This window comes from Simochromis diagramma, unplaced genomic scaffold, assembly GCF_900408965.1.
Source record: "Simochromis diagramma unplaced genomic scaffold, fSimDia1.1 OVJJ01000307.1, whole genome shotgun sequence".
NCBI classification, from domain to species: Eukaryota; Metazoa; Chordata; class Actinopteri; order Cichliformes; family Cichlidae; genus Simochromis; species Simochromis diagramma.
In genome coordinates this window covers 80,333-215,888 of record NW_024386786.1, presented here as the reverse complement: position 1 = coordinate 215,888, position 135,556 = coordinate 80,333, and the positions used below count along the sequence as shown (strand labels likewise).

Genomic DNA, 135,556 nt, shown 5'->3' with positions numbered 1-135,556 from the left:
CTTCAAAATCACAGATCTTGTGGGATGTTCTGGTCTGCAATGTTCAGTATCTATCAAACGTGGAAGAAACAGAAGGGACAGTGATGATAGGGTCATGGGTGGCCAAGGGTCATGTACATGGGGAGCAAAGACTCCGCAGTTTGTTGTGAATGGGGCAGTGCATAGCCACAGACCTGTCAAGATGCCCGTGGTGACCCATGCAACTGAAAGCACCAACAAAGGGAATGAACATCAGAACTGGCACCAACACAGCATCATGCAGTATCATACATAATGTTAAACCTGATTGGTCTATTTATTTATCTATTTATTTTAAAGAGTACATAAGTAGTATTCAAATGTGTAAAACGTTACACAGACAGGCCGATTCTTGGAACACTGAAGATCAGGACCCAACATTTCAGGAGACAAGACGAAGTATTTTCCAAAGTACTATGTACAGCACTTTGGTATTGTCTTTGATTGATTGATTGATTGATTGATTGATTGATTGATTGATTTTTATAAAATAGCCAGTAACAAGGAAAAAGTTGGTGGAAGGAAAATGAACCATTTATACTTTAGACGGGGTGAAGGAGGACAAACAAGAACAGCCAATGTAAATGCAAACTTTCAAATCATTCTAAAATTGTTGCAAAAAGAACAATAGTAAATTCTAAGGAAAAAGACTATTCACTAGTGATGTGATGCACTGTGCCAGGATGTAATCCAGGAAATCCTTTATCAAGTACATATCATAGCTAGGTTCTTTAAGGATGAGTGACATCGGTCGTGATGTGTGAAGCCTCGCTGTTTCAGAATGTGGTTTGAGTGTTGATGTGATTCACGAATATTCATAAGCACCATGGATTACCCCCCAAAACTGCATGTTAGTGTTCATGTTGGAGTTTTCTCAGTGACATGAGGAGGTTGTTTTCATGGAGCCTGCTGAAAGGAGAAGCATTTCCTCCTGTGTGGCAACACTTTGAGCTATTACACGTAATATTCCTGTAAATAATGAAACATGTTACTGTAGTTTTGGTCAAAGTCAACGCCAGCTTTGTTGTCAAAGACTAGTCATACACAGGAAATTGAAATTGCAATACTCCCACAAACACAAACATCGTCATGATTATTCCCATGATGACACTGTTGTAAGAAAACCAAGAAGCTGTAAGAAGTAGTTGAAAGATTTTGACCAGCAGGGGGGGTCTGTGTACACATGAAGCTTTTGGAAATGAACCTGTTTTTAACCAGTTGGATGGAAAGCTTCAAGGCCATCACTACCATATCTATACTTACCAAACATACTTGAGCTTTGATCTGTCATATCTAGTCCAAAAATCATCAGACACACTGACTACTAAAAAAAACCCTAAATGGTAGTTTGTATGCCTGTGTGTGTGAGTGTGTGTTTGTGACAGTAGCAGTACATTTTAAAATAAAAACAAAACACAGATTTAATTAAGTAATTAGTTAAATGTGTCAACTAATTAAAACTGGAAATAGAAATAACTTCTAAAATGTTTTAAATGAAATGAATTGACATTTAAATAATGATAGATATATTTGATTATTAATTAATTACAATTTTATTTAATTAACGACACATTTAATTAATTATTTAATTAACTCATTTTGGCACTCGGGACATTTCATACATGCTCACCATGGCATGGAGGTTACAAATTTAATGTTGTTTGCCATTTCCTCAGATATCTCTGACAAACATGCATCCATGAGTCACACGGTGATGGAGATGGAGGAAGAAACTGTATTAACAGCTTCGGAGAGGAAGACTTTTTTTTTGGCCTTTTTCTTTCAAAGTAAATATTTAAATCTATATTAGTGATGTCTGTATGGACATAGATGTAAACTTTATTTTGAGTGGTTGGACATGCAACCACAAGGTGGTGGGGTTTTCTTCTTTTTACTGTGTGTGGCTAAAGAAACTGTACCGTCCCTGCACTCCCACGTTTATTTGCAATTTGACTCCAGTAGCCTTACGTCTCTCAACAGCAGAAAAAAACTTTGTTCTCAGTCATTGGGGATCTTTTCTTTTGAAGTGCTACTGTATTTCTTTCTACTGGTAAGACTTCAGTTTTCAATTTATGACATAACACTGCCCTGAACACTAACTAACTTCTAACTTCTTTAGCTTTGTGAAGGTTTCTACCACCACAGTTCATTTTGATGTGATCATGAAGTAATGATCTTTTAATTTTCATTATAGACTCTTTTTTCATAATTAGCAAAAAAATGGTTAAACAACTATTTACTCCTTTAAAATATCACAGCCAGAGCTTTTTTATCTCGAAATCACTTCTAAGCATGTGTGTGTGGTGCTTAAAATCATATCATGTTATATGTTATATTATATGGGGAGTAACACGAAGAATGTTATCATTTTCATATTGAGCCAAGGTGTGTACATCTTAAAATTAATAATAGTAATAAAACAAAAAAACTAATCTCAATACCTCGTCATGTATGGTTAATTACATTTTTATGTAAGTAAGTGTTTGAAAAATAATCCTGAATTGTTTTCTACATCAACAGGAACAAATGGATTAGGATCAGAGCTATAACATTTCTGGTCAACAGCTTGACATTATTATCACTTTTCAAGTGTTAGACATGTATAATGAATATCATCTGCATAGCAGCAATTTGATTACTCTGTAGAAATGTAGACTAGTACCATGCATCCGGGAAGTATTGATGGCACTTCATTTGTTCCACATTTTGTCATTTTTCAGCCTTATTCTAAAATAGACTGAATTATAAAAAAAAAATGCACCTCAAAATTTTACACACAATACCATCTAATGACTAAGTAAAAACTGTTTGCTCAAATTCTCGTGCGCTTGTTAAAACTTTATCATAACAAGGTGTAGTAGGTGTAAGTAGACTGCGGAGTCCTGGCCTGATGAATTAGCTCTTCTGTGTTGTGCCATACGCTTTGCCACAGGTTGTTTGGTTTCCTCGATATATAAACCATGGCCATCCTCCTGGCACTTAACGGCGTACACTATATTATTCTGTTTGTGTCGGGGGACCCGATTTGTGGGGTGGACCAATTTTTTCCAAAAACTGTGTCTGCATGGCTTTTAAACCCCAAAACACGCTCTGCCAAAAATTGGTCCACCCCAAGGATTAATGATCAAGGAACTGATCTCACAGCCCATTGTTCATATAGTGGGCTGGTTTCAGTTATTGTGCAAATGTACTGTTTATAAGGTTGAGGAAACCTGCAGTCATCTGAGACTGAAGAAGTCACTTTGATGAGTGACGAAACGTTTCTCCCACTGAAAACTCTGCGTCCAGATGAACAGAATCAACCTTTTTGGACCCAAATTACTAAAATATAGATATTTTAGATATGAGAATTGATTCATAAAACATCTGGCATTGGAGAAGTCGATATTTTACTATCAGTCCGCACACCACTAATGCTTAGCAGCGTAGTCATTTGAATCCACACTGCACTGGTGCAGAGAGAAGTCAGCTTCTAAAAGATTATTAGAAGGGATTTCTTAGTTGTAGCTTTCTGTGCTAGAAGGAAGGAAGGGAGAATTTCAGCAAGCCTTCTTTGAAAGAACTTACATCCACATTGATAATGAGCAAATGCAATGGGTTATTAGCATATAAGTGCATATTTATATGATTTGTTTGACATTTCCAGACAAGAAAATAAATATGTAAATATAAATAAGTCCGCACGCCTATAATCACACTTGGGATCTTGTTCTAATGTATGGCATAGAAACTGAACATTTAACAATAAAATAAAAACTCTTCAATGACATATTCCCCTATAATATAGCACGGGTACCTAAGCTTACCCACAAAGGTCTATTATCTTATTAATAATGTTGACTCGTGTCATCACTATCCTGGATAGTGTGTCTCCTCTAAAAAAGGACAGTCTCAGATAAACAGATAAGCTGGAAAGGAAATGATGTGTCACTAATTTAGAAGACTGTAATTTAACCTGGAAAAAGACTATTAAAAAAGCCCTCTCTAACAGGATATATTACTCATCATCAATTAAAGGAAATAAGAACAACCTTAGGTTTCTTTTCAACACTGTAGCCAGGCTAACACAGAGTCAGAGCTCTGCTGAGCCATCAGAGCTCAACTGTAACTATTAATAACTTCATGATTCCCATCACAAAACACTCACTGGAGAAAAAATTATATATAGCATAACCATCTCACAGACATATCATTTTGTACAGCTATTTTCAATACTATTTACATGCTCACTCTGAAAAATCATAGAGTTTAGTTAAGTTCAATATTTATTTCCTCCAAGCCATCAATGTGTCTATAAGACCCCATTTCTAAAAGACTGTTCAAGAAAGTCCTACCATTAATGTTTTGATCATAGATATGAGAAATCTATCTCTATTAATGAGCTATGCACCAAAGGCATTCAATGTATCAGTAATTAAACCAATATGTAAAAAGCCATTAGTTGGCCCATCTGTCTTTGCTTATTATAAACCAATCTCCAACCTTCCTTTTATCTAAAAGATTCTTGAAAAAATAGTTGTAAAAAAGCTAATTGAGGGGTCTTTGATGCTAATACTGGCTTTCTGCTGAAGTCTGCCAGTAAAAATGTCTCTGAGGGGTGTTGGTGAAATGCCAATTGCCTGCTCTGCTGCCCTACCACCCACTGCAGTTTCCTCTTGTCCTCCACAGTACAGCAGTTGAACCAGAGTGTGCACCAGTAGACTAGAATATTTCACACTTATCCGTGTTTTATGCTGAACATTGTGAGGGGGACCCAAATGCACAACATGAAGGCAGCTGATGTGAGGCAAAAATCCTATTCTGACTTTAACAACATAAATTCATAACAACTTCTGATTGTACAAATTGTATTTGGGATTCCCTAAAATTATCTCTGTAAAAAGAATCTTCTGCTTTGTTTACCTGCAGTTTTCCCCTTCTTTTAGGTTTTAGACAATTTCATTTTAAAATAGTGTTAGGGAGTATGATAACGTAGAGCAACATGTGATATAATCTTACATTTTCTTACTCACGGTCTGTTAGGTTAAGAGTTACATGATAGCGTAAAATTCTTCTGTTCTCTCTTTCCCAGACAAAAAATGTTTCCCAATGCCTCTCTGCTCACCCTGGGACTCAAGCCTTCTGAGGAGGCCCAGGCAACTGTGGTGGATATTGATGCCATGATGAAAAAATTCAGCAGCATCCTCTACACACTGACCGTTGTACTCGGCATCACGGGGAACTCTGTGGTGATCTGGGTGGCTGGATTCAAACTTAAGGTAGATATATTGCATAATCAGTTTCAAATACCTTCTGAGTCTGAAATGTTTCTGTATAATATTTTATAATGCCCTAAAAGGCAGCTTCCTTGAACAGGAAATATACTTACACAACATCTACCCAGGAAAGCCACAATCGGTTAAAAAAATCTAAAATCAATGGGTACATAACTTGTAAGCCTCGAATGTTTATCAAATGTCACTGAGCTTAAAATAAAAAAAAAAAAATCTAAACTTTTCAGCAGACAAGGACATCAAACTCTTGACAGACTTCTTGGATGGTATAGATAGATTTGATAATAGCTTTGGGAAAGTAAATTAATTAGTTACAAGATTGATGAATGGAAACTGCTAGAATGTTATCAGCCAATTGAATGGCCATGATCGCTTAAAATCTGTGTTAAATATACAATATTATACTACCTCCAGACTTATTCATGTACTTCTGATTACCTCACAAGTATAGTTAAATCAGCAGATAACAAGACTGCCTATAGGGATAAAGTGCACAACTGACTTCATCTAACACTAAATATCAAGAAGACAAAAAGCTTATCATAGATTTCAGACATCATCAGAGGAAGCCCCAGCCACTAAAAGTAGCAGGAGAGGAAGTGATGGGAGTTTACAGCTTTAGGTTCCTAAATGTGTCAGTGATGATCTTAAATAGACTGTTAACTGAGTGGCACTAGTAAAAAAAAAGATTCAACTGAGACTTTACTTTCTCAGATCACTAAGAAAAGTCTGCCTTTTTCCAAAACTAAGTCTTTTAAGCACTCCTCAGTAGCAAACATTCGATTATACTGGCTAAGTGCTTGATATGGAAACTATACAACAGCAGACAAAACAGCCTTCAAAGAGAAAAACAAAAAAGCTGCAAAAAAAAAGAAGAAAGAAATCATTGGATTACTTTACAGCAGGGCCTGCAGCAAGATTACCCATCACATTCATCATCTGTTCTCTGTATTGCCACCTGGAAGTCATTATTGGACTTTAAAGACCTTCAAATCCTTATTATTTTTTTATTTTTTTTATTCAACGGCCACAACTGAACTTAATTTTCTCTTTATAGTAGCATTTCAATAACGCTCAATCACAATTCGTATTTTGTATATATTTGACAATATAACAGGTTTGCTTACAATGAAATTTACCACCTAATTAATGTCTTTCTCTTTCTTCCTCTTTTTTATCCATCTTGTTTTATTTTCGTCCTGCTTAGCTGACAGTCACCAGAGTGTGGCTGGTGAACCTGGCGATAGCAGACCTGACCTTCTGCTTCACACGGGTTTTCTCCCTCGCTCAGATGCTCTTCTTTGACCACTGGCCTTTTGGCCTCTTCGTCTGCAAGTTCTATGGCTTCTTCAAATATGCCAACAAATTCTGCTCTGTCTTCCTGCTGGCTGTGATCAGTCTGGATCGAGTGCTCTGCATCTGGCAGCCCGTCCTCACAAAGCAGCGACGCACCCTGTGGGCAGCGAGGGTGGTGGCAGTCTGCATCTGGATCGTGGCGATCCTTTTCAGCATTCCCTATGTCATTAATTGTCAAATGTACATGGACAACAAAAACTTGAGTTGGTGTTCTGTGGACCCAATAGAGAATCCAGAGGGGTACAATAGCACCAAAGTAGCTCTCTACTCCATCCGCTTCCTGTGTGGCTTCATATTACCCTTCATAGTGATTCTCGTCTGTTACATCCTGGCTGGAGTAGGCATCCGACGCACCCGCCTGTCAGGGAAGTCCCGCCCCTTGCGTATCATAGCATGTTTGGTCATTGCCTTTTTCCTGTGCTGGGCGCCATACCACTGCCTCTTACTGGTGAAGATGGTGGACAATGAAAAAGCAGTGGTGAAAATCTGGTACCCTGTAGCAAAGGGTGTTGCCTACTTTAACAGCTGTATGAACCCACTGTTGTATTTTTGCATGGGTCTAAAAATGAATGAGGGATTTAAACAGAGTGTGACAAGAGTTTATAGAAGAGCTTTGGCAGATGAAATGGAAGTCCAGACTACTCAGTCCACTGATCACTCTTAGGATTTAAGCTGTAAGATGGAACACATTAATGTTATGGGGGCAAAAAAGAGAGAGTGGGAGTGGTTTCTGCCAGTGAACGTGACGCTAGTATTTGATAGTATTTATTCAAGCTCAACAAAACAGGCATGTGAGGTTACACCTAACCTTCCTCATCTGTGCTTTTAGTTAGCCAAGGGTGACATTAATAAATTCTGACATCCCTACAGTAAATCAAGATGTATTTCATCATGATATATTATATATAGTACATACTATATGCAGTCTTCACTACTCAAAAATTAAAGGAAAATTTTAATCATAGCTAGCATCGGGTCAGTTTAGGGATATTGATCTGTTCAGTTAAGTAGCAGAAGTGATTGTTAATCAGTTTCAGCTGCTTTAGTGATAATAAAATTAACAGCAGGTGCACTACAGTGGCATCAATTAGACAACTTCCAAAACTGGAATGATTTTGCAGGTGGGGGCCACTGACACTTTTCACTTCTTAATCTTTTTCTGACAGTTTTTTAATAGTTTTGCACTTAGCTAGTGTCTGTGTCACTAATGGTAGACCTGGGGTTGATACCAGAATTGATGGGTTCACCAACTGGCTCCCTGTCCTTTTCATGGATGAAAGCAGGTTTACCCTGAGCAGATACAACAGACATGAAAGGGTTGGAGAAGCTATGGAGAACATTCAGTATGATTGGTTTGGTGGTGGGTCAATGATGGTTTGGGGAGGCATATCCATAGAGGAATGCACAGCACTCCACAGGGTAGGCAGCAACACCCTGACTGTCATTAGGTATCGGGCTGAAATCCATGGACCCTGGCAGACCCTACACAGATGCAGGAGGTCCTGGATTCCTCCCAGTGAACAAGGCCCCTCATCGTGCGAGAGTATGCAGGGAGTTCCCGAAGAACATAAGAATTGATACCGTTGAGATGTTTTGAAAGTGTTCCTTTAAATGTTTTGAAGAGCGTATGTCATGATACTCTTGGCCAAACTACCCATGGACTGACATATCAAATCTAACTGGACAGGTTAATGTCAAAAAGTAACAAAATCATAAACATGGTTTAGAAATCCAGATAACTGAGAAAAATGACTCAGTGGTCACAGCATGTCAGCATCTGCCTGTCATTTGGCACGCCCCTAAATGTAAGTGTCAGTGTAGTTTAGATGAGTGAGTTACAGGGGAAACAAATCCACTTTTTGCTGTTATTATGATCATTAAAAATGGCTTAAGTAAACACAACGTTTTTTTAAATACCAGGCTGTAAATATGTTTTATTAAAAGCAAACAAGCTAATGATCAGCAGCCTGACAGGAAATAGTAGGTTTTACTCTGCTGAGGAGGGTTTTTTTTTTCTTTCTATAGCTTTATATTTATATCAGTAGGATGATAAGATCTGAGATCTAATTCTGCCAACCACTAGATGTTTTAAATTTAATTATGATCACACAGAAGGCTTTATAATGAACCCTTTATAATAAATTTCATCAGGAAACTGCTGTAGTTGTTTGCATCAAATAATTATGAAAATGTCTTTGCCTACAACTTAATTACTGGATATCAAATATGTACTGAATGAATAAACAAACAAAGATGGTGAGTTTGTCAATATTTGCATCAGTTCCTCCTTTGGGTGGGGCTCTCACTGCAGTATAGAATCACTTCCTGTTACAACCAACGACTGCAGAAAACATGGACGACCTGACAGCTCCCCAAAAATGAAGCCAAAACGTCTCTGACGCCCCCTGGTGTCTGGCTGCAGTATAGGTCATAAACTCTGCCTCCTCCATGTTAGCACATTTTTTCTTTTTAAATTAACTTTATTTGTCAACAATAATATAAAAATATGAGACCATATTAGTTATCCATGCATATAAATGTATACGGCTGAGCATTACAACAACAGAAAAAGAGAGATTTAAAAAAGCAAGAGGAATAACAAAAGAATGAAAGAAAAAAAAAAGTCTTAGGAATTCATTAGTTGGCTAAATCTTAACCTCCATGGCCTCAAATTCTTTTAGAGTATAATTTCTTTTAACTGGGTTGGGACAGATTTCGTTTATCAAAATATTTCTGATCGCTTTGTTTGTAAACCTGCTGTCACAAGTCAAAGTCTCCAGCTATGCAGAGCTGTCTCAATCTAGGAGAAATTTAATCATTGATCTTAAAGGGACTGGGATGGCTTTTGTTAGTGTTTTATAACTCTTAGCAGTGCATCTTACGTCAAACTTCTCACAGAACGTCTGTTTTAATAAGACCCCATTCTCATCCATAAAATCAGCTACAGCCCAAATCCCTTTGGATCTTCAGTCATCCATGTACACTGATTTTTAACAGGTAACGAACTGCAATCAAAGTCACAACTTAAAATTCTCTTCCACCCATTTTATCAATCATCACATTGAGATTAACATTTCAAAAGGAATGTTTGTTCTTAAGGATCTTAACCATTTCAATTTTAACACACAATTCATAACAGCTCCGCGTGGCTTGGAAAAAATTATAAGTATTTAACTGAAGTTTATTTTTATTTGTGTTAGTTTTTTTTTTCTTTAACTTGTAGTTCTAAATTGGAAGAATATTGTGATCTTGAAATATAGAAATAAAATTATATTTTATTATCTTTTGTTGCTCAAAATAAGCGTCACACTCGTGGAAGCCGGTATACCCACCAAAACATGTGCATTTATTGAGACTTTTGGGGGTGGTGCAAGGTGGCGAGTTGAGCAGTCGCACAAATTAGGAGCTCAATAAATTTGTCCCAGAATTTAGATTGTGTTCCTAATTGTTTCCACTCGAGAATAGTGAAAAGAATGCCCCAAGTATAGTTAAACCTGCTAAACTCAAAGTCGACCTCAAAAAACAAGAAACCAACATCGCCATGTGGTTTAAAAGAAAGATGGCAAACAGGGAATGGAACATGACTACGCAGCAATGGACGTAGCAGTGGTGAGCAAAAGGGAACATGGCAACGACTTGGTTCCTACACCTAAAAGAAGCCTGCAAAAAAGAAAGTTAAATCAGCAGAGATGAGTGAAGGTGATGAAGTCTCTAGCTAACCAAAGATAACTATGATCTTAATGAGAGAGTGAGAGAGGAAGAAAGGTTTAAAATGAGGTGGTGCCTCCGGATTAAAGGATTAGAAGAGAAAAAAAAGATGAAGATGTCACATTATTATTCTTATTATTATTATTGGTTATTGGAATCCTTGGCAAGATCGCACCTGATATGATATCAAAGGTTGAGGAATCTGTAGATATGGTGCATAGAGTTGAGAAGAAGATTGAGAACAAGGTCAGAAATGTCATCATTGCTTGCTCTGAGACGTAAAGGAAGAGCGTCGAAGCAAAGGTTTGGCGGTCTGTAAGGACGGCGGTTTCCACTTCGCTGAGGTACTGCCACGGGAGAAGTGAAAAGAGGAGGCGGCTGTGGCCCCAAATTGAACAAGCAAGATGGGCTGGAAAACGGGCCTTTTTCCGGGGTCCTCATGGATAGACGAAGGGTGGAGGATTGGTGACGTTGAATGAAAGACTTCATGTAAGACTATATACAGTGTAATATTATTAATGGGGCAACAGAGCTCTACTGAAACTTACAGGTTATTACTCATTGAGTGGGTGACAGGTGTTATGATTTAAACTCATACTTTTTATTATTATTTATTCTTATAGTATGCTGTCTTACTTGTTATGGTTCACTCAAAAATTTAATTTGGTTCATTAAACGTTTGGGGTTTGAAGGAAATTGTTAAGAGAAAGGCACTTTTTTTTTATTTTGCAAGGGGCAAAAATGTCACTGTCTGTTTCTACAAGAAACTCACACGGTGGATGCTGACCTTTTGGGCTAATCAGTGGGGAGACCAGATTCAGCCATGGTTCTAACAGATCTGGAGGTGTGGCGATTTGTTTTAATAAATTCCCAGGGGAGATTATAACTCACAAAGCTGACAGAGGGGCCCATTGGTAAACTGTAGTTTTGAAGAGTGAAGGTATATTTCTAATTGTTACAAATCTTTATAGACATAATAATGAGCTTCAAAATAAAAGTCTATTGGAAAATTTAACAAATGTTATTTTAGAGTTTAAAGTTATGTACCCCACAGATTACATCCTAGTAGGAGGAGGTTGGAACATGACAGCAGATGAATGGATGGACAGATGGCCTCCTCGCTTAGGAAGGAGGCAACAAAATAATATTATTGAGAACTTTGCTAGTGATAATAATTTTACAGACATTTGGAGAGTGGTCACTTCACTGCAACCCCCTCTGGCCTCTGCTCCGTGGCTGCTGGGTGACCTCTCGTTTGGGGCTCTCCTCAGCTCTTCCCAGCAGGGTGGCATGGTTGCCCCTGTGGTGGTCCTCTTTGGGTCCTCGTACTCTGGGGCCTCTGAATGTCTGGGGCCTGGATCTCCTCCATACCTGCTTTATGCCCTGGGGGACGGGGCTATGGCTCCCCACACTCCCTAGCAGCTGTCAATCTTGCGTGCTGCACAATAACATGAAATATTTAGTATCTACTGTTAGCTACTGTTAGCTAGTTTATTGTGATGGTGTTGTATTTGTTATGTTGCTCTTTCTTGTTTGTTTTATCTTCTGTTTTTTTTTTTTATCTCCATACAGTTGATCCAGGTGTTTTGTTTGTTTTCTTTTTTTTCTCTTCTCCCCTCTATTTTTCTTTCTCTCCCTCTCTTTGTTTCATTCTTTCTCCCTGTCCTATCCCTCAGTCATATCTGTCCCGTCTGTAACAACCGAAAATCAAATAAAATAAATACATAATTATAATAAAGGTCAATCAAATGGACCAATATGACAAGGCCATGATGGTTGTTGTTTTTAAAGTGCTATATAAATAAAGTTGGATTGGATTGGATTGGATCCACTTGGTAAAGTAAATCCACTTGGCATCTTTCTTGGCCTTCAGACAACAATTCTGATGGCTAAAGATCCAAACGGGACAGGCAAAAAAAAAACCTAATAGAGAAAGCAGATCAAGGATTATTGGTTAATCATTAATCAATAATCCTTGATCTGCTTTCAGTAGGAGAGAAGCTGCAGAGAGGTGTGTAAGACTGCAACTCTGCTTCCTGGTCCCAACTCTGGATAGTCATATTTTGGGGGGTTTAATAAATTTGTCCATATTCCTAGAAATGAGCAGTGATGGGAATAACAGCGTTACTTTTTTCAGTAACGAGTAATCTAACTAATTACAATTCCTATCGTTACAACACCGTAACCGTTACTAACAAGAAAACGCGGTGCGGTCGCATTACTATTTTTCAACAAACAGACGGTTGAAGCTGTCTTCAGCTTGCCGCATCTTATATCATTTGCACAGAAGTAGCTGTAAGTAATCTGGGCGCTACAGCTTTAAGCAGCTGCGCATTCCCGCAGGTGGCAATTACCCTCTGGTAGACGATCACTTTTTGGCACAACACCTGGAGCTAGGAGGCAAAACAATCACATGAGTGCTGCTGTTTCACTGAGGAAGAATAAAGTTGTCGTGGTAATCCAATCACATGACTACTTTAAGATGACAAAGCAACAAGGTGATATATACCAGTTTTTAAATTGTGTTGATAGGCCATGTAACACCAGAGTCATGATAAACAATATATTCCTGTGTTTTTTCCTGAATAGTTTCGTCACGTTTACCGTCTAAGGACAACGGTAGCAAAGACTCTCTGCTTATGACCAAACAAAAAACAGCCCGTTTGTGTTGGTGGAGAAATGCACCATGTCGACCAATCAAAAAATTATATGGCAACATGACATTTGGTTGTTTAGGAAGAGGGGGACGTTTTAGGAGTGATGGAGAGAGAGAGAGAGAGAGAGCAGAAAAAGAGAGAGAGTTTTGAGATGTGAGAGATTTGTAACGTTTAGCGTGTTTGGGGTGTGTAGTTAATGTGTTATCTTGTGTAGTTAGTGTGTAGTGTTGTGGATAGTTTTGTGTTGTGCGCCAGAACAATGAGGTGACTGCTGAATGAAAACAGGAGGAGTGACACACTTGCTGCTGTCAGACCTGCAGGTATCAGGCTGTGATGTTCTCCTTTATAGTGGACAGAAATTATTTTTGGAGTGGCACAAATAATTTGTGTGGCATCTTATTGAATGCAGAACACCTGATTGCTATGTTAATAGTTTGAAATGGTTATTGAAAAATGGGTAAAATAACTTTGTTGTTTGCAAAACTTGTGCATATGATTTTAAAATTGACAATTTATATTTGCATTTAAAGTTATGAAATATGATTCAATAAATATGTTTGTGGTTGTTACAGTAAAAAATATAACTACTTGGATTTTATGTTTTTGTCTGATTTTAGATCAGTTGTGTTAAGACAGTATCTCAAAATGACAACATAACTGTAAATTCAGACGTGAGGTTGTGCTGAAAAGAATGATACCAAACATTTACGGCAGCGTCCTGTTATATTTTAGATAGCGTGCAGATGGCTGAGTTTATTAAACTCCATCAACACAGCGGTGACGCAAATCTGAAGGCTAGACCGTCCCATTTCACAGCCTCGAATCTCCGGCCTTTTCGGTCTTCGAAGGACTCGGTCCACATAGACCGCGAAGGCCGGGTCCTCCGAAGGATGCAGCCTACGTTTTGGGACACAGTTCAAGTGACAGCGCCACTGGAAGGAAGAAGTCAAGCACTCAACACTTCCCCACCAGTCTACCATTATGTACAGCGCTGTCTGCCGCTGTTTTTGTTTTCTTTATTAAGTGACTTTTTAAATTTAACTGACTTCCGACAACAAATTCTTATTTCTGTTGTTCAATACTGAAGAAATTTAAACTTTTTCAATCATGACAAATTGCAAAACGCTTAGTTGTCACTCTAATTAAACCTCTGTAACTTTTCTCTGCTTCACTTCAGCAGCATCAGGTAATGTTTATATGTTGATTCATGGTTTTCTTCAGGTTTTGTTCCACTGCAGAATATTTTAAAGGTGGTTATCTGTTGTAAAAATCCAGGCCAAGAAAATCTCCTTCATGTTTTTCTGTGTTTTATGCTCAGTTACTTTGACACAAAGGCATCTGCTGTGATGCTTACACCTCTGATGAAGTCTCACAAGTGTGAGCTTTCTTTTTATAGATATAAAAATATGGATATATGCTGATAAATGATCAGAATTATAATATTTCTGACTGTCTGGGCCTGTGATTCAAATCGAATCGAGCAGGACCTTGTGAATCGGAATCGAATCGATTTTAGAAATCAGGGGGTCACCTGATTGTTGGGTGTTTTCACGGTTGTACTATTGTAGGGTCTATCTTACAATATACAGCCCCTTGAGGCAACTGTTGTTGTGATTTGGTGGTGATTGAATTGGTGGTGATTTGATTCAAATTGAATTAAACTGAACTGAAGAAATTTAGCCCCTTAAAGCCTGAACTATGAAATAATTGCCACAAAATTCTTTTAAAAAAAAAAAAAGAGAGAGAGAGCGTTTATTGAACCATCTGACAAATGTGTTTGAAAAGTTTACTAGAAAAAGTAACGCTGTCCATATTTCATGTTAATTTTGTTTTCGCTGCATCAATTTTTTTTAAATTGCTTTCAAATGTAATGTGCACTAATTTAGTTTTTTGTTTTGTTTTGTTTTTTCTTTTGGGGGAGGGGGGGTTACACTGATGATGAAAAAGGCTCAAAAACTCACAAAAAAAAATGCGTTTCAAATCAGAAACACTAGGCATCAGGGGCATAAAACAACCAATTTGGGTTTCATGTGTTGTTCAGTAGAGGGAGCTAAAGGAACAGGTTAAAAATATGCCAGCATTGCTGTGGGTAACCCTGAACAGTTGCCTATCAAGGTCTGAGAAAAGCTTGCTGATTTTATTAAATGTTTTCATTTAGTTAGAGATTGTTTTCGCCCTCTTGTGGTCATTTACTAAAACCCTTCTTCTCAGCAACATACTTTTAACCACCACTGAAGTATTGTTACATTTGTGTTGAATCCTCGGGATTCCCATATATTTGTTTGCCATTCACATAGGGACCATCTTTGAGCCGAGGACAACCCAAGGGCAGTAGATGCCCATTATGAGCCACAAATGACCCGTTTATGGCAGAAAAAGACATTGCAGTGCACTCTACATCAGTTCTACTCAAAATTTGAGTTACTCTGTTTTTTTTGGTGGAAATCAGCAAAAGCCGAAAAGTGGTGAGACTGCTCGAACATGTAACACTTCACATGAGGCTTCTGCTTGGGACATAATGCTCCTTCATGCTGAATCTGATTGGCAGATAAGCCTGAGGAGAAAAGCAACCAGTCTGAAGTATGATTAACATTTTCATCTTCTGTCTATATTTATCTGTACGTTTGACAAACAGCGAGGCAACATTAGTGTGACTGTGTGAGAAAAAGATCAGAAAAGACAAAGCCAGACACATGGCATGAAGAAAGACAGGAAGTCTGTGCGTGTGTGTGTGTACGTGTGTGTGATTGAGAGATAGACAGACATGACACAAACTAAATAATCAAATGTAACAGTAACAAAGATAAACATCAGTAGATACATTTTCACTTCTGCCTCTGACTACTAAGACTACAGCAGTCCTCACCAGCTGCGTTCAAACTCTGCAAGTAAGAAATCTGAACTTTTTTGTAGTTTTGGTTCCTCAAATAAGATTGTTACTTAATATCTCCCACTTATGACTAAAAGAGTTACAGTTGTGTACATTTTACACAGTTTGTGTCTTTCAGGATTGCTGATCTGTTTAACAATAATTTTACATAATACTCCATGTAATATTGGTAGCATGATTCTCATTGATTTTTCCTCACATGTTTTTCTTATTGATGTAAGTGTATAAGCTGGTTATAGAGTTTGGTAGTGTTCACTGAAGTCATATTACAGAGATAGTGTTGATAAAATGCACAACTAAGTTAGGCTAAAAAAAACCTAACAAAAAAAGATCTGATCATTCATTAGATGCTACAAAAGAATTTTGATGTTTTTGAAAATTTCATTAATACATTTCATCGTAAATACTGTGACTTTAACAAGAGACGTGTATTACTATGGTTTTTATAAATTTGCTTTTTGGATATTATCGTTATCTTGTACAACATGCACGTATTTGAGGGAAAGAGGATGACTGTGTGGCATCACTTGCACAATTGTGGTACAAAACAGTATTTCAGTCTAATGTACGTGAACTATGCCCAGTATAGAAAATATTAAGCAGAGATACAAATAGTAAGTATCAAAAGTGTTCAATTTCTTTCTTTATATAATTTGACTGTATAATGAAAGAAGAGCGCAGTTAATGCGGAGTCATTTCTTTGTGGTGACTGTGTCCAACACTTAAACACCAACTTAAATAAGGCCATTTTAAACTACTTTTACCATATTAATGGAGGTTCAGAATGTGTCTTTTCTCAGAGGATCACACAGTTTAATTCCAACGTGTCTGTATAGTTTTATCTCTGTTTCAAATTCATTCTTTTATTGTCTGCACCTTTAAATGCAAATGAGCTCCAGCCAGTTTCACAATGAAGTCCCTCCTATCTCCTTTTCCTACCTCCTTTTTAATGACCTTGATTATGTTTTCAGTAATAAATGGCAATGTAATGTAATGTACTGCATTAATCTTCTTAAAAGTAAGTTTGTATGTTCCAGTATGTTACTTAATTACTCACCAGAGAAAATAATTAATTACATTACGTTCTCATTACTCAATAAAATGACATGAAAAACATTGTCTCATAAGTTAACAATATAAACATGAGGCTACAGTCACGCACACCAACACAAATACTTATATTAATGAGGACACAAATAGGATCTTTCTTTTAGTGTTTACATATGAGCACAAAGCAGACAACACAAAGTACAGATGACAGCTGGCCTAAAGACACTTAAAAGTGATTTTCACAGTGATTCTACTTTAAAAACAAGAACATACACGGAGGCTGCAGCCTGACTGCTCATCACTGTGTTATCATCACTCTTGGTTCTTGGCTAGCTTTGCGTTAGTATGCTGTATGTAAAGATCCTGGCAAAGAGCTGAGGTTGTGTTAGCAGTATAATGTGGTTGTTTCTGTACTGGATGCTGTTTGCACTTTACCATTGCATTTTTATCCTTTAGTGCATTAAAAATGAAAGTAATATTCATATCTCCACTCCTGAAAAGCTGTATCACTATACCACTGCAACATTTTCCTTTTCTCGAACACATACTGAAATTTCCTGATTGTTCCCCTGGTGCCCAGGAAGAAAATAGTTTGATGTTTTTTTTTTCTTTTTATGGCATACAGATACCTGAAGTACCTTTAATTCTGGCATCATGGCATATGTGTTTGCAAGAGTTTCCCTTTGACAAGGATCAAATCTGAATGTATTATGCATGGGTGATTTACTAATACTTGTGGCATGCAATATAGTACAAATAAATGTAATGCTGAAGAAAGCAGTAACTTCCCTTATGTGTTTCAGCGAATATAGCTGCATTTTGGGTCGAAATCCAGTGTTCCGCCTGCACACAGCCAATTTATGAAAGGAATGGTAGCATTTTATAAACTTCAAGACAGATGTCAACTTTCAATGTGACGTCAAAATGTTCTGCAAAAACCCAAATTTCTTAAGAACAGAAAGAGCAGTTGTGACCTTTTGTGACACAGATACTGAATTCCCTCAAAGTCTTCATTTTAAATTATATTTGTTTTTGTCTGTGGACAGACATGGACGCAAACTTTTTTTTCTTCCTTTGTTTCTATATGTGGTTGAAGAACATTCTATGGTCACTGTCATGCCATGTTTATTTCCCCTTTCACTGCAGCAGCTTTGCTTCTCTAAACTGAAGAAACCACCTTTGTGCAGAACAGCTTTTTCCTTTGAGGAGTTGTTGTCTTCTTTTCATTTGCACTATAGATTCTTTTTACACGACTAATGATGGGCATGGTTGGAACATTATTTGCTTAACATGAGAAGTATAATTTTAATCTCTTGTAACGGGTTTTAATGGTTACATCCTATAGTTTATATTAAACAATAACAACAATAATGGGCGGTGCTACCAATCGGAGGAGCATCTTCATGTAGGTTTCTGTGGATTTCTAAAGTTCTGAATTGATTTTTAGATTTAATGGATCAGGCCAATGACGTAACCTTTTTAACACTTTTTTAACCAAATATAATCTCAATAGCAGCGACTAGACCACTGTTTACCTAATTATAGATGTATAAACTGGAATAATTACGTTGTTAACCCTTGGTAAGTTGTTGCCAAAGCAGAAGTCAAATATCTTCAGAGGTTTAGGTCTGAGGAATAAATCTCACCATAAACACCACCTGGTACCATTTCTGGAGTTTTAGACGTTGCTCATGGTATTTGCCTAATGTTGCTGAATTGTGTGGGGTTTTTTTTCGTTTTTTGCATCGTTATATTACATTGACCTTTGCCACTGTTTAAACTTAACTATTCCTCAGATGCCTTAAAATATAATTCAACCATGCACAACAGTAGTTAAATGTAAAAATAAAAATAGATAAACATGGAAGTTCCAGGTGGAGGCTGGTGGAAGACTGAGTGAGGTTGGCTATGAATTGGGACCTGTCCAGACCTGTTCTAGCTCCTGCTTCCAATGAGCTGTGCATTTAGCCCTGGGCCTTCCGGTGTGCTGTGTGAACGTGTTTCTAGTCTGAGAAGAGCTTGGCTGTGTTGTATATATTGTAAATAGCTTAAATAGACCTTTTTGTTGTTGTTGATCTGGTAGCTGTAGGGGTGGGAAGTCGTTTTCTTTTAGTACATTTGGGGATTCTCATTATAGGTAAGGCAGTTCTGTTTCATTTCTAGAGTGTTTTGTTTGTTGTTTTTGCTATGCCCACCCTGACACTTGCTACCTTTTGAGTTTAATAAAAACCTGCTTGTTGTAAACCGTAATCCTGTGGCAGCGTTCGTTTTTCCTTGGCAGCAGGGAGTGTGGCTATTTTTACTTTCCTTTTTTTCTTTTTCTTTTTTGTGTTGTGCTCCGGTATCCCACACGGCTCAGACCTGTAGATACAGGTCTGCGTTATCATGCACAGCTACTCTTGCAGAGTTCAGGAATAAAAAGTAGCTTATTATAACAGTATCACCAGGCTAATGTATCCCTTGAGATTAGGAGCATTAGCTTACAGATTTTGGCAAAATAAGTTCATGAAAACTTTTGCTTATATAAACTGATTTGGCCTTGCCTGAAATTATTTCTAAGATAATAATCCATTAAGATGACTTGCACTCCCAGATTTACCTAATCTGTTAGGCTTCAGTCAATTATCTGTTTGTTTGTTTGTTAGTCAGGAAGTATGATACTATAGAATGACATATGAGGAAATCCTATGATTTTGTACTCAGTGTCAGATCAGGAGTTACATTGTTATTAATATTTTGAATTTTCTTTTCAGTTCTCTTTTTTCCAGCAACGTAATGTCTTCCAATGCATCTCTGTCCACCAAGGACAATGATGACATCATCATAAACAACATCAACTTTGTCCTCTACACAGTGACCGTTGTGCTCGGCATCACAGGAAACGCTGTGGTGATCTGGATGGCTGGAATCAAACTTAAGGTGAATACAGAGTGTTTTAAATATCTAATTTTGTTTGTCAGTAATATCTTCTGTGTCTCAGTGAAAACGCCAAAACGCGGCAAATCCCCGTTAGCGAGTTAACGTGGATCGGCCCGGGCGCCAACGCATTAGCGCGTTAATGCGTTAGCGCCCGGGCCGATCCACGTTAACTCGCTAACGGGGATTTGCCGCGTTAAAGCGGTTATGATGTTAACGTTGTATTAATGAGATTAACGCTGACAACACTACTTACATATAAATGCAGAAACAAGAATATGTCAAACACTATACTATACTCATGGCAACACACTCAGTGACAAGTTTATCAAACACTTAATAGAGTTGAAAACATCGCATTTTTATGCTTAAAAAATTCTGTACAAAAAGTTTTAAAACTCTGTTAAAAAAAGAAAAAGTAGGTAATAAGAATCCTGTAAGTCTTCACTGTGAATATCATGGCTAAGTACAGTACAGTACATCTAAGTTAAAACCCAGAATAAGGCCATATGTTCTTGAAAAAACAACATCATTAACATAAGTGGTTGCTAGTAACTAAGACTTATGAATAGTATTGTGCAAAAGTCTTGTGTCAAACTTAATTTCTTTATGTACAGTATACAATACATCTGGAAAGTTTTTACAGCCCTTCACTTGTTCCCTAATTGCCCGTGTTTCAGCCTAATTACACAGTAGATTAAAGTAATTTTTCATGTCAAAATTCTAAACGAAAAACCCCATAATGAAAAAAAGTGTGCTTGAAATTGCCAGGACTGGCAATTTCCTGGCACAAGCATTTATTTGGCTTAGCAGGCAAATTCCAGGCTGATAGATGTCAGTGACTTTGCTTCTCATCTGTTCTTGAGTTCCTTTAGATCAGGGGTGTCCAACTCCAGGCCTCAAGTGCCAGTGTCCTGCATCTTTTAGGTATTACGGTGGGTCCACACAGATGAATCAAATGATTAGTTCCTTACCAGGCCTCTGGAGAACTTCAAGACATGTTGAGGAGGTAATTTAGCCAATTAAATCAGCTCTGTTGGATCAAGGACACATCTAAAACCTGCAGCACACCTGCCCCAGAGGCCTGGAGTTGGACACCCCTGCTTTTGATAATGGCATGTGATGCTGTCTGACATCTTTTAGGCTACTTAACTTTGTCAGGTAGATTCTATTTAAGTGATTTTATGCATGTTTTGCATGTCATTACCCTGCATGGACGTCTAAAAATAACACATGAGTTAGAGTACGTTTTTATTGTGCTATGAAGTTCATTTTATATCAGCAAGAGCAACCTAAGTTTATGTGCTCTGGGAACTGGGTTTGGGCTAAAACACACCGTTTTACAAAGTGACATAATTGCTATTTAACAATATTAGTTGACACCAGATTTTACATCCACTTATTCACATGATCACTAGATGTGTGCATAATGCATGCTGCTCTGTTTATTGATAAATTGATAATGACTCTTTGGGGGGATAATAATATCAAAGTCTGGTTACTTACTTCATGTAAATAATATATTATTTTACTTTGTCTCTTCTTTCTCTTCAGCCAGCAGTCAACAATGTGTGGCTGGTGAATCTGGCGATAGCAGATCTGATTTTCTGTTTCACACGAATCTTCTCCATCATCCAGATGAAGTTAGAACGGTGGCCTTTTGGTCTCTTTCTCTGCCAGTTTCATGGTTTGTTCAAACACACCAACATGTTCTGCTCTGTCTTCCTGCTGGCTGTGATCAGTCTGGATCGAGTGCTTTGTGTCCGTCAGCCCATCCTCATGAAGCGTCGACGCACCCTCTTCGCAGCGAGGGTGGTGGCAGTCTGTGTCTGGATTATAGCGCTCCTCTTCAGCATTCCTTTCTTCACCTTCCGCAAAATCTACATGGACAACAACAACCAAACTAAGTGTAAAATGGTGTGGGTGGAGAAGCCAAAGGAAAACAAAAACACCAAAGTTGCTCTCTACTCCATGCAATTCATATTCAGCTTCATATTTCCCTTTATGGTCATTCTCATCTGTTACATCCTGGTTGGCCTGGGCCTCCGACGCACTCGTCTGTCAGGGAAATCTCGGCCCCTTCGTATATTAGTATGTTTGGTCATTGCCTTCTTCCTGTGCTGGGCACCTTATCAGTGCCTTCTATTAGTAGACATGGTTTATAATGAAAACAAAGTGGTGAAAAAGTGGTACTCTATAACAAAGAGCATTGCTTACTTTAACAGCTGTGTGAACCCGGTGTTATATTTCTGTATGGGGCTAAAAGTCAAGGAGGGGTTTAGACAGAAACTCATGAGAGTTTATAAAAGGGCTCTGAGAGATGATATGGATGGCCAGATGGCTCAGCCAACTGATCCCTCTTTGGATTAAAGCTCTGGGTTAAAACAGAGAGTAGGCGGAGAGGAGTGGATGTAAGTAAATTTTACCTTTCCCCAGAAAAATACATGTCCTTATACATAACCATTAATATAATATTGAAATGCCGAAATCATTTTTTGCTTCCATTATATGATCAAAACCAGTATTTCAGAGTGAAACATAAAAGGTGGGAAGACTACAGTAATGATAATCGGTCAAATTAAAAGATTTATCAACAAAGGCTCAACAAAACAGATGTGTGAACTCCTACCTTTCACTAAATCTGTTTCACCATCACTATATTTAAAGTCAAGTCTTAAGAACAGTGATAATTTGTTTGTTGTTTATTTATTTATAATACCTGGAAAATTCATATTGACACCAGAAAATTCACCCTCAATCATTACGTCATATTTTACATATTGTATATTGTGTTTTTTGCTTTTGTTTTTTTCTTTTGTTTATCTATAATTACCTAATTATAGATAAACTGGAATACTTACGTTGTTAACCCTTGGTAAGTTGTTGCCAAAGCAGAAGTCAAATATCTTCAAAGGTTTAGGTCTGAGGAATAAATGTCACCATAAACACCACCTGGTACCATTTCTGGAGTTTTAGACTTTGCTCATGGTATTTGCCTAATGTTGCTGAATTGTGTGGGGTTTTTTTTGTTTTTTGCATAGTTATATTACATTGACCTTTGCCACTGTTTAAACTTAACTAACCCCAGCATTAGCTTATAGATTTTGGCAAAATAAGTTCATGAAAACTTTTGCTTATATAAACTGATTTAGCCTTGCCTGAAATTATTTCTAAGATAATAATCTATTAAGATGACTTGCACTCCCAGATTTACCTCTTCTGTTAGGCTTCAGTCAATTATCTGTTTGTTTGTTTGTTAGTCAGGAAGTATGATACTATAGAATGACATATGAGGAAATCCTATGATTTTGTGCTCAGTGTCAGATCAGGAGTTACATGGTTATTAATATTTTGAATTTTCTTTTCAGTTCTCTTTTTTCCAGCAACGTAATGTCTTCCAATGCATCTCTGTCCACCAAGGACAATGATTACATCATCATTAGCAACATCAACTTCTTCAGTCTCAGCTGACAGCAGGTTTCCCCAACTTCATAAAACTCATAAAATTTTATAGTGGTAAAGAAAAATTACTATGAAGATAAAAGCTCCTACTTACCTACAATGAAAAAAAAGAAACAAGAAAAAAAAGTGTTTACTTGTAGCTTAAATGCCTTTTTTATTTTAGAACCCCATGTTACACTCAATTAAAAATGGCATATTATGTAATCAACTTTTCAACCAAAATACAAGATGGACTTTTCAGACCATTACAGGAAGCTTTGAAAAATATAGAGCACATTTATTTACATATGTTTATGCCTGGCCTGAGTGTATACTGTATAAATAATACCGCACCCAGCTATCTTACTGATCTCCTCAGCTTTTATACCACTGGGAGAGCGCTTACATCAGCAGGCCAAATGCTCCTGACCTTGGCTTAAGACCACAGGTGACCACGTATTCGCCTCTGTTCCACCCTACCCTCTGGAATAATCTCCCCGAAACTATTTGCGTGTCTATTTCAATTCAATCTTTTAAATCTCAATTAAAAACTTATTTAGTGTAGCCTTCCCGGCTTCCTAGAGCCCGCATTTTTTAAGTGTGATTTAACCTACAGCCTTTTGGCTTGTGCCTACAATGCCTGGTGTTAGTTGTGTCTCCCACCTGTCAGTGTATTTGTATCTCTTATTGATCTTAATTGGTTCTGTGAAGCACTTTGGCATACCTCTGTTTTTTGTGCTATATAAATTGTAATGTATTGTATTATATTTAACCTCACAGGACTTTTAAGATCTCTTTTAAGATCTCAACTATCATTGTCTTACAAAAGGGAGTCTATGTATACATCTGACAAGATGATACTGCTAATCTTCTTGCAGAGATTTATCTCCAGTGGAGGACATATAAGGAGGTACATCCCTTCCTATCTCTGTCCAGGTGTTCCACAGGTTTCGCAAAACTTTGTCGAGTAAGGTCAAAGTAAAGTTTTATAACATGTTAACATTTAACATGATGTATCTTTTTTTTTCATCAACTGTTGTATAGTTCCCAATACATAAATTTTTTATACACACAAAATAAAGACAATTTATAAAAATTCTAGATATTTAAATATTTTGTTAAACATTGATCAACACTGCAACATATATTTGCCATTATAGTAAAAAGGAAATTCCTTTCTAAATGTAATAATCTGTTCTGATTGTAATAATCCATTGTGATTTTAATAACTTGGAAAAACCCTGGAAACTGTGGCGAACGGAGCTCAGTCGATCGAAGTTGGTACCATATTTTTCGGACTATAAGGCGCACTTAAAATCCTTTAATTTTCTCAAATTGACAGTGTGCCTTATGATTGAAATCTGGTTGTGCTTACTGACCTCGAACCGATTTTGTGTGGTACACGGTGCTCGAAAATCAAAAATCTGTCAAAAAATGTTTTAATACGACTCTGGTAAACTGCGAAGCCGCACTGCTTGATGGATTGTTGGAGTATTACCACTGTCGTAGTCAAGAGTTAGCTCGCTAGTATCCACCTAAACATGATATACAGTGGTCCCTCGCTATAACGCAGTTCACTTTTCACGGCCTCGCTGTTTCATGGATTTTTTTGTGTGCAATTTTTCTTTCTTTTTTTTTTTTACAGCGCATTGTGTTCTGCATCCTGATCGTCTGTAGACCACTGTCAATCAATCTCATGTACAGTACAGAATGCATTCAGCGTGTCAAACTTCCATAAATCTTTGATCGCTAGCAGTGTCAATCTGAAGTGCTGTACTGTATGTTTGTTTTCTCCCCAACAAACACAACAATGTCAGCTAAACGTTTTGCACCGTCAAAGGCACCTGCGGTAGCACCCGAAAGGCAGGGTGAGATGCTAACCATAAGGCACATCGGATTTTTATACTACATCTGCTTTCTGGTGACCTCTGACTCAACATCGCTGTCCTCAATCTCAAAGTCCTCCATGGAGCTGTAGCTTGAGTCTGCATTAGAGCTGGAGCTATGCTGGAGGGCAATTGAACAAACATTAGCACAAAAAAAATTTTCTGTACAGTTAAAAGAATACAAATAATCTGTCTATGTAATATAGTTGCAAATACCCTTTTGCCTTGCAGGTATGACTTCTGTTTTTCAAGTTTCTTTATCGCTTTGGGTTCTGTGTCCACAATGGCTACATAATGTATGAGGGTGTGAATCCTGAACACAATGAACACAAAATAAGAATGTTAGATTCTCTTGGTGAGTATCAAAACACTGCGATTTGATGTAAGAGGTCACCTGTGGTAAAGCATCGCAAGGAACTGGATCACAACTGAAACTGCAAATCCCAAAATAAACATGAAGGCAATTGGATCAATTTGGATATCATCTCCAAGTAACAGCGCTTTCAACCTGGAATCATAAGACATAAATGGTGCCCATTTTTGATAACACATCTTCTAACACTTACTTTGTTTCTCAGCTCTCGCAGCTCATTGGCCATCTTTTTCTGTTTTTCTTTGTCATCAGGCAGAGGTTCAAGATACTTCTTTTGAAGTTCTTCCCAGAATTTCTTTTCCTCCTGGAAAAGTTAGAAATATTTTTAAGGTGTTTAAAGCTAAATAAATAGAAACAAAAGCTTTAGAGGAAAATAATATGTTCATTAATGGAACATATCTATAGCTTGTAAAGTGTCATGAATTAAAGACATTTTTGGGGGGCAAGGTAAGCATTTCTGCATGTTAATGAACAGTAATTATTACCCAAACACATAAATATCATACTATACATAAGACCATCATCATTTTGGGGAGTATGGGAGTAATGATAAATTCTAGACAGAGGTCATTTAAGCAAGGCAAATGAATTAATCAATAACACATGCACACCTGGTCGAGTGAGTCCTCTTGAAATGTCAGGTCACTCGACAAACTCTGGAGCTTTTCAATCCAGCCTGCTGAAAACAGCAAGGCAAAAATTATTTAATTGCAGTATATTTGTCTGATTTTAAAAACAAGCAAAAAAACTTTGCCAGGGTGTGGTTTGTGGTTCAGCTTCAATCTCATTGAGATTGTGAGACACGCCCATGTTCCCTAAACATAAAAGGCAAATTGGCTGAAATTGTAAAGCTGGGAGTAATAGAAGAGTCACACATTAGCTATGTCCCAATTCCTAGGCCGCATCCTTTGAAGGACCAGGCTTTCGCGGTCTATGGGGGCCGGGTCCTCCGAAGGCCGGAAGTGCGAGGCTGCGAAATGGGACGATCTAGCCTTCAGATTTGCATCCCCAGCTGTCTCAGTAGAGTTTAATAAACTCAGCCGTCTACTCCTTGCTCACTAAAATATAAGAGGACATTGGAGTAAATTCTCTACCATCTCACACTTCTGTTTAATCAGCTTGACATTTATTCAGCTGTGTGAACTTTAATCTCAGCCAAACCGATTTACTCAGGAACAAATAAAACCCTGAAAAAAGACTAACAATAATATTTTTAAGCTATCTAAGTGACTTATATATCATGTTTAACCTGAATAGCAAAGGATTGCGGGGAGTTTCAAAACGATGTGCCGGGAGTTTGCTGTTCTCAGCTGGCTCTAGTGAGCCTTAAACCCCCGAAGTGGTGGTTTAAGGCTAACTATCGAAGTGGTGGTTAACAGATGTTTCCGAAAACGTTGGAGCACTTTTGCAAAAATGTGATGTCTTGATAAATTGAGCAGATATTTGAAGTTTACACAGCTACATTCTTGCCTGATCTTAAAAGTTTATTTTGTGACTCAGAAAGAGTAATATTAAAACTAAGTAGCTACCACCGTTGTTGGAAACTGGAATTGGCTGGGTCGCGCAATGAATTCTGGGATAGGATGGGGCACAAAGGATACACCCGAGCCATCATTCAAATCGAGGGAAATGAAGGACGTATTTGTCGGCCCCATTTGGAGCAGCCTTTGAATTGGGACAGCCTTCATGGCCTGGCTGTGACATTATTGGCCTCCAAATGCGACCTTTGAAGGATGTGGCCTAGGAATTGGGACATAGCTAGTGTGTGGTGTAGCCCCATAGTTCTCGTAGTGAAGAAAGATGGGTCTATACAATTCTTTGTAGACTACAGCAAGAATGAGGTGTCACAATTTGATTCCTGTCCCATGCCCTGCATTGAGAGCTCCTGGACCCGTTAAGCACGATGATGATGATCCAGTTGGTAAAGTAAAGCCACTTGGCATCTTTCTTGGCAAAAAAAAAAAAAGAGTAGCAGGTGAGCTGCACAGCTGTATAGCGTTTGTTTTTTTTGTTTGTTTGTTTTTTTTACAACCGGTAGGCAATGAAGTAACAACTGATTAAGGTCAACATCCAATTACAACAGTAAATGAAAGGAAATAAAGTTTTATGGTATGTCAGTCTTTTGCTTGCATGATGATTAGTGTAAATAACATCTGCAGAATGTAGGTTAGATATTTTCAAGAGAAACACATTTATGCCACTCCTTTGATAAATCAGTCAGTGAACAGTCAGTGAATGTATTCCTTTTTTTTTTTTTGCCTGTCCCGTTTGGATTTTTAGCCATCAGAATTGTTGTCTGAAAGCCAAGAAAGATGACAAGTGGATTTACTTTACCAAGTGGATCATCATGGCCTTGCCATATTGGTCCATTTGATTGACCTTTATTATAATTATGTATTTATTGTATTTTCGTTTTTTAAAGACGGGACAGACATGACTGGGGGATAGGACAGGGAGAAAGAATGAAAGAAAGAAAGAGAGGGAGAGAAAGAAAAATAGAGGGGAGAAGAGACGGTGAGAAGGGGGAGAAGAAGAAAAAAGAAAAACAAACAAAACACCTGGATCACCTGTATGGAGATAAAAAACCAGAAGAGAAAACAAACAACAAAGAGCAACATAATAAAAACAACACCATCACAATAAACTAGCTAACAATAGATACTAAATATTACATCTTATTGTGTTTTGTTTTGTTTTTTCCTTTTTTAATTTCACCTGTTGAGAATGAAAAAAGAAAACAAGCAGAAGAAAACGAGAGCAACATAATAAACAACATCACGATGATATATGGGAATATGACAGTAAATACTAAATGTTAAACATTATTGTGCAGCACGTACGATCGACAGCGCACAGTGTGCTTTGAGGTAGGAGCCAAAAAGGGTGTAGTTTGTGTGTGTGAGCACCCGTGTGTACACCTGTGAGCATGGACGCGCTGGTTTTTAAAAGGTTCCTTCATGTAATGATCTGTTAGAGGGTGTGGGGGGGCCACAGCCCCGTCCACCAGGGCATGAAGCAGGTATGGAGGAGATCAAAACTCCAGACATCCAGAGGCCCTCAGAACACAAGAGAGCAAGGAAGACCAACAGAGGGGCAGCCGCGCCACTGTCCCAGAAAGAGCTGAGGAGAGTCCCAGATGAGGGCTCACTCAGCAGCCGCAGAGCAGAAGCCAGGGGGAGTTGCAGTGACGTGCCCGGGAGCTCCGCCGGCAGCCAGCTGTGCCAGAGTGACCGAGCCCCAGGCCAAGAGGCCGAGGGCACCCCACCCCCAAAGTGGCCCGAGCGAGCCCCAGGCTCCAGGCCCCGATAAGCGGCCACCAAGGAGTGAGCCGGTGTGTACCTGGACGCCCATCCCCAGACACAAAGACCGACCAATGCACCGATGTCTGAGGGCGTCAGTGAATGTATTCCTAATCTAAAACTGCAATTGGAGATAATGGATTTCGATAGTGGTTATCAGTTTCGACTGTTTAGCCCGGCTATCTGCTTCGGGCTCACATGTCACGTGACACCAAGGCACATGCACAAACGGATCCCTGTGAGTGCCTCCCACACCAATCTGAGATGTTATTCAATGATAAAATGGTCATAAACATCTTACACATAAAAATCTATAAGAACATAAAATTCAACACACTCTGCGTCTCTGTTTATTTACAGTGTGATGCCAACAGATTAGAATTCTGAAACTTTAAACTGGAATTATTTATACATTAAATTGCTGTCCTACAGCCTAACAAAGGAATCACTTTATTAGGCTCGAAATCACTTCAGAGCAAAGTGATTTTAATTTTACTGATTGAACAGGTATCCTCTGTGTCTTCAGTGTTCTACTAGCTTGCAATACCAGCATTGTAAAAGAGACTTGGCACCAGATTACATAATATATATAAAAAATAAATAGACATTTTCTGCATCACCAAATTAATACATACAAATTCTAGCAATGCAGGCACAGTTTGCATTGCTGTAAAATTGCAGCTGGGCTTCATTCTTTATGTTAGTAACTTACATCTTAACAAGGTGCACAAATAAAACATATAGCCCCAGCAGATAATCCAAATTTATATCACACTTATTATATGCCGTAAATTAAAAAAAACTTCTAGATGAGCCAAAACTCAGAACATAACCTTATTCTGACCAAGTTATGTGTTCAGCATAAGTTACCATCGTGATTTATCCAGGCAGAAATAAAATAATTTTTGTCACACAGAAAATTCTTGACTTTAAGATCAACACCTTGCTTTGTAGCAGAGCCCTCACACCAAGACAGCCTGTGTAGAGTAGGATGACTGAATTAATCAGCACAGAGCTAAATGTCGTGTCGCATTGTGACCTTATTGTTGTTTAAAGCTACCAGTTGTATAAAGATCAATAGTTTTTTCACAGATTTCGTAGGTTTGCGTGCATCAACAGGCTCAGTTTGTTTTTGTTTCAAGCTTTTCCTCATTTTAAAACTGCATTTACGAAATGTTGTTTGAAGGTCGTGGAGCAGGAAAGACCAGATTAGATTAGCTAAGTAGGTCAGGTGGGAGTGACCTGTTTGATTGGTATGGTTTGGCTAAACAACAGAGTTGATCAAATCTAGTGGCAAACCACAGAGCAGCCATATAAAAAATGTTTATTTTGCCAAACAACTTGCCTTCTGAGTCTATAGTGAATTCTAAAATAACTAAATAAATAATTGCGATTAGCCATTTTGCCTAAACATGGTTAAATCTGGAGATTATGGTCTAAGGAGCTTGGAAAGAAAGTGACTGAACCCTCATCCAGGATTATTTTCTTATAAAGCCAAATGGCCTATTGGCCGTGCACCTCACCACACACACCAAGGTGTGGAAAAAGGCGTGGGTCATTCTCAGCAGAGGTTTTGGTTGAAATCATTGTGAAACCTTGGAGGTTCTCAGTCATCTAGATCAGATTGTTCTGCCACTATCTATAACTCTTGTGAAATAAAAAAAATAAAATAAAAATAAACCCACAAACACACAAGTGTGTTGCTTCACAAGTCTAGCAAATGTCCTTTAAGGTGCTTTTAACATGATTTGAGGACGTGAGATCTGTCAAGCACAACAAATGCTGCGCGAGACATCTCTTACTCCCTCTTGTGGTCTTTTCTGAAAATAGTCACAAAAAACATCTTGACGCATGCTCAATCATCCAGGTAAGTACATCTCCACAAGTTGGTTCTGTTCATCTGAACGTTTTCTCCCACTGAAAACGCTACGTCCAGATGAACAGAATCAACTTTTGGAGAGTCACAAAAAACATTTCTGTGTTTGGTAACATCACTTCTAACAACTTAAAACCATTTCATTATAATCTTGTTACGGTCAATTACAGAATATACAGAAAAATCATCAACACTTTGAAAATAATTACCCTTTATTGAGGATTTCAGAACAGCTGCAAGTGTTTTATTTATTCTTTGTCATCAGCTGAAAAAAATAGTTTGGTTAGGAATGTGAAAACTGCTTCTACTTTAACAAACAACCAGGTGAGAGTTTAATAATTAGTAATTATGTTGCCATTTGTAGCACATGCGTAAAAGCCACATTCACTTTTATTGTGTGGAATGTAAAAATATTGAGATTTGGTACATTCAAACTAAACAGATATTAATCAAGTAGAACAGAGCACTGAGTCACTTCAGTGGGAGCCACACCAGCACTGTCTCCACTCTTTCACTCACCAAACCTTGAAATGAACAGAAGACCTGTTACATCTTAAACTGATATGGATTCAGATGGAAAATGTTTCTGACTTAGAGGGAAGTTACTTGTCAGCTCAGCATGTAGTTAGATGGCGGCCGGATGGTCGATGTAGTGAAGATGTTAAGTTGATACTGAGCCGTTGTACAGAAAGAGTCCACATCCACGTCCTTCCCTTTCCCAAAAATCCTTCCACTCATGTTATTTCTTCCAGCTGTCAGTTTCTTTAGTGGAGCAGTGTTAACAATCAAGAAGTTAACACTACTCCTCTCAAAAACCACAAAGTAGTTATACAAATCAGGGATGTGCGCATGAACTGCTAAGAAAAACAGACACTACACAACAAAAACATCAGTTTTTCCACTTTCCATCAAGTAGTGGCGTTTGTGCCAAAATACAACTCAATTTAAAAAAAAAAGAAGAAACAAACAAGGAAACACAGCTTTGACAAAAATAATCCACATGATCTCTACGTGAAAAGGCTTTTTTAACCGTTTGACCTCTTCTCTCTGTCTCTCCATCCCCTGTGCTGTAAGAAGTCTGTGCGCTCTGCAGCGCCTCACTCGTACTCCGCGATCAGCACCATCATGCCAACTCCGAACAGCAGGGCAAGAATTTCCATTAGAGACTGGCCGAAACTGGAGCGGCCCGCCAGCAGCTCTGGGAGCACCGTCACCGTGGCGATGTAAACGAACCCGCCAGCCGTGAAGGGTAGGATCCAGGCGGTGGCAGCGGCACCCACACCTTCAGCCAACAGCGAGCAAGCTGTCCCAGCCAGAGCTCCCAGAGCGGTCAGCAGCTGTAGACACATGGCCTGCAGGCAAGGAGGGAGAAGACAATGCTTCACTAATTTTCTATAGTTTTATATATATTTTTAAATTTTTTTTAAAGAGAACCAGAATATTTTCTTAATCCAGTATATAAATGTCTATTTTTTGCACCACATACTAGGTAATCTGCACTAAAAATAAAAATATATATATATTTAATTACTATTGAAAAAATATTTTTTCTATTTTAAAACTAAAACCAGAGATAGGAGTTTATTCAAATCTTACAATTAGCTTTAAATATGTTGCATATATTCCAAGAGTACAGCTGTCATACTGTACATATATCAAGGGCTTTTATTGTGAAAGAAAAGTGCAAGAGGAAGCTTGTTTTGCATGTGTGGACCAAAGCAGCTTCCCTGTACATCTCAGCAAAGAGCACAGCAGCATCACACAGTCAGGGTGAATTTGTACCAAAAATATTTGTTTGGCTTGTTTACTACTTTTTGTCCTTATCTGTACTCTAATTTTAATACCTGTACAGTACTCTGCTTTGGTAACTATTGTCCATGATGTAAATATGTAAAAATTGTGTGTGTTTCTGTTCCGTGTCTTGTTCTGTTTGTGTATGTGGTTTGGTTTTTTGTTTTTTTTTTACTGCTGATACAACCAAATTTACCCTTGTGTGACAATTGAAGGATTCGTCTATTCTCTCCATTTTCAGCACCACTATGGAGTTTTACAGTTTCACTCAGTTAAAAGCGCGCTGAGAACTGCACACAGAAATCCAAGGACTTTTTGGCCTCTATACCAAAATTCAAGAGTTTCATGGTTCAAAAGCACAGTTGCCAGTCAGACCACATCAGGTTTTCCACTGTGTTTTATGGGGAAGGTGGAGCAGTGGCTTTACATATTTAATGACTGTGGATGCTGTTTGGGTTGTCATTTAGAGACTAAACTGACCACGAGACAAGATGTGTCAGTATGTGGGTGGATAACCATTTCCTGGTGAACACGCTTTACAGTTTAATTAGAAAACTGCATGTAGACAGGCTGTCTTTGTTTGAATAGTTCTTATTAATTCCTCCTTGTATGTAGTTGTTGTTTTCTGCTTGTTTATAATTTGTTAAGTATAATGACAAGTGTGTGTGTACAGTGTGTCAACGACTTTGAGACTTTTTGCAGCTTTTTCATATTTGGTGGTTACCTTCCTCTTGGTGCAGCCAGACTGGACGAGGATGGCAAAGTCTCCGATCTCATGTGGGACCTCATGAAGCAGGATGGTGATGGTGGTGACGGTGCCCACAGCTGGACCAACCAGGAATGAAGCTCCAATTGCCAAACCATCAGTGAAATTATGTGTGAAGTCAGCTGCCAGGTTTAGGTAACCAGACACCTTGATATCTGCATTAGTGGAAGGAACAGTAAAGACCCGAAGAATATGTAAAGTGTTTAGTGGCTCATGGATTGATGCAAACAATGAGCTTTTTATGTTTCAAGATTCCCACAAAAAAAAAACATAAATAAGAACAACCCAAGAAAAATGTGAACATTCTTTCCTCTGACACACACATTAAAAACTTGATTCCAAACAGATTTTGAAAGACCAAGAAAACATGTTTGCAGCTTGGTTCTGTTTTGTGTTACACACAGCTGATCTCTGAAGCTAAGCAGGGTCGGGCCTGGTTGGTACTTGAATGGGAGACTGCCTGGTACCAGTCTGTTCACCATCTCACATGTGAACATGTTCTGTTTTATCCTCAACTGCACATTTTTGCAGATTCCAGACAATCAAGAATCCAACCTCTGCGCCACGTTAATTCTATCCCAGTTCCATCTGAAGTGGGAATTTGGAAATTCAGAGTTCGCCAAAAGGGGATTTTCCCCCTTAAAAAGTCAGAGCAGCCATACCACAACCCAACTTTACAATCCACGATGGCAGCAATGGGAATAAACAGTAGAAAATGTCATTTTTACTACCACTATTGTGTAGTTATGACTCGTAAAAATAAGCCACACACAGGCTGACGCACACAGTGACCAAGCTCTATCAGTGAACGTCCTTCAGCGGCATTTTTAAGAAGCTCAAAGAAGTGTGGGTGTGTGCAGGTTCAAATTCTGTTTGAAATCAGTTGCTTCAGCACAGAAACTACACTTCAGTGCTTCACCTGTACTCTTTTTCTCCTCTTTCTTTGATGGTTTCTGATCTTTGCTTTCTTTCTTCTCCTTCTTCTTCTTTTCTTTTTCCTCCTCTCCATCACTGTCCTTCTCTTTGGCAGCAACTGAAAAAGCCACACAGAACAAAGTTCAAAACACCTACAGAGAATATAGCTGGGAAATCTAGTGAACATGCAGTTTTACAAAAAACTTCTGAAATGAAAACAGCAACAAAATAACATTTACTACATGCAGGAATCTGGTTTTGTACACAACTGATCTTTCAGGGCAATTTAAAGGAGCTTGATCAAAAGAAGAGTTTCCTCCAGCGTACCGTGAGAGTGTCCATGGGAGTGTCCGTGGCCATGTCCTCCCTTCAGCAGACGCACAAATTTTTCCACCACTAGGAAAGCGATGATCCCACCGAGAACCCAAAGACCCACAGACATCATATGACCGTGGGCCGCTCCTATACAGGTAGGGAATAGGGAGCACTGCTTCATGAGCTCTGCTTGGCTTTAGAAACTTTTTCTTTTAAAATCACCGGCAAATAACCAGACAACACACAGGCAACATTAAAAAAAGGAAATCCCATTAATGCGTACCGTGAGAGTGGCCGTGGTCATGCGACTCTTCAGTTGCATGCGAGTGTCCATGATCCCCATCTTCGTGATGTGAGTGGGGCTCTGTGCAAAACAAATATGACACGAGGAGACGTCAGAAAGACAAAGTGAGGATCGTGCTGCTCTGTTTTTCTCTCTCAGCTGTTTAACAAATCTAAAAGTTAAAACCAACAGAGACACCGAGCTGCTCATTTTACCATCACAGGCAATTATGGCTTTGACAGGAGTGCCAAAGCTGTAAAGGCACCAGTATACCCTCCGCATGGGTCGCGTAGCACGCCGCCTCAACATCATCACGCAGTCACTTCTATTTAGCCGCTGCAGTATTCTCCTGAACGACAGGTGTCGCCACTTGGACAATAACACCACATAAGTGCTGATACAGGAAGAGAAGAAGTCAAAACCAGACGCAAAGACTTTGCCCAACTACAACTTTACTTTTTTCCACAAAGTGTCATATTTTCTAACTGTTGCAACATCTCTCGCTGTATATATGTGTTTACTTTTTCAGTGCCCGACGTGCAAAATCACTGGACTGAATATCACTGTAATCAATTAAAAACTATTGTCTCTGTCATACGATCTTTGTGATTAACGTGAGCATATTTGAAACACTTTATAAATACTTAAAACCTTCACTTACATAAATTTACAGTAAAAAAAAAAGAAAAGAAAAAGGAAATGAGAATGAAACTCGTACTCACCCAGAGCATGTGGTATGAGGTGGAGGAAGGCGTCACCCAGCAATCCACCAGATGCGAAGCTCAGCAGCACTTTGAGCAGATTCTGGTGCTGGTCGCTGTTGGACTGAACTGGGATCAGAAACAGGATGAGGAAGGGAGCTGCACTAATGAGCAGGGTGGCTCCGACAGCCTGCAGACAAAGATGAAGGAGGGAGTTTAAATTTCAAATGCTTTGTATTCATGTGAAAGATAATCCTTAACTCATTAAAGAAGAAACATGAAGGAAAATATATAAACTAGGAGAGGAAAAAAAAGGAAAGGATATAAATATAATATTCTGAGGTTTTCGGATCGGTCAGCACAGAGCTGATGACTGGAAAACAAAACTAAAGAGCTTCTGGCTCAGACAGATACAGCACCAAGGAGCCATTTGGATGCCGACTATAACTCCAACTTTGTTCTTCAGTAGTAACAATGCACCACTGTAAGGCTGTGAGTCATTCAGGGAACAGACAGTGCATTCAAGTTCCTCAAAATAAGAAACAAACGAGAGCCAGGGAAACTCTTTAGAGAAGATACAGATAAAGGCACACAATAAGTTGCATACAGATATCACCCAGTTGTGCAAAACTCCACAATTCAATTCGTTATGAGATCATAACGAGTCTGATTTTGTCTCAAGAATCCTGCTGCTTTGCTGCACAACAATAACTTCAAAAGAATGTAAACCATGATCAACAGCTTGCAATAACAGACCTCTCACTACAAACTAAGGCTTTAAAAAGCAATTTCATTTATGAAGCCTTTGCTGCTTGGTTGGGATTGACACTTGGCTTTAGCATCATACTGTGTATCTCCCTACCAGCTTTGTGATAGTATCATAAAAGTGTATAACAAAGGTTAGCATGATGTTTTGAAGAGCTTTGATGTTGTGCTGGGAGCGGTGGATTGCCATTTGTGGAAAGAGTGCAGTTTGCTTTTTATTATCACATTCTTGTCTGTTCATGCAACACATCTGAAGTAATGCCAATAAAAGTGTAGAGCGCTCTGACAGACCTACCTGCAGTCTAGGAACAGTTGCACAGTTTTGTGTAAAATGGCAAACGTTTTTCTTTTCAAGCATCAAGGAGATAATCGGAGAAAATAATCAATGACATATTTTGTTTGATTTGTAAACATATTGTGATGACTGAATTTACAGTGCAGTAAAAGGTTGATGTTTCTTCTTTACACACAAAATGTAATCTGATTAAATACATGTGATTACTGGCGATGATAAATGGTAAAATGAACATTTGTTAATTATCTAAATAATCTGTGTATTTTCATATTCTTTTCTAAACTGTTTTTTTTTTTTTTACTAAAAATAAAGTGTATTTAACGAAAGGACTTATAAGAGTATAATAATATAGTTTTCCTTAGGCTGTGGCTATGACCCATTTATTGTTATTATTCATAGAAAATTTTGAATCTGACATTTGAAGCTGTGGTTTACTGGAGACAGACGTTTCTTGTCTTCATGCTTTAGAGTTTTACTGAGATGTGAACATTGTATCAACGTACTCAAATCATCAGCAGGAAAAACAAGTTTATGCCACTATGATTAATTTGTCTTCAAACCTAACTGCTGAACCTAAACAAGCAGTCACTCACCTGTGTCCAGAGCTCCACCATGTTCCTCTTCTCTTTGCCCGCCTCCCTCTTCGTCCTCTCCCCTCCGTGTGAGTGCTCGTGTCCACCTCCCTCCTTGTGTACTCGAACAACATTCTCATGATGAGCATGCTCATGTCCGCTATCGTGAGAGTGCCCATGTCCGTGATCGTGTCCATGATCATGAGAGTGGCCGTGGCCGTGATCGTGGCCGTGATCATGGCCGTGATCATGAGAGTGGCCGTGGCCGTGATCGTGGCCGTGATCATGGCCGTGATCATGGCCGTGATCATGAGAGTGGCCGCGGCCGTGATCGTGGCCGTGATCGTGCTCCTCTTCCTGCAGGTTGGCCTCAGCGCTCCACTTGCTTGCTCCATGGAACATCTTCACCTGAGAGCCATGGGAGTGCCCATGGTGGTCATCCTCGCCGTGTGAGTGGCCGTGGTGGTGGTGATGGTGGCCGTGGGTATGTCCATGGTCACCATGGGAATGGCTGTGAGCAGTGGCTAAATGGGATGCTAACAACAGTACTGCAGATGTTGCCAATGTCAATGCCAGCAGACGTACACAGCCCATATTAAAACCCTGGGATGTAGAGAAAGGAGAAGAAGACATCTAATAAATAAAAACCCAGCAGCATCAAAACTGAAGCCAAAGTGAGGGTAAAGAAACACACTCTAAGTTTAAACTGTCCAACCAAATGACATTAAGGAAATCCTTAAAGGTTTGATGCAAAATTAACTATGAAATTCCCTTCTGTGGACAGTTTCCACATCCTTAACAACAGAGGGTCAATCTGTTTGTAACACTGCAGTTTAATTTTCTTCAGGCTTAAGATTAAGGCTGCTGACAGACAGGGAAATGCAGCTGATCAGGGTCGGGTGGACCACACTTTGAGTCACTGAACTGGACCTCATGACTCTGTTTGTGTTGTTATTGCCTTATTGAACAATTGTCAATGAAATTGTGATACTTTACTAGTCTCATCTATATTAAGCAGTTTAAAAATGCAGCTTGGTAACCAAGCTAGCATCAGCTGATAACTACCACCTTCTACTCCAAATATAGTAACTTCCTGCTCCAAAAAATAACATGGCAGAAGTCAAATACAGAACACTGAAACTTTAACAAGAAGAATCCAAGACCAATGGGTGATACAATAATGGTTATGTTCCTCATTTATATACAGTTATGGCTGTAACTCAAAGGGCATGTTTACATCTACACTCAAAGCTTCTCAGTTAGACTCAGGCCGTCTTTGTAGAGCCTATGACGTAACCTGTGTAAGTTGCTGAACTCTACTGGCATTTATGCTTGTGCCTGGTGCATTATGTGTTAATTTCTTTGTGGTCATGTCCTGATGTTTTATATATGGTGGTTTGTTAGAACCAGATACAATGTTGGGACTTCTTTCCCTTCTGGGTGCCCACCCTTTGTTTTGATCATTTCTTGCAAACCTATTTGTGTTAAGCTTTTTTCACTTCTTTATACATTCCCTTTTGTTTCACCAGTCTCTCCCCAGGAATTTGCTGACATTTGTGAGTCTTTATATTGATGCTATGATTAATACTATTCCTTATAGTGAGATGATGATTGTTATTCTCTTATTGAATTGACTGTACTCAACAGGACAGTTAAAATAGTTGTGCGCTGCGTAGAGCCGATGTGTAGTTAGGTGCATGTTTGGTTATGTTGTAGGTTATAGCATAGGGTTCAGAGGGGTTTGTGGTTATGACGTAGGTTTCCTGTTGAAGCACAAATCCCCAGTCACTCTTTGTTGCACTGTCTACGCATGTACAGACAGTGCAACAAGTTATTGAGCATAGTCCTCGATGTTATCTTTATTTAATCAGTAAACATCTAGCCATATTTTAGGATCACGTTCTGTTCATGGTGAGTTTAAAAATCACAAGAAGAACAGAGTATGAGTCAGAATCAATCTTTGGCCCAAACAGTTTGTGTGACATCCAAGGTATTTCAAGAGGAAATTAGAAACTACGCATGTACAGACAAGTTACTGCAGAAACGAGCACTTTCTTTAAATGCAGGATTCGAGCTATTCGCCAAGATCTGAGACGTCAAAAAATAAGCCTTAATAAGCCTAACCTATTAATATATGACTACGTATGTCATTCCGTGCGTCTTAGGACGCGGATCCCATTTCCAGTAAGAAATGGGATCCGCACCAAATGTGGCGATTGATCAGTGAACTGATCAAGATAACAGCGAATTATCCTTAATTCATCAGAGTTTGCATGAAGCCGTTGCAACTGTCCACTGCTGTAACTCCAGACTGAAGCTCTTCAAATCAAAAAGCAAACTTTGTAGCTTGTGTTTTTTGTGCTTTTAGCTGGTTTGCTTTGATATAATACTGTAATACATCGCTGCATGTGTATGTGCACCAGCATCTGCTGATGTGTGCTTGCAGCCGTATCATTTTAGCTGTGACGATACAATGAAGTGAAGGTAATCGGACTTTGATTGAGCTAGCTTTGTCTTCTCTTGTGATTGTTTATTTGCTCACTGTTTGGTGGGTGAAAGTGGATAATCCCTGTAGAGAGCATCAACTTTAATCTCAAAGTAAACAGCAAAAGCCGCTCAAAGAAGACCACTGACCGCAGGTTTTAATTAGCTGTTAGGAAAGTCTGCTAGCTGGCTAGCTAGCTAGTTACTAAACTTGCTAGCATGTTGCTGCAGCAGAAGCAACATGTCTGAATGCAACATGATAACAGAAAAAAATAAAGATTAAAATCTTACCAGATTGTGCCAGATATCACCGAGTGTCGGCCACTTGATAACCGTCTGTCCTGGGCTCAGAACTACCAATATTTCTGCCTACGTTGATGATGTTGGTGGCTGAGAATAAGACGTGGCATTTACTCAACTAAACTAAACGAAACCTCGCGGGAACGCGTTCCATTCAAAGTCTACCTCCTCCTTTCGTGGTGCTTTTGAAACACCTTTTTACTCACTACTTAGATTCAATTATATTTTTATTGCCTTTTTAAAGCATTATAGTGGCATATTAAAACGTTTAACTCAAAATAAAAAGAGTACCATTTCTTCTAATTTAAAGGAGATAACCAAATTATCGCGAGATATGTGATACCGACAGCACCAACCCGGAGACAAGGAGGATATAAACATCGTGACTCGATTAACTGAAGGTTTGTTTATTTATGTAAAGGAAGGAGACTTTTTTATGATAGAGAGGGAGTCTATCACGACATAAATAAACAACAACAACAATAATAAGATTATACACATTTATATTTTATTAATTGTCAGATACCTTTAAAAAGCGGAACATAAAAAGAAGTTGCTTTAAATCCAATGATAATAATCGTTTGATGAAGCAGTCACTGCATTATAAATCGCATTTTTAAAAAAGTAATTAATTGAAAATAAATTTTAAAAAAAAATCTACATTTTTAATCAGGAGGACAATGCTTTTGTCTTTTAGGTCCTAAAAGTTAATTACAGTAAGACACATCTCTGACATATGCTGACCTATTTTAACAAGTTTTTGAAATAAAAGGCAAATGTGGTAAAATTGGCATAAAAGCTCAACTGCTGAATCATAAAAAAACAGAAAAAACAGGAAAAAAAAAACCCAGCTTATTATGCAGTGCTTCACTTTCGCACTCAGCACGATAAGTTATGACTGGTCGGCCGGTGTGTTCTGCCAGCATCTAAATGTGACGTTATTGGTCAGAGACGCTTTCACACCCCCAGTTTCTCTCTTCACATTTCTTATCAGCGGCCTATTTTAGGACCCATCTTATTTATACAAACAGGATGAACAGCCTGTGTCTTTTTCTCCTCTCCTGTCACGTTTCATCTTCAGGTAAAATTATCCCTTTTTATTTCTGTAAAGCACGTCTGTGCTGCAACAGCTGTTATTGTCCTTTCTTCCTGTATAACGGCACTCTGGTGCTGCGTTTTTAGTTTTACTTTCGTCTTTAATTTTATCATCTCCTAAATTACAATTATTTACACGTAGGAGGAAGTTAGAAATAGCTCATAAATGCACTGCTGAAACATCTCCTCCTAATTTAGTTAATATTATTGATATTTAATCCGCAGTTATCACGAGGAAGAACTGCTGACATTGTCAACCCGTTGATATCGTCACACGCAGTTCCCATCAATGTAACTAAATTAGTTGTATATCAGCAACAAATAGTACTACTACTACTCCTGGTGATACGGCTGCTACTACTATTGAGTTTAAATGAGAATATTAGTACATCATTTGTTATTATACCATATTTAAACACTGGGGGGCAGTGTAGCCAACAAAGCGACAATCTGCTATTTTAACCTGAGACAGTCCTATAAAAAAGGAGATAGAAGTATATAATACAGATATGATAGATTTGACTTAAGATGAAATTAGCTTAAAATTCACGAGAAGGAATTTTTTAAGAGCAATAAATACTGAATTATTAGTAAAATTACATTATAAATAAATTCATTCTGCCCTGCGACAGACTGACGACCTGTCCAGAGTGTACCCTGCCTCTCGCCCTGACAGCTGGGATAGGCTCCAGCACCCCCCGCGACCCTGAAAAGGATAAGCGGAAGCGAATGGATGGATGGATAGATTCATTCTTCCATTTGTGTTCTAATGGCATGTTTTCCTCAACAGTGAAACACTCCCTGAAATATTTCATCACTGCTTCCTCTGGGATCTCAGACTTCCCAGAATTTGTTGGTGCGGCTTTAGTTGATGGGGTTTTAGTGGGCTACTGCGACAGCAGCCTCAGGAGAGCTGAACCCAAAGTGGACTGGATGCAGGAGTTAGTAAAAAAAGATCCTCAGCACTTGGAGTGGTACACGCAGAAGTGCTCTGGGAATCAGCAGGTCTTCAGAGCCAATATTAATAGTTTGAAGAAGCGCTTAAACCAAACTGCAGGTACACTAATATCACCCTTTACCTAAAATGTTGCTCTTTTCATTCACACACAGCGAGACTTACATCCTCCCATCATAATTTATTTCATTTTATTTGGAGGTTTTCATTTACACACCTAAAACACTTAGTCTACCACATAAGTAAAATTACAAGTAAGATATTTACTCTGTTCTAGTGACCAGAATAAATTACTGACCTAGTTTAATTTGTTCTGTTAGAGGGATGGCAAGAAAAATATCTGCTATATACAAGGTCACTGTCACTGTGTACATCAACAGTAGCTGAAGTAAATGGTTACTTCCAAGGACAAGAATAATAAAGATGAGAATTTCTTTTCCTCTTATGATGCGGGTGTTGTTTTGATGATAAATATTGACGACTTGCAGCAGGATTTACCTTTCTGATCATCTTTAACCATCCACAACTTTACTGGCTCTGCATTCTCTCTCTCTCTCTCCCTGTCAGGTGTTCACATTTTTCAGAGGATGAATGGCTGTGAATGGGACGATGAGACTGATAAAATCACAGGCTTTAATCAGTATGGTTATGATGGGGAAGACTTCATAGCGTTGGACCTGCAGACATTAACATGGATTGCTCCTAAGCCACAGGCTGTCGTCACGAAACTGCAGTGGGATACTGAAAAACCCAGATTAGAGCACAACAAGAACTACTACATCAACAGGTGCCCCGACTGGCTGAAGAAGTATGTGAAATATGGGAGGAGATTTCTGCAGAGAACAGGTAGAATTACATATGCTATTATATATGGTTGCAAAAGCTTCCCTTTCTGTTTCTATTCTACAGCACCATTTCAAGGAAAATGAACCAGTGCATAGACAAGCATTTCATCAATGACTATCAGCTGTCCCAGATAAAGCCTCTCTCCCTATTTTGTTTTTATCTTTTCCCAGTTCTTCCCTCAGTTTCTCTCCTGCAGAGGACTCCCTCCTCTCTAGTCAGCTGCCATGCTACAGGTTTCTACCCAGAGAGAGCCATGATGTTCTGGCGGAGAGGTGAAGAGGAAATTCATGAGGGTGTGGAGCATGGAGAGATCCTTCCCAACCACGACGGGAGCTTCCAGATGAGCGTTGAGCTGAATGTTTCATCAATCAAGCCAGAGGACTGGAGGAGGTACGACTGTGTGTTTCAGCTCTCTGATGTTAAGGAAGACATCATCACCAAACTGGACAAGACAGCGATCCGGACAAACTGGGGTGAGAAAGGCTCAGGAATTAAGTTCTGTATCTCAAAGTTTACAACACCATCATATTTAAAAAACAAACAAACTCTGAAACAAATGTCTGCATGAAATTCTTGAGTCAACAGAAATTCATTAGTGATGTCATTTTAATGTCAAGAAATTACAACTATATGTAATGTAAAATATTTTGCACAGTGTCAGAGGAAACAATGGAGACATTAATTAGGATGAAAGGGAGTTTAATCTGCTAAAGTTTCTCAAATGTGCCAAATCTGATCGTAGGCATGAACCAATATAATAAACACCAAATATTGTACAACCTCATCATATAACCATGTATAGAAGAATGGTGCTAAGGAGAAGTTTGATAACAAAAAAGCCAAAAATGCATAATTAAATCAGGCTGAAGCAGTATTTACAGTGTCTGCTTTTACATTGTAAACCATCCTAAACACAAATTTTCTTTCTTTATGATCCAAACTGAGATCTGGCCACTACAGATCTCATGAACCACACCATTAAAGAAGAAAATGTTCTTCTTAACCACATACAATGTTCAGAAGTGATGCATTAACACTGGAAACAGCAGCTTGGTTTGGCAGCAGTGTGAATGATCTTACATTTTGGACCTTTTCAGTTTCTCCCTCAGTGTTTCCTGTTGGTCCTGTTGTTGGAGGTGTTGGAGGAGTTTTACTCCTCCTGGCAGTCTTTGGTTTCTTCATCTGGAGAAGAAACAACAATGGTGAGATTACAGCAGATTTTACTCCAATAATGAATTTGGAATTTATGCATGTTGTAGTTATATGTACTTACATGATATTTTTGGTGATATTTTTAGTGAGTTATTTGATAATTTGGCTTTGCTAAACTCTGTCATGTTAATCATTTTGTTTTTCATTATTCTGCCTGTATTTCAGGGTTCGAGCTTACAAACAGTGAGTAATATTAATAAAATGCCGCAACTTGTTTTTACTTTGTTAGTAACTGATACTCTGTTTACTGTAACAGGAGACATTTCATTTTCTGTTCTCTGTTTGTCTTAGCAGGGGAGCAGTGACGGTGAGAAGAACACCGAGTTTCATCACATTTTCCCAGAAAGGGAAATATTTTCATTTGGAGAGTGCTGATGACCCACCAGCTTTCATTAGCTGAACATACAGTATGCATAGAAAGATGCAGCTTTCAGGTTTGAAGAACAATGCAAATGCAAAGCGTTAAACCAGTGCAAAGTGGGAGAGTTATCTGACTGTATGGAGGACAGCCAAACAGCTGCTTTACATTTTGATCTCAGTAAACAGTTTTCTGATGAGTTTATAATCTCAGTCACTAATTTCAAGTGTTACAACATGATGCTCGTTCAGAAACTAGGGTATGCTTTAGGATGGGCCTAAATTGTGTAGTTAGCATAAAGTGCCTCATTTCTCTGTCCACTCCTCAATCAGCAATGGCCAAAATGCTCCGTTTGAAGCTGCAAGGATGTGACTTCACTAACATCTGGGTGATGATATTGATAATGATATTTTAAAAAAATTATTTAATAAGCATATTAAGTGTGTGAGAAGAGTTAAAATCCATTTTTGTTTTCTGTGTTTTTTGGTACATGTTCAGAGTTTTTACAAGGTCTGTTTCCTTCTAACCAGCTATTTATTCAATATGATGTAAACATATATGGTACTGTGCCCTGCAGAGAGAGTTGCACATGATTGTTTAAATATTTTTGAACCTTTATTTTGATAAGAACTTAATTATTATACACAGAGATAACATGCACAACAAAATAAAAGAAGCAGACTTTTATCCTTTGCTCTGTTGCTGACTGTGTTTGTCTCTGTTCTAAACCTCTGTTGTGTGAGTTTAGGCTCATTTGAAAACAACAAACATCAATCCTGAAAATAAGTTCTGTCTAAATCGAGGGTAATGCAAGACATTAAATACAAAAATTGAATTATAAAACAAAAATTAAATTATGTGGATGCATAAATATCTGATTAAATCTTCATAATTGCTCTGTCTCGCCAATACACCGTGTATCAGAAAGTATACCTTATATGTATATACACTACAATTCTGATAGCTGAAACGGTTTTGACTGAATAGTCTTTTGTTTCAACAGTTTGTGATTAGATATTTCTATTTAAATGCGTGGGAACTTTGGTTGTGATAGTTGATGTAGTGGTAGCTTCCTCATGAGGACAGTGAGACTTCAGTCTGACACGCCCACATTCCACAGGTTGAGGACGAAGCATGTTTCAAATCTGCTGACAAAGGTTTGAGCTCCAGGATTTCCAGAACAAAATGAAGTTGCTTGCACTGCTCCTCTTCTGTAACACTGCGTCTTCAGGCAAGATCACATCGTAACTCTTACTGTTACTTTCTGCAGGGATTGTTGGAAGGGTTGTTTGATTTGATTACATTGTCTGTATTTGGTTACTATCCTGTGTAGCAACAAGCTGTGGAAGTTTTACTTTCACTTTTAAAGCGAGCGTTTTAAAGTTACTTTGCTTTAAAAATGTTGCGTTTGTCTTAGAGGCAAATCAGATTAATTAAATTAAATTTAAATAAAAAATCTTTCCCCCCTTTTGCAGAATTATCATCTGAACGCACTGTTGTGCCAAACATAGCTCTATAGACTTCTCTTGTTTGTGTGTGTTCATTTGTTTATTTATTTCTATTATTTATTTATTTATAAAATACTATTTTTATATTTATATCTATTACCTATTATTTTCAATGTACACGTGAAATTTGGCAATGACAGAGCTGAAATTCGAAATTAATCTAATAAAACAGAAATTATACAAGATTAACCAAATTACAAGACAATATTATCAATAAACCAGTCACTCCTTGTTGTTCCCATGTTGAGACTGAAACGCCAGGGGGACCGAGCTTTTGCTGTTGTGGCTTGCAAATGATGGAATAAGTTGCGCCTCCATATTAGGGTGGACCCAACACTTGCAATTTTTAAATCACTTTTAAAAACAAACTCTTTTGCCAAGGCGTTCTAGGAGTAGTACCAGAGTTTGTAGTCTTAGTCAGTTTTTGGTTACTTTTAATCTTCTTTACTTTGTTAATTTTATTTATTTCATATTTTAATATCTATTTATTTTATTCAGGTTTACAAGTTATTTATTCATTTTTTAAAAATCTTTTTCAATGTATTTATTATGTTATTGTTATTTAATTTTCTTTGTGTGTTTAATGTATTTTTTTTTAAAACTTTTATCACTGTTTTTCACTGAAAGTACTTCAGTCAGCCATGTTGTTTTTAAAGTGGTCTAAAAATATGTTGGGATTGGAGTAAATAAGAAGAAGAACTGAAAAGAAATAAAGGGTGAAATGAACATACAGGTCCTCACTGAGAGAGTGAAATGGGTAGTTTCAGCACTCATTGGAAAAATACTGTAACTGTGCATAAGTATGGTATGCAACTAATGAACAATTTTTGCTGTCTCATAAAACATAGTCTAAGTGGAAAATGGCGTAAATAACAAATACTATTTTTCCCTTTCATTTGATTCTCTTTGTTATGTACAATCTTTATTTTACATGAGTAAAAATGACAAAAATTATTAGGTTTATAACATGTTCTTTAGTAACCCACTGTGATAAAACAGCTTTAAAAACACTTCTAAAATGTATCTCGAAACTTAAAAATTTCTCTCCTCACAGTGAAATACTCCCTGAAATATTTCCTCACTGCCACGTCTGGACTCCCAGACTTCCCAGAGTTTGTGGCTTCTGCTTCGGTTAATGGAGTTCAGGTGGGTTACTGTGACAGCAACATCAGGACAGCCGAGCCCACACAGGACTGGATGAAAAAACTAGTAAAAGACGACCCTCAGCACCTGGACTGGTATTCTGAGAAGTGTTTCGGAAATCAGCAGGTCTTCAGAGCCAACATTGATAGCTTGAAGCAACGCTTAAACCAGACTAGAGGTAAAAAGATAATGACATATATATTCTATGTGTACGTCCATGTTTAACTTTATCTTGCTGTCATTATTTTATGACTTAGCAGATATGTTTCTCTCAGGTGTTTTGTCACTTTGGTGTAGTACAATGTAGTAGTCAGTGTAACCACATGCAAACACATGCATGCATTCATTAACACATTTTTTAAGAAAAATAAAATAATCACAGGAGATATGACTTTCTTTTGTTATGTTTGTTTATCTCAAATCTGTCCAAGTCCAAATAACAAAAACATCTTTTTTGTTTAGATATTCATGGAGAAGTTCTGGTAGTTTTATTAGATTATTTACTGCTGTATGGATTTACATTATGCAATGCCATTCTTGCCCAAGAGTGGCTCTGATTATGTTTATGCCTTTGCCATTAACTAAAATCTCCATCTAAGTGTCTGTGACAACCTCACAGTGTCCCATGTAGTCTAGAACTGCTCAGCATTTTCTTTATTGTTCTCCTGCCCGATATATGTATATTGTAATGATTATATTAGTCAAAAACTAATTTAATCCACCTATGATAATCAACTTATGACATTTGGCTCTGCTTCAATCTCTCCTTACAGGTCCTTGCATCTTACAGAGGATGAATGGCTGTGAATGGGATGATGAGACTGAAGAAATTAAAGGTTTTAATCAGTACGGTTACAATGGTGAGGACTTCATAGCATTGGACCTGCAAAACACTAACATGGATTGCTCCCAAACCACAGGCTGTCATTACAAAACTGAAATGGGATGCTGAAAAAGCTCGATTAGAACACAACAAGAACTACTACATCAACAGGTGCCCCGACTGGCTGAAGAAGTATGTGAAATATGGAGAAGCTTTCTGCAGAGATCAGGTAGGATTATATTTCTTAGTCTGTGCAGACATATGTTATGTACCCATTGTATCTCTAATCCACAATAACATTCCAGTGAAAATAAAAAAAATATCCCATGACATCTGTTCAAAACATCTGTCTCAGTTAAGACTCATTTGCTTTACAGTTCTTCCCTCAGTTTCTCTCCTCCAGAGGAGTCTTCATCTGTAGTCAGCTGCCACGCTACAGGTTTCTATCCTCACAGAGCAAGAATGTTCTGGAGGAGGATGAAGAGGAGTTTCATGATGGTGTGGACAAAGGACAGATCCTCCCCAACAATGACGGCAGCTTCCAGATGAGTGTTCAGCTGAATCTTTCATCAATCAAGCCAGAGGACTGGAGCAGGTACGACTGTGTGTATCAGCTCGCCGGTGCAGAGACAGACATCATAACCAAACTGGACAAAAAAGTGATCCAAACCAACAGTGGTACGACAGGCTCAGAAGTCATGTTATTGCTGTTAAAATACTGTAGCTATAGTGTCTTTGTCTTCTTTATATGTCACGTAGCCAGGATATGTCAAGTTGAACTCTTGTACTCATTTCCAGCTGGATTTTGTTTTATTCTACAAACCTGCTAGAGTAGCTTTACGTGATGATTCATAGTTCAAGACAACTCCTATTTAATTTATGTATCTACAAATACTGCTGGATTATCACAGATGAATGTTACAACAATAAAATGTTGTTTGGGTTAGGCTTTAGGGAGAAAGAGGAACAGGAGTGTGGAAGCTGTGTGGCTGTTTACAAAGCCTGATTGTTTTTTTCTTTTACCCCCTGAGTTGTCAAAGTATATTTTTAGACTTGTTCTTTCCTAGATTCACATTACACCATCTCATTTGCACCCTGTGAATAACAAACCAATCAACTAACAGAAGAAAAAAAAAGATTGACAGTATTTTATCCAATAAGAACTCTCAGAACTGAGGCATTGAGATTGGAAGCTCCTTTGTTAATTGTGTGAATGAAGCCACATTGTGGGACTTTTCAGTTTCTCTCTCAGAGTTTCCTGTGGGTCCTGTTGTTGGAGCTGCTGTTGGAGTTTCACTCCTCCTGGCAATCTTTGGATTCTTTATCTGGAAAAGAAACAGTCATGGTGAGATGCAGCTGATTTTTCCACTTAACTTCATAATTGTATGTACTCATATAACATGAGAGTCCTAGAAAATATTTTTATTTTCATTATTCTGAATCACTCATCTATATTTCAGGGTTCCAGCTTGCTGACAGTGAGGAAACAACAAATTGATCTTGTTTTTTCATTTTGGGAAACCACACAATGACGACATTAGCTCAACAGGTGAACAGTGACGGGCTCAGTTTAGAACAGTAATGTGCACACATATGTGTGTGTGTGTGTGTTTTACATTTGTGTTGTAATGATGCACTAAGCTTGAATAGATCCTCTAAGTTATCTACAGGTCTTTATGAAGCATTGGTATTGCTGTATTGCTGTGCAGTCCATATTCTTGCATGTATTTGTACCTTCTGTTGTTATGCATATATTTCTCTTGTTTGTATATATTTCTCCTGTATGTTATTTTGTAAGACAGGAGATTAAAGACCGTATTGTGAGAAACATTAAGCTAAATGTAATCATAAACATACAGTGATATGTTCACTAAGCACTGAATAAACTGAAATTTTGAACTTAAGAAGAGGTTCGTATGGAAAGGTGACGATCAAGATGCCATTTTTTTAAGAAATGGAAAGGAGGACAAAAAGCTGAAGTACAACAAATTCTTTTTTTTTTTTTTTTTTTGTTTTACATTTTTTCTTTTATATTTTTCTTTTAGGTGCTCTTGTTTGTTTTCTTAACTGTTGGATTTTATTTAGAGTTGATCAATGGTATTTTATGTTTAGTGTTGTGAAAACGTTTTGTTAAGGTTTTACCTTGCGCTTCCCTTCATCTCCTCGTCCTGCATCCGTACCTATTAAAGTAAAATGAAGTAAAAACTGTGCTCAAGATCAGCTCAAACTGCTGTTAAAGCTGAAAAACATTGATCCTGTTTTCTTAATGGAAATAAAAAATGATATAAATCAATTGATCATCTATTGTGTCTTTTTAAACTTTCAGACCAAGAAAACTATATCAATATCCTGTCGTCTGTCCAAAGTTTCAGTCCTCGAAAGACTGAAATATAATTTTAACAGCTTAATAAAAATATTAATAAAGAATGAAGTATAATCATAGTTCCCTCAGTCAGACTGTCACTGCATGAGGACCTACTGAGAGTTGTGTTTTTTTCTGGGTCTTGGGTAAAAAACAAATGTGCTTCAGTGATGTACAGAACTAAAACCCTGAACTCTTTTTTAAATGAATATTAATTAAAATAGTACAGACAGGAAAGACACGACTGGGGGATAGGAAAGGGAGAAAGAAAGAAAGAGAGGGAGGGAAAAACACAGAGGGAGAGAGGACAGTGTTGAGAGAGGAAAAAGAAAGAGAAAACAACCGAAATAGAACAACACATACACACAATATTGTTGCAATACCTAAATAAATGTAAGTAACAGTAATACTTAAATATTGAATATTATTGTGCAGCACGCAGGACACAGCTCCGTCCCCCAGGGCATGAAGCAGGCATGGAGGAGATTCAGGCCCCAGACATCCAGAGGCCCCCACCGCACAAGTGCCCAAGGAGGACCACTGTGCCACCCTCCTGGAAAGAACTGAGGAGAGCCCCAGACGTGGGGTCACAGAGCAGCCACGGAGCTGAAGCCAGAGGGGGCTGCAGCGACGTGCCCGCGGGCTCTGCCGGTAGCCCTGACTCTTCCCGTACGTTTAACATGCAGCTCTATCAAACGAAGGCAACTAGTTCTTTCATTTATTTTTTATTCACTGTATAATTTATGTAATAATTATTAATCATGTTATTATTAATATTTGTTTCCAGCCAACTGGATTATAATTTTTGTCTTTGAAAAATTATTGGCATATTGAGTAACTGATATTCTAATATTGTGTGACCTTGTAAATATAGTATTTCGTTTTCTATTAATTGATTTTATTTTTTCACTTTTCTCCTAAATATTACCCCAGTATGCACATTAGGGACCAACAGAATGAATGACACATTGCAGTCTCCATAATTTACAGATGTTGTTGCCGTCTTCTTGAGAAGTTTGAGAAAATAAATCATCTATAATTGTAAGAACGGCACACTCTTCCCTCTGTTGGACTTTACTTATTTCGATTTTATTTTGACATCAATAATTATAATACATAAGATAGATCCTGTTTATGTAGCTGAGAAAATCAATTCCAAAAAATCTAAATAAAATATGAGAATTCTTTTTTCTTTTTTCCATGAAACACAAACAAACATTCAAACAAACAAACGTCCATAAAGTTTAAACAGACTGAAGCTTAAACGGATAACTTTAATATGACAAAACATATTTAGTAACAAAACTTACATCAATATAATAAAAACAGAGGGACAAATATATGAAACTACACACAAAAATCTCTTTTGTGGATTTCTGGTCACTGACTGCACTCAAACATAGAGAGCAGCTTTAACAGTTTTGATAAATCAAAATGTATCACATGACCACAGAATCTCACATTTAAACACAACAACAATCAATAGAAAATGAAGCGGTTCTAAAGAACAGAATAGAAAGACAGCACCACTCCAACAAATTTGTTTTCCCTAAAAAAGTTTAGAACAGAACAAAACAGTTTTAGCTGTAATGATAAAGAGACTTGTAGACAAAAATGAAAATGCCTATATGTATTGTAAACATTTGACCTTCTTTTTTTAAATAAAACAATTAAAAAGGTAAACAAAAGTCAAGTTCATATAACAAAATTAAAAAAACAACTCTATTCTTATTTAACTGGAGGAGTGCAGAGAGTCCTGCGTTTGTCTATTTAACCTGATTCAGTTGAATCTGTTAAGCATGTTTGTCAAGAGCTGGTGAAAGCCAAAGAAAAAAATATATCGGTTACACAAATAATGTTTTAAATCCAAACTGTCAGACCAAAGCGGGAAAAATACAAATAACGAACAATAAAGTCGTACTTACATGATGTAGAGTCGCCTCTCTGAAACTGAAAAAAAAACCCCAATCCCACTCTTTACATAAATTCAGGATAACCATGTTTAATATCGACAGTAATACAGAAAATAATTGTAACTGAGGCTTCGCACTGTTCTTCTGAATCTCTCACCTTTCTTCTTTTTGTAAACAGCAAATCCAGCAGCAGCAACGATGATGAGAACAAAAACAACTACTGCAGGAATGATGGGAACTGTCATATCAGAGGGGTCCTCTGCTCATAAAAAACAAATAAAAAAATCAAATAAACAGGATAAAATGAAAGATGTTAGAATAGAAAGAAAATCCACCCATCCTGCGTATTCATCTGGTTAATCTATAATTCACAGGCTTAATTGTTGAAGGGAAGTGAACATTTTTTAATCAGAGCATCAAGTCAGTTAAACTTCTGAGATATTGATGTAAATTGGTAAATGGCCTGTATTTGCATAGCGCTTTACTCAGTCCCTAAGGACCCCCAAAGCGCTTTACACTACATTCAGTCATTCACCCATTCACACATCAACACACTGGTGGTGGCAGCTTACATTGTAGCCACAGCTGCCCTGGGGCGCACTGACAGAAGCGAGGCTGCCGGACACTGGCGCCACCGTGCCCTCTGACCCTCTGATGTGGTCATTTAAGCAGCGGAGATGGGTGTTTATTCAGTTTCAGCTGCTTTGATGGTAATGAAATGAACAACAGGTGCCATAGAGGGGCAAACAGGAGTGTTTCCTCCTTATCCAAGTTTTTGCATTCAGCTAGGGTCAGCCTCACTGCTGGCAGAATGAGGCAACACCTGGATGCTACCAGAGTTATTAGTTTGTATTTTTAATTAGTTTCCATTTTTGTTTATTTACTAACTCTGTTCAGTTTCATTAAGTTTGCAGAGTTTTTATTGTTTGAAAATGTTGTGTTTCAGTTTTAGTCTTTTTAATGATTATTGTAAGGAGGGCAGGTCAGAGGCAGAACTTAGGAAAATCAGTAGTGATATTACACAAAAACACAGAACCTTTTGAAAGTTAACTCACAGCTTTTTGAAGTTGCATGCACATCAATGTCCCCCCACACACATAAGCTGGAATAACAGTTTTACCAGCCTGCTAGTCAGTTACTCCAGGAAGAGCCTACAGGGATATAGAAGTGTTTGTAAACATGTAAAGCCTGATCCATTAATTGAAGTGTTTATTGAACATTGTCTGTGAAGGTTCTCAGTCATCCAGGTCATCGTCGTTCAAAGGAGCTTGCAAAGAAAAGCGTCTGGACTTCTTTAAGTTGCTTGAAGACGTTTCAACCTCTCATCCGAGAAGCTTCTTCAGTTCTAAGGTCAATGAACTGAAGAATGGAGCCAGCATGACTGGCTCCATGCTCACCTGGAGCCAGTCAGTGAGACATTATGTCTCCTGAGACATTATCCAGCGTCTCATTAGCAGCATGCCCTGTGTTCAAAGTCGGGCCATACATTAGGGCCCAGCTCTGAAGTTAGGTGTTAGGTGAAGTCGAGGTGTTTCTGAATTCCAGAGTCAGCAGTGTTGCATACCTTTGTTGTACCTTTGTTTCTAACACAATACCCAGTCAGTATAGGTGTACCCAAATCTGTATTTGGTGGATTATGAGACATTTTTTTATTATAGATTATAATAAAAAATAGACATTTTGGGAAAAAAAATTGAAATATAAAATTCCAAAATTCACTGTTCATTTACATGGTTCTGAAAATATTTTCTTAAGAAGGTTAAGAGCAGTAATGGATTGCATTTAACCAGTGAAAAAAATATTAAATAACTTTTTTCCCTTCTGTGATGACCTCCATTAGTTATTCACATAGTAAGAGCTATTCTTCAGGACAAAACATTCAAGCATCACGTTAGCCAATCCACAATATCAGCAAATGAATCAAATGAGCTTCACTCACCTCTGCCAGTCCTAAGTATGTTTTCTCTCCAGTTGGTTCTGATCATTATTTCATTCAGTTTGGTGACGATGATATTCTCACCACTCAAGAACTGAAACACACACTCGTATCTCCACCAGTCTTCAGGTTTGACTGATGAAACATTCAGATCAACAGTAATCTGGAAGGTGCCATCATCGTTTGGGAGGATATCTCCTTTTTCCACACCATCATGAATCTCATCTCCATCTTTTCTCCAAAACATCACGGCTCTGTCAGGATAGAAACCTGCAGCGTAGCAGCTGACTGGAGAGGAGGGAGTTTTCTGGACGAGCGATACTGAGGGAAGAACTGGACAGAGGGATGATGGGAAAGAGAGAGATTGAGAATGGATGAAAGAAGTAAAGTCAATAAAGCAGAGAAGGAAAGGAAACAAGAAAAGAAAATTAATAGGAACATATTGGAAACAATTCGAGCACCGTCCCCAGCTTTCTAGCAGCTGCATTATGACATACTTTAAGCCAAATGTAACCAAACACAGTGATATATGGTCACTGGGGTACCACATAAAGCTAAATGCTCAACTAGATAGAAGTACTAAATAAAAAGAATCATTAGTTCCGCTCATGTAAATATTTTATTTCAACCAAAACTAATAACATTCATATAAAGTTCTCACCAGCACGTGAAGCTAAAAAAAAGGGGGGTTGGGGAATTAGCAACAACCATTAGAACTGCCTGGAAAACACAGATAAGCTATGGAACAACTCCATGAAAGATGTTATTACATTATGCAAAATCAACCTGTTGAACTGTATTTTTTTTACAAACGTAAAAGTAAAAGTAATCATTTAAAAATGTAAATTAGGGTCACAGAAAATTTTCTGTGTTTCTTTGGTTTACAAAAGCAAGGGCAAAGAAGCCTAAAAACACAGTTGTTTAAAAATTGTTGTTATTATGCAAGTTAAAAAAAATACTTACAAAATAAATAGAATGCAAAATGAAATAGCTATCTGTCTGTATATCCACAGTATTTGTAATAGCTGCAGTTTTGTCTATGTGCTGGCATCCTTGTATTCCTTGTTTTCACTTCCTGTTTTATTTGAAAATCACTGTTCTTTGAGGGTTTGTTCATTTCTCTAACTTTTGTGCCTCTTTTGTCCTGCCTGCGAACTAAGAAATCCATCTCAAGTACAAGGATGTCTAAGTTCAAAGCATAGAGAGGAGGAGGGATGAGACAGGTTTGTCTCTTTCCTCTGACAATTGTCACTTTCTTTACCTTTGATCCTTTTTCATCCTTTTTTTGCAAACACCTGTGTGGACTTTGCCTAAGTTACTCTGCTTGTTCTTATCAATTTTCAAAGCTCATGTTTTATTAGTTCACTTCTCTTTGGTGTTTGGTCGTGCAAATAACCAATTATCTATTATGAATGTACAAGTGTGGAGAAAAAAGGATAAAGCTGCTATAGCAGGTGTCCATGGATTTAATGTATAACTATAAAGGTGCATGGCATTATATTTTTTTTACATTTTCCAGCAAAAGGGAACTTTTCAACTTTGCACTCAAATTTACACAAATTAAATTGTAAATTTTTTGCATTCCTCTGTATTGAAGGCAGTTGGAAACACTAGCGAGCTCATGTTTCTCTTCTTATTCCCAGTGCAGAATGCTGCTGCACTGGGAATACACTATATCATTCATCTGCCTTCAAACAAATAAAATATTTTGACCAGAAGCATATTTTGTGAGGTCAGACCAGAAGGCCTGGCTCTCAGTCTGCACTCATCCCAAAGGTGATCTGTTGGGTTGAGTCTGGATTCAGTTATGTCTTCCACACCAGACCTTGCTTAGTGCACAGTTGGAACAGGAAAAGTCATCCCCAAACACTTCCCAGAAGTAGAATTATTTTTTCTAAGTGTGGTAGGACTTGACTTAAGCGGTCAAAGAAGTGCAGGAGACTGATGCTGTCCAGTGTAGCAAGTGATTTATTCACCATTTTGTGACCCAAACAATATTTACAAAGAAACTCAACTCTATAATAACCTCAGTTCAAATAAACATAACTGAACTTAACGGAAATTAAGGTCAAACTGCACACAGCTACACTGACCTGAACCTTTTTTCCTTGAAACACCTGAGTTCTTCTGCTTAAATAGTCCACTTAATCAAACAATTTATCCTCTGGACTATTCCATTCAGTAGGTAGGTAAGATGAACATGATTATATTCAAACCTCTACTACTCCTCTTTACTGGCAACATAAACTCTGTGGTGTAATCAATACATATTACAACAATAAATCTATTTCTTCATAAACCCTCTAAAATCAACTTTATTAAATTATAAGAGTTCTTCCCCTTGTCTGTGAAGGTTCTCAGTCATCCAGGTCATCGTAGTCAAAGGAGCTTGCAAAGAAAAGCGTCTGGACTTCTTCAAGTTGCTTGAAGATGTTTCACTCTCATCCGAGAAGCTTCTTCAGTTCTAAGGTCAAATGGTGGAGAGTCACAGATATAAACCTAGTGGGAGTAACCCCCCACAGAGGGACAAAAGGACCACCTGATGATCCTCTAATCGCCTGAGCCAAGGTGTGAAACTGGGTGTGGGTCCCAATCAGCCAGAGTTTCGGGTGTGTTCATTGTGAAACCTGGCCCCACCTTATCATGCGAATTCCTGAGGTCAGATGCCCCAGGATGTGAGTGGGCGTTAAGGCGTCTGGGAAGGGATCTCAAAACTGGATTATAGATGGCAGAGAGTTGGTCGTAAACCCCCCCCTCTGTTCAAAGATGGTCGCTCACATGATGCAACACCTCATCTCTGTAAATCAATAATCAATAAAGTTATATTGATAATGGAACTGTAACTGCTAAATTCAACTGATTCTGTTCATAATTTTTATGCATAGAATTTCTAGGCTTAGCCAAGAAGATTAAGATTAAGGCTCTTGGACAGTCTCAGAATCTTATCTCTGCCTCAGATGATTTGGTTGTTTTGGCTTCATCAGGCAGTGGCCTCGAGCTGGCACTGGAGAAGTTTGCAGCTGAGTGTGAAACGACAAGAATGAGAACTGGCACCTCCTAGTCTGAGGCCAAGGTCCTCAGCTGGAAAAAGTTGGAGTGCCTACTACAAGTCAGGGATAAAGTTTTTGCCCATGTAGAGGAGTTTAGGTATCTCAGACAGGGGAGCCGGAGATCAACAAACAGACTGGTGCCATGGCTGTAGCGATGTGGACAGTGTACCAGTCAGTTGTGATGAAGAGAGAGCTGAGCATAAAAGCAAAGCTCTCAATTTACCAGTTGATCTATGTCTCTACCCTCACCTATGGTCATGAAAGAATGAGATCCCGAAAACAATCTGTGAAGGGTGGCTGTCCTCACCCTTAGAGATAGGGTGAGGTGTTCGGCCATCGGGAAGGGGCTCAGAGTACAGCTGCAGCTCATCCACATCGAAAGGAACCAGACTATTGTGTTTATACTGTTGCTTCAGATTTTCGGTGTCTGCAACCACATTAGGCAGTTTAGATTAAAAAAATAAGCTAGAAAACCAATGTCATTTCCTGTGCTGAGAATGATCACTTCAATTATATGATTAGATTTGCCGGTAAATTTGACAATGGTCACCATATCACACATGACCTCAGAATTTATTTTTTCATGTAAAACTCTTACACCATTAAAGAAACCCTATAATCCATTGATCCTTGGGTGAGAACACTTCAAAGGAAAAGGAAGAGCTAGCACAATGCACAAACTGCAGGTCAGATCCTGAAATGGACTGGAGGCCAGTGTAAGGAGGCCAGTATAGGTTTAATGGGATCACACTCTTTCTTGCCCAAAAAAAGGTGAGCTGCTGGATTTTGAACAGCAACCCAACCGATCAAGTCCACACAGTTGAGCTTGACAATTGGGCAGAATAACAAGAAATAAAACAGCAAAATGGTCTGAAAGTATCACAAATCTCAGTGAGACAAAGTTTAAACCAATTGACAAAACAAGGTCCAGTATGTGTCCCTGCAAATTCAAAAAAGACTTCTTTGTTGAATTTAGCAAGTAGTATTCCAGTTTATGACAAATGACTGCACTTCAAAGGTGGAGGAGGGGTCAGATGTTGACTGTCGACATCGGAAACTGGATTTTAATACAGCTGTTAGGCCCAGACCTCTGCCTGTAGTTCGAGGGGAACTGGAAAACATACAGTCAAGAGGAAAAGTTCTCAGAATGGGGCGAACTCTCCAGCACGAAGCCAAGTCTCTGTCAGAAACATAAAATCCAATTCACTAGATGTGAAGGATTCATTTAACTGAAAAGTATTGTTTATTAGAGATCTAGCATTTATAAGAGTCAAACGAACAATTTTCTCCTCATGAGCTGTTGTAGAGGTGCAGCTCAATGGGCAAATGTTCCCATCATTCACATCGCAACACCTGGTCTGTTCTATTTACTTTTTTTTATTTATACATTTGATAAGCATTCAAATATCTTAATGAATACAGAATATAGATCTAGCACAAAGCAAGAAAGCGTGAGATAAAGCTAATCAAAAAGGTATTGGCTGAAGCAAATTAGTGTTATGCCAACCGTTTTAACAAAAGATAATTTAGGAAGCAGCTCATTTACAGGCCTTGAAGCAAAAGAGTAAAACAAAACAAACAAACAAACAAAACAAAAAAAGTCCATCTTAGATGAGTAAATACTTTAAATTAAATTTCATAACAATAATCCACCCAAAAAAAACCAAGAGTTTTAGTCTTATTATTATTATATGCTTTCTTCATTCTTGATTTATACATTTTTCTAATCTCTGGTTTTAAACATGTTTTAACCACCAGCAAGTTAGGTAAACCCGGATGAGCAGGAAAGGCAAGATGGATCCACTGAAGCCCCAGTGATCATTGGGTTGGGAAAAATAATCCACCTGAATAGCAGAAAGAATTAAACCAACAGCCACATCTCAGGTAAGATTTAGCTCTCAGCAGAAGACCTACACATCTCCCCCTTCATCTGAAAGATTAGATGACAGCAGGCAAGTGAACAAGTGTGCCGGTTTAAACACCAGTGATCGTAGAGGGGTTGAGGTTTGATCACCCACATTATGCTTTAGGGTTATATATAACCATATTTTAACCACTGGGGGGCAGTGTAGCCAACAAAGCGACAATCTGGCTATTTTACCTGAGACAGTCCTAGAAAAAAGGAGATAGAATATATAATACAGGATATGATAGATGTGACTTAAGATGAAATTAGCTTGAAATTGCACGAGAAAGGGAATTTTTTTAAGAGCAATAAATACTGAAATTATTAGTAAAAAATTACATTAGAAATTAAGTTCATATCTGGCCTGCACAGACTGACGACCTGTCCAAGTGTACCCTGCTCCGCCCTGACAGCGGGATAGGCTCCACACCCCCCGCGACCCTGGAAAAGGATAAGCGGAAGCGAATGGATGGAGGGAATAGATTAATTCTTCCATTTTGTGTTCTAATGGGCATGTTTTACTCAACAGTAAAGCACTCCCGGAAATATTTCATCACTGCGTCCTCGGGGATCTCAGACTGCCCAGAATTTGTTGGTGCGAGGCTTTAGTTGAGGGGGTTTTAGTGGGCTAACTACTGCGAGAACAACAGCCTCAGGAGAGCTTGAAACCCAAAGTGAGACTGGATGAGAGATTGTAAAAAAAGAGCCTCAGCACTTGGAGTGGATACACGCAGAAGATGCTCTGGGAATCAGCAGTCTTCAGAGCCAATATTATAGTTGTTTGAAGAAGCGCTTAACGAAGACTGACAGGTAGCACTAATAGCACCCTTTACCTAAATGTGGCGCTTGGCAGTTCACACACAACGAGACTTACATCCTCCCCAGCAGAAGTTAGTTCAGGTGAGTTGGAGGTGGTCATTTACACAACCGAAACACTTAGTCTAAAACACAGAAGGAAAAGTACAAGTAAGATATATTACGCTGTTCTAGTGACCAGAATAAAATTATGACCTGTGTAATGTGTTCTGTTAGGAGGATGGCAAGAAAGAAAAATATCTGCTAGAACAAGGTCACTGTCACTGGTAACATCAACAAGTAGCTGAAGTAAATGGGTTGACGTCCAAGACAAGAATAATAAGATGAGAATTTCTTTCCTCTTATGATGTCGGGTTTTGTGTTTGATGATAAGATGTGACGGGACTTGCAGGCAAGGATTTACCTTTCTATCATCTTTAACCATCCACAACTTTACTGGCTCTGCATTCTCTCTCCTCTCTCTCCCGTGGCAGGTGTTCACATTTTATTCAGAGGATGAATGGCTGTGAATCGGGACGATGAGACTGATAAAAATCACAGGCTTTAATCAGGATAGGTTATATGGGGAAGACTTCATAAGCGTGGGACCTGCAACATTAACCAATGGATTCTCCTAAGCCACAGCTGTCGCAAGAAACTGCAATGGGATACTGAAAAACCCAGGATTAGAGACAACAAGAACTACTAACATCAACAGGTGCCCACGACTGGGCTGAAACGAAGTATGTGAAATAATGGGAGGAGATGTCTGCAGAGAAAAGGGTATGAATTACATATGGGCGACTAATTATAGATGGTTGCAAAAGCTTCCCTTTCTGTTTCCTATTCACAGCACCATTTCAAGGAAAAATGAAAACCAGTGCATAGACAAGCATATTCATCAATGAATAATCAGCTTAGGAAACCGAATAAAGCCTCTCGTCCCTATTTTTGTTTTATCTTTTCCTCAGTTCTTCCTCAGTTTCTCTACCTGCAGAGGACTCCCTCCTCTCTAGTCAGCGGCCATGCTATACAAGGTTTTTCTACCCGAGAGAGAGCCATGATGTTCTGGCGGAGAGGTGAAGAGGAAGAGTCATGAGAGGTGTGGAGCATGGAGAGATCCTTACCTCACCACACGGGAGCTTCCAGATGAAGCGTTTGAGCTGAATGTTTCATCAATCAAGCCAGAGGACGGGAAGAGGGTACGACTGTGGTGTTTACGCTCTCCTGATGTTAAGGAGACATCATCAACCAGGACTGGACAAGACACAGGGCGATCGCGGAACAAACTGGGGTGAGAAAGGCTCAGGAATTAAGTTCCGTATCTGGCAGTTACAACACCATCATAATGAAAAAACAACAAACTCTGAAACAAAATGGCTGCATGAAAGTCTTAGTCACAGAATGTCATTAGTGAGTCATTTTAAAGTCAAGAAATTAACAACTAATATGTATGTAAAATATATTTTGCACAGTGTCAGAGGAAACAATGAGACAGAAATTAGGAATGAAAGGGGAGTTTAATCTGCTAAAGTTTCCTCAAATCTGCACAAATCTGATCGTATGGCATGACCAAATGTGAATAACACCAATAGTGTAGGCAACCTAATCAGATAACGCATGTAATAGAAGAATGGGGGCTAAGGGAAGTGATGATAACGAAAAAGCCAAAAATGCTAATTAAATCAGGCTGAAGCAGTATGTAAAAAGTGTCTGCTTTTACATTGTAAACCATTCCTAAACACAAATTTTCCTTTCTTTATGATCCAAACTGAGATCTGGCCATACAGATCTCATGAAACACAGACCAGTAAAGAGAAATGTTCTCTTCTTAACCAGCATACAATGTTCAGAAGTGATGCATTAACACTGGAAACAGCAGCTTGGTTTGGCGCATGTGAATGTCTTAACAATTTTGGACCTTTTCAGTTTTCCTCCTCAGTGTTTGTCCTGTTGGTCCTGTTGTTGGAGGTGATCCGGAGAGTTTTAAAAACCAACAACAACCCCCAAAAAACCTCTCCTGGCAAGTCTTTGGTTTCTTCATCTGGAGAGAAACAACAATTGGGAGATTACAGCAAGATTTTTACTCCAATAATGAAGTTGGAAGTATGCATGTTGTAGTTATATGTACTTAAATGATATGTTTGGTGATATTTTGAGTGAGTTATTTGATAATGGGCTTTGCTAAACGCGGTAATGATTAAGCAGTTTGTTTTTTCATTATGCTGCCTGTAGTTCAGGGTCGAGCTTACAAACAGGGATAAGATTAATAAAAATGCCGCAACTTGTTTTTTTACTTTGTTAGTAACTGAGACCTGTTTACTGTACAGGAAGAGACATTCATTTTCTGTGCGCTGTTTTTGTCTAGCAGGGGGAGCAGTGACGGGGTGAGAAGAACCACCGAGTTGTCATCACATTTTCCCCACAGAAAGGGAAATATTTCATTTGAGAGTGCTGATGACCCACCAGCGTTCGAGTAGCTGAAGCAATACAGTAAGGCATAGAAAGAAGGCAGCTTTCAGGTTTGAAGAACATGCAAATGCAAAGCGTTAAACCAGTGAAAGTGGGAGAGTTATCTGCGGTATGGGAGGACCAGCCAAACAGGCTGAGCGTGTACATTTTGATCTCAGTTAAACAGTATTATCGATGAGTTTTATAATCTCAGTCAATAATTCAATGTTACAACAAGGATGCTCGTTTCAGAACTAGGGTATGCTTTAGATGAGGCCTAAATTGTGTAGTTAGGCATAAAGGCCTCATTTCTCTGTCCACTACGCGCAATCAGCAATGGCGCAAAATGCTCCGTTTGAAGCTGCAAGGATGTGACCTTCACTAAACTCTGGGATGATAGGATAATGATATTTTAAAAATTATTTAATAAGGGCATATTAAATGTGTGAGAAGATTAAAATCCATTTGTGTTTCTCTGTGTTGTTGGTACAAATGTTCAAAGTTTTTTACAAGGTCTGTTTTCCTTCTAACCTAGCTATTTTATTCAATATGAGGTAAACATAGATGGTACTGTGCCCTGACAGATAAGAGTTGCAGACAGTGATGTGTTTAAATATTTTTGAACCTTTTATTTGATATAAGAACTGAATTAGATACACAGAGATTAAAATGCCAACAAAATAAAAGGAAGCAGACTTTATCCGTTGCTCGGTGGCTGACTGTGGTGGTCTCTGTTCTAAACCTCTGTTGTGTGAGTTGAGGCTCATTTGAAAACACAAACATCAATCCTGAAAATAAAAGTTCTGTCAGAAATCGAGGGTAATGCAAGAAATTTAAATACAAAATTTATTTATAAAAAAACAAAAATTAAATGAATGTGGATGACATAAATATCTGATTAAATCGTCGAATAATTGACTCTGTCATCGCCGAATACACACCGTGTAGCATGAAAGTATAACCTTATAGGTAGATACACTACAATTCTGATAGCCTTGAAACGGTTTGACTGAATAGTCTTTTTTGTTTCAAAACAGTTTGGGATGAGATATTTTCTATTAAAAAATGCGTGGGAACTTGGGTTGTGAGAGTTGATGTAGTTGTAGATTTCAGCTCATGAGGGAAGAAGTGAGACTTCAGGTCTGACACGCCCACATTCCACAGGCATATGAGACGAAGCATGTTTCAAATCGGCTGACAAAGGTTGGAGCTCAAGGATTGCTCCAGAACAAAATTGAAGTTCTTGAACTGCTCCTCTCTGTACACTGCTCTTCAGCAGAGATCACATCGTAACTCTTAAAAATGTTACTTGCCTTCTGCAGGGATTGTTTGGAAGGGTTGTTTTGATTTGATGACATGTCTGTATTTGGTTACTAATCACGGTGGAGGCAACAAGCTGGGAAGTTTTTACTTCATACTTTTAAGCGAGCCGGTTTAAAGTTATTTGCTTTTAAAAAAGTGATTGGGCTTTGTCTTTAGAGGCAAATCAGAATTAATTAAAATTAAATGTAAATAAAAAATCTTTCCCCCTTTTTTGGACAGAATTATCGATCTGAACGCACTGTTTGCAAACAGAGATCAAATAAGAACTTCTCTTGTTTGTGTGTGTTCATTTGTTATTTTTTCTATTATGTATTTATTTATAAAATACGATTTTTATATTTATATCTAGATTACCTATAGTTTCAAGTACAACGTGAAATTTGGCAATGACAGAGCGGAAAGGTCGAAATTAATCGAATAAAACAGAAATTATACAAGATTAAACAAATTACAAGACAATAGATCAATAAACCGCGGCAACGCATTGTTGTTGCCATGTGGAGACGAAACGCCAGGGGGACCGAGCTTTTGCTGTTGTGGCTTGCAAATGGAAAATTGGTGTAATAGTGCGCCTCCATATTAGGGGGGACGGCACAACACTTGCAATTTTTAAATTCACTTTTAAAAACAAACTCTTTTGCCAAGGCGTTCCTAGGAGTATACCAGAAGTTTGTAGGTCTTAGGCAAGTTTTTTTTGGGTTACTTTAATCTTCTTTACTTGGTTAATTTTAGTTAATTCATATTTTTAATATCTATTTAGTTTAATTCATGTTTACAAGTTATTTATTCATTTTTTTAAAAAATCTTTTTTCAATGTATTTATTGTTATGTTATTGTTATTTAGATTTTCGTGGTGTGTTTTAATGTAGTTTTTTGTAAAACTTTTATCACTGTTTTTTCACTGGAAAGTAATTCAGTCAGCCATGTTGTTTTTAAAAGTGGTCTAACAAATATGTTGGGATGGAGTAAATAAGAAGAAGAAACTGAAGAAGAAAGAAACGGGTGAAATGAAACATCCGGTTCCTCCTGCGCCACGTGAAATGGGTAGTTTTGCCGCCCTCATGGCAACATCCTGTCACTTGCCATAAGTCTATGGTCTGCCCACTCATGACCAAGTTGGTGTGGCTGTCTCATAAAACATAGTCTAGTGGAAATGACGCGTAAATAACAAGACTAGTTTTCCCTTTCATTTGATTCTCTTGGTTAATGTACAATCTTTATCTTACATGAGTAAAAAGGACAAAATTTATTTCAGGTTTATAACATTTCTTAGGTAACCCATCTGTGATAAACAGCCTTATTAAAAACACTTCTAAAATGTAGCTCGAAACTTAAAAATTTCTCTCCTCACAGTGAAATACCCCTGAAATAGTTCCCACTGCCACGACTGGACTCCCAGACTTCCCAGAGGTTGGTGGCTCTGCTTCGGTTAATGGAGTTCAGGTGGGTTACTGTGACAGCAACATCAGGACAGCCTCGAGCCCACACAGGACTAGAATGAAAAACTAGTAAAGACGACCCTCAGAACTGGACTGGTATCTGAGAAGTGTTTCGGAAATCAAGCAGGTCTTTCAGAGCCAACATTGATAGCTTGAAGCAAACGCTTAAACCAACTAGAGGTAAAAAGATAAGACATAGATAGGCTATGTGTAACGTCCATGTTTAATTTAGCTTGCTGTCAGTATTTTATGACTTAGCAGATTATGTTGTCTCCAGGTGTTTTGGTCATTTGGTGTTAGTACAAGGGCTGTAGTAGTCGGGTAAGGCCACATGCAAACACATGCTGCATTCATTAAACACAGGTTTGTAAGAAAAATAAATAAATCACAGGAGGATATATTTCTTTTGTTATGTTTTGTTTATCCTCAAATCTGTCAAGTACAAATAAAAAAAACATCTTTTTGTTTAATACTTCATGGAGAAGTTCTGGTAGGTTTATCAGATTATTGTACTTGCTGTATGGATTTTACATTATGCAATGCCATTCTTGCACCAAGAGTGCTATGAGTAGGGTTATAGGCCTTTGCCATTACTAGCAAGCTCCATCCTAAGTGTCTGTGACAACCTCACAGTGTCCCATGTAGTCTAGAACTGCGCAGCATTTTCTTTTGATTGTTCTCCTGCCCGATAGATGTATAGTGTAATATTATATTAGGTCAAAAACTAATTTAATTCCCCTAATTATAATCAACTGATGACATTTGCTCTGCTTCAATCTCCTGCCTTTACAGGTCCTGTGCCATCTTACAGAGGATGAATGGCTGTGAAGGGGATGATGAGACTGAAGAAATTGAAAAGGTTTTAATCAGTTACGGTTAACAAATGGGGAGGACTCAATAGCATTGGACCTGCAAACACTAACATTGATTGCTCCCAAACCACAGGCTGTCAATTAACAAACAGAAATGGGTACTGAAAAAGCTCGATTAGAACACAACAAGGAACTCCGAATCAACAGGTGCCCCCGAATGGCTGAAGAAGTATGTGAAATATGGGAGAAGCTTTTCGGCAAGATCAGGTAGGATTAGATTTCTTAGTCGGTGCAGGACATATGTTATGTACGCCATTGGGGGGAGGTAAGGAAGGGGAGAGAGGAGAGTCCGAACCACAATACATTCCGAGGGAAAGAAAAAAAATATCCCAATGACATCTGTTTCAAAACATGCGGGCTCAGTTTAAGACTCATTTGCTTTACGGTCTTCCCGCAGTTGCATCTCCCTCTCAGAGGAGTCCTTCAGATGTTAGCACTGCCACGCTACAGGTTTCTATGCCTCACAGAGCAAGGAATGTTTTCTGGAGGAAGGATTAAGAGGAGTTGCATGATGTGTGGACAAAGGACAGATCCCTCCCAAACAATGACGCAGCTTTCCAGATGAGTGTTCGCTGAATCTTTTCATCAATCAAGCCAGAGGACTGGGAGAAGGTAAGACTGTGTGTATCAGCGCGCCGGTGCGAGAGACGGACAGTCATAACCAAAGAACTGAGCAAAAAGAGTGATCCAAACGCAACAGTGGTAAAAGGAAAGAAGGGGACAGGCTCAGAAGTCATGTTTATATTGCTGTTAAAATACTGTAGCTATATGTCTTTGTCTTCTTTAATATGTCACGTAGCAGGAGATGTCAAGTTGAACTCTTGTACTCATTTCGCAGCTGGATTTTTGGTTTATGCTACAAACCTGCTAGAGAAGTAGTCTTTACGTGATGATTCATAGATTCAAGACACTCCGATTTAATTTATGGTATCCACAAATACATGCTGGATTATCACAGATGAATGGTACAACAACAATAAAAGGTTGATTTAGGGCGTAGGCTTTAGGGGGAGAAAGAGGAACGGAGTGGGGAGCTGTGTGGCTGTTTACAAAGCACTGATTGTTTTTTTTTCTTTACCCCCTGAAGTTGTCAAAGTAGAATTTTAGACTTGTTCTTTCCTAGATTCACATTACAAAAACGCATCTCATTTGCAACCCTGTGAATACAAACCATCAACTAACAGAAGAAAAAAGAAAAAGATTGACAGTATTGATGCCAATAAGAACTCTCAAACTGAGGCATTGAAGCATTGGAAGCTCCGTTTTAATTGTGTGAATGAAGCCACATTGTGGGACTGTTTCAGTTGCTCTCTCAGAGTATGCCTGTGGGTCCTGTGTGTTTGGAGCTGCTGTTGGACTTTCACTCCTCCTGGCAATCTTGTGGATTCTTTAGCTGGAAAAGAAACAGATCATGGTGAGATGCGCCTGAGTTTTCCACTTAACGGCATAATGGTATGTACTTCATATAACAGTAGAGTCCTAGAAAATAATTTTTATTTTATTATTCTGAATCACTCATCTATAGTTTCAGGGGTTCCAGCTTGCGACAGTGAGGAACAAAAATTGATCTTGTTTTTTCATTTGGGAAACCGACAGCAAGGACGACATGTAGCTCAACAGGTGAACAGTGACGGGCTCAGTTTAGAACAGTAGGTGCACACATATGTGTGTGTGTGTGGATGTTTACATTTGTGGTGTGAATGATGCAACCTAAGCTGAATAGATCCGCTTTAAGTTATCTACAGGGTACTGTATGAAGATTTGGTAGTGCGGTATTGGCTGGCAGTCTCATATGCTTGCATGGAATTTGTACCTCTGTTGTTATGGCATATATTTCTCTTGTTTGTATAGATTTCTCCTGTATTGATGTTGTAAGACAGGAGATTTAAGACCGTAGTGTGAGGAAACATTAAAGCTAAATGTAATCATGAACAGAAAGTGATATGTTCACATAAGAACTGAAGAAACTGAAAATGTTGAACTTAAGAAGAGGTTCGATGGAAAGGTGACGATCAAAGGCCAATTTTTTTAAGAAATGGAAGGAAGACAAAAAGCTGAAGTACAACAAATTCTTTTTTTTTTTTTTTATTTTTGTTACAGTGTTTCTTTTATATTTTTTCTTTTAGGTGCTCTTTGTTGTTGTTCCTGTAACTGTTGGAGTTGATTTAGAGTTTGAATCAATGTATTTTATGTTTAGTGTGTGTGAAAACGTTTTGTTAAGGTGTTACATGACGCTTCCCTTCATCTCCGTCGTCCTCATCCGTAACATTAAAGTAAAATGATAAAAACTGTGGCTCAAGATCAACTCAAACTGCTGTAAAAGCTGAAAAAATTGATCCGGTTTCTTAATGGAAATAAAAAATGAAATAGAAATCAATTGAGCAGCTATTGTGTCTTCTAAAACTTTCAGACCAAGAAACTATATCAATATCCTGTCGTCTGGTCCAAAGTTTCAGTCCTCGGAAAGACTGAATATAAAGTTTAACAGCTTAATAAAAATATTAATAAAGAATGAAGTATAATCATAGGTCCCTCAGTGCAGATGATTCACCTGCAGAGGACACCGCTAAGAGTGTGTTTTTTTTTCTGGGTCTTGGGTAAAAAGACAAATGTGGCTTCAGTGATGTACAGAACGAAAAAACCCTGAACTCTGTTTGAAATGAATATTAATTAAAATAGTACAGAAAGGAAAAGACACGACTGGGGATAGGAAATGGAGGAGAGAAAGAAGGGAGAGGAGAGGGAAAAACACAGAGGGAGAGAGGTGACAGTGTTGAGAGAGGAAAAAGAAAGAGAAAACAACCGAAATAGAAACAACAACATACACACAATATTGTGCAAGTACCTAAATAATGTAAGAACAGTAATACTTAAATATTGGGAATATGATTGATGCAAGCACGCCGGACACAGCTCCGTCCCCCATGGCAATGAAGCGTCAGGCAGGGAGAGATTCCAGGCCCCAGACATCCAGAGGCCCGACACCGCAGCTAAGTGCCCAAGGAGGACCACTGTGCCACCCTCCTGGAAGAAACTGAGGAGAGCCCCAGACGTGGGGTCACAGAGCAGCCACGGAGCTGAACCAGAGGGGGCTAGCAGCGACGTGCCCAACCAGCGGCCTGCCGGTAGCCCTGAACTCTTTCACCGTACGTTTAACAGTCAGCTCTAGCAAACGAAGGCAACTAGTTCTTTCATTTATTTTTTTTATTCACTGTATAATTTATGTAATAATTATTAATCATGTTATTATATTATATTGGGTTTCCAGCCAAGCTGATTATAATTTTGGTCTTTGAAAAATTATTGGCATATTGAGTAAGGGTTCGGATAGTCTAATATTGTGTGACTTGTAAAGATAGTATTTCGTTTTCTATTATTTGAGGAGTTTTATTTTTCACTTTTCTCCTAAAGATTACCCCAGTAATGCACATGAGGGACCAACAGAAGGAATGACAACATGGCAGCTCCATAATTTACAGATGTTTGTTGGTCCCGTCTTCTTGAGGGAAGTTTGAGAAAATAAATCATGCTATAATTGTTAAGAACGGCACACTCTTCCATCTGTTGGACGTTACGTATTTCGATTTATTTTGACATCAATAATTAGAAATACATAAGAATAGATCCTGTTTATGTAGCCTGAGAAAATCAATTCAAAAAATCATAAATAAAATATGAGAATTCTTTTTTTCTTTTTTCCAGGAAACACAAACAAACAGTCAAACAAAACAAACGGCGCATAAAAGTTTAAACAGACTGAAGCGTAAACGGATCTTTAATATGACAAAACATGTTTGTAAAACAAACGTAAATCAAATATAAGAAAAACAGAGGACAAATATATGAAACTACACACAAAAAATCTCTTTGTGGATATTCTGTTCAACTGCTGCACTCAAACATAAAGAGCAGCTTTGAAACAGTTTTGATAAATCAAAATGTATCACGTGACCACAGAAGCTCACATTTTAAACACAACAACAATCAATAGAAAATGAAGCGGTTCTAAAGACAGAATAGAAAGACGCACCACTGCCAACAAATTTGTGTGTCCCTAAAAAGTTTAGAACAGGAAAAGAACAGTTTTAACTGTAATGATAAAGAGACGTTGTAGACAAAAATGAAAATGCTAGAATTATTGTAAACATTTGAACTTCTTTTTTTTAAAATAAAAACAATGTAAAAGGTAAACAAAAGTCAAGTTCATATAACAATTAAAAAACAACTCTTATTCTTTTAACTGGAGAGGCGAAGAGTCCTGCGTTTGTCTATTTAACCTGATTCAGTTTGAATCTGTTAAAGCATTGTTTGTCAAAGAGCTGTTGAAAGCCGAAAGAAAAAAATATATCGGTTAACACAAATAATGTTTGAAAAATCCAAACTGTCCCAGACCAAAGCGGAAAAAAAAATAACGAACAATAAAGTGCCGTACTTACATGATGTAGGAGTCGCCTCTCTGAAACTGAAGAAAAAACCCCAATCCACTCTTTTATCATAATTCAGGATGAACCATGTTTTTATTCGACAGTAATACATAAATAATGTAACTGAGAGCTTCGCACTTTGCTTCTGACTCTCAACACCTTTCGTCTATTTTGTAAACCAGCAAATCCATCAGCAGGCAACGATGATGAGAACAAAAACAACTACTGCAGGAATGGTGGGAACTGTCAGATCAGAGGGGTCCTCTGCTCATAAAAAACAAATAAAAAAATCAAATAAACAGGATAAAATGAAAGATGTTAGAAGAGGAAAGAAAATCCACCCATCGGCGTATTCATCGGGTTAATCTATAAATTCCACAGAGCTTAATGGTTGAAGGAGTGAACATTTTTTAATCAGAGCATCAAAGTCAGTTAAACTTCTGAGATATTTAATGTAAATTGGTAATGCCGGTGTTTGCATAGCGCTTTACTCAGTCCCTAAGGACCCACCCAAAGCGGATTTAAAACACGACATTCAGTCCATTCACACGCATTCACACATCAGACACCTGGTGGTGGCAGCTAACATTGTAGCCACAAGCTGCCCTGGGGCGCACTGACAGAAGCGAGCTGGCCGGACACTGGCGCCACCGTGCCCGCTGACCCATCTGATGTGGTCATTTAAAAGAGCAGCGGGAGATGGGGTTTATTTCGAGTTTCAGGCTGATTTGATGGTAATGAAATGAACAACAGGGGCCATAGAGGGGCAACAGGAGTGTTTCCTCCGTATGCCAAGTTTTTTGCATTCAGCTAGGGTCAGCCTCACGGCGGCAGAAGGAGGCAACCCTGATGCTACCAGGAGTTTATTAGTTTTGTATGTTTAAATTAGTTCCATTTGTTTATTTACTAACTCTGTTCAGTTTCATTAAGTTTGGGCAGAGGTTTTGAGGTTTGGAAAATGTTGTGTGTCAGTTTTTATCTTTTTAATGAGTATGGTAAGGAGGGCAGGTTCCAGAGCAGAACGGAGGAAAATCAGTAGTGAGATTACACAAAAACACAGAACCTTTTGAAGTTAACTCACACTGTTTGAAGTTGCATGCACATCAATGCCCCCGCACAAACATAAGCGTGGAATAACAGTTGTACCAGCCTGCTAGTCAGTTACTCCAGGAGAGCCTACAGGATAGAGAAGTGTTCTGTAAACATGTAAAGCTGATCCATTAATTGAAGTGTTGATTGAACAGTGTCTTGTGAAGGTTGCTCAGTCATCCAGGTCAGACGTCGTCAAAGGAGCTTGCAAAGAAGGAAGCTTCGGACTTCTTTAAGTTGCGTGAAGAATTTCAATCGAACCTCGCATCCGAGAAGCTTCTTCTTCAGTTATAAGGTCAATGAACTGAAGAAAGGGAGCCAGCATGACTGGGCTCCATGCTCACCTGGAGGCCAGTCAGTGAGACATGAGGTCGTCTGAAGACAGTAATCAAAACAGCGTCTCATTAGCATCAATGCCCTGTGTTCCAAAGTCCGGGCCAATACATTAAGGGCCGCAGCTTCTGAAGTTAGGTGTTAGGTGAAGTCGAGGTGGTTTTCTGAATTCCACAGTCAGGCCAGTGTTGCATACCTTTGTTGTACCTTTGTTTCTAACACAAATACACCAGATCAGTATAGGTGGTACCCAAATCGGTCTTTGATGTATATGAGACAGTGGTTTATTATGACTATAATAAAAAAGAGACATTTTGGGAAAAAAAATTGAAAGATAAAATTCCAAATTCACAATGTCCATTTTTACATGGTTTCTGAAAGAAATATGTTGTCCTTAAGAAGGTTAAGAGAAGTAATGGATTGCATTTAAACCAGTGAAAAAAATATGAAATAAACTTTTTTCCCGTCTGGGATGACCCTCCATTAGGTGTATTCACATAGTAAGAGCTATTCTTCAGGACAAACATACAAGCACAACGTTAGCCAATCAACAATATCAGCAAATTGAATAAGGAGCTTCACTCCACTCTGGCCAGTCCTAAGTATGTTTATCTCTCACAGTTGTGGTTTCTGATTCATTATTTTCATTCAGTTGGGTGACGATGATAATTCTCTGCCACCACTCAAGAACTGAAACACAACACTCCGTATCTTCCAACCAAGTCTTCAGGTTTTGACGAATGAAACATTCAGATCACAGTATCTGGAAGGTGCCATCCATCGTTGGGAGGATATCTCCTTTTTCCAACACCATCAGGAATATCAGCTCCTCTTTTCTCCAAAACATCACGGCTCTGTCCAGGATAGAAACCTGCAGCGTAGCAGCTGACTGGAGGAAGGAAGGGAGTTTTTCTGGACGAGCGATAACTGAACAGGGGAAGAACTGGACAGAGGGGATGATGGGAAAGAGGAGATTGAGAAATGGAGGAAAGAAGTAAAGTCAATAAAGCAGAGAAGGAAAGGAACAAAAAAGAAAATTAATAGGAACATATTGGAAACATTCGAGCAACCGTCCCCATTTTCTAGGCAGCTGCAATTGATGAAATACGTGTAAGCCAAAGGTAACCAAACACAGTGATATATGGTCACTGGGTCACATAAAGCTAAATGCTCAACTAGGATAGAAAGTACTACAATAAAAGAAATCATTAGTTTCCGCTCATGTAAATATTTTTTGTCAACCAAACGAGATAACATGCATATAAAGTTCTCACCAGGCACGTGAAGCTAAAAAAAAGGGGGGTTGGGGAATTAGCAACAACCATTAGAGACTGCATGGAAAACACAGATAAGCTATGAACAAACTCAATAAAGATGTTATTACATTATGCAAAATCAACGCTGGTTTAACTGTATTGTTTTTTTAACAAAAGTAAAAGTAAAAAGTAATCGATTGAAAAATGTAAATTAGGTCCACGAAATTTTCTGTGGGTTTTCTTTTGGTTAACAAAGCAAGGGGCAAAGAAGACCTAAAAACACAGTTGTTTTAAAAATTGTTGTTATTAGGCAAGTTTAAAAAAAATACTTTTACAAAATAAATAGAAGGCAAAATGAAATAGCTATCTGTCCCCTGGTATAGCCAAAAGTATTGTGTAAAGCTGCAGTTTTTTTTGTCTAGGTGCTGGCATCCCCTTTGGTATTTCACTTGTTTTCACTTACCCCTGGGTTTTATTATGAAAATCACTGTGCTTTGAGGGTGTTGTTTCAATTTTTCATCTAACTTTTGTGCCTCTTTTGTTCCGGCCGGCGAACTAAGAAATCCATCTCAAGTAAACAAAGGGAATGTCTAAGTTCAAAGCCATAGAGAGGAGGAGGATGAGACAGGTTTTGGTCTCTTTCCTCTGACAATTGTCCACTTTCTTTACCTTTGATCCTTTTATTCATCCTTTTTTGGCAAACACCTGTGTGGACTTTGGCCTAAGTTACATGCTGTGCTTGTTCTTATCAATTGTTCAAAGCGCAATGGTGGTTATTAGTTTCACTTCTCTTTGGTGTTGGTTCCCGTGCCAATAACCAATTATCTATTTATGAATGTAAAAAACAGGTGTGGAGAAAAAAGAGAATAAAGCTGCTATAGCAGGTTGGCAATGGGATTTTTAATGTAGAACTATAAAGGTGCAGGGCGAAAAGTATATTTTTTGTACATTTTTCCAGCAAAAGGGAACGTTTCAACGGTGCACTCAAATGTACCACAAATTAAATGTAAATTGTTGGCATTCCTCTGATTGGAGTCAGTTGGAGAACACTAAGCGAGCTCCAATGTTTCTCTGCTTATTCCCAGTGCCAGAGTGCTGCTGCACTGGGAAATATACACGATTAATCATTCATCTGCCTCAAACAAAAAGAGTAAAAAAAAAAAAAAAAAAATTGAGTTGTTGACCAGAAAGCATATTTTGTGAGGTCAGAACCAGAAGGCCCTGCTTCGCAATATGCACTACATCCCAAAAAGGTGATTTGCTTTTGGGTTAGAGTCCTGGAATTCAGTTAATGTCCTTCCACACCAGACCTTTGGCTTAGTGCACAGTTTGGAACAGGAAAAGTCAAGCCCGCAAAACACTTCCCCAAAGTTAGAATTAATGTTTTTCTAAGTGTTGGGGTTGGACTTGACTTTAGCCGGTCAAAGAAGGTGCAGGAGAAACCTGAATGCTGTCCAGTGTAGCAATGATTTTATTCACCATTTTGTTGACCCAAAACAATATTTACAAAGAAACAGCAACTCTATAATACCTCAAAACAAGATTCAAATAACATAACTGAACTAACGGAAAATTTAAGGTCAAACTGGCAACAACAGCTACACGAACTTAACTTTTTTCGGTGAAACACCTTAGGTTTCGTCGCTGCCCGTAAAAATAGTCCCACTTAATCAAACAATTTTTAGTCCTCTGGACTAGTCCATTCAGTAGGTAGTAAGATGAACAGAATTATATTCAAGAACCTCTAACGACTCCTCGGTTACGGGCAACATAAACTCTGTTGGGGTGTAAGCAATACATAAGTACAGACAAGAAAGCTATTTTCTGCATAAACCCTCTAAATAAACTTAGGAAATTAAGAAGAGTGCTTCCCTTTCTTGTGAGGGTTCTCAAGTACATCCCAGGGTCATCGTAGTCAAAGGAGCTTGCAAAGAAAAAGCGTTCTGGACCTTCTTCCAAGTTGCTTGAAGGAGGTTTCACATCTCACCGAGAAAGCTGTTCGGCAGTTCTGAGGTTCAAATGGTGGAGAAGTCCAACAATATAAACATAGTGGGAGTTGAACCCCCCACAGAGGGACAAAAGGACCACCTGATGAATCCTCTAATCGCTGAGCCAAGTGTGAAACGGGGTTGTGGTCAATCAGCCAGAGTTTTCCGGGTGTGATGTACAGACAGTGCAACAAGTTATTGAGCATAGTCCTCGATGTTATCTTTATTTAATCAGTAAACATCTAGCCATATTTTAGGATCACGTTCTGTTCATGGTGAGTTAAAAATCACAAGAAGAACAGAGTATGAGTCAGAATCAATCTTTGGCCCAAACAGTTTGTGTGACATCCAAGGTATTTCAAGAGGAAATTAGAAACTACGCATGTACAGACAAGTTACTGCAGAAACGAGCACTTTCTTTAAATGCAGGATTCGAGCTATTCGCCAAGATCTGAGACGTCAAAAAATAAGCCTTAATAAGCCTAACCTATTAATATATGACTACGTATGTCATTCCGTGCGTCTTAGGACGCGGATCCCATTTCCAGTAAGAAATGGGATCCGCACCAAATGTGGCGATTGATCAGTGAACTGATCAAGATAACAGCGAATTATCCTTAATTCATCAGAGTTTGCATGAAGCCGTTGCAACTGTCCACTGCTGTAACTCCAGACTGAAGCTCTTCAAATCAAAAAGCAAACTTTGTAGCTTGTGTTTTTTGTGCTTTTAGCTGGTTTGCTTTGATATAATACTGTAATACATCGCTGCATGTGTATGTGCACCAGCATCTGCTGATGTGTGCTTGCAGCCGTATCATTTTAGCTGTGACGATACAATGAAGTGAAGGTAATCGGACTTTGATTGAGCTAGCTTTGTCTTCTCTTGTGATTGTTTATTTGCTCACTGTTTGGTGGGTGAAAGTGGATAATCCCTGTGAGAGCATCAACTTTAATCTCAAAGTAAACAGCAAAAGCCGCTCAAAGAAGACCACTGACCGCAGGTTTTAATTAGCTGTTAGGAAAGTCTGCTAGCTGGCTAGCTAGCTAGTTACTAAACTTGCTAGCATGTTGCTGCAGCAGAAGCAACATGTCTGAATGCAACATGATAACAGAAAAAAATAAAGATTAAAATCTTACCAGATTGTGCCAGATATCACCGAGTGTCGGCCACTTGATAACCGTCTGTCCTGGGCTCAGAACTACCAATATTTCTGCCTACGTTGATGATGTTGGTGGCTGAGAATAAGACGTGGCATTTACTCAACTAAACTAAACGAAACCTCGCGGGAACGCGTTCCATTCAAAGTCTACCTCCTCCTTTCGTGGTGCTTTTGAAACACCTTTTACTCACTACTTAGATTCAATTATATTTTTATTGCCTTTTTAAAGCATTATAGTGGCATATTAAAACGTTTAACTCAAAATAAAAAGAGTACCATTTCTTCTAATTTAAAGGAGATAACCAAATTATCGCGAGATATGTGATACCGACAGCACCAACCCGGAGACAAGGAGGATATAAACATCGTGACTCGATTAACTGAAGGTTTGTTTATTTATGTAAAGGAAGGAGACTTTTTATGATAGAGAGGGAGTCTATCACGACATAAATAAACAACAACAACAATAATAAGATTATACACATTTATATTTTATTAATTGTCAGATACCTTTAAAAAGCGGAACATAAAAAGAAGTTGCTTTAAATCCAATGATAATCGTTTGATGAAGCAGTCACTGCATTATAAATCGCATTTTTAAAAAAGTAATTAATTGAAAATAAATTTTTAAAAAAAATCTACATTTTTAATCAGGAGGACAATGCTTTTGTCTTTTAGGTCCTAAAAGTTAATTACAGTAAGACACATCTCTGACATATGCTGACCTATTTTAACAAGTTTTTGAAATAAAAGGCAAATGTGGTAAAATTGGCATAAAAGCTCAACTGCTGAATCATAAAAAAACAGAAAAAACAGGAAAAAAAAAACCCAGCTTATTATGCAGTGCTTCACTTTCGCACTCAGCACGATAAGTTATGACTGGTCGGCCGGTGTGTTCTGCCAGCATCTAAATGTGACGTTATTGGTCAGAGACGCTTTCACACCCCCAGTTTCTCTCTTCACATTTCTTATCAGCGGCCTATTTAGGACCCATCTTATTTATACAAACAGGATGAACAGCCTGTGTCTTTTTCCCTCTCCTGTCACGTTTCATCTTCAGGTAAAATTATCCCTTTTTATTTCTGTAAAGCACGTCTGTGCTGCAACACAGTGTATTGTCCTTTCTTCCTGTATAACGGCACTCTGGTGCTGCGTTTTTAGTTTTACTTTCGTCTTTAATTTTATCATCTCCTAAATTACAATTATTTACACGTAGGAGGAAGTTAGAAATAGCTCATAAATGCACTGCTGAAACATCTCCTCCTAATTTAGTTAATATTATTGATATTTAATCCGCAGTTATCACGAGGAAGAACTGCTGACATTGTCAACCCGTTGATATCGTCACACGCAGTTCCCATCAATGTAACTAAATTAGTTGTATATCAGCAACAAATAGTACTACTACTACTCCTGGTGATACGGCTGCTACTACTATTGAGTTTAAATGAGAATATTAGTACATCATTTGTTATTATACCATATTTAAACACTGGGGGGCAGTGTAGCCAACAAAGCGACAATCTGCTATTTTAACCTGAGACAGTCCTATAAAAAGGAGATAGAAGTATATAATACAGATATGATAGATTTGACTTAAGATGAAATTAGCTTAAAATTCACGAGAAGGAATTTTTTAAGAGCAATAAATACTGAATTATTAGTAAAATTACATTATAAATAAATTCATTCTGCCCTGCGACAGACTGACGACCTGTCCAGAGTGTACCCTGCCTCTCGCCCTGACAGCTGGGATAGGCTCCAGCACCCCCCGCGACCCTGAAAAGGATAAGCGGAAGCGAATGGATGGATGGATAGATTCATTCTTCCATTTGTGTTCTAATGGCATGTTTTCCTCAACAGTGAAACACTCCCTGAAATATTTCATCACTGCTTCCTCTGGGATCTCAGACTTCCCAGAATTTGTTGGTGCGGCTTTAGTTGATGGGGTTTTAGTGGGCTACTGCGACAGCAGCCTCAGGAGAGCTGAACCCAAAGTGGACTGGATGCAGGAGTTAGTAAAAAAAGATCCTCAGCACTTGGAGTGGTACACGCAGAAGTGCTCTGGGAATCAGCAGGTCTTCAGAGCCAATATTAATAGTTTGAAGAAGCGCTTAAACCAAACTGCAGGTACACTAATATCACCCTTTACCTAAAATGTTGCTCTTTTCATTCACACACAGCGAGACTTACATCCTCCCATCATAATTTATTTCATTTATTTGGAGGTTTTCATTTACACACCTAAAACACTTAGTCTACCACATAAGTAAATTACAAGTAAGATATTTACTCTGTCTAGTGACCAGAATAAATTACTGACCTAGTTTAATTTGTTCTGTTAGAGGGATGGCAAGAAAAATATCTGCTATATACAAGGTCACTGTCACTGTGTACATCAACAGTAGCTGAAGTAAATGGTTACTTCCAAGGACAAGAATAATAAAGATGAGAATTTCTTTTCCTCTTATGATGCGGGTGTTGTTTTGATGATAAATTGACGACTTGCGCAGGATTTACCTTTCTGATCATCTTTAACCATCCACAACTTTACTGGCTCTGCATTCTCTCTCTCTCTCCCTGTCAGGTGTTCACATTTTTCAGAGGATGAATGGCTGTGAATGGGACGATGAGACTGATTAAAATCACAGGCTTTAATCAGTATGGTTATGATGGGGAAGACTTCATAGCGTTGTGGACCTGAGACATTAACATGGATTGACTCCTAAGCCACAGGCTGTCGTCACGAAACTGCAGTGGGATACTGAAAAACCCAGATTAGAGCACAACAAGAACTACTACATCAACAGGTGCCCCGACTGGCTGAAGAAGTATGTGAAATATGGAGGAGATTTCTGCAGAGAACAGGTAGAATTACATATGCTATTATATATGGTTGCAAAAGCTTCCCTTTCTGTTTCTATTCTACAGCACCATTTCAAGGAAAATGAACCAGTGCATAGACAAGCATTTCATCAATGACTATCAGCTGTCCCAGATAAAGCCTCTCTCCCTATTTTGTTTTTATCTTTTCCCAGTTCTTCCCTCAGTTTCTCTCCTGCAGAGGACTCCCTCCTCTCTAGTCAGCTGCCATGCTACAGGTTTCTACCCAGAGAGAGCCATGATGTTCTGGCGGAGAGGTGAAGAGGAAATTCATGAGGGTGTGGAGCATGGAGAGATCCTTCCCAACCACGACGGGAGCTTCCAGATGAGCGTTGAGCTGAATGTTTCATCAATCAAGCCAGAGGACTGGAGGAGGTACGACTGTGTGTTTCAGCTCTCTGATGTTAAGGAAGACATCATCACCAAACTGGACAAGACAGCGATCCCGGACAAAACTGGGGGGTGAGAAAGGCTCAGGAATTAAGTTCTGTATCTCAAAGTTTACAACACCATCATATTTAAAAAACAACAAACTCTGAAACAAATGTCTGCATGAAATTCTTGAGTCAACAGAAATTCATTAGTGATGTCATTTTAATGTCAAGAAATTACAACTATATGTAATGTAAAATATTTGCACAGTGTCAGAGGAAACAATGGAGACATTAATTAGGATGAAAGGGAGTTTAATCTGCTAAAGTTTCTCAAATGTGCCAATCTGATCGTAGGCATGAACAATATAATAAACACCAAATATTGTACAACCTCATCATATAACCATGTATAGAAGAATGGTGCTAAGGAGAAGTTTGATAACAAAAAAGCCAAAAATGCATAATTAATCAGGCTGAAGCAGTATTTACAGTGTCTGCTTTTACATTGTAAACCATCCTAAACACAAATTTTCTTTCTTTATGATCCAAACTGAGATCTGGCCACTACAGATCTCATGAACCACACCATTAAAGAAGAAAATGTTCTTCTTAACCACATACAATGTTCAGAAGTGATGCATTAACACTGGAACAGCAGCTTGGTTTGGCAGCAGTGTGAATGATCTTACATTTTGGACCTTTTCAGTTTCTCCCTCAGTGTTTCCTGTTGGTCCTGTTGTGGAGGTGTCGGAGGAGTTTTACTCCTCCTGGCAGTCTTTGGTTTCTTCATCTGGAGAAGAAACAACAATGGTGAGATTACAGCAGATTTTACTCCAATAATGAATTTGGAATTTATGCATGTTGTAGTTATATGTACTTACATGATATTTTTGGTGATATTTTTAGTGAGTTATTTGATAATTTGGCTTTGCTAAACTCTGTCATGTTAATCATTTTGTTTTTCATTATTCTGCCTGTATTTCAGGGTTCGAGCTTACAAACAGTGAGTAATATTAATAAAATGCCGCAACTTGTTTTTACTTTGTTAGTAACTGATACTCTGTTTACTGTAACAGGAGACATTTCATTTTCTGTTCTCTGTTTGTCTTAGCAGGGGAGCAGTGACGGTGAGAAGAACACCGAGTTTCATCACATTTTCCCAGAAAGGGAAATATTTTCATTTGGAGAGTGCTGATGACCCACCAGCTTTCATTAGCTGAACATACAGTATGCATAGAAAGATGCAGCTTTCAGGTTTGAAGAACAATGCAAATGCAAAGCGTTAAACCAGTGCAAAGTGGGAGAGTTATCTGACTGTATGGAGGACAGCCAAACAGCTGCTTTACATTTTGATCTCAGTAAACAGTTTTCTGATGAGTTTATAATCTCAGTCACTAATTTCAAGTGTTACAACATGATGCTCGTTCAGAAACTAGGGTATGCTTTAGGATGGGCCTAAATTGTGTAGTTAGCATAAAGTGCCTCATTTCTCTGTCCACTCCTCAATCAGCAATGGCCAAAATGCTCCGTTTGAAGCTGCAAGGATGTGACTTCACTAACATCTGGGTGATGATATTGATAATGATATTTTAAAAAATTATTTAATAAGCATATTAAGTGTGTGAGAAGAGTTAAAATCCATTTTTGTTTTCTGTGTTTTTTGGTACATGTTCAGAGTTTTTACAAGGTCTGTTTCCTTCTAACCAGCTATTTATTCAATATGATGTAAACATATATGGTACTGTGCCCTGCAGAGAGAGTTGCACATGATTGTTTAAATATTTTTGAACCTTTATTTTGATAAGAACTTAATTATTATACACAGAGATAACATGCACAACAAAATAAAAGAAGCAGACTTTTATCCTTTGCTCTGTTGCTGACTGTGTTTGTCTCTGTTCTAAACCTCTGTTGTGTGAGTTTAGGCTCATTTGAAAACAACAAACATCAATCCTGAAAATAAGTTCTGTCTAAATCGAGGGTAATGCAAGACATTAAATACAAAAATTGAATTATAAAACAAAAATTAAATTATGTGGATGCATAAATATCTGATTAAATCTTCATAATTGCTCTGTCTCGCCAATACACCGTGTATCAGAAAGTATACCTTATATGTATATACACTACAATTCTGATAGCTGAAACGGTTTTGACTGAATAGTCTTTTGTTTCAACAGTTTGTGATTAGATATTTCTATTTAAATGCGTGGGAACTTTGGTTGTGATAGTTGATGTAGTGGTAGCTTCCTCATGAGGACAGTGAGACTTCAGTCTGACACGCCCACATTCCACAGGTTGAGGACGAAGCATGTTTCAAATCTGCTGACAAAGGTTTGAGCTCCAGGATTTCCAGAACAAAATGAAGTTGCTTGCACTGCTCCTCTTCTGTAACACTGCGTCTTCAGGCAAGATCACATCGTAACTCTTACTGTTACTTTCTGCAGGGATTGTTGGAAGGGTTGTTTGATTTGATTACATTGTCTGTATTTGGTTACTATCCTGTGTAGCAACAAGCTGTGGAAGTTTTACTTTCACTTTTAAAGCGAGCGTTTTAAAGTTACTTTGCTTTAAAAATGTTGCGTTTGTCTTAGAGGCAAATCAGATTAATTAAATTAAATTTAAATAAAAAATCTTTCCCCCCTTTTGCAGAATTATCATCTGAACGCACTGTTGTGCCAACATAGCTCTATAGACTTCTCTTGTTTGTGTGTGTTCATTTGTTTATTTATTTCTATTATTTATTTATTTATAAAATACTATTTTTATATTTATATCTATTACCTATTATTTTCAATGTACACGTGAAATTTGGCAATGACAGAGCTGAAATTCGAAATTAATCTAATAAAACAGAAATTATACAAGATTAACCAAATTACAAGACAATATTATCAATAAACCAGTCACTCCTTGTTGTTCCCATGTTGAGACTGAAACGCCAGGGGGACCGAGCTTTTGCTGTTGTGGCTTGCAAATGATGGAATAAGTTGCGCCTCCATATTAGGGTGGACCCAACACTTGCAATTTTTAAATCACTTTTAAAAACAAACTCTTTTGCCAAGGCGTTCTAGGAGTAGTACCAGAGTTTGTAGTCTTAGTCAGTTTTTGGTTACTTTTAATCTTCTTTACTTTGTTAATTTTATTTATTTCATATTTTAATATCTATTTATTTTATTCATGTTTTACAAGTTATTTATTCATTTTTTAAAATCTTTTTTCATGTATTTATTTATTTTATTGTTATTTAATTTTCTTTGTGTGTTTAATGTATGTTTTTTTTTAAAACTTTTATCACTGTTTTTCACTGGAAAGTACTTCAGTCAGCCATGTTGTTTTTAAAGTGGTCTAAAAATAATGTTGGATTGGAGTAAATAAGAAGAAGAACTGAAAAGAAATAAAGGGTGAAATGAACATACAGGTCCTCACTGAGAGAGTGAAATGGGTAGTTTCAGCACTCATGGAAAAATACTGTAACTGTGCATAAGTATGGTATGCAACTAATGAACAATTTTTGCTGTCTCATAAAACATAGTCTAAGTGGAAAATGGCGTAAATAACAAATACTATTTTTCCCTTTCATTTGATTCTCTTTGTTAATGTACAATCTTTATTTTACATGAGTAAAAATGACAAAAATATTAGGTTTATAACATGTTCTTTAGTAACCCACTGTGATAAAACAGCTTTAAAAACACTTCTAAAATGTATCTCGAAACTTAAAAATTTCTCTCCTCACAGTGAAATACTCCCTGAAATATTTCCTCACTGCCACGTCTGGACTCCCAGACTTCCCAGAGTTTGTGGCTTCTGCTTCGGTTAATGGAGTTCAGGTGGGTTACTGTGACAGCAACATCAGGACAGCCGAGCCCACACAGGACTGGATGAAAAAACTAGTAAAAGACGACCCTCAGCACCTGGACTGGTATTCTGAGAAGTGTTTCGGAAATCAGCAGGTCTTCAGAGCCAACATTGATAGCTTGAAGCAACGCTTAAACCAGACTAGAGGTAAAAAGATAATGACATATATATTCTATGTGTACGTCCATGTTTAACTTTATCTTGCTGTCATTATTTTATGACTTAGCAGATATGTTTCTCTCAGGTGTTTTGTCACTTTGGTGTAGTACAATGTAGTAGTCAGTGTAACCACATGCAAACACATGCATGCATTCATTAACACATTTTTTAAGAAAAATAAAATAAATCACAGGAGATATGACTTTCTTTTGTTATGTTTTGTTTATCTCAAATCTGTCCAAGTCCAAATAAAAAAAACATCTTTTTTGTTTAGATATTCATGGAGAAGTTCTGGTAGTTTTATCAGATTATTTACTGCTGTATGGATTTACATTATGCAATGCCATTCTTGCCCAAGAGTGGCTCTGATTATGTTTATGCCTTTGCCATTAACTAAAATCTCCATCTAAGTGTCTGTGACAACCTCACAGTGTCCCATGTAGTCTAGAACTGCTCAGCATTTTCTTTATTGTTCTCCTGCCCGATATATGTATATTGTAATGATTATATTAGTCAAAAACTAATTTAATCCACCTATGATAATCAACTTATGACATTTGGCTCTGCTTCAATCTCTCCTTACAGGTCCTTGCATCTTACAGAGGATGAATGGCTGTGAATGGGATGATGAGACTGAAGAAATTAAAGGTTTTAATCAGTACGGTTACAATGGTGAGGACTTCATAGCATTGGACCTGCAAACACTAACATGGATTGCTCCCAAACCACAGGCTGTCATTACAAAACTGAAATGGGATGCTGAAAAAGCTCGATTAGAACACAACAAGAACTACTACATCAACAGGTGCCCCGACTGGCTGAAGAAGTATGTGAAATATGGGAGAAGCTTTCTGCAGAGATCAGGTAGGATTATATTTCTTAGTCTGTGCAGACATATGTTATGTACCCATTGTATCTCTAATCCACAATAACATTCCAGTGAAAATAAAAAAAATATCCCATGACATCTGTTCAAAACATCTGTCTCAGTTAAGACTCATTTGCTTTACAGTTCTTCCCTCAGTTTCTCTCCTCCAGAGGAGTCCTTCATCTGTAGTCAGCTGCCACGCTACAGGTTTCTATCCTCACAGAGCAAGAATGTTCTGGAGGAAGGATGAAGAGGAGTTTCATGATGGTGTGGACAAAGGACAGATCCTCCCCAACCATGACGGCAGCTTCCAGATGAGTGTTCAGCTGAATCTTTCATCAATCAAGCCAGAGGACTGGAGCAGGTACGACTGTGTGTATCAGCTCGCCGGTGCAGAGACAGACATCATAACCAAACTGGACAAAAAAGTGATCCAAACCAACAGTGGTAAGACAGGCTCAGAAGTCATGTTATTGCTGTTAAAATACTGTAGCTATGGTGTCTTTGTCTTCTTTATATGTCACGTAGCCGGATATGTCAAAGTTGAACTCTTGTACTCATTTCCAGCTGGATTTTGTTTTATTCTACAAACCTGCTAGAGTAGCTTTACGTGATGATTCATAGTTCAAGACAACTCCTATTTAATTTATGTATTCTACAAATACTGCTGGATTATCACAGATGAATGTTACAACAATAAAATGTTGTTTGGGTTAGGCTTTAGGGAGAAAGAGGAACAGGAGTGTGGAGCTGTGTGGCTGTTTACAAAGCCTGATTGTTTTTTTTCTTTTACCCCCTGAGTTGTCAAAGTATATTTTTAGACTTGTTCTTTCCTAGATTCACATTACACCATCTCATTTGCACCCTGTGAATAACAAACCAATCAACTAACAGAAGAAAAAAAAGATTGACAGTATTTTATCCAATAAGAACTCTCAGAACTGAGGCATTGAGATTGGAAGCTCCTTTGTTAATTGTGTGAATGAAGCCACATTGTGGGACTTTTCAGTTTCTCTCTCAGAGTTTCCTGTGGGTCCTGTTGTTGGAGCTGCTGTTGGAGTTTCACTCCTCCTGGCAATCTTTGGATTCTTTATCTGGAAAAGAAACAGTCATGGTGAGATGCAGCTGATTTTTCCACTTAACTTCATAATTGTATGTACTCATATAACATGAGAGTCCTAGAAAATATTTTTATTTTCATTATTCTGAATCACTCATCTATATTTCAGGGTTCCAGCTTGCTGACAGTGAGGAAACAACAAATTGATCTTGTTTTTTCATTTTGGGAAACCACACAATGACGACATTTAGCTCAACAGGTGAACAGTGACGGGCTCAGTTTAGAACAGTAATGTGCACACATATGTGTGTGTGTGTGTGTTTACATTTGTGTTGTAATGATGCACTAAGCTTGAATAGATCCTCTAAGTTATCTACAGGTCTTTATGAAGCATTGGTATTGCTGTATTGCTGTGCAGTCCATATTCTTGCATGTATTTGTACCTTCTGTTGTTATGCATATATTTCTCTTGTTTGTATATATTTCTCCTGTATGTTATTTTGTAAGACAGGAGATTAAAGACCGTATTGTGAGAAACATTAAGCTAAATGTAATCATAAACATACAGTGATATGTTCACTAAGCACTGAATAAACTGAAATTTTGAACTTAAGAAGAGGTTCGTATGGAAAGGTGACGATCAAGATGCCATTTTTTTAAGAAATGGAAAGGAGGACAAAAAGCTGAAGTACAACAAATTCTTTTTTTTTTTTTTTTTTGTTTTACATTTTTTCTTTTATATTTTTTCTTTTAGGTGCTCTTGTTTGTTTTCTTAACTGTTTGGATTTTATTTAGAGTTGATCAATGGTATTTTATGTTTTAGTGTTGTGAAAACGTTTTGTTAAGGTTTTACTTGCGCTTCCCTTCATCTCCTCGTCCTGCATCCGTACCTATTAAAGTAAAATGAAGTAAAAACTGTGCTCAAGATCAGCTCAAACTGCTGTTAAAGCTGAAACATTGATCCTGTTTTCTTACATGGAAATAAAAAATGATATAAATCAATTTATCATCTATTTGTCTTTTAAACTTTCAGACCAAGAAAACTATATCAATATCCTGTCGTCTGTCCAAAGTTTCAGTCCTCTGAAAGACTGAAATATAATTTTAACAGCTTAATAAAAATATTAATAAAGAATGAAGTATAATCATAGTTCCCTCAGTGAGACTGTTCACTGCATGAGGACCTACTGAGAGTTGTGTTTTTTCTGGGTCTTGGGTAAAAAACAAATGTGCTTCAGTGATGTACAGAACTAAACCCTGAACTCTTTTTTTAAATGAATATTAATTAAAATATTACAGACAGGAAAGACACGACTGGGGGATAGGAAAGGGAGAAAGAAAGAAAGAGAGGGAGGGAAAAAAACAGAGGGAGAGAGGGACAGTGTTGAGAGAGGAAAAAGAAAGAGAAAACAACCGAAAATAGAACAACACAATACACACAATATTGTTGCAATAACCTAAATAAATGTAAGTAACAGTAAATACTTAAATATTGAATATTATTGTGCAGCACGCAGGACACAGCTCCGTCCCCCAGGGCATGAAGCAGGCATGGAGGAGATTCAGGCCCCAGACATCCAGAGGCCCCCACCGCACAAGTGCCCAAGGAGGACCACTGTGCCACCCTCCTGGAAAGAACTGAGGAGAGCCCCAGACGTGGGGTCACAGAGCAGCCACGGAGCTGAAGCCAGAGGGGGCTGCAGCGACGTGCCCGCGGGCTCTGCCGGTAGCCCTGAACTCTTCCCGTACGTTTAACATGCAGCTCTATCAAACGAAGGCAACTAGTTCTTTCATTTATTTTTTTATTCACTGTATAATTTATGTAATAATTATTAATCATGTTATTTATTAATATTTGTTTCCAGCCAACTGGATTATAATTTTTGTCTTTGAAAAATTATTGGCATATTGAGTAACTGATATTCTAATATTGTGTGACCTTGTAAATATAGTATTTCGTTTTCTATTAATTGATTTTATTTTTCACTTTTCTTCCTAAATATTACCCCAGTATGCACATTAGGGACCAACAGAATGAATGACACATTGCAGTCTCCATAATTTACAGATGTTGTTGCCGCTTCTTGAGAAGTTTGAGAAAATAAATCATCTATAATTGTAAGAACGGCACACTCTTCCCTCTGTTGGACTTTACTTATTTCGATTTTATTTTGACATCAATAATTATAATACATAAGATAGATCCTGTTTATGTAGCTGAGAAAATCAATTCCAAAAAATCTAAATAAAATATGAGATTCTTTTTTTCTTTTTTCCATGAAACACAAACAAACATTCAAACAAACAAAACGTCCATAAAGTTAAACAGACTGAAGCTTAAACGGATAACTTTAATATGACAAAACATATTTAGTAACAAAACTTAAATCAAATATAATAAAAACAGAGGACAATATATGAAACTACACACAAAAATCTCTTTTTGTGGATTTCTTTTCACTGACTGCACTCAAACATAGAGAGCAGCTTTAACAGTTTTGATAAATCAAAATGTATCACATGACACAGAATCTCACATTTAAAACACAACAATCAATAGAAAATGAAGCGGTTCTAAAGAAACAGAAATAGAAAGACAGCACCACTCCAACAAATTTGTTGTCCCTACAAAAGTTTAGAACAGAACAAAACAGTTTTAGCTGTAATGATAAAGAGACTTGTAGACAAAAATGAAAATGCCTAAATGTATTGTAAACATTTGAACTTCTTTTTTTAAATAAAACAATTAAAAAGTAAACAAAAGTCAAGTTCATATAACAAAATTAAAAAAACAACTCTATTCTTATTTAACTGGAGAGTGCAGAGTCCTGCGTTTGTCTATTTAACCTGATTCAGTTGAATCTGTTAAGCATTGTTGTCAAGAGCTGTGAAAGCCAAAGAAAAAATATATCGGTTACACAAATAATGTTTTAAATCCAAACTGTCAGACCAAAGCGGAAAATACAAATAACGAACAATAAAGTCGTACTTACATGATGTAGGTCGCCTCTCTGAAACTGAAAAAAAACCCCAATCCCACTCTTTTACATAAATTCAGGATAACCATGTTTAATATCGACAGTAATACAGAAATAATGTAACTGAGCTTCGCACTGTTGCTTCTGAATCTCTCACCTTTCTTCTTTTTGTAAACAGCAAATCCAGCAGCAGCAACGATGATGAGAACAAAAACAACTACTGCAGGAATGATGGGAACTGTCATATCAGAGGGGTCCTCTGCTCATAAAAAACAAATAAAAAAATCAAATAAACAGGATAAAATGAAAGATGTTAGAATAGAAAGAAAATCCACCCATCCTGCGGTATTCATCTGGTTAATCTATAATTCACAGGCTTAATTGTTGAAGGGAAGTGAACATTTTTTAATCAGAGCATCAAGTCAGTTAAACTTCTGAGATATTGATGTAAATTGGTAAATGGCCTGTATTTGCATAGCGCTTTACTCAGTCCCTAAGGACCCCAAAGCGCTTTACACTACATTCAGTCATTCACCCATTCACACATCAACACACTGGTGGTGGCAGCTACATTGTAGCCACAGCTGCCCTGGGGCGCACTGACAGAAGCGAGGCTGCCGGACACTGGCGCCACCGTGCCCTCTGACCCTCTGATGTGGTCATTTAAGCAGCGGAGATGGGTGTTATTCAGTTTCAGCTGCTTTGATGGTAATGAAATGAACAACAGGTGCCATAGAGGGGCAAACAGGAGTGTTTCCTCCTTATCCAAGTTTTTGCATTCAGCTAGGGTCAGCCTCACTGCTGGCAGAATGAGGCAACACCTGGATGCTACCAGAGTTATTAGTTTTGTATTTTTAATTAGTTTCCATTTTTGTTTATTTACTAACTCTGTTCAGTTTCATTAAGTTTGCAGAGTTTTTATTGTTTGAAAATGTTGTGTTTCAGTTTTAGTCTTTTTAATGATTATTGTAAGGAGGGCAGGTCAGAGGCAGAACTTAGGAAAATCAGTAGTGATATTACACAAAAACACAGAACCTTTTGAAAGTTAACTCACAGCTTTTTGAAGTTGCATGCACATCAATGCCCCCCACACACATAAGCTGGAATAACAGTTTTACCAGCCTGCTAGTCAGTTACTCCAGGAGAGCTCTACAGGGATATAGAAGGTTTGTAAACATGTAAAGCCTGATCCATTAATTGAAGTGTTTATTGAACCTTGTCTGTGAAGGTTCTCAGTCATCCAGGTCATCGTCGTCAAAGGAGCTTGCAAAGAAAAGCGTCTGGACTTCTTTAAGTTGCTTGAAGACGTTTCACCTCTCATCCGAGAAGCTTCTTCAGTTCTAAGGTCAATGAACTGAAGAATGGAGCCAGCATGACTGGCTCCATGCTCACCTGGAGCCAGTCAGTTGAGACATTATGTCTCTGAGACATTATCCAGCGTCTCATTAGCAGCATGCCCTGTGTTCCAAAGTCGGGCCATACATTAGGGCCCAGCTCTGAAGTTAGGTGTTAGGTGAAGTCGAGGTGTTTCTGAATTCAGAGTCAGCAGTGTTGCATACCTTTGTTGTACCTTTGTTTCTAACACAATACCCAGTCAGTATAGGTGTACCCAAATCTGTATTTGTGGATTATAGACATTTTTTTTATTATAGATTATAATAAAAAATAGACATTTTGGGAAAAAAAATTGAAATATAAAATTCCAAAATTCACTGTCATTTACATGGTTCTGAAAAATATTTTCTTAAGAAGGTTAAGAGCAGTAATGGATTGCATTTAACCAGTGAAAAAAATATTAAAATAACTTTTTTTCCCTTCTGTGATGACCTCCATTAGTTATTCACATAGTAAGAGCTATTCTTCAGGACAAAACATTCAAGCATCACGTTAGCCAATCCACAATATCAGCAAATGAATCAAATGAGCTTCACTCACCTCTGCCAGTCCTAAGTATGTTTTCTCTCCAGTTGGTTCTGATCATTATTTCATTCAGTTTGGTGACGATGATATTCTCACCACTCAAGAACTGAAACACACACTCGTATCTCCACCAGTCTTCAGGTTTGACTGATGAAACATTCAGATCAACAGTAATCTGGAAGGTGCCATCATCGTTTGGGAGGATATCTCCTTTTTCCACACCATCATGAATCTCATCTCCATCTTTTCTCCAAAACATCACGGCTCTGTCAGGATAGAAACCTGCAGCGTAGCAGCTGACTGGAGAGGAGGGAGTTTTCTGGACGAGCGATACTGAGGGAAGAACTGGACAGAGGGATGATGGGAAAGAGAGAGATTGAGAATGGATGAAAGAAGTAAAGTCAATAAAGCAGAGAAGGAAAGGAAACAAGAAAAGAAAATTAAATAGGAACATATTGGAACAATTCGAGCCCGTCCCCAGCTTTCTAGCAGCTGCATTATGACATACTTTTAAGCCAAATGTAACCAAACACAGTGATATATGGTCACTGGGTACCACATAAAGCTAAATGCTCAACTAGAGAAAGTACTAAATAAAAAGAATCATTAGTTCCGCTCATGTAAATATTTTATTTCAACCAAAACATATAACATTCATATAAAGTTCTCACCAGCACGTGAAGCTAAAAAAAAGGGGGGGTTGGTGAATTAGCAACAACCATTAGAACTGCCTGGAAAACACAGATAAGCTATGGAACAACTCCATGAAAGATGTTATTACATTATGCAAAATCACCTGTTGACTGTATTTTTTTTACAAACGTAAAAGTAAAAAGTAATCATTTAAAAAAATGTAAATTAGGTCACAGAAATTTTTCTGTGTTTCTTTGGTTTACAAAAGCAAGGGCAAAGAAGCCTAAAACACAGTTGTTAAAAATTGTTGTTATTATGCAAGTTAAAAAAAATACTTACAAAATAAATAGAATGCAAAATGAAATAGCTATCTGTCTGTATATCCACAGTATTTGTAATAGCTGCAGTTTGTCTATGTGCTGGCATCCTTGTATTCCTTGTTTTCACTTCCTGTTTTATTTTGAAAATCACTGTTCTTGAGGGTTTGTTCATTTCTCTAACTTGTGCCTCTTTGTCCTGCCTGCGAACTAGAAATCCATCTCAGTACAAGGATGTCTAAGTTCAAAGCATAGGAGAGGAGGAGGGATGAGACAGGTTTGTCTCTTCCTCTGACAATTGTCACTTTCTTTTACCTTTGATCCTTTTTCATCCTTTTTTTGCAACACCTGTGTGGACTTTGCTAAGTTACTCTGCTTGTTCTTATCAATTTTCAAAGCTCATGTTTTATTAGTTCACTTCTCTTTGGTGTTTGGTCGTGCAAATAACCAATTATCTATTATGAATGTACAAGTGTGGAGAAAAAAGGATAAAGCTGCTATAGCAGGTGTCCATGGATTTAATGTATAACTATAAAGGTGCATGGCATTATATTTTTTTTTACATTTTCCAGCAAAAAGGGAACTTTTCAACTTTGCACTCAAATTTACACAAATTAAATTGTAAATTTTTTGCATTCCTCTGTATTGAAGGCAGTTGGAAACACTAGCGAGCTCATGTTTCTCTTCTTATTCCCAGTGCAGAATGCTGCTGCACTGGGAATATACACTATATCATTCATCTGCCTTCAAACAAATAAAATATTTTGACCAGAAGCATATTTTGTGAGGTCAGACCAGAAGGCCTGGCTCTCAGTCTGCACTCATCCCAAAGGTGATCTGTTGGGTTGAGTCTGGATTCAGTTATGTCTTCCACACCAGACCTTGCTTAGTGCACAGTTGGAACAGGAAAAGTCATCCCCAAACACTTCCCAGAAGTAGAATTATTTTTTCTAAGTGTGGTAGGACTTGACTTAAGCGGTCAAAGAAGTGCAGGAGACTGATGCTGTCCAGTGTAGCAAGTGATTTATTCACCATTTTGTGACCCAAACAATATTTACAAAGAAACTCAACTCTATAATAACCTCAGTTCAAATAAACATAACTGAACTTAACGGAAATTAAGGTCAAACTGCACACAGCTACACTGACCTGAACCTTTTTTCCTTGAAACACCTGAGTTCTTCTGCTTAAATAGTCCACTTAATCAAACAATTTATCCTCTGGACTATTCCATTCAGTAGGTAGGTAAGATGAACATGATTATATTCAAACCTCTACTACTCCTCTTTACTGGCAACATAAACTCTGTGGTGTAATCAATACATATTACAACAATAAATCTATTTCTTCATAAACCCTCTAAAATCAACTTTATTAAATTATAAGAGTTCTTCCCCTTGTCTGTGAAGGTTCTCAGTCATCCAGGTCATCGTAGTCAAAGGAGCTTGCAAAGAAAAGCGTCTGGACTTCTTCAAGTTGCTTGAAGATGTTTCACCTCTCATCCGAGAAGCTTCTTCAGTTCTAAGGTCAAATGGTGGAGAGTCACAGATATAAACCTAGTGGGAGTAACCCCCCACAGAGGGACAAAAGGACCACCTGATGATCCTCTAATCGCCTGAGCCAAGGTGTGAAACTGGGTGTGGGTCCCAATCAGCCAGAGTTTCGGGTGTGTTCATTGTGAAACCTGGCCCCACCTTATCATGCGAATTCCTGAGGTCAGATGCCCCAGGATGTGAGTGGGCGTTAAGGCGTCTGGGAAGGGATCTCAAAACTGGATTATAGATGGCAGAGAGTTGGTGTCGTAAACCCCCGCCTCTGTTCAAAGATGGTCGCTCACATGATGCAACACCTCATCTCTGTAAATCAATAATCAATAAAGTTATATTGATAATGGAACTGTAACTGCTAAATTCAACTGATTCTGTTCATAATTTTTATGCATAGAATTTCTAGGCTTAGCCAAGAAGATTAAGATTAAGGCTCTTGGACAGTCTCAGAATCTTATCTCTGCCTCAGATGATTTGGTTGTTTTGGCTTCATCAGGCAGTGGCCTCGAGCTGGCACTGGAGAAGTTTGCAGCTGAGTGTGAAACGACAAGAATGAGAACTGGCACCTCCTAGTCTGAGGCCAAGGTCCTCAGCTGGAAAAAGTTGGAGTGCCTACTACAAGTCAGGGATAAAGTTTTGCCCATGTAGAGGAGTTTAGGTATCTCAGAACAGGGGAGCCGGAGATCAACAAACAGACTGGTGCCATGGCTGTAGCGATGTGGACAGTGTACCAGTCAGTTGTGATGAAGAGAGAGCTGAGCATAAAAGCAAAGCTCTCAATTTACCAGTTGATCTATGTCTCTACCCTCACCTATGGTCATGAAAGAATGAGATCCCGAAAACAATCTGTGAAGGGTGGCTGTCCTCACCCTTAGAGATAGGGTGAGGTGTTCGGCCATCGGGAAGGGGCTCAGAGTACAGCTGCAGCTCATCCACATCGAAAGGAACCAGACTATTGTCTTATACTGTTGCTTCAGATTTTCGGTGTCTGCAACCACATTAGGCAGTTTAGATTAAAAAAAATAAGCTAGAAAACCAATGTCATTTCCTGTGCTGAGAATGATCACTTCAATTATATGATTAGATTTGCCTCGGTAAATTTGACAATGGTCACCATATCACACATGACCTCAGAATTTATTTTTTCATGTAAAACTCTTACACCATTAAAGAAACCCTATAATCCATTGATCCTTGGGTGAGAACACTTCAAAGGAAAAGGAAGAGCTAGCACAATGCACAAACTGCAGGTCAGATCCTGAAATGGACTGGAGGCCAGTGTAAGGAGGCCAGTATAGGTTTAATGGGATCACACTCTTTCTTGCCCAAAAAAAGGTGAGCTGCTGGATTTTGAACAGCAACCCAACCGATCAAGTCCACACAGTTGAGCTTGACAATTGGGCAGAATAACAAGAAATAAAACAGCAAAATGGTCTGAAAGTATCACAAATCTCAGTGAGACAAAGTTTAAACCAATTGACAAAACAAGGTCCAGTATGTGTCCCTGCAAATTCAAAAAAGACTTCTTTGTTGAATTTAGCAAGTAGTATTCCAGTTTATGACAAATGACTGCACTTCAAAGGTGGAGGAGGGGTCAGATGTTGACTGTCAACATCGGAAACTGGATTTTAATACAGTTGTTAGGCCCAGACCTCTGCCTGTAGTTCGAGGGGAACTGGAAAACATACAGTCAAGAGGAAAAGTTCTCAGAATGGGGTGAACTCTCCAGCACGAAGCCAAGTCTCTGTCAGAAACATAAAATCCAATTCACTAGATGCGAAGGATTCATTTAACTGAAAAGTATTGTTTATTAGAGATCTAGCATTTATAAGAGTCAAACGAACAGTTTTCTCCTCATGAGCTGTTGTAGAGGTGCAGCTCAATGGGCAAATGTTCCCATCATTCACATCGCAACACCTGGTCTGTTCTATTTACTTTTTTTTATTTATACATTTGATAAGCATTCAAATATCTTAATGAACACAGAATATAGATCTAGCACAAAGCAAGAAAGCACGAGATAAAGCTAATCAAAAAGGTATTGGCTGAAGCAAATGCGTGTTATGCCAACCCTTTTAACAAAAGATAATTTAGGAAGCAGCTCATTTACAGGCCTTGAAGCAAAAGAGTAAAACAAAACAAACAAACAAACAAAACAAAAAAAGTCCATCTTAGATGAGTAAGTACTTTAAATGAAATTTCATAACGATAATCCACGCAAAACAACCAAGAGTTTTAGTCTTATTATTATTATTATTGCTCTTCTAATTCTTGATTTATACATTTTTCTAATACTCTGGTTTTAAACATGTTTTAATCACCAGCAAGTTAGGTACACCCGGATGAGCAGGAAAGGCAAGATGGATCCACTGAAGCCCCAGTGATCGTTGAGTTGGGAAAAAAAATCCACCTGAATAGCAGAAAGAATTAAACCAACAGCCACATCTCAGGTAAGATTTAGCTCTCAGCAGAAGACCTACACATCTCCCCCTTCATCTGAAAGATTAGATGACAGCAGGCAAGTGAACAAGTGTGCCGGTTTAAACACCAGTGATCGTAGAGGGGTTGAGGTTTGATCACCCACATTATGCTTTATTCAAGTTTTGTGGGATGACTTGATATCAAAGAGTGCTTGGTCGTCATATACCACAAGAGCAGACACACATTGGCAACAAACACAGAATAAAACAATAGCAACTGCTAAGTAAGTTTCAGTAATTACAACAATGAGAAACTACTTCTTAAGTATGTATGATGTGCCATACTTGAGGGTGCAAGAACACATAATGCTTAAGTAATCAGTATTGAGAGAGGGTTTACTCTTTTGTGCTAATATTTTGGGTTGAAAGAGGAGTGCTCATAGCTCACACAATCACTTAATCCCAGTTTTAACCCAGGCTAATATAACACAGTTACTGTACATTGATTAATACATTGATTAAAAGGCAAAGTGACAGGATTTGCTCTAAAAGCTAGAGTGCATAGTTATTGTCTTCAAAACACTAAACTGTAGTGTTACAACCACTGCAGTTTAGTGTTTTGTCCAATTTGATGATGATGTTCTCATTTGCACCGGAAAAGTGAAACACACAGACATATTCGAACTGAGCTTTTTCAGCTTCCCATCGCAGTTTGGTGGTGACAGCCTGTGGTGATGTGGCGATCCACGTCACTGTTTGCAGGTCAAATGATAGAAGACTTTCTACATCATGCCCATACTGATTGAAGCCATTTATCTCTCCAGTCTCAACACCCCATTCACAGCTATTCATTCTTTGCAAAATATGAACACCTGAAAAAGAGAGACAGATGAGATCTCAGCACATCTTACAACTGATATCCACTCCAGGTGCCGAGGATCGTTCTTCATAAGGTTTTTAATCCACTCTGTTTTGAGTTCTGGTCCCCTTCCATTGCAGTCACAGTTACCTCCATTATTGTTTTTTATTAATGTTTTATAAAACGTTACTAATCTTTGTCAAATTATTGAAATAAATGCGTGGCTTAATTTAGATTTTAAAAAAAGCGGAAAATATTACTTAGGCTAAACATTTGTAATTCTGTTAAAGCTCTGAAAAAATCTACTTCTTGCAACTTACATATATGTTATCGTTAATTGATGCATTCATCACTCGGTAACTTACAGAATCTTCTTGATAGGCAAACTACTTTGAGCTAACAGGAAGGCAACAATAACTCAAACAATCACCCATTACAACCAAGCAGAAGAACATCTTTGAATGAACAACATACTGATCTGAGAAATACAGGGCCAGTATCATCAAGTGCTGACACAGATACACAGATATATAAATTACATAGGCAAATCTATGTACAGAATGCATAATGTACTGAATATATGATATATATTGATAATAGCCACTGGGGGAGGGGAGCAGCTCTGCTTGCCTTTCTGTAAAGCCCCCACAGGTCACTGCAAAAACCCACGGTATGCTCCGCTTTCTCTCTCCCATCACATTCAGTGTTTTGAGCCTCCCATGTGTTTGTGCAGCATGGCTGCAAATAAATCAAATAAATGTATTGTTTTGTAGATACAAAATATCATTTGAACTCTTTTAAATTCCACTGACTGCAATCTGTCTGCGTGTATAACTGAAATCTAACAAAATTGTAAAAATCTATTTGAGTTTTTTGAGTTAATCTGAAATCATACAGATTAACTGTATGATTTCAGGTTAACTCAAAAAAATGTAAAAATTAAACATAATTTATGGACACCGTTTGATTTCTTTGCATGTAGCTATATTAACATTTATACATTTAATAAATCATGAAATTAATACGCGCATGTTCTCGTAACAATGCAACTAACTGTTTGCTCTTCATTCAGTGAAGTGAGCATCACACGCTGCTCATATAAAACATATTCTGACAAACAGCCGCACAGCTGAGGAGCCTTTTTTTTTAAGAAACTTGAAGGATAACTTCCCAAAGTCTGACCTGCATCGGACCATCCGCTCAGTGTCCGTGGTTACCATGGTTACTGCAGAAGCTGCTATGAATTAAACAGTTGTCCCTGAGATAACTTACCGGAGACGTGAATGTTTGTTTTTCCTTTACAAAAGAATTGGATGACTTGGATAACTTATAGGAGTATCAGACTCCACGTGCCATGTCCTCGGAAATCTGGACTCGTGTGGATTTTTCAAGGACAAACTGGTAAGAGTCGCACACCACTATACTGAAATAAAGAAGCTATTACTGAAATACACGTGCTATATTATAAACTATGATATAAAACTTAAGGTTTAGTTATAAAGGACACCTTCAGTCTTATTCATGAGCAGTATCAGTTGTCTTCTAACATCCAAGAGTCTGCACGATGTGTTTCATAGGTCCTAACTAGAGATGGACGGTCCGATACTGACCTAAATTACTGGATCGGATATCGGAGAGAAATAAAAAATGTAATCCGATCCATTAAATATCAAAAAAGCACCTCACAAAACTTGCGACCTGGCGTAACTCGGCTCATAACCGTAGCACGTCGGAGCAGTATGCATCCAGTGATAGAGTGGCTGTGGCGTGCGGGACCTGTCGGTGGTCTGGTTGAGCATTTGGAGCCTCACCACCAAACCCGCATTTCATCTCCAAGAAAGTGATCCCAGAGAGAAGTAAAGCAAGTGTGTAAGTTCATCTCTGAATGTTTGTAAAGCATTCCAGCGTTAAGCTTAACAACCGATATATGGAGCGACTGCCTCTTCTCTCCTCCTCCCTCTCCTGCTGCTACTTCAATCATGAAACTGATCAATGATCAGCTGATCGGCTTTTCTGTCGCGAGTCCGTCTCTCTTGTTTGTGCCAGAAAGAGGAAACAAGCGGCTGAACAACAGCAGCATGTTTAAGCTTGATAATCTGTTGTTAGAATTTATTTAATATTACTTTCTACACCAGGATCTTTTTCTACGTAGCTGACGGCTGGTAACTGTGCAGGGGCGGATCTAGCAAAGTTTAACCAGGGGGCCGATAGGGCATTAACAGGGAAAAGGGGGGCACAAAGATATACTTTTCTTTCTTATTCTCTTTTAAAATGTCTGGCTTTTTCCTTTGGGACGGTACCATCTGTGCATTCTGCAATTCTGTTGAAGAAAGATGTTGAATCTATTTAAATATTGTAGAAAAATAATTGATTTCTGTGCATTTTTTTCACACTGCATCAAATTAAAGTTGATTACGTCGATTAAGCATCATGAGGTGGGGGGTGGTTCCCTTTTTTTATTTATTTTTTGCTGGGAGTTTGCAACCCTATTAGTTAGGTTGCTTACTCTTTTAAATACCAGAATAGGGAGGATGGAGTAGGTTTAAGTTTATTAGATTCATCAGTTTTGCTGAACTATGGAATATTTTGGGTGCAGTCTATTTTTTGCTTACAGGTATAACAGAATAGCATTAGTGTTTTTTTTAAACTTGAGTTTGGACCCATACAAAATGCAGCAAGATATTAAAAAACAGTTTTATTGATTATAAAACACACTATATTGGATTCATATTGGTATCTGCCGATATCCAAATTTATAATATCGGTATCGGACATAAAAAAGTGGTATTGTGCCATCTCTAGTCCTAACATGAGGATCCCAGAACCAAAAAATAACCCAAAGGGTTAAAAAGATTTCCACATTGATGCAGATGATGTATATGATTGTGGGACTTGTATAAAAAAAATGTATATGCCATATTTGTATGTGAAGGTTCTCAGTCATCCAGGTCATTGTAGTCAAAGGAGCTTGCAAAGAAAAGCGTCTGGACTTCTTTAAGCTGCTTGAAGACGTTTCACCTCTCATCCTAGAAGCTTCTTCAGTTCTAAGGTCAAATGGCGGAGAGTCCCAGATTTAAACCCAGTGGGAGTTTCCCCCCAAAGAGGGACAAAAGGACCCCCTGATGATCCTCTAATCACGGTGTGCAAACGGGTGTGGGTCCCAATCAGCCAGGGTTTCAGGTGAGCTCATTGTGAAACCTGGCACCACCTTATCATGCAATTTCCTGAGGTCAGATGGCCCAGGATGTGAGTGGGCGTTAAGGCGTCTGGGGAGGGAACTCAAAACTGGATTATAGATGGCAGACAGTTGGTGTCGTAAACCACCGCCTCTGTTCAAAGATGTTCGCTCACAGTGAACGTAAATGGCTTCTTTCACTCCTCTTTCAAACCATCTGTCCTCTCTGTCCAAAATGTGAACATTGGCATCCCATTTCACCGAAACAATAACGTAGCGCACAGTGTGACGTCAAAAAAGGCGCACACATTTGACGCTGCGCTTGTCTGGAGGAACGGAGTTTTCGAAAATCTCCACCCTGGCAGGAGGTTTTAAAAATCTCAGTTTTCAGTGACCGAAAACGCCATTTACGTGTGGACGAAAGGTGCAAAAATATGGGTCTTCAAAAATACCCGGGTACATGTGGATGTGTGGACAAAGCCTAAGGCTACGTCCACACTAATTTTTCTCTCCGTTTTGGCCTCCCATCCACACTGAGATGGCGTTTTCACAGATGGAAAACACAGCGTTTTGAAAACACATACATTTCAAAAGGATGCTTTCCGTGGCAGTGTGGACAGCGAAAATGGAGACTTTCTAAAACGATGACGCATGATGCAGTCATGTGATCAATTAAACTAAGGCTACGTTCACACTCCAGGCAAAGCGCATCAAATCCGATTTTTTTGACCCTATGCCACCCATATCCGATCATGGTATGACAGTGTGAACGGCACAAATCCGATATTTTCAAATCCGATCTGGGTCACTTTCGTATGTGGTACTGAATCCGATACATATCCGATGTTTTAGAAAGCGACTGCTGTTTGAACGGTCATGTCGCATTAAATCCGTCTTTTACGTCACTGACACAAGACAGACGCCAATTATCAGCGCCGGGGAAACGCCCGAGAAGACATCGCGAATGCTTCCTGGCCATCCCGTGTAGATGTTAGTGAAACTGTTGGGAAGACAACGTGAACATTTTATTTGTAGTGTATAATCTGCAGATTCTGACAGAAATCTGCAACTATCCTTTGAAGCACCGCTCCTCTCTAAAACAGCAATAAGGATCATTATTAGGTTTTTTACATTATTATGTAAATAACAAAATAACTTAAAGCAAAATTTGGGAAACGTAAAGTCCGAAGTCTTTCTATTAAGGGCCATCAGTCAAACAATATTGTTTGCTTTGGGTCTAAACAGAGCGCGTTGTGTATGACATCTTCTTTTGCGCATGCGGGCCGCATCGAGCGTTCACACTAGAGAGCGTTTGCTGTCGCATTTTATTTGTAGTGTGAACAAGCAGACAAAAAAAATTGGATTTGATCGAAAAATCGGAATTGAGCACTAAGACCTGCAGTGTGAACGTAGTCTAAGATAGCGGAGGGCATTATACAGCAGTTGTTTTGTTTGCTCTCAATTTTGACAGCCTATTAAAGATTAATATCAGTCTGTACATGCTCCAGATAGCTTTTCTTCAAATTCTTTAACTTTCACTCGCTTTTGCAACTTTGTACTTTTGTGTTACTTGCAGCAACAACTGTACCTCATTGTTATTCCATTTAAAAAACTTGGTGCTTTTCCTCAACATTTTGCTGCGACGTTTCAAAGAGCCGGAAAGTAAATAAGCGGCAGACAGAAATGAGGCAGGTCAAATCATCTTGGGTTTCACATATGAGCAGTACTGGAACGTAAGCGTTTTCGGCTGTTTCAATGTGGACGCACAACTCTGTGAAAACGACTGAAAACGCTACTGTGGACGCGGAGCGTTTTCACACACGAAAACGCCTTTCAAATCTATCCGGGCTACTATTAAAAACCAAAACAAACAAACAAACAAATAAAAAAAACCATTAAAAGTCACAAAAACCTACAAGGGCACTTAACACCACACACAGTCAAACAAAATACACAAAAAAGTATTAAACAGAAAAAAAAGTATACAATCCTAGTAATTTGCACCCCCACAGGTGAACTGCTGCCTGAGCCAAATGTAGTTGTTGTGATATTTGATCCCAGCGCACTCCAAAGAGGAATGTAGAATAGTTCTGTGGCGACTGAAACAAGTCAAACATCGCTGTAAACAACCATCAAAACGCACGGGCAGGGGATCACGAAAGCCCGACTACTTGGGCACAACAATTATAAACCGTCTCACAAAATAAAACTGTAGACAGGACAAGATAGCAGTTCCTTAAAGGATGGGCCCAAAACAGCGGGTGCTTCAGGCGTTTCCCTCATCCTGACACATTTCTTTATATTTTGCTGGGCAAATTTGGTTACCAGGAACAGTAATTTCTTGACAAATGTGCAATCATACAGGTGTGGTGAAAAGTTCAGATTCACTCCTTATGGGTATGAGTGTTATGGGAATTTGGGTTTTTAATGATTTAGCTGAACTGTTTTTTGTTTTTTTTACCTGAATGATATGATTGTACAGTATTGTATCTTTAATGACTTTAAGAAGCAAGAATTGGGTGCACACGTTTTTAATTTACTGAGGAGAACAAACGGCTATATGGCAGCTGTGTCACTGACAACTGACAATCTAAATGTTCTTGCTTAACAATGACTGTAAAAAAATCAACATTGATCAGAAACTTTTATTCCTCATTTATGCAAACAGATTGAAAATTGGAATTATTTCAAATATACAGTTATGTTGTTTAAAAATGTTCAGTATAAATGAGTGTTTAGCTTCAGCCTAAACTGAAAATGTATACACAATCTGAAGACAAATAAAACAAAGCTCAAAATCAAGATCTTTTTTTAAATTTTTTGTTTTTTATTATTTCAATTCAATTCAATTCAATTCAATGTTATTTATATAGCGCCAAATCAGAACAAAAGTCGCCTCAAGGCGCTTCAGAGAAAAACCCAACAATCATATGACCCCCTATGAGCAAGCACTTTGGCGACAGTGGGAAGGAAAAACTCCCTTTTAACAGGAAGAAACCTCCAGCAGAACCAGGCTCAGGGAGGGGCGGCCATCTGCTGCGACCGGTTGGTAATTTGTTGGTATTTGTTGGTAATAATTTCATGTGGTCTTTAGTGAACAGTTCCACAAGTTCTTGTTACTCTTCTGGGCTTTTAAATAAAGTGAGTAATCTTCTTTGTAACGCCACCATGTGTCAGGTAAACTTTAGCGTACACATGAAAACATCCTAGAGAAGATATTTGGTCTTCTCAATGGGGCCTTACTTTTGAAAATTCTGACAATCATTTTGTCAAGTCTTGGATTTCCATTATTCATTAACCCCAGGACATTGTCAGCACCACTCCACTTTTCCCGGAGTTCATTGTATACTCTCACAGTGAGGTCTTCCATGTTCTCCAAGGAGATTTCAAGATTTTGGGACACAATTTTAGCCCAGATCTTTTCGGTAAGCCTCTGTATAACTTCTTCAGCTGGACGCCATTTCTTCAACCCCTTTATGTTGCTCATTGCGTGCAGAACCAGATCTCTGGCAAAGCGTTCCACAAGTTCTCTGTACTCGTCTCGGTTTTTAGATAAAGTGAGTATTCTTTTGGGTAATGCCAGCAGATGTCTGGTGAATGTTGGGACAGTAATATCATCCTCAAGCTCTTCCTTCAGACTTGAAATCAAATGTTTTTCCTTGCACTTATGCACTTTACAAAGATTGGTGAAAATGGCTTTCGCCATACTGGGCAGCCTCTTTGGACATAGATCCAAATGTTTTCCCTCAATTTCAGGCCAGATTTTCTCCATCAGACGATAACAGTTGGGAATCCTTGTGGAGTCTTTGTGTTTAGCGGAGACTTTCTCTAAGGCCCGTGAAACTACCAACTGAGTAAGTGCATAAACAAACATTTTTTCTGCAGACACATCATCAGATGCCAGACTGATGACAGAAGAAGAATCAACTTCTGACTCATGTACAGCTGGAATCACAGGCTTTTCCACGGGACAAGCTTCTATTTTGTCCCAGTGTTTTGTATCAGCTGTGGGCATACAGCTTTTCTTTGGTTCTGCTGTGGCTTGGGATTGTGTGTCCACATGCTGAAGACATTTGCCGGCCTCTGTCTTCAGTTCTGCAGCATCTGTTTTTTCATTATCACCGCACTTGTCTACAGATATTTCTTTCAGGATGCTGTCTTTTCCTCCTTTTGCCTCCGTTTCCTTGCATTTATCAACGTCTGACTCATATGCAGCTGGCATTGCAGGCTTTTTCATGGGACAAGCTTCTATTTTGTCCCAGTCGTTTGTATCAGCTGTGGACTTTTTCTTCATACAGCTCTTTCTTGGTTCTGCTGTGGCTGTGGTTTGGGATTGTGTGTCCACATGCTGAAGACTTGCACTGGCCTCTGTCTCCAGTATCGGAGTTTCTGTTTTTTTATTATCACCACAGTTGTCTACAGATATTTCTGTTACCATGTCTTCCTTTGCTGGTGTTACCCCTGTTTTCTCATGGGAATCAGCGTCCACTGACTCAAGACACTCCTCTGTCTGTGTGGACACCGGAGCTCCCTTCTCCATGGTTGTCTCTGTTGCATCCACTAACATGGAGCAAAGTTTCAACATGTCCTGTAACAAAGTGGAAGGCAGCTTAGAGTTGCAGTACTCTGGGTTTGACTGCAGAGATCTCCACTGTGGTACAATTGTACCAAAAAAGTAGTCGCTTAAGCACTTCCATGTTTCCACTGAGGAGTAACTGTGTGGAGTTGTCATGTTGAAGGTTGTATTTCTACTTCTTTGACTCTGAAATGGAGAAGTGGAAACAAATTGCTGGGGGGTTGATGTTGTGGCAGGTATGTCTGCTCTTTGTGAACTAAATGTGTTTAAATGTTGCTCGCTGTTCTGATGCATGAATGCGCTCTGAACTAAATCGCAGGTGATTATGGAGTTCTGGAGTTCTATTTATAGGGTCGTGTCCTGTAGGCCCCGCCCACTGCCCTTTGTTAATTGCCAAGCCCCGCCCACATTGAATGACTGTTGCCTAGCAACCGCTAGATGATAGTAGCACGGATGGGCGCAGCCAATGTGACGTCATCCAGTGTTCTTTGATCAAAGAGAAGTAAGTGTTGGCTTTCTTGCCGCTCAGCAATTGATAACAAAGAACCTTGAAATGTGTTTTTAGCTAAACTTTGACACAGCTGCAGGACATTAATAATAATGAGAAGCTACTTAATAATATATATATATATATATATATATATATAATTAAGTAGCTTCTCATTATTATTAAGTAGCTTCTCATTATTATTAATGTCCTGCAATAAATAGATAAATACAAAAAGGGATTTAAAAAGTGTGTAAGAGCCAAAGTGAATGTTTATGTTTTGTTTATTTATTGTGGTGGTACAGGTGTTTAGATTTTCCCTGCACCTCAGGTGATCGCGTGTTATTTACGTGACACAGGCGTACTCGTCAGGGAGGAGGTGGCTCTGATCGGGTGTTCACCCACTATTTTCACAACAGTGATGTGTATATATGTGTGTTGTGGGTGCACAAGTATGCATATATGTCTGTAAATTGTATATCTTTTGACGTATTACTGGGGTTAAATAAATAAAAATTACATGCATTATGTAATGTAATTGTATTGAATTTCTGAGGGAAGAAAAAGTGTTGACTATTAATTACTAAATAGTGGAAAGGGGGTGGGATTAAATAAGCTTATGCTTCTTCCTAGTCCTTTTGAACATGTAAGTTACTTATAAATATTGTTGCTTTGTTTTCCTTTTGTTTGTTTGTCTCTTTTTTCCCTGTTGTTTTTATTTAAACATGTTTAAAATAAAGATTCAATACAAATACAAATGCTCACAAACGATGTAAGTTAATACATGCGCTATTTGTTTTGATTGAAAGCAAACGTTTATTGTTTAAGTTTTAAATAAATACGTGAAACACAAGTGGGACTTAGTATGGCTTATTGGAGACGCGTCACAGTACAGAAACAAACTCAGCCGGCAGCGGCTTTATTTGTGGATAGAAGTCGCAACAATGGGTTAAGATATTTTCAAGATTTAAATTTAATTGCAGGCCGGCGTCCGTGCGTCTGTGATGTCTGGGCGGGCGATGCTTGGACCGACGCGGGACAGCAGCTCCTCAAACTGGGCGAGGGACAGACGGTGGTACCGCTGAAAGTGGCCGTCAGCCAGACGCATCTCCTGGAGCAAGTGGTGAAACTCACCAAACTGCTCACACTCGTGGAGGACCTGATGGACCCAGGTACGGTCAGGACGTCCTTTACGCCGCTGCTCTGCTCTCCACAGTAAATAGAGAAGGGAGACTCTCTCTTCAAACGCTAGATCGACAGCTGCCATCTTGCAAACATACCGTCTGGCACTACTTCCTCCCACATTTCTGGTTCACGCACGTGAAAATTGCATATTTTAAAGTGCGACCAGTTCGCTTTGAACGCGTTTCGAGGTGCGAATGTGCAAGCGACCAGCTAGGGGCGTGTGGCGCTTTTTGGTCGCTTCTATTGCGTCCGGTGTGAACACACCGTTAGTTTCTTTTAAATTGTGAACAATAGATTTCTGGTAAAGAATTAAAAGAAGACAAAATTGTAAAAGCCCTTTCATGCTAACTTAGAAGAAACTTGGAGCCTAAATAATATTTCGGGGCGGGGGGGATTGGTATGAAGGTTATATTTTTCACTTTCTGGAGAAAAATTACTGACACAATTTCGGACCATCTGCTCAAGCCCAACAATAACAAGCATTGCCCTGATGATTGAGGATCAGATTGTCCTCAATGATGTCTGTGATTTCCCTAATGCAGTTGCACTTTTGCTTGGACTCATCTATGCACTTAACCTGGACTATCTAAAGGACTTAAGGTACACTTTTGAAGTAATTCAAAAGGTGTTCGTGGGTCTTGGTACTCAGTGCTCTGCCTGGGGTTCATGCTTTAAAGAATAATTTGCTGAAACAGTGGGCAGAAAAGTGTTCGTGATAACAAAATCTGTTCTCATGCTGGGTTTTTTAACTAACCCAGTGCTATGATTTGACCATGATTTGGTCAATAAAGTCATCTTAAAAGTCACTGCATACACTTCAGTAATTATTTAATTTATTTCTTTTTATATTCATACTAGAAAAAAAAGCAATATCTGACTAATATTTCATATTATCAGTTCCATTGATATCGTACAGATAAAACTATTGGTAACAGCATTGTTTGTTTCTGTGGGTATGTTCTTGGTATCTTAGCAGTTCTTGTCATTACCGCTTGATTATAGTACACCTGAACTATCCAGTGCTGGCTCTGCACTTAGGATGTATCATGATTTAATAGTTAGTTAGATTTTATTTTCATGTGCTATGAAACAAGTGTGTGTTTCACTTTACATGTTTGAACCTTAGGGGTGACACAGGACTTTGTATTGCTAGAAAAACTTTTTAATTGTGGCCCTTTGCTGTCACTATTTTAATGTTTGATATTGGCAGACTTAAAGAGATCATAGTTTTGTTTTATGTATGTGTTGGGGGAAAACCTGTAAAAACCCAGGAAAATAAGACCAAAGACAGGTCTACTTTTTATGCTTTAACGTGCGGTGAGCTGCTGCGAACACCACACATCCTTGTTTGGCATTTTTGACACGAGAAGAACAGTGGACGAGGATAGAAAAAAAACAGATAAATAAAACAACCATAGATGGTTCTAGTCCAGAGAGCGAAGATAAACAATTCTGAGACAATTGTCCTTGACTGAAAGACCTAAACTGCTTTCTTAACACGCTTTACATTTAAAGAAGTGTAGTGACAATATGTTTCCTTAAAGTATTAATTTCAAGTCTTGGCCCTCCACTCTTTATGGCTGGGATTGAAGGACAAGTTTCTGACAATGGGAATCATACGGGTGGTGAAAATTTAGATTACGGGTATGAGTGTCTGGGAATTTGGGTTAATGATTTAGCTTTTTTTTGTTTTTTTACCTGAATGGTATGATTGTACAGTATTGTATCTTTAATGACTTTAAGAAGCAAGAATTGGGGTGCACACGTTTTTAATTTACTGAGGAGAACAAACGGCTATATGGCAGCTGTGTCACTGACAACTGACAATCTAAATGTTCTTGCTTAACAATGACTGTAAAAAAATCACATTGATCAGAAACTTTTATTCCTCATTTATGCAAACAGATTGAAAATTGGAATTATTTCAAATATACAGTTATGTTGTTTAAAAATGTTCAGTATAAATGAGTTTTTAGCTTCAGCCAAAAATGAAAATGTATACACAATCTGAAGACAAATAAAACAAAGCTCAAAATCAAGATCTTTTTTTTAATTTTTTATTATTTCAATTCAATTCAATTCAATGTTATTTATATAGCGCCAAATCAGAACAAAAGTCGCCTCAAGGCGCTTCAGAGAAAAACCCAACAATCATATGACCCCCTATGAGCAAGCACTTTGGCGACAGTGGGAAGGAAAAACTCCCTTTTAACAGGAAGAAACCTCCAGCAGAACCAGGCTCAGGGAGGGGCGGCCATCTGCTGCGACCGGTTGGTAATTTGTTGGTATTTGTTGGTAATAATTTCATGTGGTCTTTAGTGAACAGTTCCACAAGTTCTTGTTACTCTTCTGGGCTTTTAAATAAAGTGAGTAATCTTCTTTGTAACGCCACCATGTGTCAGGTAAACTTTAGCGTACACATGAAAACATCCTAGAGAAGATATTTGGTCTTCTCAATGGGGCCTTACTTTTGAAAATTCTGACAATCATTTTGTCAAGTCTTGGATTTCCATTATTCATTAACCCCAGGACATTGTCAGCACCACTCCACTTTTCCTGGAGTTCATTGTATACTCTCACAGTGAGGTCTTCCATGTTCTCCAAGGAGATTTCAAGATTTTGGGACACAATTTTAGCCCAGATCTTTTCGGTAAGCCTCTGTATAACTTCTTCAGCTGGACGCCATTTCTTCAAACCCCTTTATGTTGCTCATTGCGTGCAGAACCAGATCTCTGGCAAAGCGTTCCACAAGTTCTCTGTACTCGTCTCGGTTTTTAGATAAAGTGAGTATTCTTTTGGGTAATGCCAGCAGATGTCTGGTGAATGTTGGGACAGTAATATCATCCTCAAGCTCTTCCTTCAGACTTGAAATCAAATGTTTTTCCTTGCACTTATGCACTTTACAAAGATTGGTGAAAATGGCTTTCGCCATACTGGGCAGCCTCTTTGGACATAGATCCAAATGTTTTCCCTCAATTTCAGGCCAGATTTTCTCCATCAGACGATAACAGTTGGGAATCCTTGTGGAGTCTTTGTGTTTAGCGGAGACTTTCTCTAAGGCCCGTGAAACTACCAACTGAGTAAGTGCATAAACAAACATTTTTTCTGCAGACACATCATCAGATGCCAGACTGATGACAGAAGAAGAATCAACTTCTGACTCATGTACAGCTGGAATCACAGGCTTTTCCACGGGACAAGCTTCTATTTTGTCCCAGTGTTTTGTATCAGCTGTGGCATTACAGCTTTTCTTTGGTTCTGCTGTGGCTTGGGATTGTGTGTCCACATGCTGAAGACATTTGCCGGCCTCTGTCTTCAGTTCTGCAGCATCTGTTTTTTCATTATCACCTGCACTTGTCTACAGATATTTCTTTCAGGATGCTGTCTTTTCCTCCTTTTGCCTCCGTTTCCTTGCATTTATCAACGTCTGACTCATATGCAGCTGGCATTGCAGGCTTTTTCATGGGACAAGCTTCTATTTTGTCCCAGTCGTTTGTATCAGCTGTGGACTTTTTCTTAATACAGCTCTTTCTTGGTTCTGCTGTGGCTGTGGTTTGGGATTGTGTGTCCACATGCTGAAGACTTGCACTGGCCTCTGTCTCCAGTATCCGGAGTTTCTGTTTTTTTATTATCACCACAGTTGTCTACAGATATTTCTGTTACGATGTCTTCCTTTGCTGGTGTTACCCCTGTTTTCTCATGGGAATCAGCGTCCACTGACTCAAGACACTCCTCTGTCTGTGTGGACACCGGAGCTCCCTTCTCCATGGTTGTCTCTGTTGCATCCACTAACATGGAGCAAAGTTTCAACATGTCCTGTAACAAAGTGGAAGGCAGCTTAGAGTTGCAGTACTCTGGGTTTGACTGCAGAGATCTCCACTGTGGTACAATTGTACCAAAAAAGTAGTCGCTTAAGCACTTCCATGTTTCCACTGAGGAGTAACTGTGTGGAGTTGTCATGTTGAAGGTTGTATTTCTACTTCTTTGACTCTGAATGGAGAAGTGGAAACAAATTGCTGGGGGGTTGATGTTGTGGCAGGTATGTCTGCTCTTTGTGAACTAAATGTGTTTAAATGTTGCTCGCTGTTCTGATGCATGAATGCGCTCTGAACTAAATCGCAGGTGATTATGGAGTTCTGGAGTTTATTTATAGGCTCGTGTCCTGTAGGCCCCGCCCACTGCCCTTTGATAATTGCCAAGCCCCGCCCACATCGAATGACTCTTGCCTAGCAACCGCTAGATGATAGTAGCACGGATGGGCGCAGCCAATGTGACGTCATCCAGTGTTCTTTGATCAAAGAGAAGTAAGTGTTGGCTTTCTTGCCGCTCAGCAATTGATAACAAAGAACCTTGAAATGTGTTTTTAGCTAAACTTTGACACAGCTGCAGGACATTAATAATAATGAGAAGCTACTTAATAATAATATATATATATATATATATATATATAATTAAGTAGCTTCTCATTATTATTAAGTAGCTTCTCATTATTATTAATGTCCTGCAATAAATAGATAAATACAAAAAGGGTTTTAAAAAGTGTGTAAGAGCCAAAGTGAATGTTTATGTTTTGTTTATTTATTGTGGTGGTACAGGTGTTTAGATTTTCCTGCACCTCAGGTGATCGCGTGTTATTTACGTGACACAGGCGTACTCGTCAGGGAGGAGGTGGCTCTGATCGGGTGTTCACCCACTATTTTCACAACAGTGATGTGTATATATGTGTGTTGTGGGTGCACAAGTATGCATATATGTCTGTAAATTGTATATCTTTTGACGTATTACTGGGGTTAAATAAATAAAAATTACATGCATTATGTAATGTAATTGTATTGAATTTCTGAGGAAGAAAAAGTGTTGACTATTAATTACTAAATAGTGGAAAGGGGGTGGGATTAAATAAGCTTATGCTTCTTCCTAGTCCTTTTGAACATGTAAGTTACTTATAAATATTGTTGCTTTGTTTTCCTTTTGTTTGTTTGTCTCTTTTTTCCCCTGTTGTTTTTATTTAAACATGTTTAAAATAAAGATTCAATACAAATACAAATGCTCACAAACGATGTAAGTTAATACATGCGCTATTTGTTTTGATTGAAAGCAAACGTTTATTGTTTAAGTTTTAAATAAATACGTGAAACACAAGTGGGACTTAGTATGGCTTATTGGAGACGCGTCACAGTACAGAAACAAACTCAGCCGGCAGCGGCTTTATTTGTGGATAGAAGTCGCAACAATGGGTTAAGATATTTTCAAGATTTAAATTTAATTGCAGGCCGGCGTCCGTGCGTCTGTGATGTCTGGGCGGGCGATGCTTGGACCGACGCGGGACAGCAGCTCCTCAAACTGGGCGAGGGACAGACGGTGGTACCGCTGAAAGTGGCCGTCAGCCAGACGCATCTCCTGGAGCAAGTGGTGAAACTCACCAAACTGCTCACACTCGTGGAGGACCTGATGGACCCAGGTACGGTCAGGACGTCCTTTACGCCGCTGCTCTGCTCTCCACAGTAAATAGAGAAGGGAGACTCTCTCTTCAAACGCTAGATCGACAGCTGCCATCTTGCAAACATACCGTCTGGCACTACTTCCTCCCACATTTCTGGTTCACGCACGTGAAAATTGCATATTTTAAAGTGCGACCAGTTCGCTTTGAACGCGTTTCGAGGTGCGAATGTGCAAGCGACCAGCTAGGGGCGTGTGGCGCTTTTTGGTCGCTTCTATTGCGTCCGGTGTGAACACACCGTTAGTTTCTTTTAAATTGTGAACAATAGATTTCTGGTAAAGAATTAAAAGAAGACAAAATTGTAAAAGCCCTTTCATGCTAACTTAGAAGAAACTTGGAGCCTAAATAATATTTCGGGGCGGGGGGGATTGGTATGAAGGTTATATTTTTCACTTTCTGGAGAAAAATTACTGACACAATTTCGGACCATCTGCTCAAGCCCAACAATAACAAGCATTGCCCTGATGATTGAGGATCAGATTGTCCTCAATGATGTCTGTGATTTCCCTAATGCAGTTGCACTTTTGCTTGGACTCATCTATGCACTTAACCTGGACTATCTAAAGGACTTAAGGTACACTTTTGAAGTAATTCAAAAGGTGTTCGTGGGTCTTGGTACTCAGTGCTCTGCCTGGGGTTCATGCTTTAAAGAATAATTTGCTGAAACAGTGGGCAGAAAAGTGTTCGTGATAACAAAATCTGTTCTCATGCTGGGTTTTTTTAACTAACCCAGTGCTATGATTTGACCATGATTTGGTCAATAAAGTCATCTTAAAAGTCACTGCATACACTTCAGTAATTATTTAATTTATTTCTTTTTATATTCATACTAGAAAAAAAAGCAATATCTGACTAATATTTCATATTATCAGTTCCATTGATATCGTACAGATAAAACTATTGGTAACAGCATTGTTTGTTTCTGTGGGTATGTTCTTGGTATCTTAGCAGTTCTTGTCATTACCGCTTGATTATAGTACACCTGAACTATCCAGTGCTGGCTCTGCACTTAGGATGTATCATGATTTAATAGTTAGTTAGATTTTATTTTCATGTGCTATGAAACAAGTGTGTGTTTCACTTTACATGTTTGAACCTTAGGGGTGACACAGGACTTTGTATTGCTAGAAAAACTTTTTAATTGTGGACCCTTTGCTGTCAACTATTTTAATGTTTGATATTGGCAGACCTTAAAGAGATCATAGTTTTGTTTTATGTATGTGTTGGGGGAAAACTCTGTAAAAAACCCAGGAGAAATAAAGACACAATGAGACAAGGTTACTTTTTATGCTTTAACGTGTACACGGGTGAGCTGCTGAGAACAACTCACACCATGCACAGTGGTTTGGCATTTTTTATAGGCACAGAGCACAGAGACAGTGAGAACAGGATAAGAAAATAATAAACAGATAAAATAAAACAACTCCATATATGGTTCTAGTCTAGTCAGCAGAGAGCTAAGAAAGATAAAACAATCTGAGACAATATGTCCTTGCTGGGAAAATCTGAAAGACACTTCTAAACTACTTATCTTAAACACAGCTTGTACATTTAAAAGAAGGTAAAGTTACATATAATCATTTTTCCTCTAACAGTATGGTAATGTTCAAAGTCGTTGGCCCCTCCACATATCTTTATATTTTGCTGGGCAAATTTGGTTACCAGGAACAGTAATTTCTTGACAAATGTGCAATCATACAGGTGTGGTGAAAAGTTTAGATTCACTCCTTATGGGTATGAGTGTTATGGGAATTTGGGTTTTAATGATTTAGCTGAACTGTTGTTTGTTTTTTTTTACCTGAATGGTATGATTGTACAGTATTGTATCTTTAATGACTTTAAAAAGCAAGAATTGGGTGCACACGTTTTTAATTTACTGAGGAGAACAAACGGCTATATGGCAGCTGTGTCACTGACAACTGACAATCTAAATGTTCTTGCTTAACAATGACTGTAAAAAAATCAACATTGATCAGAAACTTTTATTCCTCATTTATGCAAACAGATTGAAAATTGGAATTATTTCAAATATACAGTTATGTTGTTTAAAAATGTTCAGTATAAATGAGTTTTTAGCTTCAGCCAAAAAATGAAAATGTATACACAATCTGAAGACAAATAAAACAAAGCTCAAAAATCAAGATCTTTTTTTTAATTTTTTATTATTTCAATTCAATTCAATTCAATGTTATTTATATAGCGCCAAATCACAACAAAAGTCGCCTCAAGGCGCTTCAGAGAAAAACCCAACAATCATATGACCCCCTATGAGCAAGCACTTTGGCGACAGTGGGAAGGAAAAACTCCCTTTTAACAGGAAGAAACCTCCAGCAGAACCAGGCTCAGGGAGGGGCGGCCATCTGCTGCGACCGGTTGGTAATTTGTTGGTATTTGTTGGTAATAATTTCATGTGGTCTTTAGTGAACAGTTCCACAAGTTCTTGTTACTCTTCTGGGCTTTTAAATAAAGTGAGTAATCTTCTTTGTAACGCCACCATGTGTCAGGTAAACTTTAGCGTACAGATGAAAACATCCTAGAGAAGATATTTGGTCTCTTCAATGGTGCATTTCTTATGAAACTTTTGACAATCTCTTTGTCAACATTTCGGTGGCCAATTTTCATTAACTGCATGACAGTGTTCGGATATTTCCACTTTTCCTGGAGTTCATTATATACTGCCACGCTGACCTCTTCAATGTCCTCCAAGGAGATTTTAAGCTTTTGGGACACAATTTTATCCCAGACTTTTTGGGCAAGCCTCTGTTTAATGGCTTCATCAGCCCCTAGAGGCAATTTCCCTGCTTCATTTGTATTGCTCATTGCGTGCAGAACCAGATCTCTGGCAAAGCGTTCCACAAGTTCTCTGTACTCGTCTCGGTTTTTAGATAAAGTGAGTATTCTTTTGGGTAATGCCATCAGATGTCTGGTGAATGTTGGGACAGTAATATCATCCTCAAGCTCTTCCTTCAGACTTGAAATCAAATGTTTTTCCTTGCACTTATGCACTTTACAAAGATTGGTGAAAATGGCTTTCGCCATACTGGGCAGCCTCTTTGGACATAGATCCAAATGTTTTCCCTCAATTTCAGGCCAGATTTTCTCCATCAGACGATAACAGTTGGGAATCCTTGTGGAGTCTTTGTGTTTAGCGGAGACTTTCTCTAAGGCCCGTGAAACTACCAACTGAGTAAGTGCATAAACAAACATTTTTTCTGCAGACACATCATCAGATGCCAGACTGATGACAGAAGAAGAATCAACTTCTGACTCATGTACAGCTGGAATCACAGGCTTTTCCACGGGACAAGCTTCTATTTTGTCCCAGTGTTTTGTATCAGCTGTGGACTTTTTCTTCATACAGCTTTTCTTTGGTTCTGCTGTGGCTTGGGATTGTGTGTCCACATGCTGAAGACATTTGCCGGCCTCTGTCTTCAGTTCTGCAGCATCTGTTTTTTCATTATCACTGCAGTTGTCTACAGATATTTCTTTCAGGATGCTGTCTTTTCCTCCTTTTGCCTCCGTTTCCTTGCATTTATCAACGTCTGACTCATATGCAGCTGGCATTGCAGGCTTTTTCATGGGACAAGGTTCTATTTTGTCCCAGTCGTTTGTATCAGCTGTGGACTTTTTCTTAATACAGCTCTTTCTTGGTTCTGCTGTGGCTGTGGTTTGGGATTGTGTGTCCACATGCTGAAGACTTGCACTGGCCTCTGTCTCCAGTTCCGGAGTTTCTGTTTTTTTATTATCACCACAGTTGTCTACAGATATTTCTGTTACGATGTCTTCCTTTGCTGGTGTTACCCCTGTTTTCTCATGGGAATCAGCGTCCACTGACTCAAGACACTCCTCTGTCTGTGTGGACACCGGAGCTCCCTTCTCCATGGTTGTCTCTGTTGCATCCACTAACATGGAGCAAAGTTTCAACATGTCCTGTAACAAAGTGGAAGGCAGCTTAGAGTTGCAGTACTCTGGGTTTAACTGCAGAGATCTCCACTGTGGTACAATTGTACCAAAAAAGTAGTCGCTTAAGCACTTCCATGTTTCCACTGAGGAGTAACTGTGTGGAGTTGTCATGTTGAAGGTTGTATTTCTACTTCTTTGACTCTGAATTGGAGAAGTGGAAACAAATTGCTGGGGGGTTGATGTTGTGGCAGGTATGTCTGCTCTTTGTGAACTAAATGTGTTTAAATGTTGCTCGCTGTTCTGATGCATGAATGCGCTCTGAACTAAATCGCAGGTGATTATGGAGTTCTGGAGTATTATTTATAGGCTCGTGTCCTGTAGGCCCCGCCCACTGCCCTTTGATAATTGCCAAGCCCCGCCCACATCGAATGACTCTTGCCTAGCAACCGCTAGATGATAGTAGCACGGATGGGCGCAGCCAATGTGACGTCATCCAGTGTTCTTTGATCAAAGAGAAGTAAGTGTTGGCTTTCTTGCCGCTCAGCAATTGATAACAAAGAACCTTGAAATGTGTTTTTAGCTAAACTTTGACACAGCTGCAGCACATCAGGAGAGGGACCTCAAATCAGCTGACGTGGGTCATGTGACAGTGCGTAGTTGATATGGGTTACATATGTGTATATATTATTAGGACTTTTCCTGTGAAAGGAGAAGACGCCGGTATCCCACACGCACTGAACCTAACGGGTTTCCGGTGTTGTGCCAAAAAGTGATCGTCTGCAAGAAAGTGATTGCCCTCCGCGAGAGCGCGTGCAGCTGCTTAAAGCTGTAGCGCCCAGATTACGTACATAGACAGCTACGCCCGTGCTATAAGCAGTGTTGGGACTAACGCATTATTAAGTAACGCGTTACAGTAACTACGTTATTATTGTGGTAACGAGCACGGTAACTAGTTATTATGCCAAAATCAGGAACGCGTTACTCGTTACTGGGATTTAGATAGGCTCCTTATTCGTTACTTCTTGCGGTGGCTATCGCGGAGCTTCCACAGATTCAGTAACATTAGCAAGTGGTGGAAGCCAGCAGGTGGATGAGAGAAAGGGGAGGCAAGAGGAGAGACCCGAAGCGGCCGCCCGTCTGAGTGTCAGGTGAACTGAACTTCAGGTAAGAAGTTATGACCTGCAGTCTATCTCGGTCAGATATAAACTGTAATAGAGTGAATTGTTGCCCCCCAGTGGTAAAATACAGAAGTGCCTGTTACAGGGCTAGTTCTTGGTTGACCAATATATAACAACAAAAAAGGGTAGTTTCTGCACCGCTAAGAAACAACAAGTTAGTGTGTGATGTCCTGCTGTTCAATAAAGGCACCTATCCCCGTTCTTCTGTCCTGATCTTTTCAAAGAGCCTAACCCAGAATATCACAACTGGCGACGAGGATTCTAAAGATTTCCACAGCGTGACAGAGGCTGTAGAAGGGCTGTGTTCACATGTAAAGAAAAAGACAAACCAAGACGTTTTCTTCACAGCTGCAGCAGAACAGCTTTTGGTGAGCTAACATGGCGATGCATGTGGGTTGTGTTGAAGAGTATAATGAATCGAAGGAAGATTTTGAGTCATATTTGGAGCGGTTGGAGCAATGGATGTTGGCAAATGATGTTTCCGATGAGAAGAAAGTGTGCACGTTTCTCTCTGTGATCGGAGCAGATACATACAGGCTGCTAAAGAATCTTGTGTCTCCGAGGGTACCGAGTACCATGGGATATGCAGCGCTGACTGCAGCGTTGAGTGCGCATTATAAGCCGACTCCAGTGGTGATAGCTGAGCGTTTTCGTTTTCAGAAACGTAACCAGAAAGAAGGGGAGGCAGTTTCTGACTATGTTGTCGCCCTGAGGCAGTTGTCAGTCACATGTGATTTTGGGCAATATTTGGATGAGGCCCTGAGGGATCGTTTTGTTAGTGGGCTGCGTTCTGATGCTGTGCAGCGCAAGCTACTATCGGAAAAAGATCTTACATTTCCACGTGCATGTGAGATTGCCATATCCATGGAACTCGCTTCGAAAAATACGATGGAGTTCTCAGGACGCCAGGACCCTCACCACGTAAATGCCTTGACAAATGCTCCACATTTTTTCAACAAAGGATGGAAAGGACAGAACAGGCAAGAGGGCAATAACAAGCCAAAGAACTGGAAGGGACCTAAAAAAGACACAGGAATGAAGCAACCATGTTATCGTTGTGGTGGAAAGCATTTAGCACGTGAGTGCAGATTTAAGAGTGAAAAGTGTCATGTTTGTGCAAAAATAGGACACATTGCACGTGCTTGCAGGAATAAAAAATTCAGTCAGCAAACTCAGTATTTGGAAACTGAGGATGAATGCTCAAGTAGGAATGATGAAGCTGAACTTTTTGGAGTTTATTCAATGTACTCCATCACCTCCAGTGAGAAGGGATACACAGTGGATGTTGCGCTTGGGAACAAGAACACCACCATGCTGCTGGATACAGGATCAGCAGTGTCGGTAGTATCAGACAAGTATTATCAGATGCATCTCACTCATTTCCCTATAAAACCAGCCAGTGGGCTAAAGCTCAAGTCCTACTCAGGCCAACACATTGCTGTGCGTGGATATATTATGTTACCAGTACAGTATGGGACTCAAAACATCACCCTACCACTGATCATTGTTCAGGGAGACAGACCAGCTCTGATTGGACGAAACTGGTTAAAGAAACTACAGCTGAACTGGAAACAGATTTTCACAGTACACAAGGTACTGGTGCAGAAAGAAGCAAAGCCAGGAGTACTAGAAGTGATTCAGCGCCATCAGGCAGTGTTTTCGGATGACCAAGGCTGCATAAAGGGATTTAAAGCTAGAATCCACACTAAACCAAACACTGCACCAATTTTCTGTAAAGCTCGCCCAGTTCCTTATGCACTAAAAGAAGCTGTGGAAAAGGAGCTGGACAGATTGGAAAAGGTGAAGGTTATTTCAAAGGTTGAGAAAAGTGAGTGGGCATCCCCTATTGTTACTGTGCCAAAAGCAGACAAAACAATTAGGATATGTGGTGACTACAAAGTCAGTGTCAACCAGTGTGTTGAAGAGGAAAGATATCCACTTCCAAATACTGAAGATTTGTTTGCTACTTTAGCTGGAGGAACATCCTTCAGTAAACTTGACCTTTCTCATGCCTATCAGCAGCTACAGTTAGATGAAGAATCAGAGAAGTATCTGGTCATCAACACACACAAAGGTCTCTATAAGTACAATCGCCTCAGCTATGGTGTTTCCAGTGCTCCAGCTCTTTTCCAGTCTGTGATGGATCAAATCCTTCAGGGGATGGAGCATGTGACCTGCTTTTTGGATGACATCCTCATCACTGCTTCATCTGAAAGGGATCATTTGAAGAGGTTGGAGGAAGTACTCACACGTCTGGAGAAGCATGGTGTCAGAGTGAAGCTTTCCAAGTGCCACTTTCTTCAGAGCAGTGTGGAGTACCTGGGACATCGTATTGACAGGGATGGTCTGCATCCTTTAGAGGAAAAGGTAGCAGCCATAGCAAATGCACCAGAACCAACAAACGTCACTGAACTGAAGTCCTTTCTTGGTCTTCTAAATTGCTACAGTCGATTTTTGGAAAATCCATCCACCATTCTTCAGCCTTTGCATAACCTGTTGAGAAAAGATGCTAAATGGATTTGGACCATGGAATGTGCAAAAGCATTCAGGAATGCAAAAAGTCTACTGCTGCAGAACAAAGTGTTGGTGCTCTACAGCACAAATCTCCCTTTGAAGTTAGCCTGCGATGCGTCACCTTATGGATTGGGCGCAGTCATCTCTCATGTCATGGAAAATGGAGAGGAAAGGCCCGTGGCTTTCGCATCAAGAACATTAACTGAAGCTGAGCGAAAGTATGCCCAGATAGAAAAAGAGGCCCTTGCCATAATTTTTGGAGTAAAGAAATTCCATAAATATCTGTATGGAAGGAAATTCACCCTCATAACAGATCATAAGCCACTGCTGGCTATACTAGGGCCAAAGTCAGCTGTCCCAACACTCGCTGCACTAAGAATGCAACGCTGGGCTCTTATTCTAATGGCATACAACTATGACATTGAATATAGAAGATCAGCTGAACATGCTAATGCAGATGCATTGTCACGTCTACCTCGGAATACGCCGGACAACATTGCAGAGGAGGGAAGTATCTTCTATTTCTCACATGTGGAAGAGCTACCAATAGTAGCTAAAGACATTGAGAGAGCAACCATGAAGGATCCAATCCTCAGCAAGGTCTGGAGCTACACCATGAATGGGTGGCCAAGTTATATGCAAGACGAATCACTTAAGCCTTACTTTACACGCAGACACGAGCTGTCAGCAGAACAAGGATGTGTTCTTTGGGGACAACGGGTCATCATTCCACCAGTTTACCAACAGAAAGTGCTGGAAGACCTGCATCATGAACATCCAGGTATCTGTCGTATGAAGGCACTCGCTCGCAGTTACCTGTGGTGGCCAGGCTGTGATGGTGATATACAAGAACTGGTTCAAAGCTGCTCAGTCTGTCAGGCTGTACAGAAGTCACCACCCGTTGCACCACTCCATCCGTGGAAGTGGCCTGAGAGAGTTTGGCAACGGATTCACATTGATTTCGCTGAAAAAGGCAAGCAGTACTTTTTAGTTGCCATCAGAATTATTGTCTAAAGGCCAAGAAAGATGCCCAGCGGATTTACTTTAGCAAACTGACCATCCTGGCCTTGCCGTATTGGTCTATTTGATTGACCTTTGTTTTTATTTATTTGATTTTATTTTCACTTGCTACACACGGGACAGACATGACTGGGGGAAAGAAAAGGGAGAAAGAAAGAAAGAAAGAGGGAAAGAAAAACAGCGGGGAAGAGGAACGGTGTTAAAGGGCAAAAAACAAACAAAACAAAACAGACAAAAAAGTGACGTGTCCGTGAGCTCCGCCGGCAGCTGGCTGTGCCAGAGTGACCAAGGCCGAGGGCACCCCACCCCCAGATGGGGCCCGAGCGAGCCCCAGGCTTCAGGCCCTGACAAGCAGCCACCAGGAGTGAGCTGGTGTGTACCCGGAAGCCCATCCCCAGACACAAAGAACCACCAATGCACCAATGTCTGAGGGCGTCTGCCACTGGCAGGGGGAGTGGTGGGGGGAGATAGGCCTCCATACCTTGGAGGGCCTGAGATGTCCCTAGAGAGGTGGCGTCTGATACCCGACCTGACATATAGACACAGACATACAGGCACACACAGATACAAACATCCATTCCCACCCTCATGCTCTCATATGCAATTACTCAACACTCGCCCAACGTGGAGACAGACATAAATAGACACTGTACACACAATCACACTCCCCAACACTCCACTTTGTTTTTTCTAAGTGAGGACAAAAAAAATATTCATATTTAGGTTGATCATTTGAAATTCAGTTGTTACTTTAAGAGTTATTTCATGGATTAAATAAAGACCTAATCAGTGACAGCTAGTGATCTAGTATATCTAGATAACGAGTGCCAAATTTAATACGGTCTAGTCAAAAGAAAAACTGCTGTTTCATCTCATTAAAGAGATGCAGTGTCACCGCCTATGAGAGAGGAAAGTCTTTGGGTGCCCTACCAGTAGTGTGTATACACAGATGCAGTTAGTTTATTTCAGTGATTACATAAAAGAACAACTCATATTAGTGGCTTAAATATTAACCAGATGAGGCCACGTGTCCAAACGAAATTAATACAGTGTAAGCGACAGTTTTACACGTTGCTCTCACTGGAAACGGAGTGGCAGGTAAGATGAATGCGAGAAGAAGAATGATGGTAAAGAAAAATCAGTATGGTTTTCTATACAGGTAAACTCATTTGTTAGAAATGTGTGAGGAAGGACTTACCCATATGGAAAAGAAATAGTAAAAACATATATGATTTACTCATGAAAGTGGCCACTTTCTCATTACTTTCATATTTTTTTAGTAATTATACAAAACATACAAGTTTCATTATATAATTTTCCAAGGGATCTTATATGTGTTTTCACTCTTGTATGCTTTTCATACAAGTTTCACACAAGACAGATACAAACTTTATAAGATTTATATATATCTTTTCCATATGGGTATCCAGAGGAGAGCTGTATTGCAGCTATTTTTAATACTTTTCCACTATTAAACACAAATAGTATATGTGTAACAGCTGTACTATAGAAGAACACAAGACATCTGATATCTGTGGTAATGAAGATAATGTCTAATGTGCATAAATGCTTTTTTTTAGGCTACGGAACTTATTAAAGTCTATTTTACATATTTTAAGATTCAGACATTAAAATGAAACACAAACGCAGTGTCATTATCAGCTGCATTTTGTCTGACATATAATCCTAGGAACAGCAAAGGACTCTCAAGCTCTCAGGCCTCTGGTACGACCAGAGCTTAACGGAGAAGGGGGGAGAATAAAAAGAAAAAAAGCTACAGTGCCAATAAAATTCCATTGCTGATCCACGTCTGATATTGGTTTTGATCCGGCTTTGCATCATTATTATTCCACAAAGTGAATATTAAAATGTGCTTACATTGGGATCATGGTAATTATCAACGCTGACTTATTAAATTAAAACGAAAGTAAACATGAGGTCAGGTGAGCCTGCTGTCACAGCTTCAAAATTTAAGTTTTTCTTACCTGCAAATAAATCACGGCAGAAGAAAAACCCCAGCAAAAATAACTTCATTTCCTCGTTATACTGAAAGCAGCATTGGTAACCGTGAATTTGGTGGACGTTGCTTTTGAAAGCCTGACAGAGTACAAGGTTCAGATTCCTCCCCTCTCCTTCTATGTTGCATGTCCACTGATATGGGATTAATAACCTGCCATAAACTGAAACTGGAAGAAGAAGCTTTGATGATTTAAATAAGTCTAATTCCTGTTATAAAAAATAAGTCTTGTAGTATGCGAGAAATTTTATTGTCTCTATGTAAACATTAGGAAACCAGAGTTCCGGAGACTGTTAGGATATCTATTATGTATTATTCCTGTCAATGTAACATTTGGTGCAGTATTGTCAGCCTGGGACATGCATGGTTTAGTGCTACTTAATTTAATATGAATTTATATGATGTCAATAAAAAAAAAAAAAAAGAATAAATATTTTTCCCAATAGATTAATAAGAACACAGCCTGCTTTGATTGTGGACTTTTTCTGCTTTCCTGTGGAGGATTCCTCTTGTCCTCTCTGCCCATTACAGAGCGTGTACAGAGTTTGAGTTTCAGAATCAGTGAATATGTGATAAAGATTTAACTTTGTCACGTGTTTAACAGAATCAGACTGCAGCTTCTAGCTTGTGAGCTTATTAGGGTTTATTTTTGCACGCGTGATGTGGCTTTGCTTCTATTTGGTCATCACGGTAACTACACCATAAATTTCAAAGCCAGCGAACTATAAACGTAACAGTTACAGCATAACTGCACGCTGGGTACTATCCAAGGTAGTGACATGTATTCGTGACAGATGCTGACAGTAGAAACAGAGAAAATTCGATCCGAGGAAATCTGAACTCCGGACCCTTCCATAAATAACCTAACATTCCAATATTTACTCCACTGTATGTATCCAGTTTTGAGATACCATATTTACAATATCCGAATGAGTTCTTATTTCCATAACTGACAAGATAGGATCGTGAAACACCCCAACACGTGTAGTATCTTAATATTTGACCCAGAGGAGATCCTAGTTACATTTTGTTCAATTCAGTCACATTTTTCATGCCATTTTGGCTGTGCTGAATTAATAAAGTTCATATTTGCCTGAAGATATTCTTTTAAAAAAGGATTTTAGACTTGTCTCAGTTCCTTAAATTAGACTAAAATGTCTAAGCTACACAAAAGCGACACATTTGATTCTAAGGACAAAAAATGTCAGTTTTTGCATTCCTTAATGTTTGTTCTGGATTATACGTACTTTCAATTTTTACATTCGTCCACCAGTTGGCGCTACTTGTTTTTATCATTCATAGAATCTTGCACAAGTCCACACTTTTTACCACAGCCCACATAGCAAAATTGGTATGGCCCAAATGTGGCCCACACAATGTGCTTACACATGGCCCACATAAGCAAAGAATGACAGCCCTTTGGTGGCCCAGATCAGGTTTGCCAGAGGAGGCCCGCACATGATCCAGCACAAGGCCAGTTTCAGACACACTGGTGGTGCCCTTGACACCATCAAGTCACATATCGAATCTGCTGAGAGAAACGAAGGAAAGTGTGTGTGAGTACTGGGGATTCTTGAATAGATAAATCTGTTCAAAAGAGGTTACAGAACTAAAATAAGAGAGTAAGAGAAATGATGTCACATAATACCAATAATAAATTTAAGCTTTATTTTAATATGAAGCATGAAAAACAGAAAATGGCAAAGAAGTAAACATTAAAACGATTTATCACTAATTATAACACATAAAGCTATTTGTTCTAGTGTTTCCAGAAAGCAGTCTAGTTAATGTCATAATGATCTGATGAATAATTCCTCACCACGACATGAAACACACACCAAAAACACACAAAATAACCAAGTGTTCATTGGGTGTTAATAGCCCCTCCCCGGGGCTCAAGACTAACTTTTTGCCATGGGCACACCTGCACAAAAGTTGGGCGCACTCAAATTTTTCAACCGCATCGCTTAACACCGCAGTTTTACATTTTGCACTTTTTTTGGGGGGGGGGATTGCAGTCCATACAGACAATATTCATTTCTAAATTATTAGCTAACAATCTTGTGCTTAGAGTGCTTTGTCAATATTGTAGAAAATGTTAAACTTAATCATCATCTCGGCCTCCTCTGACGACCTGTTTGCTGTTGCATGCTGCTGAAAGGCAGTGGGGAGAGGGGGCACTTGGGCAGTGCATTTATTGCAGCATATAGTGTGTTTTCAGAATCAGAATCAGAATCAGAATACTTTATTCATCCCGAGGGAAATTAGGGTTACAGCAGGCAGCACGCTAATGGCGCATGCGCACTTACAAAGGAACCTTCTGACCAACTTTACACAAACATCACATTGGGCAGACATGTCAGAAAGGTAGGCTGATAGGAAAAAAACAACGAAAATACACTACATGAGGTAAGAGGAGGCGAAAAAAAACTCCACTCAGACTGAGCTCCTAGTGGGAGAACAGTTTGATAACAGAAAAAACACCTCAGCACAAAAGCACATGACTATCAATACACCATAGAAACACAAGACAAGCAACAGGGGCGGGTAAAGGGTAAGAGAGAGCCGGTGTAGACAGCGCATCCGGTCCTGCAGCATCTGTGCTGGTCCAGTTGACTGCTATCTTCCCCAGTAGGGCACAAGCATCGAAGGCGTTGGAAAGGGTTTTCTGGATACACTGTGCTTTTTCACCGTTCAAAGATTGATGGCACCGTGTCAGAGCACTGGCTATGAATTTCAGACGGACCGGACCTTACTTAACTTAACAAAAAAGTTATCAATAGTTCTTTTCATCTTTTCGTATTACCCACAGCTACATCCACTTCTGTCGGGCCTAGGCTACTCACTAGGGCTGGGTATCATCACTGATTTCTATAATCCATTCCATTCCGGTTCTCAAAGTCCTGATTCGATTCAATTTAGCCTCAGACAGTCAGAAATATTATAATTCTGATCATTTATCAGTACTGATACATGTGAGACTTCATCAGAATTGTGAACATCACAGCAGATGCCTTTGTGTGAAAGTAACTGAGAATAAAACACAGAAAAACATAGCAGATAACCTTGAAAATATTCTGCAATATTCTGTAATTTTTCACAATTTTAAAAAGTTTACATTTCTTCAGTATTGAACAGCAGAAATTAGGCTTTCTTGTCCGAGGTCATTTAAGTGAAAAAAAAGAAAAAGAAAAGAAAAAGACAGCGGCCGACAGCGCTGTAAACAACGGTAGACTGGTGGGTAATAAGCCAATGAATAATACAGAAAACAGAGATTGGAGACGGGAAACTGGTCTTGAAGTACAGAGAGAGAGAGAGAGAGAGCTGTGCATGAAGTGTGATTTTTATCGTGGTGGAAGCAAAACAGCAAAAGTCAGAGGGAATTCATGACGACATTTATCAAATGTAAAGCGTAGTTTGCTGCTTCTTTTGCTGCTGGCTCGGTAAATTTTGGTTGGAGAGACAAAACCTGTAGCTCAGAATCAGCGCAAAAAGACGTAAACACAGAACGGACCGACGCATCAGAATCGGTGAGCTCCGACAGCGTGTCTGTCTACAGGCCGTCGTGTGAGAAAGACAAAGCTGATTCTGATGCGTCGGTCCGCTCTGTGTTTACGTCTTTGTGTGGAATCCGTGTACCTGCTCTCATTTGCTGTTTGGTGGTTGCTGAAATAGTTTTGTGAGCTTTAATCTCGCGTTTCTGGCAAAACACAGTTATATTTAAAAGTCAATTCAGGATTTAATGAATTGATATCGCTTTATTCAAGCTACTCACCTCCCTCTATTCACCTGCACTTTCAACTGGACCGCGGCTGATCAGAGAGGTCCCGCCCCTGACTATCTCTGATTGGTTTAGTCCACGATAGGGGCATAATGTGTGTCTGTTGTTGACCACACGGAGAGTTGCAGAGATTTTTTTTTTTGTTACCCGAACAGTTGGCCGCACTCTAGAGCCCTGACCCCCTCCCCGCTGAATTAATTTAATCACTAGTACGTTCAATGAATATCTTTGAACCACATAACATACAGAAGCAGCCAGAGGGAAGTGGAGAGCAGAACTACTTGCAGGTGAGGTCAATCAGGTTTGTGGATTTAGTCTCCCAGACTGCTCAGAGCCATTATCAGGAGCTGTAAGATAAAAAAAAAAAAAAGAAGTCTAAATACAGTCCGGATCCTTTCTTGTCTTTTCCAAAGTATAATAAGCAGTGATTGTAGGTTTCTGTTTGCAAACACAACCCTCTCGGCCCAGAGGGATTAGTGGTTTTTGAGTGATAGAATAAATAACAAAGGGAATCTGTACTGGCAAGACACCCTTAAGGTTTTGCTTTTGCATGACTGTAATTGGCATTAATTTACTTCTTTAATTACATATCACATCTGACAAAATACAAACACAATAAAAGGAAGTTTTACTTACAGGGTGTAGAGCATTCAGCTGAAACAAACAAACAAACGAAAATTATATCAGTTAGATTTTTTTTATTGTTGCATATATAACATGTGCCCCTTATTAATCTTAAAAAAAACACACTTGACAATATGGATAAGAACATTGATGTAAAAACTAAACGCAGTATTACCTCAAATACAATTTCTCACCTTTCTTCCTTTTATAAATCACAAACACCACAGCTGCAATGATAATGAAAGCTAGAAGAACCAGTGCAGCACTAATGAAGGTCATAATGTCGGTGGGCTTCTCTGTTGAACAAAAGTTTGACATTTTATGACACAGAAAAAAATGTGTGCAATTAAAACAAAACTATTACTACTCAGTCATTCCAGATTGCACCAACATTAGTTAACCTTCTTGTGCACTCTGAATCAGTGATACATCATATTGCATATCATACTTCGCTGCTTTTTGATTATTTAATCCCATTATTTTCTTCCAGTTTTAGCTCTGATGTATATCACATTTTTTGCATTTTATTTTAATTTAATTGATTAATTTTTATCCCAGTAACTGTAACCACTATGATTAATGATTTCAATTTGAAATCTAGAGTGTAAAATTAGCCTCTCCACAAAATCAAATGACAGTTTCATAACTGCGGCAGCATCCAGTCTTACTCCAGTTTGTCCTGATCACTGCTTCGTCCAGTTTTGTGACAATGCTGTCATCTCGCCCCATCTTCACTCCAGAGATCTGAAACACACAGTCGTACCTCTTCCAGTCTTCTGATCTGACTGATGAAACATTCAGGTCAACACTCAGCTGGAAGGTCCCATCATTGTTGGGGAGGATCTCTCCATTATCCACGCTTTCATGAAGCTCCTCTCCATCTTTCCTCCAGAACATCTTGGCTCTTTAAGGATAGAAACCTGCAGCGTGGCAGCTGACTGGAGAGGAGGAAGCCTTCTGGAGGAGAGACACTGAGGGAAGAACTACAGAGAGAAAGGAAAAAGTGACAAATGTTAGATTCTGATTTGTACTCTATCTTAGAAAAAAAAGAAAGCCATATGAATTTTCTCTCTTATTACATACTTTCTTTCTCAAGAAAGCTCCTTCCATAGTGCAAATGCCTCTTTAAAATCTCAGGGCATAAATTACTTAAAAAGTTTTTGTAACGCTGTAATCGGCCATGTTCCGTATTCCATTTCAGTTTGGTGGTCTCAGCCTGTTGTTTTGAAGTTATCCATGTCGCTGTCTGCAGGTCAAACACTATAAAGTCTTCTTCATCATAACCATACTGATTGTATCCATTAATTTCTCCAGTCTCATCATCCGATTCACAGCCACTCATCATTTGCAAAACATGAACACCTGAACAAGAGAAACAGCAACAATCATATCTGCAGACACAAAAATACAGGTTCTACACCCACTATTACAGGAAAAGTGTTAAAGGCTAATATTGTAAAAGGTTTTTTCCCTTCTGGATTCTTTTTTCTTAGTTTAGCAGTGTGGTAGGTAAAATAAATTAAGATGAACATAACACTGATATGTACTCTAAATTATTGTTTTACCTGATCCAAGTATCTTAGTGGGTGGTGACGTGTTTGCTATTTTAAAACAAACAATAATAATAAACAAGTGAAACAAATCCATACCTTCAGTTTGATTTAAATGTTGCTTCAAAGTCTTAATAGTTTCCTTGAAGTAGTGATGAAAAGCTGAACCCTGTGAAATATACAGCTGCCGGAGCTGAGGATCATCCTCAAAGAATTTAATCCAGTCTTTCTTGAAGTCCCCTCCTCTTCTGCTATTCCAGCTACCAAACTGAACGTCATCAATAAATCCAACACCCACAAACTCAGGGATGCTCTGGGCTCCAGAGGTTTCAGTGAGGAAATTCTTCAACGAATGTTTTGCTGTAAAATTGATGAGACATTGAATTAGGTGACAATGGTTTTATATAAGTTTTTTCATCATTTAAGAAGATTAAATATTAACTTATTACAGGTTCAGCATTAGGGTTAGGGTTAACTGGCAGCAGTTTTAATAAAAAAAACTTTGGGGAGCGACCAAGTAGTAAAATGCTGACATTGCTATTTTAAATCACATTTCAAGTAATCCAAAAGTGACTCTTGTTACTCCGTAGATGAAACAGGCCTCCAAATATGCATGGCCAGGAAACCGGATGATCACAGCATATTTTCAAATCCCCAGCTACAGCCAAGTAAGACTGTCTGCTCCTGCAGACCATGAAATTTGAGGGCTGCATACATGTCCTGCTAACACCGGGGATAGCCTTTAACAATAAAAAAAAACAATAAACTGAAGCTTATGCCTAAATTCAGTAAGAACGATCTGTACGGTAAATCGACTGATTCTAATATGGTGCTTTTCCACTCTCCCAGAGCAGTCAAAGCACTTAACTCATCTGTCTACTTTCCTACATCATTTCCACTTTACCACACTGTAAAACTCAATGCCAACATCAGCATTGTAGTAAAATAATTTTCATGCCCATCTTCTTCAAGCCAATCAGTCTCCACTCAGCATAGTTTAAATCGCAACGCTCATCTTCCATCCTTCCTTGCAGACTCTGGGGGATCCTGCCTTAATTTGGGGTAGCTCAGGTGGTCAGCTACTAACTGGAAGGTTTGTGGTTCAATCCCAGGCTCCACCAGTCTGCATGCCAAATATCCTTGGGCAAAATACTAACCCCATGTTGCTCTCCGATGCATCCATCGGAATGTGAATGTGTATGAATGTTAGACAGTAAGCACTTAACAGTTTAGAAAAAAGTGCTTGTGTGATTGGGTGAATGCATTAGTTGTATAAAGCGCTTTGAGTGCTCAGACAGAGTAGAAAAGTGCTATATAAGAACCAGTCCATCTACCAATTAATTTCTTGTCAGAGCTTTGATTACATTCTGCTATGATGGGCCATCAGAGTCTCACAGCCAAATAGCTTAAAGGAGACATGAAACGCTCCACATATAAAGGGCAATTTACATCATGGAGCCCTGCTCTCAAAAACTCACATAGATGTAACTCTGTGTGTGGAGCTGGATTTAAGAAATAAGTGCTTAAAGTTTTAAAAACATGTTTAGCGCCATCTTCTGTCAGTACTGAACATGACATCACGTGGTTGGTTGGTTGGGGCAAATAAACTTACACTAGTTTATGTTAGCTAATTAGTGACAGAATTAATAACTCAGAAGAAAATAATGACACTAAAACTAAAAATCAGTTTAAGTGGATCACATGTGTGCTGCAACAATGACAACAAACCGAGGATATACTGTCCACTTTCACTATCTCTCTTTAGCGGTAATTGACTGTTTGCTTTGTGGCTAGCTGCACTCAAATGGGAAAATCCAGCTGTCAGCTGTAATGTTCGGGTTTGTTAAGCTCTTTCTAAATGAGGACTGTGTGGAGGAGACACTGTTTGAGTCAGGTGACAGTTTTTTTACAGGACAAGATGGAGTCAGAAACTGATTTTTCTTCCTGGCTGTTTGTACCGAGCAGCACAATCAGCTGCAATCAGCGCTATGTAATAAGATTTTCTTTCTTTGTTCAAACAGATGCAAAGTGTTATGTTTCTGGTGTAATACGCATGTAGTAACCCTTGATTTTGTAAACTGTTTGGTTGTGTTGGAAAAAGAGAGAATATTTTATTGTATAACACCTGGCTGATTGCACAGCCGGGTACACCCGGCCTGGTGAGGAAAAACTCGAGTGTGTGTGTGTAGATCTTCCCTGGACCCATCCCTGTAATATTGAACGAGCGAGTGAGCGAGAGGAGCGTCAGAGGAAAGGAGTTGGACTTTGCTGGGACAGTGGATTGTGTTTTGGACCATTTCCAATTTCCCAGCAACCTTGGAGCCCCGGACCAAACGTAACCAGAACGTAAGAATAAACAATGATACATCAAGAAATCAAAGATTAACAATACAGAACAGAAAACACTGGGTCACAGACCCAGGACCGTGACAGTTTTAATGTATCATTTTGTATTCGTTGGTGTTCTAGTTTCAGTTTAGCTCATCTAGTTAATTTCCAGGTTGCTGTTTAGTCCTTTGTTTCTTAATTCTTTTTGTCATCTCCCCCTGTACAAAGTCTCCCTGGTTTGTGCGCCTATGTCATGTGTCATATCTGTGTGGTTATGCTGTCAAGTTCTAATCTCCATGTTTCATGTTTTACTTTGAAAGAGTCTTGTGTTCCTTGTTCATTGTATTTAGTTTCACTTACCCTGTCTTGTCATTAGGTTTTATGGCTGTGTCCCAATTCAGAGACTGCACGCTTGGAGTGCGCATTTTGAGACCTATTATGTAACCGCGACGCAACGACGGCCAATCCGAAGTGTACTCCAAATGCGCCGTCGATTTCCCCAAATATCAAGCGTGGTCCAGTGCACGCTTCGTGGTCCCATATATCCCACAATTCATAGCGTGGCGGTGGGTGTGGATAATTTTGCCGCAAAATACGGCAGACGGCAGAAGGGAACAGCCGGAGAGTGAACTTTCAAAAGTAAGTACTGAATATTATGTCACTTATTTATGTGCGAATGTTTAATAATGAAGAACATTAAAACATTACTGTTGGCCACATGTCGGCAAAGTTATGTGACATTAGTGATGTTTGTACTTTCAGCGTTGACTTGGTTTTAGAGCCTTTACTTTAAAATATACACCGTTTAATAGTTGATTTTAATCTTACAGAGAATGTGATGATTTGATGCATAATTAAAGTCAGTCATATATCCACAAACACAACAAGCTGAAAGTCAGTGATGCTGCTCGGTTTGCAGTCCTGAATATGACGGCACAAGCAGGATTCACTGCACTGTTAATGTTAGCTATGTTATATTGCTGCCTCTGTTCGGTGGTGTCGAGCCAAACGGACTTTAACGTGTGTTTGAACGAGCTGACGGTTCACTCGTTAAGCTGAAAGAAAGATGCTTTAATCACAGGAGTCACACATGTGTCCACTGCACCATCTGGGAACTCTTCTTGTTTAGCACTCGTAATAACACAAACACTAAATCCTCCTGTTTGTAGCAGTGTGTACACCTGAGACTGTCACCTGTCTGTCTGTCCTGCACTCTCTCTCTGTTTCTTTCTCTCTGATTGTGGAATAAAAGTATGAACATGTGTTTATAAGTTACACTTGTGTTTGAATCCTGCAGCTTATCACACATTTGATTTCCATGTGTGACAACTGCAAGTGTCCAGAGTGAGGACAGACTGAGGGACCCACTGCTGCACATCATCTGTGAGGCTTTGCACCCCTGATGATCCACCAGGACAAACTCAGCAGTGTGTGAAGAAGAGGAGGAGGAAGAGCCAGCAGCAGCTGACAGATGGAGAGAATAGACAGACTGTTCCCTGTTTGTGAAGGACTGCTAGGAAAGTTTAACATAACTGTCTGTGCTGAATCAGTCTTATTAGGTAATGTTCAAATAATGTTATCATCCCAGTGTTTTCAGTGTGGGAGAAAGTACTCAGAGTACTCAGGGCCTTCAAGCTACACACTATGAAAGGCAGAAACAAGTTTAATATTCAGAAACCCAAAATATGTATCAGCAGCAGAATGGAGCTAAAAATAAATGTTGGTTTCAGTTCTATGAAGCTTTGAGTATTTTGGATTAGTAGCACTGCTGTGTTTGTTGCATCATATTGCTGTAATTGTTTATATGCTTTATATATTCTGAAGTAAGTTGATCTATAGCAGGGGTGTCAAACTCATTTTAGTTCAGGGGCCACATGGAGAAAAGTCTATTCTCAAGTGGGCTGGACTGGTAAAATCATTGTATATATAACTAATATATAAAACAACAACTTCAGATTGTTTTCTTTGTTTTAATACAATCAACATAAAAATAAAGCTAGAGCCTGTGGACAGTATGTTCAAAATAGTACAGGCACAACATAGCTATTAATCATAAAACATCTCAAGTTATTTGAAAATTCTGAGGACAAAGAACACACAAATACACAGTGCCTCAGTGATTCACAGAACTGTTTCACAGATCACAGAACTACATCAGGGTGTCACTTCGCAGGCAGCAATGTAGATAAAAATAATGAAATCCTGTTCCCCAAACAAGTACAAGAACCACAGAATAGGTTAAATATATAAATCAAATATAATCAATTAGAAACAGTCTCACATCAACATAAAAATATATAAACATAAAGCTGGAGCCTGAGGACAGTGTGTCCAAAAGCACAACATAGCTATTAATTACAAAACACCTCAAGTTATTTGAAAATTCTGAGGACAAAGAACACACAAGCACACAGTGCCTCAGTGATTCACAGAAGTATATCACAGATCACAGAACTACATCAGGGTGTCTCATGCAGCACTTTCAGTGGGGTTGCATAGTTTATTTGACTCCTGATACCTGGCATCTTTTAGCTTTCACCAGCTCATCAATATCAGGCTTCACATCCTGAGCGGCAGCTAACTTCAGGATGTGATTCAAGTGCCTGTGCGTGAGCCTTGAGCGCAGTTTTGTTTTATTTATGCTCATTACAGAGAAAACTTGCTCACAAAGATACGTGATTCCGAACATGCACAATAGTTTTGCAGCGAGGGCTGTCAAGTTGGGGTAACCTGGCAAGAGATTCTGATAGAATGTGTTCAAGCCAGCTGCGGCAAATTTGCCCTTCAAATCCGAGTCACACTGCAAGTCTATTATTTCAAGTTGGATCCTGACGGGCAGATCAAAGGGATTCACGGTGAACGGCGAGCAAAAAACTTTGAAGTCTTTCTCCAGTTCACCAAAAATCTGAAATCGTTGCTCAAACTCTAGTAACAGTCCCGTTATTTTATCTTTAAACTGCTTCATATCTGCCACACTTTGGATCGTGCACATATTTTTCAGACTGGGGAAGTGAGCTGCATCACCACCAGCGAGCTGCGTCTCCCACAAGAACAGCTTAAATTTGAAAGAACGTATGTTGTCATAATACTGCGTGACAACTTTGTTGTGTCCTTGCAGCTGTTTGTTCAAGTTATTCAGGTGCTCTGTAACATCCACCATAAATGCAAGGTCCTGCATCCATTCTGCGAAATGAAATTCTAACACTGGTTTGCCCTTTTCTTCCATAAACTGTTCAATTTCATCTCATAAATCAAAGAAACACCTCAGCACAGCACCTCGGCTCAACCATCTTACCTCAGTGTGGTATGGCAGGCCATAGATGTGGTCTTTCTCTCTGAGAAGACTGTCAAACTGACGGTGATTGAGGCTTCTAGATCGGATGAAATTAACAGTTTGGATGACCACCTTCATGACGTTATCCATTTTCAGTGACTTGCAACACAAAGCCTCCTGGTGCAAAATACAGTGAAAAGTCCAAAAATCACGTCCTTCATTTGCAGATTGCACTTTATCTCTGAACTTTTTTACAACGCCTGCTTTCTTCCCGATCATTGAGGGCGCACCATCTGTAGCCAGGCTGACAGCGTGGGACCAGTCCACTTCGACCCTGTCCAGCGCGCCGACGAGTGCGGTGAAAATATCAGCTGCGGTCGTTGTATCTGTCATCGGTACCAACTCCACGAACTCCTCGGTGACGGTCAATGTGTCATCAACTCCGCGGATGAAAATTGCCAGTTGTGCAACATCTGTAATGTCCGTGCCTTCATCAATTGCAAGTGAAAACACAATAAATGACTTTACTTTTTGCTTCAACTGGCTGTCCAAATCTGCTGAAAGTTCAGAAATCCTGTCGGCAACTGTGTTTCTTGTCAGGCTGATATTTGCAAAGGCCTGGCGCTTTTCAGGGCACACAATCTCCGATGCCTTCATCATACATATTTTTACAAATTCACCCTCACTAAATGGTTTTGAAGCTAGTGCAATTTCGTTAGCAAAGAGGTAGCTAGCTTTCACTGCAGCATCACTGATGTCTGTGAGTAAACACAGACTGCTGTTTCTTCAGACCCGCCAACAGTTCATTCACCTTCTCTCTTCTCCGCTGTCCTTGAAAGTTGTCATATTTGTCGGCATGAAGACTCACATAGTGGCGACGGAGGTTATATTCTTTCAGCACTGCAACATGCTAGGAACACACCAAACATACAGCTTTCCCATTCACGTCTAGCGACGAAGGCTAGACCGTCCCGCGCCGTACGCGAACTGCGCGTACCAGGGCTGTGCAGAGAGGTTTAAAGGGGCGGGTGCTCAAAGTTAAAAAGGGGCACATTGAACCAGGCTGAATAACAACAACACACATTCACCAAGAATCTAATATGGGCAAAAAGGCAAAGCAAACGTAGCCGATGCTTTACCTGATGGGTACAATGTTGCTGTTGAGGGGTTGCTGTGGATAGTGCTGGAGGGCAGGGCTGTGTTAATCTGAGACTGTAGACATTAAAAAGTCCATAGGAGAGATGGTAGCTGATTAAACAAGTGTCATGAGATAATAACAAAATGCAAAGATTGGTGACAGCGCTTGGAACCATAAGGCAACAAAAACTGTGAGAAATAATTCAGGCTCTGCCTGTGAATCACTCTTTGCTTCTCTTCTTCCTTCCATCCCATCATTTCATATATCACTCTCCACTTGCTGTCTATCTGAGAACAAGGCACAACTTGCTATTGCAATAAACTATAATCTAATTATCCACACCTAACAACTCTTGCACTTAATCTATAATAAAATGATGACAGAAAAATGTTATAGCCCTGCCTTTAGTAGCCTCACACAGCTCTGTTTCCTCCTCATGTCCTTACCAGGCATGTCTGGACAATGTTATATCATGAGTAATATTTTTTTTAAAAATCCATCTAAATAAAACACACACATGCACACACACACAGTGACATTTTAGTCCTTCTTCAGAATACTGTATATACTATGGGCATCATGGTGCTGATCCAGAATCTTTTTTTTTTTATTATTTATTACTAGAGCTACAATAATAAAGCAAAGAGGATCGGGAAGTAATAAATATGAAATAATGTATTTATGATGATTCCATTTGTTTCACTATCCACTCTGTGCAGGGGCAAAGCTTATTACATTTTTAAACTGTAGAGATACAAAACCTTTACTGCTGTAAAATCCAACTTTTGTCTTATTTAAAATATAAATCTAATATAATCTGCTTCTTAATGTATGTTCTTTAAAATACAGTGTGTGTTTTTAATATATTATAATTATAATAATGAATAATTATGTGGACATGCATATTAGATCGTTTTTAGTAAAATACAATCCCTCCAGAAAGGCAGGAAAAGCCCTGTAACTTGCTTTAAAACTAAATATGTTTCTAAATACTTTAAAACTAAATATGTTCCCTAAAACGGTGACAGAGCTACAGACCCATGACAGCCTTACACAGGTAGCCAGCAGCTATGACCAGCACTACTTGTGCAGTTAATAAAAGGACAGGTAATGTTTGTCACAGCACGATCGTTTGTTTCAGTTCGTCAGTTGCAACAAGACAGCTTACCAACGTGTACGTAATAAGCCAATACTCCTGTGTGCTACACACTACAGTGTGTGCTGTACACCTACTTACTGGTTTTGTGGCATCAGTCTGTG

The 135,556-nt window shown here is 38.8% G+C and overlaps 8 protein-coding genes and 3 pseudogenes across 18 annotated transcripts; 6 read left to right on the top strand and 5 right to left on the bottom strand.

Annotated features, from left to right (window-relative positions):
* Positions 1 to 3,262: 3,262 nt before the first annotated feature.
* Positions 3,263 to 9,096, top strand: LOC120728170 (C3a anaphylatoxin chemotactic receptor-like). The gene is made up of 2 exons (XM_040022949.1): positions 3,263 to 5,276; positions 6,499 to 9,096. The coding sequence occupies exons 1-2, from the start codon at positions 5,097 to 5,099 to the stop codon at positions 7,309 to 7,311; spliced, it is 993 nt and encodes a 330-aa protein (XP_039878883.1). The 5' UTR covers positions 3,263 to 5,096; the 3' UTR covers positions 7,312 to 9,096.
* Positions 9,097 to 18,831: 9,735 nt separating this feature from the next.
* Positions 18,832 to 25,061, top strand: LOC120728169 (formyl peptide receptor 2-like). The gene is made up of 3 exons (XM_040022948.1): positions 18,832 to 19,089; positions 19,706 to 19,871; positions 21,423 to 25,061. Exons 2-3 carry the CDS (start codon positions 19,728 to 19,730, stop codon positions 22,236 to 22,238), a joined length of 960 nt encoding a protein of 319 aa, XP_039878882.1. The 5' UTR covers positions 18,832 to 19,089; positions 19,706 to 19,727; the 3' UTR covers positions 22,239 to 25,061.
* Positions 25,062 to 29,204: 4,143 nt separating this feature from the next.
* slc39a7 (solute carrier family 39 member 7) lies at positions 29,205 to 40,093 on the bottom strand. 5 transcript variants are annotated; one of them, XM_040022932.1, is made up of 9 exons: positions 39,922 to 40,093; positions 37,420 to 37,749; positions 37,168 to 37,383; positions 35,536 to 35,704; positions 34,814 to 34,894; positions 34,543 to 34,677; positions 34,220 to 34,333; positions 33,259 to 33,455; positions 29,205 to 32,095 (listed from the first exon to the last, which is right to left on the bottom strand). In XM_040022932.1, the coding sequence occupies exons 2-9, from the start codon at positions 37,738 to 37,740 to the stop codon at positions 31,841 to 31,843; spliced, it is 1,488 nt and encodes a 495-aa protein (XP_039878866.1). In that variant the 5' UTR covers positions 37,741 to 37,749; positions 39,922 to 40,093; the 3' UTR covers positions 29,205 to 31,840. The 5 variants fall into 5 exon arrangements, with proteins under 5 accessions (XP_039878866.1, XP_039878868.1, XP_039878867.1 ...); XM_040022934.1 differs by having other exon boundaries at positions 37,168 to 37,398; positions 37,447 to 37,749; XM_040022933.1 differs by having other exon boundaries at positions 37,168 to 37,431; positions 37,480 to 37,749.
* Positions 40,094 to 40,247: 154 nt separating this feature from the next.
* LOC120728162 (major histocompatibility complex class I-related gene protein-like) lies at positions 40,248 to 44,808 on the top strand. 4 transcript variants are annotated; one of them, XM_040022941.1, is made up of 7 exons: positions 40,248 to 40,331; positions 41,816 to 42,082; positions 42,548 to 42,826; positions 42,997 to 43,299; positions 43,924 to 44,028; positions 44,204 to 44,221; positions 44,330 to 44,808. In XM_040022941.1, the coding sequence occupies exons 2-7, from the start codon at positions 41,959 to 41,961 to the stop codon at positions 44,341 to 44,343; spliced, it is 843 nt and encodes a 280-aa protein (XP_039878875.1). In that variant the 5' UTR covers positions 40,248 to 40,331; positions 41,816 to 41,958; the 3' UTR covers positions 44,344 to 44,808. The 4 variants fall into 4 exon arrangements, with proteins under 4 accessions (XP_039878875.1, XP_039878873.1, XP_039878872.1 ...); XM_040022939.1 differs by lacking the exon at positions 40,248 to 40,331 and adding an exon at positions 40,811 to 41,011; XM_040022938.1 differs by lacking the exon at positions 40,248 to 40,331 and having other exon boundaries at positions 41,740 to 42,082; positions 44,333 to 44,808.
* Positions 44,809 to 44,920: 112 nt separating this feature from the next.
* LOC120728164 lies at positions 44,921 to 49,406 on the top strand (annotated as a pseudogene).
* Positions 49,407 to 52,153: 2,747 nt separating this feature from the next.
* LOC120728254 (major histocompatibility complex class I-related gene protein-like) lies at positions 52,154 to 54,568 on the bottom strand. Its single transcript, XM_040023058.1, has 3 exons — positions 54,085 to 54,568; positions 52,303 to 52,404; positions 52,154 to 52,182 (listed from the first exon to the last, which is right to left on the bottom strand). Exons 1-3 carry the CDS (start codon positions 54,566 to 54,568, stop codon positions 52,154 to 52,156), a joined length of 615 nt encoding a protein of 204 aa, XP_039878992.1.
* Positions 54,569 to 66,011: 11,443 nt separating this feature from the next.
* On the top strand, positions 66,012 to 79,516 carry LOC120728253 (annotated as a pseudogene).
* Positions 79,517 to 80,173: 657 nt separating this feature from the next.
* Positions 80,174 to 86,099, top strand: LOC120728163 (major histocompatibility complex class I-related gene protein-like). Of its 4 annotated transcripts, none has more exons than XM_040022943.1 (8): positions 80,174 to 80,234; positions 80,410 to 80,427; positions 80,539 to 81,832; positions 83,166 to 83,432; positions 84,030 to 84,308; positions 84,457 to 84,759; positions 85,322 to 85,426; positions 85,542 to 86,098. In XM_040022943.1, exons 3-8 carry the CDS (start codon positions 81,787 to 81,789, stop codon positions 85,577 to 85,579), a joined length of 1,038 nt encoding a protein of 345 aa, XP_039878877.1. In that variant the 5' UTR covers positions 80,174 to 80,234; positions 80,410 to 80,427; positions 80,539 to 81,786; the 3' UTR covers positions 85,580 to 86,098. The 4 variants fall into 4 exon arrangements, with proteins under 4 accessions (XP_039878877.1, XP_039878879.1, XP_039878876.1 ...); XM_040022945.1 differs by having other exon boundaries at positions 80,175 to 80,234; positions 80,536 to 81,832; positions 85,334 to 85,426; positions 85,542 to 86,099; XM_040022942.1 differs by having other exon boundaries at positions 80,175 to 80,234; positions 80,536 to 81,832.
* Positions 86,100 to 87,183: 1,084 nt separating this feature from the next.
* LOC120728167 (HLA class I histocompatibility antigen, alpha chain G-like) lies at positions 87,184 to 90,854 on the bottom strand. The gene is made up of 4 exons (XM_040022947.1): positions 90,286 to 90,854; positions 88,508 to 88,609; positions 88,366 to 88,389; positions 87,184 to 88,257 (listed from the first exon to the last, which is right to left on the bottom strand). Exons 1-4 carry the CDS (start codon positions 90,722 to 90,724, stop codon positions 88,238 to 88,240), a joined length of 585 nt encoding a protein of 194 aa, XP_039878881.1. The 5' UTR covers positions 90,725 to 90,854; the 3' UTR covers positions 87,184 to 88,237.
* An 11,352-nt stretch (positions 90,855 to 102,206) lies between these two features.
* Positions 102,207 to 104,134, bottom strand: LOC120728161. Its single transcript, XM_040022936.1, has 2 exons — positions 104,020 to 104,134; positions 102,207 to 103,797 (listed from the first exon to the last, which is right to left on the bottom strand). Exons 1-2 carry the CDS (start codon positions 104,089 to 104,091, stop codon positions 102,406 to 102,408), a joined length of 1,464 nt encoding a protein of 487 aa, XP_039878870.1. The 5' UTR covers positions 104,092 to 104,134; the 3' UTR covers positions 102,207 to 102,405.
* Positions 104,135 to 125,537: 21,403 nt separating this feature from the next.
* Positions 125,538 to 128,004, bottom strand: LOC120728166 (annotated as a pseudogene).
* Positions 128,005 to 135,556: the final 7,552 nt, after the last annotated feature.

What these genes read in the sequence shown, in the direction of transcription:
- LOC120728163 (XM_040022943.1), top strand. Translation starts at nt 81,787, where the DNA reads ATGAAGTTGCTTGCACTGCTCCTCTTCTGTAACACTGCGTCTTCAG. An exon ending in ACGCTTAAACCAGACTAGAG is followed by an intron (nt 83,433 to 84,029) that starts GTAAAAAGATAA and finishes CTCTCCTTACAG; the next exon opens with GTCCTTGCATCTTACAGAGG. An exon ending in AGTGATCCAAACCAACAGTG is followed by an intron (nt 84,760 to 85,321) that starts GTAAGACAGGCT and finishes GGGACTTTTCAG; the next exon opens with TTTCTCTCTCAGAGTTTCCT.
- LOC120728167 (XM_040022947.1), bottom strand. Translation starts at nt 90,724, where the DNA reads ATGTTCCTATTTAATTTTCTTTTCTTGTTTCCTTTCCTTCTCTGCTTT. An exon ending in TGTTTACAAAAAGAAGAAAG is followed by an intron (nt 88,390 to 88,507) that starts GTGAGAGATTCA and finishes GTTTTTTTTCAG; the next exon opens with TTTCAGAGAGGCGACCTACA. An exon ending in AGAGAGGCGACCTACATCAT is followed by an intron (nt 88,258 to 88,365) that starts GTAAGTACGACT and finishes TGGCTTTCACAG; the next exon opens with CTCTTGACAACAATGCTTAA.
- slc39a7 (XM_040022931.1), bottom strand. Translation starts at nt 37,740, where the DNA reads ATGGGCTGTGTACGTCTGCTGGCATTGACATTGGCAACATCTGCAGTA. An exon ending in CTCCCATGGACACTCTCACG is followed by an intron (nt 34,334 to 34,542) that starts GTACGCTGGAGG and finishes TGGCTTTTTCAG; the next exon opens with TTGCTGCCAAAGAGAAGGAC. An exon ending in CTGGCTGCACCAAGAGGAAG is followed by an intron (nt 32,096 to 33,258) that starts GTAACCACCAAA and finishes CCTTGCCTGCAG; the next exon opens with GCCATGTGTCTACAGCTGCT.
- LOC120728161 (XM_040022936.1), bottom strand. Translation starts at nt 104,091, where the DNA reads ATGCATCAGAACAGCGAGCAACATTTAAACACATTTAGTTCACAAAGA. An exon ending in ACATACCTGCCACAACATCA is followed by an intron (nt 103,798 to 104,019) that starts ACCCCCCAGCAA and finishes GACATGTTGAAA; the next exon opens with CTTTGCTCCATGTTAGTGGA.
- LOC120728169 (XM_040022948.1), top strand. Translation starts at nt 19,728, where the DNA reads ATGTCTTCCAATGCATCTCTGTCCACCAAGGACAATGATGACATCATC. An exon ending in TGGCTGGAATCAAACTTAAG is followed by an intron (nt 19,872 to 21,422) that starts GTGAATACAGAG and finishes CTTTCTCTTCAG; the next exon opens with CCAGCAGTCAACAATGTGTG.
- LOC120728254 (XM_040023058.1), bottom strand. Translation starts at nt 54,568, where the DNA reads ATGCAGCTGCTAGAAAGCTGGGGACGGTGCTCGAATTGTTTCCAATAT. An exon ending in CATACTTAGGACTGGCAGAG is followed by an intron (nt 52,405 to 54,084) that starts GTGAGTGAAGCT and finishes TTTTATGAGCAG; the next exon opens with AGGACCCCTCTGATATGACA. An exon ending in TGTTTACAAAAAGAAGAAAG is followed by an intron (nt 52,183 to 52,302) that starts GTGAGAGATTCA and finishes TTTTTTTTTCAG; the next exon opens with TTTCAGAGAGGCGACTCTAC.
- LOC120728162 (XM_040022937.1), top strand. Translation starts at nt 41,755, where the DNA reads ATGGATGGATGGATAGATTCATTCTTCCATTTGTGTTCTAATGGCATG. An exon ending in GCGCTTAAACCAAACTGCAG is followed by an intron (nt 42,083 to 42,547) that starts GTACACTAATAT and finishes TCTCCCTGTCAG; the next exon opens with GTGTTCACATTTTTCAGAGG. An exon ending in GAGATTTCTGCAGAGAACAG is followed by an intron (nt 42,827 to 42,996) that starts GTAGAATTACAT and finishes ATCTTTTCCCAG; the next exon opens with TTCTTCCCTCAGTTTCTCTC.
- LOC120728170 (XM_040022949.1), top strand. Translation starts at nt 5,097, where the DNA reads ATGTTTCCCAATGCCTCTCTGCTCACCCTGGGACTCAAGCCTTCTGAG. An exon ending in TGGCTGGATTCAAACTTAAG is followed by an intron (nt 5,277 to 6,498) that starts GTAGATATATTG and finishes CGTCCTGCTTAG; the next exon opens with CTGACAGTCACCAGAGTGTG.